Source organism: Amphiura filiformis, chromosome 8 (assembly GCF_039555335.1).
Source record: "Amphiura filiformis chromosome 8, Afil_fr2py, whole genome shotgun sequence".
NCBI lineage: Eukaryota > Metazoa > Echinodermata > Ophiuroidea > Amphilepidida > Amphiuridae > Amphiura > Amphiura filiformis.
In genome coordinates, this window is record NC_092635.1 from 61,053,270 (window position 1) to 61,163,948 (window position 110,679).

Sequence of the window (110,679 nt, forward strand, 5' to 3'; positions counted from 1 at the left end):
TAGGGTGTTATCCGCAGTAGATAATCGATGAAGTAGTGTGCTATCAGCAGTAGATAGTTGATGAAGTAGTGTGCTATCAGCAGTAGATAGTTGATGAAGTAGTGTGCTATCAGCAGTAGATAGTTGATGAAGTAGTGTGCTATCAGCAGTAGATAGTTGATGAAGTAGTGTGCTATCAGCAGTAGATAGTTGACGAAGTAGTGTGCTATCAGCAGTAGATAATCGATGAAGTAGTGTGCTATCAGCAGTAGATAGCTAATGAAGTAGTGTGCTATCAGCAGTAGATAGTTGATGAAGTAGTGTGCTATCAGCAGTAGATAGTTGATGAAGTAGTGTGCTATCAGCAGTAGATAGTTGATGAAGTAGTGTGCTATCAGCAGTAGATAGTTGATGAAGTAGTGTGCTATCAGCAGTAGATAGTTGATGAAGTAGTGTACTATCAGCAGTAGATAGTTGATGAAGTAGTGTGCTATCAGCAGTAGATAGTTGATGAAGTAGTGTGCTATCAGCAGTAGATAGTTGATGAAGTAGTGTGCTATCAGCAGTAGATAGTTGATGAAGTAGTGTGCTATCAGCAGTAGATAGTTGATGAAGTAGTGTGCTATCAGCAGTAGATAGTTGATGAAGTAGTGTGCTATCAGCAGTAGATAGTTGATGAAGTAGTGTGCTATCAGCAGTAGATAATTGATGAAGAAGTGTGCTATCAGCAGTAGATATAGTTGAAGTATGTGCTATCAGCAGTAGATAGTTGATGAAGTAGTGTGCTATCAGCAGTAGATAGTTGATGAAGTAGTGTGCTATCAGCAGTAGATAGTTGATGAAGTAGTGTGCTATCAGCAGTAGATATAGTTGAAGTAGTGTGCTATCAGCAGTAGATAATCGATGAAGTAGTGTGCTATCAGCAGTAGATAGTTGATGAAGTAGGGTGTTATCCGCAGTAGATAATCGATGATGTAGTGTGCTATCAGCAGTAGATAGTTGATGAAGTAGTGTGCTATCAGCAGTAGATAGTTGATGAAGTAGTGTGCTATCAGCAGTAGATAGTTGATGAAGTAGTGTGCTATCAGCAGTAGATAGTTGATGAAGTAGTGTGCTATCAGCAGTAGATAGTTGGTGAAGTAGTGTACTATCAGCAGTAGATAGTTGATGAAGTAGTGTGCTATCAGCAGTAGATAGTTGATGAAGTAGTGTGCTATCAGCAGTAGATAGTTGACGAAGTAGTGTGTTATCAGCAGTAGATAGTTGATGAAGTAGTGTGCTATCAGCAGTAGATAGTTGATGAAGTAGTGTGCTATCAGCAGTAGATAGTTGATGAAGTAGTGTGCTATCAGCAGTAGATAGTTGATGAAGTAGTGTGCTATCAGCAGTAGATAGTTGATGAAGTAGTGTGCTATCAGCAGTAGATAGTTGATGAAGTAGTGTGCTATCAGCAGTAGATAGTTGATGAAGTAGTGTGCTATCAGCAGTAGATAGTTGATGAAGTAGTGTGCTATCAGCAGTAGATAGTTGATGAAGTAGTGTGCTATCAGCAGTAGATAGTTGATGAAGTAGTGTGCTATCAGCAGTAGATAGTTGATGAAGTAGTGTGCTATCAGCAGTAGATAGTTGATGAAGTAGTGTGCTATCAGCAGTAGATAGTTGATGAAGTAGTGTGCTATCAGCAGTAGATAGTTGATAAAGTAGTGTGCTATCAGCAGTAGATAGTTGATGAAGTAGTGTGTTATCAGCAGTAGATAGTTGATGAAGTAGTGTGCTATCAGCAGTAGATATAGTTGAAGTAGTGTGCTATCAGCAGTAGATAGTTGATGAAGTAGTGTGCTATCAGCAGTAGATAGTTGATGAAGTAGTGTGCTATCAGCAGTAGATAGTTGATGAAGTAGTGTGCTATCAGCAGTAGATAGTTGATGAAGTAGTGTGCTATCAGCAGTAGATAGTTGATGAAGTAGTGTGCTATCAGCAGTAGATAGTTGATGAAGTAGTGTGCTTAATGGTTTCTTTATATCTTTTTTATCTCATCACATACAGGCCTCTTTTGTATTTTTATCCGTGGTATGTATATTTGTAAATACCATTGCCAGTGCTTTCTGTGGGATCCAAGGCTCCAATATTGTTGCTCTAATCATTGCGGATTCCTGCGAACCAAAGGAAGATGCCGACTGCCGCTGTACGCGCATTGAAGAAGGCCTTACGAGAATGTACACTTTTCACGGTGTCATCGAAACAGACTGCATGAGCGTACTTCTCAATCTCCGAACTTATTTATTTTTTCAATGTACTCTCAATGCCGTTGGTGGATTCTCTTCATTCTTTGTAGTTATCCTTATGTGGCGTGATCGATACCAGGATTTCCATTCTGGTCTAAGATTTTATTCGTATAGCGCCACTTTACCCAGTGGTTACAATTGGTCGCCAAGACAAGGAAACCAGACATATGCAAATCAGGTGATAGCTGTCACCGAAACGCCACCACCGGAACCAAGCAATGATAACGCTGGATGTGAGGCTACGTGACAGTGGCCTTTTAATTATTTCTGTGCAACTTTTATGCAGTTTTATCTTTTTAAGTTTATATTTGTATTATGTATATATATTTTAACGCTACCGAGATTCTTTCGTCCGTGCCAATGTGGTGTACTTCAAAAAAAAGAACAACTAACTTAATGTGGTCATATATAGAAGAATTAGTATTTACTATAGTGTCAATCAACACGTATAGTAATAGTTTATTTTGGGGCGAGCACTAGGATCCACAACATGCTCATCTATCAGGGGAACAGTAAACCCCAATATATTTGTACATTCATTGAATGACCTTTGAAGATTTGGGTACAAAAACTATGATTATGTAATTGAGGTTATTAGACTATGCCATTTGGATGAGGCTCTTGTGGTCCATAGTGAAGGCTCGACACATAAGTCAATTATGACGTAGATCTTCAATGTTAGAAAAGGTTGTTTTGATTTAACATGTGACGTTCAAACAGCAAGCATATTTTCTCTTCATAATTCTGCCTTGGACTTCTGTAATGTCAATATTTATGTCACGAATCAGTAATGGCTTTATTGCGCCATCAGCATGAAACTTTCAAATTCGGATCAATTTGGTTCACTGAATGCCAAAACATTAGGCCTACGCAGTACGTAATCAATGCTAATATGAGCAAACACTATGCGTCCTTATCATTAAGAAAATTAAACAAAACAAAACACTTCTAAAAAAGTGGCGTTTTTGGAACAGCACGCACTATAATCTGAGACTGAATTAAAAAGACTGGTTTGCGTCTGACGGCATAGTCGATCAAACTCCCCACGACACTTGATTGGTTAATAGCACTAAAAAGGAAGGTTGATTCATCTGGTGTCTCACCAGAGAAAAGGAATTGGAAAACATTTAAGGGATGGGGCAACTAAGGTGACGATCTCCGAAAAGTTCGATAAATTCATTAATTTCTCAAAAAGTAAAAATCTCAGTTTAATAAATAACGGTTAAAATTTTACGTGCATAAAAGCAATTGTTGAAGCACGCCGTTTTACCGCCGCGTTCAGAAATTTTAATCATCACGATCAATCGTAAACAAATCGTTTCTGTTTTTGATCGACAGGTGACGTATTATAATTGAAGACCGAATTAAAAAGACTAGTTTGCGTCTGACGTCAGGGCAAAGGCGCAACATGATTGGTTACTGACCATGCGCAGTAAGACATTTTTGGTCTGGTTGGCAGGACGTCATACGCAAACTAGTCTTTTTAATGCGGTCTTTAATTTAGAACTAGTATTTTTTTATCGTTGGCTCCGATTATAATTTGTACAGTATGAAAAACAATTCTGTAGACACGCTTTGCTGCCTTCCATGCATCGCCTGGGCCTAATGCGACATACAAACAGGGCCAAGTAAGTTCTCATTTTTAATTAATTGACTCAGATCCGGATCGGATTTACTCGTGTGGCTCGTGCTGGTGTCCAGATTATTCTGGAACCATATAGGTGGACACATTGTCACTATTGGATAATGTATGTGTAAGACTTATATAAAGTTTGCGTACTTATTATTTTCTTCTAGATTTTAAAGCTTATAAAATTATTGAGAAATAATGTGTTTTTTAAAACCATAAAAATTAAAAGTTGTATTGCATGTAGGTGGTCACAATGAAAATGTTATAGTATAAGCCTTGTGTATTTAATATTAAAATTAGGACTACAATTATTCTATAGCTTTAAATAGATAACTTTTAACTCAATCTCCATAAATTGGCCAGGATTCTGCATCGCCTTCAAATGAGTTTCAGGAAAACAGTGTGCCAAAGAAAATTATTATCATCTTTTGCTTCAACATTAAAACCAAATAGTTCAAGTTCATTATTATAGCATTGGCCTTTCTTATCAGTGTAAATGGATCTAGACGCTTCATTAGTCGGTTCATTAGCAGAGATTACTTGGTTTATTTGCTAGTTATTGCTTTTATTTGAATACCGTAGATAATGTACTCTTATATTATTATGTTACTTGATACACTGACGACGTAATTTGATCTGAATCTGTCGTAATTTATTTGCATAATCCGATAAATGGTTAACTCGAAATGTCATTTTGAATCAATAATATGAGTGTAAATGTTGACCATGAACTCTTAAAAAGTTCCAAGATGTCCTGTATGTAGAACCTTAAATAATTTAATAATAAGAACTAAAACAGTTTCTGAAAAGGCCAGATATAACCATTTTAGACTTACAAAAGTCCTGTAAAGGCTAAAAGAACCATGTCCGGGTTCTTGCAAATGCCTTAGGCTATACTGGATGTAGAACCTTTAGAAGGTTTTTTTTTGTAAGAGTGAACTGACAACGGATAGAGGTGACTTTAAACTTCCGAATGTTCAGAAGACTACCCTCATCACTGATTATAATACATTTGGTTATGAATTCGGCAGACAGCCGAATCTGGATTCTTCTTTTTGATAAGTTCATGTTAATATTGTTACGCATGAATTGTTTTGAATAAGAGAACAGGCGTTTCTAGCTGTAGATGGCAGCATATCAATTTTCCAACGGTGTGCAGCGTTAAAGTAAGCGAAAGAGGGCGGTATATAGGGTTAGCTAACGGTGCAACGCAGTACGGTTGACGATTGTCACCGTTAAATATTCATATGCTGCCCTCTTGAGCAATTAAAGCGTTAATCCCTTGTTCGCTAATTCACAAATAATTCATGCGTAACAAAAGCCGAATACGGATTCGGCTGTCTGCTGAATTCATATCGATTGACCCAAAATGAGCAAATGAGGCACAGGTCAGAAGTTGATAAGTTTTGATATCCCAAACCTTTTGTTATACATACGACTTCAGTGCTCTAGAATAACGTTCATCTCGGGAGAATTCTTTAAAAAGCGTAACATTAGTTTGATTCAAGATTAGAATATGTGACGTGTCATGTCAAAAGGAGACACTTTTGGGCAGGTTATCAATTTTGAGGTTTTTACACATCTTAAATAAAGAGATATTTTGCTCCACAATGCCGTTTTCCCCAATGATTGAAATCTGACATTCCTAAGCGAAGATATTGAGTTCGTAAGTTAGGGTATTGTCAAATTGGAAATTCAGATATCAGCCTTTAAAAATATTATTGACAATGTTGAGAGTAGGAATTACCTTGAAAAATGTCTCAAAAAATACAAGATGCCTGTCATGTAGTAGCCTAATGTGCGTGATTAATTGCAATGCGCTCAAAATAGTAGGCGTACGCGGTGTGGCGCGCTATGTCCGCAGATTTGCGTAGCGCCATGATTGCGAATGTATTTTATTATTGTAATTGACTTTTTTGAATGTAATGTCCGACCGTGATGTCGTAAAACTATGGAATGGAGAAAAAGAGGAGAGAGGAATAAAAGGACTCTAACTAGTCTAAGAATTATGGTAAAACTTCGCCTGATGGTGTGATTTCATAGTTTTATTAAGAAGATAAGTGCCAGTGAACGTAACATGGTGGCAGCGGAAAAAGTAAATCTACAGGTACGCCATTTTCAAGAAATAGCCTAAGAAAGACTCAAAGAAATCACAACGAAAACATCAACGAAGTTTTCGAAGAAGGAAACTGGAAAATTACCAAAGAAAACATCAACAAAGTTTTCGAAGAAAGAAACTTGAAAATCGACAAAGAAGGCTAGTCAAAGTCGCTAAAGACTAGTTCAGCTTTGAAGAAGAAACCTTCAGTGAGCTAGCCATAAGAAGAAAGAAGAGGACGCAGAACTGATTAACTGTTGTATTGGAAGCCCGGATTGGAAGAAAGAAGAGAGCGTCACAGTACCAGATAGGTTCGCTACAGAAGAAAGAAGAGAAGAAAACAGATAGCTTCGTGACTGTATCATCATCAATTCCGTTCAAATACCAGAATTGTGAGATTTGATGCATTTTCATCGTTGGAATATATTGCTGATTTGTGTTCTTCTGGAAAAAGACGGGTGAATCGTGTTTTCATGACAGTGGCAGTGTTGTCTACATGATCTACGCATCGGTGTGGCAGATTGATGTGGAAAATGGATTACGAGAGGCTGTCTTAAGTTCAGGTTCTAGCCTGCTTGGATTCCTTGCTAAATGACCAGACATTTGGTATGATATTTTGACTGTTGGCCTTTTTACTTGAAGACAATCAAGAGATGTTTATATTTTCACAGATGAAAATGATCAGTAATATATTATAAAATTTAAACGAGGATTGTGCGATAGTGAAGCAAGTATTATAAATATTGCAAATGTACGTGCACAAATGAAAGGTACGTACAACGAAATGTGTATGCACATATCAAAATTAAATGTTGTATACATCATGCGTAGTAGAAATGTAGGCCTAACCTAAGCTTACATAATGCACGTCAATCTTTGTGGCATTCAAAAATGTTTTGTTGTGTAAAGCATAATTGCGTTTAAAAACAAAGTTAAACAGCAATGAAACATTATATTGTTTTAATTTAGTATTATCATGCACATGGACAAATGTGTGCATTATTTCACATGCAAAAACTCCAGCCAGAGTACAAAATGTGTGTAATTTTTTATTGGATTGTTGTAATAAGCGACGAGCGTTTGGGATTGCAGCAGTAGTGCGCAAGTCAATCGAGTCGACATTTCTTTAAAAATTGAAATGAAGGGATAAAGTAATATAATATGGTCGTCAAAAAACTGTTGTGTTTAAAATAAGATTTTATCACAAAATGTGCGTATTGATCAGGATTTCATGATGAATTTAAATTTCTGGACAAGCGTTTGGTATTGCAGCTATAGTGCGCAATTAGTCAAGCGACATTTCCATATAAACATGGACATGTATAACTTAATTCATTATGTTCTGGAGAAATGGAAACTAGTGTGAGATTATCATTGGAGACGAAATTTATAACATAAATATTATTTGTATTTATGGCAAATGTACGTTTGGAGAATATTGTATAAAATGAATTAAAACGTGCATTAAAACAAATGTATGCATGAAATTATATTTATGCACACAAAAAGATGTAAATTTAACGCGATTTAAATGATTGACACAATCATATAGGAGTTCGGGGAGTGTCATGTAGTAGCCTACACAGCCGTTTTCGCCAAACGTTTGACAAACGTTTATGAAAATGTTTAACAAACGTTTGGCTCCTTATCCGTTTATAAACAGTTTGATCATAAATGTTTGACAAACGTTTGTGATCGGCAATTGTTTGACAAACGTTTTATTATTATGTATGTTAAATGAATTAAATAAATGTTTGGCAAACAATTAAAAAAATCCATTTTGAAACAAAAAATCACATATTTTTTTACCAAAACTCTCATTTTTGTCCAAAAGTCAAATTTTTTCCCAAAATCACATTTTTTTCCAAAAATCACATTTTTGGGAAAAAATGTGATTTTTTGAAAAAAATTTGATTTTTGGTGAAAAATGTGATTTTTGGAAAAAATTACTTTTTTTTGGGAAAAATGTGATTTTGGGAAAAAATTTGATTTTGGAGAAAAAATGTGATTTTTGTATAAAAATGTGATTTTCAATCTAAAATGTACTTTTGTTTCGAAATGTTTATTTCATGAAAATTGACAAACATCAATCTGATGATTTTATGGAAAAACATTAACAAGACGTATTTATTAATTGTTTGGCCAAACATTTATTTAATTCATTTAATATACATCGCTACTAAAACGTTTGTCAAACAATTGTCGATCACAAACATTTGTCAAACATTTATAATCAAACGGTTTATAAACGGATAAGGAGCCAAACATTTGTCAAACATTTTCGTAAACGTTTGGCAAACGTTTGTGATCACTAAATGTTTGTCAAACGTTTGGCGAAAACGGCTATGTAATGTGCGTGATTAATTGCAATGCGCTCAAAATAGTAGGCGTACGCGGTGTGGCGCGCTATGTCCGCAGATTTGCGTAGCGCCATGATTGCGAATGTATTTTATTATTGTAATTGACTTTTTTGAATGTAATGTCCGACCGTGATGTCGTAAAACTATGGAATGGAGAAAAAGAGGAGAGAGGAATAAAAGGACTCTAACTAGTCTAAGAATTATGGTAAAACTTCGCCTGATGGTGTGATTTCATAGTTTTACAAAGAGGAGAAGCCGGCAGCGAACGTAACAATGCCAGTTATATTCCGGTCTAAAACTATCAGACAATATTTTTAACATTAATAGCATCACAAATTCGCAACAAACCCAAATTGTGAAGAAATCACCCCTGGGCAGATTTTTGGCTATTTCTCCATTTACGATCCTGCCCAAAAGTGTCTCCTTTTGACATGACACGTCACATATAAAGAATATCGTCAGCCTGCTCCGCTAATTGCCTACGTCATTTTTTTGTAATTTTGAGAACAAAGTACAAAATATGTTTCAAGCATGCATTTAAACTTATTTATTCACAAATCTGTGCACAAGAACAAATGATAATGATACAAATGAAAGGGAATAATTTGAAATAATTCGGGTGAACCACATTTTGTTCTTTGTTCTCAAAATTACAAAAACTGACTTAGGCAATTAGCGTAGCAGGCTGACGATATATGATAAACATAATGGAAGTGAAGAAAACACCCAGACTTTTTTTTTTATACATGCATAACGCGAAAACATGATAGCTATAACAGGTAGATCATGCGAAATAAAACCCGGCTTTTTAAGTTCAGAGGCTAAAAATAGCTTTATGAAATCCAAAACACATCACTTCTGTCAGTCAAGTTTATGCGAGTGAGGCCTCTGATTCTCTGCCGATCTATAATACATAATAACGCGATCACGTCGCGACGCGTCGCTTCAAAGATATGAATTGACTGTTGCATCTCCATGATCTCATTTCGTTTAATCTTCACATTGACGATCATTCTGATTCGCTTAGCGAACTAAAATTGTCATTGACGTTTTAGTGAATTTTGAAGATGAAAATAAGTAAACAAAACTGAAGGGTTGTCAACAAGGATATCGATTGTAAATTATTGACAGTCAGTCTAGTATGCTATAACAATATTTGAATGCTAAACTCCCTACAAACATCATTTGTACAGTTTTTATTTTTTTATTTTTTAAAAGCAAAATTGTATCTTGTGTCAGAATTATGACAAATTGAAAATTTTACATACAGATAATAATAAAATGATTAAGGCTGTATTAAACTTTTGAATAAAATGTATAAATTTGAATTTTTATTAGAAAAGAATGCTATCAATATTATACAATGTAGATCAAAGTTGGTTTTTGTGGTCTTTGGAACTGTGTGATCTAAAGTTTGGTAGATGAATTCTTCAAACAATGATCTCTATGATTTAGTATTTAAGATTTTCTACATTTTTAAATGTAATAATAGTAGCAAGTAATGCAATGCTTTATCCTTAATTCATAAAAGATTTGTAAGTTAAGAACCTTTTATCAATAGATAAATTTGAAAAATATAGTAGATATAGCGATTTTTATTTCTCCAATCTCAAGGGATTTCAAGTGCGTTTGGTATCTAAGGATTATTTAACTTATTATCAAACTCAATATTCTTTTTAGGATAATACAAATCGTAAGCCTACTACGATAATTGCCTAAGTCATTTTTTTGTAATTTTGAGAACAAAGTACAAAATATGGTTCACGCATGCATTTAAACATAATAATCTTTGCATAAGAACAACAAACGAAAGGGAATAATCTGAAATATAGGGTGATTACGTAACTGATGCATGCTTGAACAACATTTTGTACTTTGTTCTCAAAATTACACAAAATGACCCTGCAATTATCAAGGGTGACAATATATGAACAATTATTATGGTTTACAAGAAGCTAATCTCTGTACTTTAGGTAGAGTTTCAGCTAATATAATCGTTATGAATTCGACAGAGTGACGAATCGAGAATTTTGAGCAAATCAAGTTATTGTATGCTTATGATTATGTTTCAGGTGATCTTTTATTTCCACCAAAAATTAATGGTAAATCTTACTCCCCAACATGAACATTGAAACTTTGATTTGGACGAATCGCGCCTAATTGTAATGAATGAATTAGACACAGAGACGAATCATATACTTGGCTGTCCAAATCAGTTTGATCTATAGTAGTACGTCTGGAAACCCCGAAATTTCTATATCAAATGTCCTATACTGTTAGGCCCTATTTTGATACCAATGTATAGCTAATGGTGGTGCTTTCTCTGTAGTGATCATGGTGATACCAAAATAAGTATAAACATTCCCACATGTAATAATGTAAGTGCGCCCTCGCAAAATTGGGAAATCCCCAGAAAAGTATACACAAAATATAGCCCAATATTGTTATTTATGCTTTAAATTTTCGAGTTTTTGCTCAATATTATAGGGATGATTATTATTATTTATAACTTATAAACCATAGCCTTAGGACAACTAGTAACTTCTACACAAAAGCCAAAATCAAGGGTGTACCATGTTTACACGTATATCATTATATATTGTTGAATTCCGCATGCAAGTCTTTGCGCGGCTGGCGGTAGAGACTTCTCGGAATCAGCATAAAGCCAAATAGCTGTAAATACTCTTTTTGAGGGATCGATTGTTTCAGAACATACAAGTATTGCAAATAATTGGTGCATATTCACTTCTATAATATATTTATATTTCAACTGATTAATCATACAGGTTCTCAATTTTTAGAGAAGGACAGATGGAATAGTACCTAAATATTCAAACGCCGTTTTCTCAGAACAGCGATTTTGCATATTCGTCCCTCTGTCGAATTCATAACGACTGCAGATCTGTTACCCTTGGACATTGTTGGACTGTTCCGACTGTGATCACTGTATTTGCCTCACATAATGCCAAATAAATGCGATGACAATACTCTTTACTTGATGTGTGATCTCCAGAACTATCATTTCAGTTTACCTTGAAACATACGGATTTTAAAACAACCACATCAAAATGAACAAACAAACAAACAGACAAACAAACAAACAAACATAACACAACAACAACAGTAACATTATTGTTACATTAAAAAAGTGATAATTAAGTGGTACCTTAGCGACAGGGTTGATATTAAGGGCGTAATGGATGAAAAAAAATGAGGGAGGGTGTAAAACTTTGAACTCTACTGGTGGGTCAAACGTTTTACAAATGTTATAACTCATGTGTGGTTAATTGTGCCGAAACGGTCGTCTAAATATTTCACTTGAATGTGATTCGTTTATTTGGCCCACAGTTGAGAATGTGAGAACTGAATAACTAAGCTACGTCAACCCATCTTACTTATTTTACATCTATCCAGGTCCCAGGATATCGACTGCTCAGTGCCAGAAGTGTGTAAGTGCAATTATAGCTGCCCTGTGTAGCTGCCATGTGTAGATGAGTACAATGTTCACAGGGCAGCTATTGCACTTACCTACTTCTGGCACCGAGCAGCCGATATTGGGGGCTAGATATGTTTAATGGTAAGATGGGTTGACGTGGCGACGGTTCGCTATCACTAAGGACCGCTATCTCTAAGGTTCGCTATACCTAAGGTTCGTTATCACTATTTACAAAAAAGGTCCACTATATCTAAGGTTCGATATCGCTAATTTTGAATAAGGTTCGGTATTTCTAAGGTTCGCTATCTCTAATTTTAAATAAGGTTCGCTATCTCTAATTTCAAACAAGGTTCGCTATCTCTAATTTTAAATAAGGTTCGCTATCACTAAATATAGATAGCGGGCCTTATTTAAAATGAGAGATAGCGGTCCTTATTTGAAATTAGAGATAGCGGTCCTTATTCAAAATTAGAGATAGCGAACCTTATTTAAAATTAGAGATAGTGGACCCCCGGAGTGGACCTTATTTAAAATTAGTGATAGTGGACCTTATTAAAGATCAGTGATAACGAACCTTAGGTATAGCGAACCCTAATCGAAATTAGTGATAGCGAACCTTAGAGATAGCGAACCTTAATTAATTAGGGATAGCGAACCTTAAACAAAATTAGTAATAGCGAACCTTTGGTATAGCGGACCTTTATTGTAATTAGTGATAGCGAACCTTAGAGATAGCGAACCTTCAATAAATTAGTGATAGCGGACCTTATTCAAAATTAGTGATAGCGAACCTTATTTTAAATTAGTGATAGCGAACCTTTTTTAATATTAGTGATATCGAACCTTATAACTAGCGAACCTTATTTTAAATTAGCGATATTGAACCTTAGAAGTAGCGGACCATTTGTTAGGTATAGAGAACCCTTTTCTCTATTAGAGATAGCGGGATTCTGATCTCCATAGACTTTACACGTTATTGATAGCGAACCTTAGAGGTAGCGAACCTTAGAGATAGCGGTCCTTAGAGATAGTCCTCAATACAAGTAGTGCTAAAACATGGAAACACTTCGTCTTCAAAAAGATAAAAAAATACTTAACAGGAATTCAGACTAGACCTAATGATGGTAAAATTGTGCGGTACTCCTGGCGAAAACTAGTCCCGTTAGGGCCTATTTTTTTTTTTTTTTTTATAAATCTGGTCCATAGGGGTACGTTTTTATAAAAATCTGGTCCCGCTAGGGACGTGTTTATACAAATAATATGGTCTCGCTAGGATTATATGTTTACTTACTAGTTCAGTAGGCATGGTAAGGGTTACCTTCAAGATCCCCGGATCTAACAAGGGTTCCCAGATAATCCTCGAGTTCCCCGGGCCCTAATCCCACCCACGCATCCCTTGTCAGTTAAACCAACAAGACTGATCGCAGTAAAATGCACGTTTTATACACTGTGGGTTGTACCATAATGACTTAAAGGAGTATTTCGTGATCCTAGCATCCTCTATTTATGTCATTTTTCATTAGATATCCACGAAAAAACCTATTCCCAAAATTTCAGTTGATTCCGATTTTGCGTTCGCGAGTTATGCATGATTATGACTGCTCCTTATACCCCCTGACTAAGTTTGCATTTTTCTCAAAAAATAACTACACACTAGTAACAAAAGTTATGTATATCATAGGGGCAGGGAATCCAATTACTTCACTGAAATTTCAGTGATTCAAGGCAAGTGGTTCATTTATTTCATTATATATTAAGAAATGAGGTATCTCTTTTCTTATCATATAATACCGTATATTATAACGTACCGCTTGTCTTAAGGGCTGGGGTATGAACGTTTGGACAGTATTTATTTTGGGGCATTAGAGCACATCAGACATATCGAATTGCATTCTGAATACGGAGAATGTCTTTCTGATATCAAATAATTTTGATTTTTTTGAAATTCACAATTTAATACACATTTTATGGCAAATCATTAAAAATTGATATTTTTGATATTTAACAGTACTCGAAGTAAACTTACTAAATCTGATGATTTAGACTTAAAGGGCGAGTTTCCCGACAGGAGTCTTATTAAGCCGTAGTCTTAAGGTGGCCTTGAGGCTACTAAGCCTAGCCCGCTCTCGAAGCCCGAGTCTTAACTCTAGCCGGATTTCTTCAACGCAAATTCAACCTAGTCTTAGTGCCAGTTAGTGGCCTTGTAGGCTTAACGCTTGACAACCTCGTCCCTTTCAACCAGCGACTTAATTGTATAGGCTGTTGGAGGTAGATGTACATAAGCTGTGGTCCTCACGGTTTACCGTACTAACAAGGTTGCCGTCTCATTATCGCAATGTTCCCGGCGCAAAGACTAGCCTGGACCCGCGGTCTTGTGCTTGGGCTTATACCGCACACAACTTGATGCAAGAATATTGTGTCTGTTTTTGTGTGTTTTATGTATTATTTTACTTCCACTTGACTTTTTATGAGTCCATCTTGTATGAATGATACGTCTATGCTTTATACTCGTGATTTTTCTTTGCATCCCAAAAGGGTAAAACTGTAAGCGCGAATATGTGATTCCCCTAAAAAGGAAAGCAACCAACGTGCTATCTACTGCTGATATCAGTAGTCTTCTCAGATCTCACATGAAGTTATTTGTTGGTACAATATTTATAATTATTTAAGTAGAAGATTTAGCAATATTATATGCATCTTATCCGTAAATTCAGTTTTAATACTGCATGCACTATTGTTTCGTGTCAAATATTTATATCTTTACCAATGTTGTCCTTCTTCTATTGTATTAAATTGATGTCCAACCTGGTATAATATAGGCACTCCAAAATAATATTGTAATAGGCCTACTTATGAAAAGTACGAGTATCAAACTATTAAGGCTTGGATAGGGACAGGTGGTATCATATAGGTCTTCATGGTGATGATGATGATGATGATGGTGATGATATTATAATTATATTCGTTGTTAAAAAAAATCATCATTCAAAATGAGTAGGTCTTATGATAGCAACAGCTACTTGAAAAAATTCAACTAACTCAAATGAACACTAAAATAAAATGCTGAAATGTTCCTCTAATTCGAACAATTACTTACCCACAGTGGCGTAACTAGACATTTTCATTTGGGGGTGGGTGGGGAAAGCGGAGGCAAACATAATAAATGAGGGCAGGCATCGTTAATGCTGTTTGGGTTTGTAAGGGGTGGAGTGGGTCTGAGGAGTTATGGGATCTGCTTGGAATGTGTCCCCGGAACATTGGCGTAGATTTCTTTTTGACATGGGGGGGTGCGATTGAAAAAAAATGGTACCAATGCCATATTATAGCTATATTAAAGCTGGCGACATATAGGCCAATGGTACAAAAGTGGGATAAATGCAATTTATTTAACTTTAAAAATTGAGTTTTTAAGGTTAAAATGACCAAATATGAGGTTAATTAATAACTCTCACAAGAAAGCCTAATTTACCTTTTTTCATGGGGGGGCAAGAGATCTCTCGCTTCCCCCCTCTAGTTAAGCGACTTCTTACTCATGTTAATTGAAAGACCGTCAAAAATATGAAAGATAAACTTTGCGTTACAATTTAAATAATTTGTAAATTGAAATAGACCAAGGCTTACGACCTAAGACCTGCTCTGAGGCAGGGCCAAGAAAAGCCGCTGTAAGCCTGGTCTAACAGGCTTGCGTAGACTACGGCTACAGAAGACTGATTTCGAGAAATGCAAATTTTACTGAAGCCTGGGGTTAATCCTACAAGCCTGGCCCACGGGCTAACGAAGCCTTGAGGCTATGGTAGCCGTGCTTCGGGAAATACGTTTTCAGTTAAGCCTGGTCTTACGACCTCTTAAGCCTTGAGGCTAGACAAGCCAATTGCTAAGCCACCCGTCGAGAAATTCGCCCAAAGAGTATGTAGGTGGGATGAAAAGCCGACGATCAATTGAAAATTTTGACCTTTCGTATTGAAGATATGGATTTTTTTCCAAAACACCAAAAAAATTAGGTCTTTTTGGGAAAAAAATCCATATCTTCAATATGAAATGTCAAAATGTTCAATTGACCGTCGGCTTTTCCTCCCAGCCACATACACTTTAAGAATATATCATTAGATTTATATAATTTACTTCGAGGACTGTTATATATCAAAAATTTGAAAAATTTTATAATTTGTCATAAAATTTGTATTATATTGTGATTTTCAAAAATGAAAATTATTTGATATCAGAAAGACATGCTTCGTATTCAGAATGCAATTCGATAGGTCTGAGGTGCTCTCATGTCCCACAAAAATACTGTCGAAACGCAATAAACGCTCATTCTAGATCCCTTAAGCCACTGAAATTCCAGTGTAGTAATTGGATCCCTTGCCCCTATAATATACATAACTTTTGTTACCAGTGTTTTATTATTTTTTGAGAAAAATGCAAACATAGCCACAAATTTATCAAGGGGTGCAATACCACCTTAACATCATCCTTTGATTTCTAACACTGCAAAAACGCTGTTAAAACTTTTTAAACAACCAGATTTGTTTCAGTGACCTGCTTCAACAACATAACACGTTGTTGCTTTTTAAGACTGTTATGTTGTTTAAGTCTGGCACTTGACCCGATTAAAAAAAAAAAAACTTTAAACAGTGTTTTTGCCGTGTATGGAACTACATTATGGCCAAATAGATTTGAACCCTTTTGCTGCATTCAAATCAAATCAAGCACACAGATTAGCTTGTTGAAGCCTCAAGCCACAGACGGAAATTTGAACATCATCCTTCAATGTGACAATATCGTACACACACCGTGGATACTATAAGCTTACATCCATCAATGTCATTATCACGCTTCCTAATAACGTTAATGATGTATTCCATTTCGACATTTAAAATTGCAAAATCAACATTCAATATTAAAACGATGGTGTAATAATATCATTTTATTATTAAAAGGGCATTTCGTGATCCACAGCCTCATCCCCCACTTTTCTCAAAAAAAGTTGAGATTTTTATATCACTGGAAACCTCTGGCTACATAATGTTTATGTACAAAATATTTCTTGCAGATTAATTCGTTTAGCAAAGATATCGTGAAATTTGAATTTCGTTCTGGTGCACCAGAACGATATATAGTACCACCTAAGTTATATAGTATGACAGTATCAGTGTAAGCTACACATTAGGTTCCATACAACTAATTCTCTACAACACAGTTTTCAACATTCAATGGGAAAATAGGTAATTTCAAGCCTTACATGGAACTGTCACAGTGAAAAGACATTATTTAATAAGAGTAGAAGATTGAATCCCAAATGACAACATATAATGACATGAGACTTAAAGTATAAGTAGCTGGGAGGAAAAGCCTCCATCATTTGAAAATATTTTGACCTTTCGTATTAAAGATATACATTTTTCCAACAAGACCTAAAATAGTCACGCCAATACAACAATTTGTCGGCCTTCTGTACATGGGAAAAGCTGGTTATAACCTAAAAATTAAATAACATTTCTAAAAGACATTTTAGTCGCTCTTAATTGCAAATGTGTCAAGTTGCACATCACATTGTTAAGAACACAGGTTAGTATGTGTTGCTATGGAAACGTCACCAAGGCAATTCATGATCTTCATGTTTTGTATAGATGCAGATAAAATGTCTCGCTAACAAGCCTCTGGCATTCTATCATTTTATATATCAACAAGATCAAAGACGTGTTGATAGCCTATATACGCGATAACAATATTTGTATATTATAAATGCGAGTCAGAGTATAATGAGACTAAAGTCAGTAAGATATTCGAAATGTGAGGTTTTTGTATCACGTATATCATATAGCAACAAGGAGTATGGTCGGTATATCTTCCACCTATGTTGTTTAAGATGGACATTTTATTTTTGGAAAAACCAAACATACCAGTGACATATAAAATGCAATTTTGTGCAAATTTTATTACGAAATACGGAATAACTATAGAATACCCCGCTCAGGGTGCCTAACCCTAACCCTAACCTTAACCCTAACCCTAACCCTAAGCCTAACCCTAACCTTAACCCCACACCACCACATTGGGTTCGTTACTTTTAATGCACTCGGTGTTTCTACCGTCCCGACTCAAACGATTCTAGAAGTTGTTCTCACAAGCCCCGCCTACTTTCCCTGCCTTCTCGGCAACCCGGAAGTAACTTTTTCCATTGGTTTGTGTGGTGCAAAATGAGGAAAATACCAATATTTGGCAACGAATTACAGGAATTCCAGTCATAGATCTCGACTGAAAATGGATACATTAGGTAAGTAACACTTTCATTTATGTCATATCAAAAAATTGTTGGAGATCTATGACCAGTTTGGTAGATAATCGAGTTGAAATGTGGGCATGTTTTTGGCATGGTCTAGGTGGGAATAACAGGTTCGTACATGTAAACTCAATGGGAATCTCTTACGACTAGGCTAAAATACAACAAAATTTTGTAAATTTTCCTCGTAAAGAAAAGATCGGTCAAGGAAACCTATATGAATATGTTGTCAATACTTCACTTGACCCAAATATATGATTTATTTTTGTAATGAGAATCGCACATGGAATTTTAGAGTGATTTTGATAGCAGTTCCCGCACCGTAGAAAAGCTGCTCTGTCATGAGCCGGAAATTCCATCATGAGCCTAGATCCTGATTTGTTTTGCCAATTGAAGCTTCTAATGTTGGCTGAATGTTTTTTTTTTTTTTTTGAAAGTCAATCTGTGACAAGATGTAATTTTGCTACGGAAAGTGCTATGACAAAACGATTTTCAGTTTTGGCTTTCTTTATAATCAAGGAGTTTATTTTGATATAAAATGATGCAGTGTTTGATGGCAAAATTTGACTGAATTCACCTTTCAGGGGGATGTAATTTTCTTCGGCAGGGGGTCATGAATATGTCGGTGACTGAAGTCAATTTTTTATGACCCCCCTCCATCGCGGATCGTGGGCTAAAATTTTTACGACCCCCCTATCGTGGGTCAAAAAATTTTAGGACCCCCCTTCTGTCAAAATTTTAGAGCGGAGTACACGAAACGCGTTAAATTTTTTGACCATAAGCGTAAAGAAGGCGCACGGAGAGCGCAAAAATCTTATTGTATAAAGATTGTGTGCACATTTTGTTCAAAAAAGTGTAAGAAAAGTTACACCAGTCGCCAGCCCTTAATAATTCTATAACCCCCTATTTTGATTGCTACAAAATTATAACCCCCTATTTTTGGTCTTAAAATTCTATGACCCCCAGTATATTCATGACCCCCCTTCTGAAGAAAATGATAGCCCCTTATACCTATAAGGGGCTCAGCTGTGCAATAATTATGAGCCCTGGAAGGAGGGTAAAATTGGGGGGCAAGCAAGCGATCCGAGGGGGGGGCAAGCAATTTTGGCACACATTCATGGGGTGCCTTTTAAATAAAATGCTCTGAAAAGGCTTAGGACAACAGTATGGAAACGCTGAAATATGCAAATTTTCATGCTCGCTGTGCTCGCAACATATCTAGACCTTTTAAGGTTTGCAAATTGGGATCCAAAAAATTTGGCATGTGTTGGGGGGAAAGGTTTTTGGCAGGCCAAAAGAGGGAGGAAAGCGATTATTTTGCAGGCTGAGAGGGGGGGCAAGCTATTTTTGGTGGGTCGTTCGGACATTTTATTACCCCCGATAATTATTTCACAGCCCCTAATATGGCGCATAAATGAACCCTGTGGTGTGCAACCGATGGTGGAGGGGGGATTGGGGGCACCAGTGGCAAAACTACACTTTCATTGCAATCAAGAACAAGCTGGGGGTAAATCTGCCACCACCGCCAAGGGGGGGGGGGCTGGGGAATACAGATGCATGTGCTCATTTGGGGGAAGTGGGTGGGCAAGGATTTCAAACCAAGCCGCTGTAACAGCCCCATGCGGGGATTGTGCCACTGTCCCAGCTTTACCCTGACAAATTTTCTAAAATCCTCTTTTTCTTTTTCAGGCCTACTAAAAGGTCAGAGCTACACTGTACAAGTAACAACCAACTGCCAGACACCATTAACCAATGCCACTGTGAGCCATTTCATGTCACATTTTGCAGCGGAGGCAGATGGAAGTCATGGAACAAATGAAATATTAAAAAGGACTGAAATAATGACCGGATTCAGAAACGCACTTCAATCTCACTAATTGAAGAACAATACTTGTGTTGAAAGTCGGGACTCATAAACAGGGACAGGCGATTTGCGCGGAAAAAAATAGCAAATTGCGCGGAGATTGCGCGGAACCTTTTTTCAGTGCAAATCATGTATCCCTGCCCATAGGAAAAAAAAAATAGCCAATTATGGCGGAGATTTGTGCGGAAAAAAAGTTCAGCAAGCAAATCGCCTGTCCCTGCTCATAAATTAGGTGTAACAGAATGTGTGAAAATTTATTAAGATCTATTAGAAATATTCAATCCAATAGATTAGAATTCAATCTAATTCAATTTTAATATATGGGATTAAAATTGCTTAGATTGATTTTTATCAAATTAGATTAAAATCAAATTAGATGTATTCAAATTAGAATTTTAAAAATCCATCCAAATGTTTTTTAGATTAAAAATCAAATAAGATTGAATTCTAGATTGAATATTTCTAATAGATTAGATCCAATTTTGGATTTGTCCCAGATCACAATCACTTAGAGGGAATATGCTGAATTGTATTATAAAATAAAGACTGCACAAAAAGTAACGCAGCTGTTATAAACATGCCTGTAGCGTTTGAACTAATAATTGTGTTCACAATATTTCAACATAGAAAGAAGGATGATTTATTTACGCGCATTTTGATACCCCATTAGTCCAATCTCGTTCAATAATAACAACACAGCAGTGTTTTTAAAGAAAAATACCGAATTGAAAGTTGCGGTTATTTGTATTGATATGAAGTCATTGATTGAAACCATTGATTGCTGTAAATGGCAACTTTTAAATTTGTGGTTTTTCTTTAAAAGCACTATGTACTGTGTTATCAGTATTGAACGACATTTCACAAATGGGGTATCAAAATGAGCGTAAATAAATCATCCTTCTTTCTATGTAGAAATATTGTGGAAACGATTACTAGTTCTGAACTTATAGGCATATTTCAGCTGTGTTACTTTTTGTGCAGACTTTTTATTGGATATCTTCCATCACACAATAGAGGATACATGTAGTAAAAAAATCCCCATCATTTATTATCTATTAAGTAGGTGTGTTCAACTGTTTTGGTTTGTTGGACTTCCTTCTTCATACTTTTTTAATGAAAAAATAGTGCTTTTATTTTTTCACTTCCTTACAGATCTCAAAATAAATTAAAACAATGACCAAAGCTACATATTCACCATGCATTTTTGTTTATTTCATGAACTCTTGTCTTTCTAATAATTATGTACCAGAGAAATAGGTGTAAAAATACATTTAGTAATGAAGTATGAGATAATGAGTGCAAAAGACCATTTATTTACAGTCTATTGGCAGCCACTAGTCTTTTGAGAAGGCTTTTGTTCAGACCTTCATTTGGGGGGGGGGGCCCTTTGTCAAGGCCATTTGGCACCACTTGTCAAGAGGAATGAAGAACACCTTGAAGTTAACAAAGATCAGGGGCACAAAGGCCAAAACTGAAAAACTGCAGGCAATGGCCCTGACTGAAATTCGAGTCCAGCTTGTGTGTTAATATGGTGCCTTCACAAAAGACTACATTGTAGCATTGACTGACATCGGCTAGTCTTTCCTGAAGGCTTTGGGTGTGAATGCATTGATGCACAGTCACAGCTTTCATGAAAGAAACAGTGTCTGCCAATAATAAACTATGAACACTTACACTCCTTTAAAAGCATTTATAAGTCAAGGGTTTACATGTAGGACCTTCTTTTATTTTAGTTTTATGTTAAGGGTTTACATGTAGGGTCTTCTTTTATTTATTTAATAAATAACAGACATTAACGAGGCCTTATCTGCAATAGCTGCCAAGTGTCATATTTTAGATAAATTATCAAAATGTCTATGGGGCAGCTATTGCAGTTAGGCCTTCTGGTCCTAAACCCTTGATTAGTGGACTGGATACTCATCATATTTACGGGGATGAAGGTAAACCAGTAGCAGCTACTAAACAATTTGGTCTACAATTACTCTATCCTGCATCCGCTAATCCTAAGGTGCGCTAGTCATAAATGTCACTAGTCCAAGAAAAAATGGTCGCTAGTCCTAATGGCTGCAGATTTTCCATTGCTAAGGTCTTGTAAACCTTATTTATTTTTGGACTTGTGAACCATTTCCTATTTTTTCGGACTAGCGATCCGTATTTTTGGACTAGGGAACCTTGGCTATACATTGGTTCCCCTCAAGTTCAGTAGTGACGTAGGAGCATATTTTAGTGGGCGCCATAGTGAAGCGTGTGCGTATAGTTAATTGTGTAGCAAAAAAGGGTGGTTCGTGTGGCGCAGCCATGAAAAGACATTGACGTCACTGCTGAATTTGAGGCAAACCAAAGAAAAGTGCCTAGAACATTTCCAATAATTCCATGCAACTTTTACAGCCTGTAAGGAACTATGCATTACGATTACATCACATGATGTCAGAGTCATTTGTTGAGGTCCTTATTATTTTAATAATTGGAGCAAACATTTACTAGTTAGTTTATGCACCACATAAATTACTATGCAAGTATTTAAGTTCTCATCAAATGTTCACCCTCCAGAAAAGATTTTCTTCAAAAATTTAATTGTTGACATAATGTTGGGAAAGTTTTCAATGCATGCAGTGATAGCCCTACTACGGCCTTTTGACTGTGGTGGTCCAAAACCATGCTATATCGTAAAACCTGGCTATATCCAGAGAACTGCTAAACCCAGACTGCTAATTCACCCTTTTGGGTGGAGCGGTTAGTGGGTTTTAGCAGTTCTCGGATATAGTGTGTTTAAAAAGCCCTATAGTACGGCTAGCGAGTGATGCGACAGATAACAGATGCCAGCTGTTGACTTCCAAACCATCATCCTCTTTGTCTTTCACGAAACCAGTATCCTCAGTAGTACTGCTGCACCTGGAAATTGGAATAAAATAAAATAATAGCCAATGATTAATTATTACACATTATTATCAGGATTATGGTATCTAGGCTGTTTGTGTGTTTATAGTACTACATTTCTGCCCAATTTTGTGTTTATTTGTGCATTTTTCTCAAAATTATAGGGCATTGGGGACAAGTAAGATATGTATATTATAGGGGCAAGGACTACAACTACTGCACTGGAAATTTTATATCAGCACAGACAACAGTTGTGGAGTTACAGTCAAAAATGAGGGAAAACCAATATTTGATCAAAAATCAATAACTACTTGCTTTGAGTTGCTGAATTTTCAGTACAGTAGTTGGGAGTCCTTGCCCTATACATATCTTACTTGTCACCAATGTGCTATAATTTTTTTTTTTTTTTCAAAAAATAAGCACAAAATTGGCCAGGGTGTAGTACTCCCTTAAAGCCTTAATGTACTATCTTTTTAAATTTTTAGATTTTCCTTCCAAAATGATAAATTATTGTAGCAGAGTCATGATATGCTATTTCAATAGGTGTGAGGTCAAAGGTCATAAAGTCAAAAGTAGTCACTTGCAATCATTTTGCAATTTTAATTTTTTTTATGAACTGTGAGAGCGGAGACAGATTTAAAGCACTAATCTGTAATTTACTAAGTCTACTAGTCGTGCATAGTTTCATGGGCATAGCCATCTTTTTAAGTAAGGAGGGCAAAATAAAACTTAGGTGGTACACAAAAAAACTCTGCATTGCAAAAAAAGTTGCATCATACAATTATACATAGAGAGGTTGTATGTCTTTGAGCTTCTAAAAAGGCTTTATTGGGACGTAGCACGCATAAAAAATTTCAGTATTTTACACTATTTTCGGTCATGATCAGGTTAATTTCGGTAGAAAAGGGTTCCTTGTCCCTTTTCTTTTCTTTTGCCCTTCTGATTTTCTCTTTTATTTTTTGTCAGTGGGGCACTTTCCTTTCATATATACCTGTCGTGCCTGAGAATTAAATATAGGAACACATAGGAATAAGGTATTGGCATTTTGTGTGGTGTGCTGCACCCCTTGGCTACAACTTTGTAAATGAAATTACTTACATCCTCCTCAATAAGGAAAGCTGTGCTGTTCGGTTGCAGGTGCTTTGCTTCAGCGTGTGTTTATAGTTCAGATTTTTGGAAGATATGCCTTGCTGAATGGACCTTTCGTGTGCCAGCGCCAGTTTCTGGAAAGACAATACAGTATGACATTGTAATTAAAGCCATTGTAACATTTGCTAAGGGGAAAGCCCTGAATATTTTTCAAAATTCTGTTTTTACACGATTGCTTTGTAAACATATAGTAGGCCTACATACTCTGCAAAAATCAAGACTTTATGTTTGCTCACTTGCTGTGGGTTGGGATTGAGACTGAAGATGAAGTCAAAATCATATTTTCCTATAGACGAATCAAATTTCACGCATTCCTGCACCTTAATGGCGGCCATAGCCATGACAGGGACCAAACTATCTCACCTAAAATGTGAAATGATGCGGCCTTGAAGGATATTTTAAACTGCATTCTACCACCCGTGTTACACGCAGACAAAAGAATGATGACAGTTTACAACACAAAAGAATCTCACATCAAATTTTAAGCGGGTTTAATCCACCCAATTGGGCACTCACAACACCTGTTTGGTGCATGCAGGGACCCTAATAAGGCCAAATAAAAAAATAAACATGTTTCACGCCCCTCCCGCTTCCTTTTTGAGGTTTCTTCAAATATATTTTTATTTTTTGAAATTAGGTTATAACTTTTCAAAATATATGTCTAGGAAGTTAGGATGCTTTCTACATGTATAGCCTTGTTAAGATACAAGAAACACGTTAGGAAAGTTTTGTGATCATTTGAGGGGGTGTAACTCTCCTCCTTTTTCCAGGCATTATTGTATACGCTAAAACACTGAGCTCTAAGTATGGCTATTTACACCAATTTTGTGATAAAAATAGAAAATAAAAAGACCCTCTTCCTCCTTTTTTTTCGAAAACCCGGACATGAAACATGTTTTTATTTTACTTGGCCTAATGGCCGACCAAATCCTGACCATGACTTGGCTCGTTGGATTCGTCTATACTATAGCGAATCCTCACTGCCAGTTAAAATTAATGTTGTGTCGTTTAGTTTTACTTGTGCATTAAAAAAATTAATGAGTTATAAAAAGAAACTCACCTTGCAGAGTCGAGGTACAAACAACACACCCAACATACTCAGCCAGGAGAACGGTATACACATACACGACATACACTGTATTGCAATGATCATGAATGTACAGTCATGACAGTGCATGAACAACAGATCTGTGTGATGCAGTGGTGAATGGGACAAATCTCGTCATGTTTTCGTGTAGTCCGAGGTGCTCTGACGATAACACTCCGATCGCCAGGCAATCTACGTGTAGGCCAGTGGGACAACGAAAACGCTACGTGAACGAGCTAGTTTTCGTGGTATATTCGATGTCCGTGGCCTTAAACTGTCCTTATCCATCATGTCATTTGCTTCTCTAAATATTCAGTGAATTGAATACTAATATTACTATTGCAAACTAGTCCAAGCACGTCGCTAAAATGAGGCAAATAATTCGATTTTCGCAACTGGATACTTCTGTCAGTGTTATGACTGTCGCAAAAACAGCTGATCGAGGTCAGAGGTGAAATCTGTCAATCAAACTACTTTCGCGCGTGCGCAAATGGCACGCCTGAACTTAGGGAAATATTTTGCCGAAGGCATTGAGGTGGTGTGCCTTAACCCTAACCCTGTGTGTTGGGAGGTGAGATGGGTATTCTATAGCTATGCCCGAAATTCGATGCCGTTCTTTTTATGGACCTTCTCATTTTAGGCCGTTTTAGGCACTTAGGGACCGTTCACAAACACTTGTTGGGGGGGGGGGGGCTGATGCAAAAACAATTCGTCATTAATTTCAATTCAATTCAAATTTCAATGCATTGAATTAACATCACTCAAAATGATTTCAATTCCAATCCAATTCGTCATTGCTTACAATTATTTCAATTCCAATCCAATTCAATTCATGTCCAAGCCAAATCATTTTTATTCCAATTCAATTCCAATGCATTGAAATAAAAATCACCCAAAGTTAATTTCAATTCAATTCAAATTCTAATGCATTGAATTAAAATTACTCAAAATGATTTCAATTCCAATCCTATTCGTCATTGCTTACAATTATTTCAATTTCAATCCAATTCATGTCCAAGCCAAATCATTTTTATTTCAATTCCATTCCAATGCATTGAAATGAAAATCACCCAAAATTCAAATCAATTCAAATCAATTCAATTCAATTCAAATTTCAATGCATTGAATTAACATTATTCAAAATTATTTCAATTCCAATCCAACTCGTCATTGCTTACAATTATTTCAATTCCAATCCAATCCAATTCATGTCCAAGCCAAATCATTTTTATTCCAATTCAATTCCAATGCATTGAAATGAAAATCACCCACCATTAATTTCAATTCAATTCAAATTTCAATGCATTGAATTAACATCACTCAAACGATTCCAATTCGTCATTGCTTAAAATTATTTCAATTTCAATCCAATTCATGTCCAAGCCAAATCATTTTTATTTCAATTCAATTCCAATGCATTGAAATGAAAATCACCCAAAATTCAAATCAATTCAATTCAAATGTCAATGCATTGAATTACAATTATTCAAAATGATTTCAATTCGAATCCAATTCGTCATTGCTTACGATTATTTCAATTTCAATCCAATTCATGTCCAAGCCAAATCATTTTTATTCCAATTCAATTCCAATGCATTGACATGAAAACCACCCAAAATTAATTCCAATTCAATTCAAATTTCAATGCAATGAATTAAAATTACTCAAAATGATTTCAATTCCAATCCAATTCGTCATTGCTTACAATTATTTCAATTCCAATCCAATTCAATTCATGCCCAAGCGAAAACATTCTTATTCCAATTCAATTCCAATGCATTGAAATGAAAATCACCCAACATTAATTTCAATTCAATTCCAATTTCAATGCATTGAATTAACATCACTCAAAACGATTTCAATTCGTCATTGCTTAAAATTATTTCAATTCCAATCCAATCTAATTAAATTCAGGCCCAATCCAAATCATTTTTATTCCAATTCAATTCCAATGCATTGAAATGAAAATCACCTAAAATTCATTTCAATTCAATTCAAATTTCAATGCATTGAATTAACATCACTCAAAATGATTTCAATTCCAATCCAATTCGTTATTGTTTACAATTATTTCAATTTCAATCCAATCCAATCCAATTCATGTCCAAGCCAAATCATTTTTATTCCAATTGAATTCCAATGCATTGAAATGAAAATCATTTAAAATTCATTTCAATTCAATTTGAATGCATTGAATTAACATTACTATTGTGCTAGAAACAGCTCCCGCCAGTATTGAATAGCTACAAACTGCCGTTAGCTCAAGATTTTCGATTGTCACCTGGATTGAAGGTACAACAAGACGCAGCACCATGCACATCATTTCCCTCTACTGACATCGCTTCTTTATTTCTTTGCTTTTCGTCTCTGCTGCCAATGGGTTATTCTATTTAAAATCCACACTACCCTGTGGAAGATTTTGGAAATATCTTCTACAGGGGAGTATGAATTTCAAATGGAATTAACACATTAGGCAACTCCATTTGAATTTCATCCCTCTGAGAAAGATTCAACTTGAATCTTTCACTGAGGGAGGGTGAGTTTCAAATGGAACTGCTAATGTGCATTCCATTTGAAATTCATACTCCCCCTGTAGAAGATATTTCCAAAATCTTCCACAGGGGGAGTGTGGATTTTAAATGGAATAGCCCATAGAGAATATGCAAAGAGATTTTATCGATGAGATGGATTTGTTGTATTTCATGGGTTCAGTCACGTGTTTAATGCATTCGATATTGATATTGCTTCGGGTTACTGTAATTCACTTTTTCCTAATGTATTAAGTAATTATGCTTCCTCTACTGAATACGGAACAAAGTATGCAAGAAGCTTTTAAGCTTAAAAGCAGTTGTTAAAAGCAGCAGTTGTTTGTATGTCAAGGAATGTCATGAAGGAAACCAAATGAGTAGAAATTGCAATATAATTAGATCTTGACGGATATATTATACATCTTATAGCAATAATACTACCTTGTGACATTTTGGCCCGAAACTTAAATTTGATTGATATGAGAGATATTACACACCCCCACACCCCCCAACACACCAACAAGGGGGTCCAGAAGCCTCAGCACACTTTACAGGTTGTCGCTGACCACTACCGTATAACGTCCCCATATCATTCCATAAACCATTTAACAACAAGTCAAGGACTTTGCAGCTTCAAAACCGCACACCCTAGACATTCCACAATAGACATTCGCAACCAGGATCAGCTCCCCGTCTAGCGTCTTTCGTACGGGTTACAACGAGATAATTAGCAGCAAGTTCCTTGTCCAGGGAAATTTCAAGCTAACTCAATGTTTCGCCGAGAGCGTAGTACAAAACTACTTCCATTTTCATATCACCATTCCTGGCTAAATTCTAGGCTACCTACAGCTGAACCAAACTTGGTTAGCTAAACATTTAAATTCATTGTGAAAATGTTATTGATTCAGGTAATATACAATAGCAAGATACATCTAAAATAAAACAAGTTTTAGAAATCATTCTTGACAAACTCTACAAATCATAGAGTCATGTGAAGACTCACAATACATTTTGATATGTCGCATAACTTGCGCTTGATATTGAGAAAATGAGTGAAAACTCTAGAAAATTAGTGTAAAGTGGACACTAAAAAGGTGGGTATCTTGTGAAACCTATGGATTGTGCTCAATTGTACGCATTCAGTTAGTAATGCTAACAATTTAATATTATCATTGCATTCATATAGAAATGACTGGTAAATATTACAACTAATTCAAAAGCTTTCAAATAAGTAAGGATAACTTTAAAACATCTTCCTGTTGATGTTACTTACCACTTAAACATGCAAATTAACACAACACACAAAGAAAGTCCTCACATATGTAACCCGTCCAACACCAAACCCTGATCTTGTTATGACAATATGATTGATAAGGTCGTATGCGGAATATTGTTAGCTCCGACGTTGGCATCTGCGACCGTCAGTCTTCGCGGACTATGGAGTAGCGCCGTCTGAGGTGGTTGAGGAACATCGTTTTGTGTGGCTGAATAAACCAATGCGAGACTTGCAGATTCCGTTGCAGACTTGGCATGTGAAGACTGATGCATCTGGCTGGGTTTGTTTTGATGTTTCACACTGACTGGTTTTGCGCCTTGCTCGTTTGTCATCAGCAGCTTTCTGGATGAGGTCTTCTCCCCAACAGAGTGTTGTTGCTTCGACGTTTTTCTGCCGCTAGCGGTAGATTCCCAGGTGACCCAGCCCAGTTCATGTCAAGTGGTTTCAAGTCACGCTTACAGACGTACATCCTTGAAGCGGAGTAGTCATCGACCCTTTCCTCTGTGTCCTGAAGACAGTTCTCCGTTGATGATATCCTTGAAAATGCGACCATCTTCCATTCGTCTCACATGTCTTACCCATCGAAGGCGACGTTGACGTAGTAGCGTTAGTGTAAACGTTGATGAGGTACCCACCTTGGACAAGACTTCATTGTTTGTGACCTTTCTTTCCAGGAGATTCCAAGAATGCGGCGCAGACACCGCAAGTGAAATACTTGCAGCTTCCGTTCCTGATGATTCACTACCATAGAGGAGCGTGCTGATTACACATGCCTTGTAAGCTGCCATCTGTGTTGCACTGGTGAGCTGCTTGTTCTCCCATACTTTCTTAGTTCTAAGAGAGTAGAATCCACCTTGCCGATCCGTTTGTTGAGCTCAGCATCCAGAGATAGATTGTCTGTGGCAGTAGAGTTTAGGTAGGTGAATTGGGGAACTACCTCAAGTTGCTGATCGACGATGGGGATTGATGGTGAAGCTATAGTGCCATGTCCAATGACTTGAGTCTTCTGTTACGAGTCGTACTTGACTCAAGGCCAAAATCACCTTTTCCCCGAACTCACACGAATGGACAACACAAATACACTGTTTGATTAAGCTAACAAAATCTAAGTCTTTAATTGAAAGTAATGTAGGATTGGTACAATATATGACAACAAAATGCACATATAAAATAACCACACAATCACAATAATGTTTTAAGTTATTGGTACTTAGCCAACATTCTTCTTTTTGACGATAACAGAGTTCTTGCAATGTTCTGGAAGGCTGATGTATATATCCTTAATCACTTGTCCTGCGAAAATCAGCGAAGTCCATTGTACACTTGCATTTATAAATCCTTGCGTATAAAATCCTCATACAAAAATGGTGCTACTTTCTCCCGAGTACTAAACTCCTTGCGTCGTTCTCCAAATACGTTTATAACTCCTTGCGCAGTTCTCCAAATACTAAACTCCTTGCGCCGTTCTCCAATACTAAACTCCTTGCGCAGTTCTCCAGATTTAACTCCTTGCGCTGCTTTCTCCAAACTTGGTGCTATTTCCACCTTTCACACAATATCTTCAGGAAGCAGGACTGCGATGCAGTTGTCCCCACTTATTTTGACAGCTGTGTTGTATCAAAACACCAGACTTCAGCAAGTCGACAGAAGAATATATATTCCTTTCTTGGAAGAAGTACGTTCTTTGACGTATTCTAGATCTTCTTCGACAACACTGGCAAATAGTAGTACTTTGACTACATAAATATTTTTGGTTTGCAATTTCCTTTCTTTGAAGGAATTGGACTGTAAGCATATTAGCTAGCTAGCCCAGATCAACACTATAAACTGTGACAATAATTGTGTTTACATTTTCCTATATATCAAGCAATGGGAAATCCCAAATATTAATACACATGATGTGATCTTGGGAATTCCCAAGCCTTAATTATAACATTAACCTTTCTCATTACATCACTTCCTTCGGGGAATTCCATTACATCATTTGCCATCTGGCGACGATGAGATCTATTCTGATGCCAATGTTTAGATCGTGGGTGTCTCCAGGAAACTCTCTAGTAGGGTTTGGTGCTGAAGAAGGTATTGGTGATGCAAAGGCTGTGGTAGGAGCACACTTCCAGAAGACGTTGACCATTGTCATTGATTTTTCCGACTCCAAAGTGTCCAAGGCAGGTGGGCCATGGAAAAAGCTGTCCAGTTGGCTGTAGAACTCATCTTTGATGTCTGAACAAGCCATGAGGATGGGAGCATAGACACTTAGCCGGTTCACAGGTCCATCGGAGGTGTTAAGTGAAAGGATCCGCTCAGTTCTGGAGCTACCAAGTTTAACTGAATCAGTGAGCATTTTCTTAACAGCAAATCCTACTCCATACTCAGCAGTTTCCTATTCTTTCTCTCCTTGCCAATAGAAGGTATAATCACTTTCTTTCAAGCATGAGCAGCCATAGTCAGCCAAACGTGTCTCTTGGAGGGCAGCAATATCAACCTGAAGGCGAAGGAGCTCGCCGTTGATAATGGCAGTCTTCCTTATGTCGCTGATGCTTTGAAGGTCACTTTATAAGCCGGTTGTCATTGTGCGAACATTCCAGCACCCAAGCCTGAGTGCTGTTTTTTTTCTGATTGTTTTCTTTGACGTTTGTGAAGGTAATGGGGCTATGCATCCTGCACAAGAACATATAAACACAATGGGGGAAAGATTGTTCGCTACAAGAGGAAACTGAATATAATTAATAAGAAAGAAAGGACCGTTTACCAACCCAAAGAGTTACAATTAAACAAGACAACAAATAAACACAAATTTCGACCGGCACACAAACCGATATTTTGACACACCTACTCAAAATTATAGGAAAATCGGCCCTCGTGAAATGCCTGTAATCACGTCTTAAAAAGCAAGAGTGAGAACCAAAATGCATTATACAATTTCTTATAATTATGGGCTTACAAAAATATTAATGATAAAATATTAATCTAAAATAAGCTAAACACCTCAAAAGAAATAAGTCCCCCTCTGAACATGTCGTCATAACATCGTAAGGTTTCGTTTTGTACCAACAAAACTAACTTTGAAATAATTATATGACTGCTTACTAATTGCTGTGTGAAAATGAGAGATGTCCATGACTTCAGGGCTGAATGAGCCCAAATTGAAGACAAAAAGTGCCCTTTCCAAAAGTCACAAAGTAGGCCTATGCTTGTTAACTGCAAGGCGTATTGGGACAAGGAATGGAACTGACCATCTTACAACTCACTGTGCTGAACTCTGCACCAAGGGGATTTGCATGGCTGAATGATCAAGAATCGATAAATGTTCACTTGGTGAAGATTTTAAACTGCACTCAAACACATGCCGCTGAGTGCACCAAATCCGCGTAACTTCGGAGTAAGCTACTAGTTTAGTAAGTTGGCGAGTATCTCGCATTTTGAGACTTCCAAATCGGCGTAACTTACTAGACTAGTAAGTTCTATTGTTATTATACTCGGCAACTTACTCTTCATCTTTTGCGGAGTAAGTTGGCGAGTATCTCAGAATTTTGTGACTTCCAAATGTGCGTAAGTTACTAAACTAGTAAAGTTACGCCGCAGCTATTGTTATTTACTCGGCAACGTACTCTTCATCGTTGGAGGAGTAAGTTGTCGAGTAAGCAAAACGATGCATAGATAGAGGAGAAAATCATTGATATTGATGAGATTTTGAAAGTAAATATTTCGCATTAGAGCGTATTCAGCGTGTGGAGCGTCTCGTATGCGGCACCGCAAACCTTTTCGTGTAGGCCTACGGCCAGAACATTTATTCTGAAAGGGAGAACAAGACAAGATAGATCATCGTTAATTAGTATAAACGCTCTTCAATCAATCAATCAATCAATCAATCAAGCAATTAATCAATCAATCAATCACTCATTCATTCCCTGTGACGTGTCACATAATATAGGCCTAGTGATTAGCGAATGCATGTTGGATTCCATTATTTTGTATCATCAGTAGATAGCATAATATTTATTAATTATTCAGTATCGAAGTTACGTAATGTTACTATGTCAACGGGATCACGCGCTAGAGTAATGAACCACGATCGAAATGATCACCACATAAAGTATATGGCACTCGAAGGCATACCAAAGTAGCGTGATCCGGTAACCAAGAGAATTACGTAACCACTTCGATGCTGAATAGTAGGCCTACCACAATAGAGTCAAAGTCCCATTACTTTATGCGCTTATTTTATGGCTTACAAATGACAAGGACCGTTCACAAAACACTTGATAGGGGGGCCTGATGCAAAAAAAAATCATTGCGAAATTTTTTCGGGGCCCCCTGTTTGAGATCTCAAAATTTCAGGCCCCCCCCCTTTTGACATGAAAATTATGGCTCAACCCCATAGAAAAGATATAAACTCAATTTTCCCAGGAAAATTTGTGGTCATTTTTTCAGGGCCCCCCCTTAGGAGGGTCAAAATATTTAAGAACCCCTTTTTGTATCAGGCCCCTAACAAGTGTTTGTGAACGGTCCCCAATTGTATTCTATTTACTACACTGATAATTCGAATTCGAATCTATATAAATATTTTAATATCTGGGGAAACATGTTTTCAAAACTCAGGATATCTTCTATCTCTAATACCGTATAGGCCTACATATAAATGATCTTTTAAATGATCTCCCCCCAAGCTTCACGAATTAGGAATAATTGCAAGTTTTGTGCTTCACACGGCTGGATACAATCACAGCAACAAATTATTTCCTCATGATATTGATAATCTCTTATTTTAACCTGATAACAGCAGATCCATATGATATATCCCAATCCGACTGGCCCTGGATGGGATTTATTTTAAGTATATTTCCTGACCCTTGAGGAATTATATGCCCCTCTATCCTCTTGTTTATTCCATTCCCGGTTCGCCTGGTTGCAGGGCACACCATTTGGTTAATGTTTGAATAAAGTACATGTATGCCCACGATTGTCAGATATTTTGACCAAATTGAAAACAATTTTGCCACATTGTTACCAAATATCTTTTTTTTTTAAACTTGCGCTTTTTGTGATGTTTTAGAAAAATACAAACCTTTATACTAAAATTGGGGAGCCATTATTATACAAGAAGCCCCAAAATGAGACCCACATTTTGCGGCTTATTTATGACATACGGTCATTTGAACTGAGCACCAAGATCATCTTTGTGTGTGTGTGTGTGGGGGGGTAACTCCCCCACCCAAAAAGAAAATTCCAACTCCCTAAAACCAACCTCACATAGAAAATGTCAACACCCTAAAACCAACACCCTAAATATTTCACCCATAACCCCAGTGTAAAATTGAAAATGGCCCTGTAAACACACAATTTTACCCTTATTTGGGCAAAATAAATTAATTTTGGCATAGAAAACAAAAAATATCACCTTAATTTGGGGCTAAAATGGTGTAGGCCTACAATTGATTTGAGCAATTATCACAATAACACATAGCCACCATTTTTTTGGTCTTTTCCCCCTCCTTCAACTGACTCTGATACGCGACTGAGCATGTAAACTACTTTGACCCCGAAAGGATTTTTACCAAAACTACACTGCTGAGTCCCCACCCCGGCGTGTTACCCTTCTGTCATGGTGTGACAAAATAGATATTATAATCATAAGCCTCATATAGGCCTACTACTACTTAATACGCTAAACACACTGATGGTATTTTGTTTGTACCGGGGTATTTAGTGACATAACACTGCCTATTGTTGAAATTGAATAATAATTGACCGCGTGGTTAAAAACGTGATATTAAAGGTGCTGATTGGGATTTATTGCTCCATTAACGAAGATACTAAAGAAGTAGTTACTCGCCAGATACGCTTCAGCGCAAGTCCCAAAAATACTAGTTTAGTAAGATACGCGGCAGTTACGGAGTAGTTACTAAAGAAGTAAGCTACTAAACTAGTAAGTTACGCGGATTTGGTGCACTCAGCGGATGGGGTTTTCTAGTAGTAACAACACAAGACATGAATCAACTTTTGTGACAAGCATAGGCCTACTTTGTGACTTTTGAAAAGGGCAGTTTTTGCCTTCAATTTAGGCTCATTCAGCCCTGAAGCCATGGAAATCTCTCATTTTCACACAGCACTTAGTAAACAGTCATATAATTATTTCAAAGTTAGTTTTGTTGGTACAAAATGAAACCTTACGATGTTATGACGACATGTTCAGAGGGGGACTTATTTCTTTTGAGGTGTTTATAATACATCCATAATAACTAAATTGTAGCCATTTCTTAACATTCAATTCGGTTGCAATACCTAATACCGTATTAGCCCATAAGAAGAAGACACATAATTAGAATAATAAATAAAGGAAGCGAGCATGTTTAAAATACTATTTGATAAAAAAACCCAAAACACACCTTAACTTAAGCGAACGGTGTCATATCACTAACGTTTTGTATATAATATCAAACATATTAACCTTCCTTGTATATTTTCTGATTTTAATATTTTGACATAATAATCGGTTTTCTATCACTCACCATCCATGATCACTTAGCCAACAACCAACGGTACCAACCTATCAACAAGCATTGATAAATCACAGGTAAGAATGTAATCGGGCCGGCTGAATGCCTTAGGACCAACCGAGGTATCATGGTTGCACGACAAACTGCTTATGTTTGGAGAAGATCCTCTTAGGAATATTGATAAAACAACGCTAAGTAAATCTATGTAAGGTCAGTTAGTCTTCGGATCTAATAAAAAATCGAATTAAATGCCAGGGAAGGAGGCAGCGATATAAGCATTTTAGTGTGCATGTTTGTTATTTTAAACACCCATTATTCGATAAGAGATAGGGTAAGCAACCTAGTTCGTGCCAGTAAAATTTAAAATATTAGCATTGAATATATTTTATGGTATATGGTTGACGGATGAGTTAAAGAAATCTGACGTACATGACGTACGTAGACTTAAGCTATTACATCGGAATAGAATGTTTATGTGGCACACTGGATGTATAAAACGCATTAGTAAGATCCCTGGTGTATACGCAGACGTAAGGGGTTTACCGCTCATATATCAAGTCAGATTCCAACAGCCAACTTTTATAGGGGAAGAGGAATTAGGAAGATAAATATCGTGTCAGTATTTTTTTTAGTTTTATGATGATCATCATTTTAAACCATGAACACTGCTGATGCGTAATGAGTCTTTTCACTTCTTAAAAACAAAAGTGAGAACCAAAATGCAACATTTTAAGAATTTCCTATATGAAGTTTGCAACATCATATGCCACATTATAAGCTATTTCATAAGTAATAACTATATTGTAGCCATTTCGTAACTTTCAATTCGGTTGCAATACCTAATATTAGCCCATAAGAAGAAGATACATAATTAGAATGATAAATAAACAGATAAAGTAAGCGAACATAATCTGATAAAAAAATACACCTTCACTTAAGCGAACGGCTTCATATTGTCAACGTTTTGTATAAAATATCAAACATGTATATTTTCTAATTTTAATATTTTGACATAATAATCGGTTTTCTATCACTCACCATCCACGATCACTTAGCCAACAACCAACCTATCAACAAGCATTGATAAATCGAAGGTAAGAATGTAATCGGGCCGGCAGAATGCCTTAGGACCAACCGAGGTATCATGGTTGCACGACAAACTGCTTATGTTTGGAGAAGACCCTCTTAGGAATATTGATAAAACAACGCTAAGTAAATCTATGTAAGGTCAGTTAGTCTTCGGATCTAATAAAAAATCGAATTAAATGCCAGGGAAGGAGGCAGCGATATAAGCATTTTAGTGTGCATGTTTGTTATTTTAAACACCCATTATTCGATAAGAGATAGGGTAAGCAACCTAGTTCGTGCCAGTAAAATTATAAATATTAGCATTGAATATATTTTATGGTATATGGTTGACGGATGAGTTAAAGAAATCTGACGTACATGACGTACGTAGACTTAAGCTATTACATCGGAATAGAAGTATGTTTATGTGGTACACTGGATGTATAAAACGCATTAGTAAGATCCCTGGTGTATACGCAGACGTAAGGGGTTTACCGCTCATATATCAAGTCAGATTCCAACAGCCAACTTTGATAGGGGAAGAGGAATTTAGGAAGATAAAATATCGTGTCAGTATTTTTATGATTTTTATGATGATCATCATTCTAAAACACGAACACTGCTGATGCGTAATGAGTCGTTTCCCCGTCCATATTAAATGTTAGCTAATGTTGACTTCTATAAATTAAACATTTCAAAATGCTCTATTTTGTTGACACTGCCATGTCATTAGAGTCGTATTAATAATCGTCATGTTTTCAAATTTCTTGCCAGCCTTCCATCTGCTCCTAATGTATTAACACCTCACGCACATTATGCTGTTCCGTATTTCCGCCTTTTACCCCAATTTCATTTTGTGGAAAAGAGTGGCCTTCAAGCCGCAGCCGGGCAGCACATCAAGCCCATTGTAGGAAAGCGCAGGAGAAAGTAACTTCGAGCAATGCCTCTAAGCCTGCTCTCTGTAAGACGAGTCAATCAGGAAATGGTCAGGTACATAACCACAGAGCCAACCTGAAGGATGATTACTCCTACATCAGAAGAAAGACCAGCTAAACATCAAGAAAGTCTGTGGCAAGATGGAATCTAAACCAAGTGTCAGAAGCATTGGAATCACTCCCTATTTACAAAGACCCAACAGTAGAGCTAGAAAGAAGAGAAAAAAACTTCCTAGAAGAAAATACGGTGTCAAACAACCACCCAAAGCAAAAAATCAGAAGAAAGTGCAAAAGTCTCGCCAACAGAAAAGACTTCGCAAAATGAAACAAGATCTTAAGAAGAAACTCAAGAAAGCAATGAAAGACACCAAATCAGACCATGAAATACTGAAAGTGAAGCCAGAGTTCCTGACAGCAATGAGACTTCATAACAAGATCAGGAAAATGGAGCTCAAAGAGAAAGGAAAGAGACATGCACAGGAGGCGTTTAATAAAAAAAACCCACCAGTACGCTAAGAAGCTCTTTGACCCCAAAGCAGCGCAAGGAGCACCAGGCTTCTCCAGAGATGTAGCGAATAAGTATATATTTCAGCACAACGTTTTCAGACAAAAAGCGAGATTACCGATACAATTCCGTGAGAGGCATTCCAAAACCTGCAGCTCCAAGGTACCAACTGTCGGAAGATCCGCCATCAATGGCAGAACTTGAGGAAGTAATACCGAGAAAATAAGTCTGCTCCAGGAACCAACGCCATCCCATACCTGCTGTACAATAAATGTCCAATAGTTGTTTCAGTATTGCATAGTATCCTCAGAAGAGTTTGGAAGAAGGGCAAAATCCCCCTGTCATGGAAAATTGGAGAAGCAGTTCTGATACCAAAAGAGGATGATACATCAAGGCCAGAACACCCCTGTTTAGAAACATAACTTTGACAAATGTTAGCGGGAAGATGTTATATAGACCAAGCCATCCAGAAGGGATTTCTACCAGGTATAGCCCTGATGGAGACCCTCCTTGGTGCTAAACAGAATGCTCGTGAGATTGTCGCATCATGGCTGGACCTGGCTAATGCATAATGGGTCGGTTGATCATAACCTGGTCAAATTTGCACTGGAATGGTATAACGTCCCATCTACCACTCATGAGCTAATCTTTAACTACTATGACGAGCTGTTTGTAAGAGTGAGAACCCAGAAATGGACCTCAGATTGGTTCATGTACCAAATTGGCTTATACCAAAGATGTCCACTCTCCGTGGTGCTCTTCCGGATGGTATTCAACCTCCTATTGGACTTACTGAAGACCAAGCAAGACCAAGTCTGGCCATGAAGAAGTCAAACATTGTCAGGACAAATGGAAGGACATCGACAACCTATGCACCATGTGACCCACAACTTCACATCAGTGGGAAGGACATCCCGTTTATCCACCAATCATCCATGCGATTTCTCGACAAAGAAGTCCGATTAAGGTGTTGAGTCCAAACTGAAGACTCTCCTAGAGAGAGTAAACAATGACAAAGTCAACAGTATCGCTAAGATGTGGATATATGAAAACCACATTGTGAGCAGCATATTTTGGGAATTTCTCATCTACTGCTTCCCAGTGTCATTCGCCCAAAATCTTCAAACTGCGGCTACACGCCACCTCAAGAGATGGACAGGCCTGCCGAAATGCGCTTACCCCTCTATTCTTTACAGAAAGAGAGATAACAAGGGCCTCCAACTGAAAGCTTTAATAACGCATTTCAAATGTATGCAGTTGATGAAGTACCACATAATGAAATACTCTGTGGACGAGGAGACACAGTTCATCTATGGTCACATAGAGCAGAGACAGAGAGGAAAGAAACAGTGGAATGGTGTGAAAGATGCATGAAAGAGAAAGACATCTTTTTATCAACGAGCTATGCAGAGGGCAACATGGTCGCCAAGGCCTGGGATTCATCAAGGGTCAGAAACGCCAAGAGCAGATGTCTAAGCAAGAGCACATGCTATCATCCATTACCAAAGATGTCTCAGAACAGCACCTACTTGTCTCCTTATATGGAATGACAAAACAAGGTCGCTTCCTCGGATGGGAAACAGCCATGCACATGGACACAAGATGGAATAGTCTCCTCTACTCCTAGTCACCTGAGATGCTGAAATTTTACCTCAACTCAATCCAAGACACACTACCCTCACCTGCCAACTTGAAGACCTGGAACAAACACCCACTAGGTCAGTGTACTCTCTGTGGCTACAACTGCTGTACAATGCTGCACATATTCAACTGCCGCCAGTACTCTCTTAGAACAGGCCGTTACAACAGGAGACATGACATGGTACTGGAGAGATAGTCCACCAACTAGTTCCTGCTGTTTTGAAAGCTAGATGTGGGACAGTAGGCGACGAAAATCAGCATGTAGCATGCCACAGAACCCAGAAAGACAACATCATCCAAAGCTGTGAGGACTGGCAAGTAGTGTGGGATGAAGACAATCGCCAAGCTATGTTCCCTCCAGAGATAGTGACAACATCAAATAGGCCAGACATAACTGTCTACTCACCATCAGACAAGCAAGGCATCATAATTGAACTCGCAGTACCTGCTGAGGAGAACTTGCAGATGAAGATCTAACCCAGGAAGGACAATCAGCAGGATGGGAACTAAAATACTTCCTAGTAGAGGTGGGATTAAGAGGATTCACAAACAACACACTTCGAACCTGCTTCAAGTTCTTTGGCCTCCCAAACAAAGAAACCAAAAAGGCACTGGATACTGTGGCGAGAACAGCATTAAGAGCAACATGTTATGGATTGCACACAACAACAGTTTTCTCATTTGGCTACCAGGTCTTCATATTTACACCTTTTCCTGGCGTACGCATTGGCTAGGTTCTCCTCCGATAGTACTATCAATTCTATGATGATTCATGTTTAGTGGTGGCTGAATAGATCGTAATATCAGGTTGCTTGGCAGTTTCTGCTATTTCTGGAGGGAACACTATAGACTTATGCTCCTCATCCATCAGGAAGGTCCATTCTCTAGCCTTCTTCAGGACGTTTTTTACTTCTGTCTTTGGAGTACGTAGAGCTCGGTTCATGTATGTTGTGCCATTGGCTGTACGGAAAGCAATGGTAGGGATCCGGATGAAGTCTGGAGTATACTCTGTTGTTTTGCTGTTGTTAGCCTCATCAATATATGGTGCCAGGCCTGATGCTATTATTCTTAGTGTTTGGTCATGGCGCCAGTTGTACCTTCCATTCTCAAGTGAGTAGCTGCAATAATTCAGGATGTGGAGTAGAGTACAGTTAGGGTAGTTGCAGAGTTGACACAGTCCAAGATTGGTCCCCCCCCACAGTTTCAGATTAACAGGTGAAGGAAGTTGGTCATGGATAGCATTGATATGGAAAGACAGGAGCTCTGGTGTCCAGGCATATATAGGAGCTTCTTCCATGAGGTGTCAGTCTGCATGGGTTAGTCCCATCTCAACCACTGTCCTTGTTTAGCACATCCGTAGAGGTAAACCAGCATATCTTCTTCATTCACTTCTTTCACCAGACTAGTGAGGCATTTTCTGTGCTCTTTCTGGCTCAAGTCCTTAATAAGCTTTTGGGTTTTCTTGAAACCCAGTCCTGCCCGGTCAGTTTGATCTCGGCTCAGCTGATTTAAGATGAAGTGGCGCTCTCTCTGTTCGAGCTCTTTACCTCCATTCCACCTCTTCTTGGTTTTCTTATTTTCCAAACAATCTCTATATAGTGTTTGGGTCTTTCCATCTCTGGAGTATTTGTTCAGATGGCCATATAACTGAAAGTTCGTATCCGGGTATTGCCTTGTTTTGAGGAGTTCCTCTAACAGAAATTAAAAGTTGGTAAACATCACCAGCAAATATTCCTGAATTGAATATCTAAAAGTTGATATCTTTGATTTAAAAGTGACGTTTGAGCAGTAAACTCAATGAAATTTCCAATAATTAATTAATAGTTCTGAAGCTATAGGCATATTTATACCGGCTGTGTTTCTTTCTGTGAGGTCATTAGATCAGATGCCATTCAGTTTCACTCAAAAAAGCTGAAACTAGTGAGAAAACCTGAAAAAGTACGTAAATGCAGGCCAAAAAGCCCCAAAATGGGTTGAAAATAATAAAAACACGGGAATTTGGACTCACAATAAACCTGAAAAGTGCTATCTCAGTGAAGTGTTTGATAGAACCTTTTTACTTGGTGGGCTTTCATATTCACTTTCAGCCTGTGCATTATAGAAATGAAAAATAAAATCAACCACACAGGAAAAAGTACTTCGATACTATCCCTTCTCAAGTTGTAAAATTCATTTCATTTTTTTATTATTATTTTAAAGGTGAACAAACAAACAAGCAAAAATATTATTTAAATTGTAATGGTAATTTTTGCCGCTACTGTCACCCAGTAACTGTTTATACAGGCAACCTCTATGCACATATAACAATCTGTAGCCTTTCAGTTCTTATAAAATAATTATTTGGTGAATGCGAAGAAATGTCACATACCACGGGGGGTCTCATTAGTTGAAGGTATACGGGAAAGTGCCTTGGTTTTGGGCTACCTTTTCAGCGATTTTGACATATCGATGGGTAGGTTTTCAGGGGAGACAAATGTAGGTCAAATCTGGGTGTTTTTTTTTTAAATTCTAGTACAGGCTGATGGGTTGCAAAAAGTATAGAAAATATCGGCATGTAAAAGTCTGCGTGGCACAACCCTGTACACTTTTCGAAAAACCTTGCCCATCTCCCGAATAATGATACATAAGGGCTCAAACACGTTCTCTTGGACTGCAGATGTATATGTTGGATGAAGAGTCGGTCAGGATGAGAGCATGTGTTATTTGAGCGATTTTTTGAAGAAGTTAAATTGAATAATAGTAAGCGTTTTGAAGGTGGTTGGGTTGCATATCATCAGGCAAATCACCAGCAAGTAAGCATGTAAAATGAAGCTTATGGATAATGAAGTAGTGTAGGTGTTCGCGCTGTTAGGACCTTCTCGATAATGTACTTATAGATTTTCATAATAAAATGTTGAGAATTTCATTTCTTATCATATATATAACGACAAATTGTCGACAAACACCAAAAAGTAGAAGTAGATCAGAAGGTGACAGAATAAGAATTTTTGGTATTTTCTTATAGAAATGGTGGTGTTTTTTTGGTTCTTTAGAAAATCTTTGTCCCAAATATGAACGAGTCATAAGTTATGGATACGATACTGTACATGCATTTTGCAAGTTTTAGTCCCCAGGGATGCGAGTTTTTACTTAATAGACAACAACACACAATGGATAAATATACTGTCACCTGAAAACTTAACAGTCCCGAGTGGCGTGATGCGTTGTACCACATAATACGCATCACTGAATCACCTAAGTTTGATCTCATATCTCAGGAATTTGACACTGTAGATAGTGCAAACTATTCTTTTTCTAAATCCCCACGAGTGGACAGAACAATTTGCTGCAAAATTCAAGAAAAAATCTGATAATGGACTTCTGTTGCGGATGTTCACTCCCAAAACTGCCACCTTGTTCAAAGTCTCCTTGTTTCAAAGCCAATTAAAGTTAGTGTATTTTTAAAGTTGATGACTGGCTTTCTCTGCATGAGGTGTCTTGATTTCGCGTCCCTGTTCAGTATTGAGAAATGTCATTTTATTGTTGCATTTTGCATTTTAACCAAAAAATAAAAGTTCCTTCTTTTTTTTTCTTTGATGGTTTTCTTCAGTATGGTCCCTCTTGCAAACAAAACTGTATCAGTTTCTATTCAAGATCTGTACACTTCAGAACAATTGTGACTGAAACACAGAAGTAACTCAAAAAGCAACAGAGGTGTTTTGTCATGCCAACTGAGAATGGGATTGGAATTAAATTTTCAGGTTTATACTTGAAGAGCTTTGTTGTAAAACCCCTTACATCCACTTGTTTGATTTGATTCAATTTGGGATTGGATAAAGTGTTGATGAATAGAAACTAAAAGAATAGGTTTGGGACAATTTTCAAGGCTTCCTATTTATTTTATTATTTCTTTTATATCGCACCTTTTGTGGATGTAAGGGGTTTTGCAACAAAATAAATTTACCCCTTTTCTAGAAACCACCTTTGCAATCAAATTTGAGCCCATTTGTTTACACTACATTATGTAACTTGACTAATGCTTTGAAAATCTCATTTACTTTTTTAATTATGAATTTTTAATTAAATTCGGGAAAATGGCATTTTGGGGTATTTCGAAGCTACACCTTTTGTTAATTAAAATTGTTTTTTCAAACATAGTGACCCAAAAACAGTTCCTTTTGGTTTTAATAGGTAAAGAACATTCCAGGCTACCATTATACACCAAAAAATTAAAAACAAAACAATTCTATATTCATTTTAAGTTCAGATTTCCGAAATTTCTAAGATTTCCCAAACGGGAAATATGCGATAACTCCGGAAGGGAAGGTAGTATGAAGGTCAAACAACCACCAAAATGCGTATTTTTACCCACACTATAATATTATGCCAATAACTCAATTTGGCCAAAAGTGGATGTAAGGGGTTTTGAAACAAAGCTCTTCACTTGTTTTCAATATGCACCTTCCAGTACACACCTTGTTTGGCCGTGATTTAAATATCTTCTTTCAGAAAAGTTTGCCCAACGTTGGTTAAGGAGGACACAGCCCAACATTGGGCAAAATGTTGGGTAATGATTTACCCAATATTGGGTTGGCTAAAGGAAAACACATTGGGCAAAACATTACCCAACGTTGGGCTGTGCCCTCCTTAACCAACGCTGGGCAAACTTTTCTGAGAGTGTATGATAGGATGTACAGATTTCCAGTCACCGGAAGTGAGATTGCATGTTAGAAACACGTTGTACACGAAGTGGGCACCGCGACAGGCCCTCTCTGACACTACAAAATCCCCCGTCCCCCTTGAGGAACTGGAGCCAGTTTTAAGGTGGGCAAAATCTTCTCAAACCCAAAAGTTTGGATATTACTGTATAGGAAGAATAAGCTGAAATTTTCAAGTGTATAGCTTGTATAAAACAAGTACTTTGTCTGACTCCTTAACAAAGCGATTTTACGGTCTCATTACTTGAAAGGTGTCTTGCTTTATTTAATGGCTGGGTTATTGGCACCGTTCTGCATATAATGGGGCCATGGTAACAATGACGAGGCGTGTTTTGTGGCTTAAGGTGGTACTACACCCCTTGATAAATTTGTGACCATTTTTGCATTTTTCTCAAAACTAATAACACACTGGTAACAAAAGTTATGTATATTATAGGGGCAAGGAATCCAGTTACTACACTGGAATTTCAGTGACTCAAGACAAGTAGTTCTTGATTTATTGATCAAATATTGGTTTTCCCTCATTTTTGACTGTAACTCCACAACTATTGTTTGTGCTGAAATAAAATTTACAGTGCAGTAGTTGTAGTCCTTGCCCCTATAATATACATATCTTACTTGTCACCAATGCGCTATAATTTTTGAGAAAAATGCAGGTGACAGGTTTGCCAAAAAATTGCAGCCCGAATCATGGGTCAAATAATCGAAAAGTCACCCAATTTTTCTCTTAACCATTGGTTTCTATGGGGAAGGAAACTATCTGAAGTTGCGGTAGCCAATGTTTAAAAGTCGCCAAATTTGTTCTAAACCATTAGTTTCTAAGAGTTGAAAATGGTTAGGAGATAGTCAGTGGTGAATTTGTGCATGATTAGAGCAGTTTCCAGCTTGTTAATGTTGCTGATTGGGAGAGTATTAAGTGATTTTAATAAAAGAGCTCTGTAATATCTGTTCCATACAAATTGCAACCATCAATTTTTGTTTGCAAAAGCACCTAACATAGGAAAGTTCATAACATGTAAGTCAATAACTGAATATGGTTTAGGTCAACACTCAAAGTGACACTTTTGTCATTATATGATGCTGAGACTAGTAAAACTTAGAAATGCTCATTTTTTGGATACTGATTTCACAATTTCTCTTTCTTGTGCTTGTCTTATGCAGCTGCTTGATCAAAAATGGAAATAGATGACACATAAAGTACATTATTATAATCTTACACGTACATGTAAGGGCATTTGTTATTCTATAAAAAAACCCATTCTTTTAAACTGATCAAAAACAAGTAACAATTTTGTACGAGAAATGTAATAAACATGTGAGCATCAATATCACACTTGCTTTAGGTACCAAATTAATAACATAATAATAATAAACAAAAATGATACATTTATTTATAAAGCAAAACATTCTCAAATCAATTTAATATTTTTATGAGCATATGTATCAGTTGGATTCCATCAGTTGTCATGGCAACATCATATTTCTTTGCATTCACCTTTTCTACTTCTCAATCTACTTGGAATTTTATTGCACTTTTTTAAACGAGCGGTCAATCTTTCAGAGGATGACCAGCGGTCACTCAGAAATGACCATTCCTACTTCTCACATTCTCCGCCTGCCTGCCTGCCAATCAAAAAATAGCATATAAATTTTTGTTTACAAACAAGTAAAGAAATAAATACAGTTACAACAACTTTTCAATCTTTGCCACCATGTATCGCACGCATGTCAAGATTCAAAGTTTGCATTTTACGACAGCAAATAAGTATCACTTATCTGGAATGACATTTCTTTCGGATATTTCTTTAACGAAGACTTCACTTCAATAAATAAAGACTCAATCTGATCACACCAGGCAGCTGTTGTCAAAAATGATATTGAGGTTTATACCAAAATATAAACAAATCGACTGCTGTGCAAGAAGCAGGAAAGTGCAATAGCTGCCCTGTGAACATTTGGCAATTTACACACAGTATATTGTACTCATCTAAACATGGCAGCTACACATGGCAGCTATTGCATTTACCAACTTCTGCCACTGAGCAGTCGAAATATGATCAAAGGTTTGCGAGAGGATGTAAACCAGAAATATTTTCTCCAGTTTTTATGTTCACACTTTTAGCAGTTGATTTACTAACTGCAATAATGTATTGCAGCCTACATAAATACAGTTGACTCATATGGTTTAATGTGCAGCTATTTAAAATATTATGTTGAAAAGCTTTCGAGAATAAATCAAATTTCAAAATTGTCAACATCAGACAGGATGGATCAGACTGGGTCCCCCTTGTTGACCGTTTGTTAACGATCCCAGACAATTTATCAAGTCTTGTGTGAGATTGAAAGAAACTCATGTGTCATCTTACTACAGTCTGTATCAAAGACCCCACTTACACTGGGCAAAAATTGTAATCGATTTCAGTCAAGTCCCAATCGATTTAAGTGACCTGCGGTTGTTGCACGTCGGGCTATCACCAGGCCAGCAAAAACGCACTTTCTTAAATGCAAATTCAGAATTGAATTCAGTGTAAAACAACTGCTACACAAATCAATTTAAATGCTAATCATTGGATGTAATTCAAAACACACCTTATTAGTCGATTACAGTTTTTGCCCAGTGTAAATGTGATAAATATGATTGTTACTCATAAAATGTGATGTTTATTGAAATGACTGCTTATCCCAAATCATCGTTGGGCAGGAGAAACCTGTGTGTCATTGGCACCCGAACATGTTAAAACAAAGCCTCCGATGTAACCTGTTTGCAGTTTTGTTTTAAACATGTTCAGGGGCCACAAATACATTGGAGGTTTTTCCTGCCCAACAACAAAAGGCAACAATGGATCCTCTTCAAATCAAAGTAATTTATAGTTTTAATGATCTTTTATAACAATTATCTACAAATTAGGTGGATCTTATGTTGCATTTTGTCCATAATCACAGAAAACTGCCGGGATAACAATCATTTTGATACACCCTGTATGACATAATAGCTTTGTACCAAGTCTTGGACATACCACATATACTCCTTTGACTAGCTGTGACAAAATCCAAATGATTATACAAAAATAAGTGATTACAATCATTTTAAACCAGCATGGAATATACATGCCAACAAACATGCTTGTTATTGGTGACTGGTTCTAATGAAGGCCCATACTGTTGAAATATCACTACAAATGGCATGATTTATTTTATATACTTGACTCACACAACCCATTTTGATGTTAGTATATTCATGGTTCAATGCAGCAGTGGCGTAGCCAGGTTTTTGGAAATGGGGGAGGGGGGCATGAACTTGTGCATGTACTTAAGGAAATATTTTTTGCACTCATGAATTTGGGGGGGTGGATACCAAATTTTTTTCCTTAACATTTATATACCTATTTTAGTCCTCCAATGTGACAAAATTAGCTTAATTTTGACCGTAAACAGGCAAAAGGGAAGAAGTACATCAGAGTTTGACATGTGGTATAGGTTTTCCGAGGTCATACAAAATTATTAATTGTTGACCCCAACTTTTTTCACAACACACCGTCGTCATGTATCGACAAACTAAGGTGTACTGATAGGCTATATATGACGAGTGGGGGTAGGGGTGGGGAGGAACTGTGGCGTAACTAGGGGGCGGCAATGTGCCCTGGGCACCACCCTTAGGGGGCGCCAAATTGAGCAATTCAGCATCGATTCTGCACCCCTCCAAGTGATGAAAGTTAAAATTTTCGTGCGCATTTCAGCACAAAATCATTTGAAAGAACATTTTAAGACCGATATTCAACTTCTAGTAGCCAAAATTAATTAGTGGTAGGCCTTATTTGTCCAAAATTTCGCGCGCTCCGCTCGCTATTGTTTCAAGAATGCGGAGCGCCAGTTTTGTTTCTTGCCCGGGCGCTACCAACCCTAGTTACGCCACTGGGGAGGAAGGTGATAACAACCACTGGCTATGCCACTGCAATGCAGTAAGGTTATCAGTGCTCAATCAAAGCAGTTCCAACTCCTTACATGTGACCATTGATATATGTACATTCATTGTTTTCACACCAATCAAAAGTACAGAAACATTTGTTCATTTTAATTTAACCTGAACTGCAGCAAAGTTACCCAACACTTGCATGAGAGTGGTTGTACTCACAGTCATGCAAAGGGTGACCAAAGGTAGCCCAAACTGAACTAAACGATATCAAAATGGACATAATTTCAGAAATTCAAATTTTGTTTGCGAAAACAATAACATAAATTGGTTTTGAGTTTCTGATTTGATCAACAAACCTGATGAATCTATGAATAATATTCCATTCAGTGGTGGTGCCAGGAATATCTTCGGGGGGGGGGGGGCCAAGTGAATTTCTGGGGGTAAAGTGTATTTCAGGGGCAAAATTGCCGCAAAAAGTGGAAACTTTCATAATTTTGGGTTTTTACTGGGGAGTTTTGACTGTCCCCACTGCCCGTTGCCCCTCCACTGTACATACCATGACAAGAACTATTCCGGTGTGATTTTCTGCCGAGATAGTGAGAGGCTAATAGCCTGTATTTCACTATCTTACCGACATCAAATCCAGTGTTATCATAACACAGTGACATAGTTATCTTCAACTCCCATCAATGAGAAGTAGGTCATCATGGGTTTGCTTGCAATATCTTGTCCATGTCATTAGAAATCAAACATGCCACCAACATACCAATGAAATCTGTTCCATTCATTTCACACACAGGAGAATACAAAGATACCAATATTCCAGTGTTTACTCCCCATTCCAGTAAAATACAGCACTAATTTTTTGAAATTAAAAAAATATTATCAACTTCAGCCAAACAAAAGTTGAATTTCAATATTTGGCCAAATTTATGAATTAAGGGACAAAAACATGTTTTAAGGGGTTTTTCATATCCTGTGACAATCAAGTCTAAAGACTTGTACGAAGTCTTATTTCAATTTATGCATTTTAATTTGTGCAAAAGACTTGTTTCATTCTGGTAACCAATCATTTAATTAAAGTAACACAAAAAGGAAAATTAGAGCAAAATTCGCATATACCCATGATTTTGAATGCTTCACTTGCTCCAAGTCCTTGATATATGTGACTGTGCATGTTTTGGCTCTTTTTTCAAGAAATTAGTAAAATAGTGAACTTCTTTTTATCTCCAGATAATACTAAATGAATGATTAGGATTGAGCTATGCTTCATTTGGCAGAACTTGATAATAATTTTTTAATCTCCAAAATTTAGTGCTGTATTTTTCTGTGAACGAACCAGATGATTAATGAAGCCATTTCAATGAAACTAGTTTCATTAGCAGTTCTCTAAAAACATTGGTTTCTTTGACCCCATTTTGGTTTCCATAAAGAAGAGGAAGGAGTCCGGTTTGTACCAATAAAACTAGCTATGTTTATAGAGCTTCATCGTTTTTGATTTGTACCCTTAATATAGATAGTGTGTATAACTAGTATTCCCAATAGTGTGCAGTGTATTAGCAATGTCAGGGTTATTAAATAGTTCAACACTTTGCATGCACTTTCTCCCTGCAATAAACACAGCAGCAGCAGTGGAAAATCACTAGGCTGTTCCTTTTGAAATTCACACTCCCCTGTGGAAGACTGCAGACAAATCTTCCACAGGGGAGCGACTTTCAAATAGAATAGAAAAAATGGGTCACTTCCATTTGAAATACTCACTCTAGTGTGGAAGATAATAGGTAAAGTCATATACAAGGGGAGTATGGGTTAAAAAAATAACAACCAATTCAATTTGAAAAACATACTCCCTCTGTGGATGACTTTTCTTAAATCTTTCACAGGGGTAGGCCCAATTTAAAGTAGAATATCCTATTTGAGTGGAAATCGCAGCATAACAGAAAACTGTTTCTCACAACTGAAAAATGCATGCAAAAATGTCGGACTATTACACTAGCCCTAATTTGTTTTGTACTTAATAGGATTGGCAGTCAAAGTTTACCAGTACTCTTAATTTGCGCATACTTGATATGTCCTGTGGTCCTGTTAATGTCAAAACTATAAAATATGAAGCACTTCTCTTGTACATGGTTTCAGACAAACTTACACTCACACAAGTAACAACACCAAGAGCGCATTGCAACTCGTAAGCGGTGGTGTGGTGTTGGTAAGTAAAGTTAACCTTTGACCTTATTCATGACTGGTTTTGATTGACGTAAATAGACTATGTCAAATTCTCATGCTTGTTTGCATTTAAATAATTCATTTCATAGATACCAAGTCCCTTCATCCCATTGGCTGTTGCAGTTGAAATCCACACACCCCCTATGGAAGACTTACGCTTAATCTTTCACACAGGGAGTATGTATTTCAAATCCAGTTACCTGAATGGGCAACTCCATTTGAAGTCTACATTAAGGTCATGTCCACACTGGGTGTATGGATTTCAACTGGAACAGTCCATCGTCATCTCACCTCTCAACATTTTTTGACCAAAAGACCTTTCCCACATGCACTATTCCAGGGTGACATACTCTCATCTCCACACACAAGGTTGCATATGGCATTAAAAATCCCACATTTGGGTGAAGACATGGGAATGTCAGCAGAGGAAGTAGCCGTTGGAATGGTGCATTGTGGGTTATGTATCAGGTTCCACATGAAGCAGTCGTCCCCGCAATGGGATATTCCAATTGAAGTGCATACACCCCATGGAAGACATGACCTTAATCTTCCACACAGGGGGTGTGATTTTCAGATGAGGTTGCCTGAATGGGTGACTCCATTTGAAACCTACACCCCCTGTGTTGGAGATTAAGGTCATTATTTGTCTTCCATAGGGGTGTATGTATTTCAGCTGGATTTATCCATTTTAACATTAATTCCAATAGTAAAATAATACATTTGGCATGTATAAATACATCTTTAAAATAACTTTGCCATATAATGACAGGTGTTACTTTCTCATACCTTCAAACCATTGCCACCATTTCATGTTAACTTTTAACCCCCTGAGCACTACCTGCCGATCTTACATTGCCTCTGATTGGTCAATTACATGATATCTTCACTTTAATCACCAATCAGACAAACAATTCACTCCATTTTTTTTGTATGGCGGAATTATTCTAACAATGTTGCTGATTGGTCCAACTGATTGATAATTTTGTCCAATAGGCAGGTAGTTCTCATGGGGTTAAAATTTAAATCAAATAATTTTGATTTCATTAAACTTTTTGACACTAATTGTTCACTTCCATAATCTTTCAGAAAAAATAAAAATAATGAGAAAAACATTTCAAACTACAAGTACATAACAAATATATTGATAATTTAAATACCTCTGAAGTTGTCAGTATTTATACAGTATGCTTGTTATAATAATTAATCTATATACAAGAACATAAACTCCCTAAAAATGTATACAAAATTTGTCAAAAAATAATACTCAATTTACAAATAAGCAAGTCATTTATCATAATTCAATCCATCATTAGTTTGATGACATATCAACCACATTATTTGCTGTCAACGTTTTGTCCCTAATCATAAACCAATACATTAAAAAAAATGAGAAAGAAAAATGAACAGACATGTTCAATTCAAGGTATGACCTAGCTAAGCTTAAGACGGGCAATATAAACACCAAACAAAAAAAATAATACTACTAAATAAAATAATACTTATTTTAAAAGCTTTCCACACAATTTCTCACATCTCAATGTATGTTGTTGTTGGTTTTTTGGTTATTAAGTTCGCATCGTACCACCTACCATATTCTTGCATCATAATTATTTACGTATAATGTCACAAACATCATATTTTCATGCCATTCAATTTTCCAGATTAAGAGAAAACCCAAATATTTTTGCTGGCATGAAATGTTGGCAAAATTCATTCACTTTCATAAAGGCATATATAGTAAACCAATTGATTTGTGACAGAGAAGAATCTCAAATCTTTCGAGGCGTGCAAATTTCTCACTTCACGGTAAACCTTTGCCTCTGGCCTGCACCTGTTACACACACACATGCCAATCTCAGTTGCCAAACTTGCGATTTGGTAGCCCCACTATACTTTGATCAGCTCGTAATCGGCGGTAATTATTAGGCTTTTACCACTACGCCAAAAAGTAGACCCACACCATAGTTGACCTGTCTGGTCTATATTTTGCGTGTTCAAGAAAGTAGACAAAGTACAGGACTTCCAATTAATAATTTGTAATACTTCTGGCAAGATGCCACAAGACAATTCGCCAAATAAATATATTGATATTAATCCACAATGTTATAAGGCTTTGGAGCTTTGACGGAAAACATTAATTTGAGCCCCTTTTCATTGAATTTTGTTACAAAATAACAGTTTTCAAAGAGGATTTTTGGATAAAATTCACAGTAAATATCATAAATTTATACAAATTTAGTCTCAAAATGGCCTCTCTGAAATAGATTTCTGATCAGTTCTAATTTGGGCTTCCTTTGTGTGCACATAATGACCCACTACTGCTGTGACTATTGTTAAATGATACAAATAATAAGTGCAGCAAGAATTGTTGCTTTTACTATTATATCCTCTATTCATAATCTTATCCTCTATGCATGAAATCCATTCAAAGTTTGTTATTTGCTAAAACCTTTGTGTGTTGTGCTACGGAACCATGCATAATAATGATTTCCACGTGGGCACACACATATCCAACACCAACACGGTGCTAGTTCTCTTGTTTGAGAATGCAAATCATAGGACATGCAAATTGGAGCAAACTGCAACTTGATTGTTTTATCTTTATTTCTTGAATAATTTCAACAATGAGGAATTACATCCAAGCTAAAAGATGCAGTTGGCTGCTGGTTCCATTTATGAAATATCTGTCTTTGTTTAAGATATACAGGGGTGCACATAGCTGGTCGATACGTACCTCAATTCTTTTGCACACTATATGTCGCATATGCATAATAGTAACAAATTAAGCTTTCAACAACATAGATTATAAATCAAGAAAACAATTATTCCTCCATAATACACATGCTCAGAATTGTTTTTTTGCCCATAAGTATTCCTACTGATCATGTAGCATGATTATTGGTGTAAAAAATTGTAATTTATATGACCACAATGCATCAATAACAAACAAATTTGTACTCGTCATGTGAGAGCAAGTAAGTCATACCTACAACGGCTGAATTGTGTGCGATTTTAAAAGTGCTAATTGCAGAGGAATAAATCTTGACAAATGTTGGCATTGGGCTAGCTTTGAGACTGTTCATCAGGTGATTCAAATTGCTCCACTACCCTCACACACTAGGATCCACAACATGTTCATCTATCAGGGCACAGTTCTTTAACCCCAATACATTTGTACATTCATTGAATGACCTTAGAAAATATGGGTACAAAAACTCATACTCTGCAACTTGAGGTCAAATTTTGCACTATGAGTGTTTAATTGAGGTTATTGAACTATGCAATTGGGATGAGGCCATTGTGGTCCATAGTGACAGTGCCACAATTCGTACATGACACAAGGCAGCTATTACACCTACCACTTATTTTCCACCAATTTCTATAACTGCAAGTATAACAATGTTGAAAACCTTGTTTCTCAAAAATGCTTTACATGATATTTTGATATGTCACTCACTCTCCTTATGTTCCTACAATGTTTACTCCTGACTTGTGCCCTGTATTTGATTTCAAAACTCCCAACTTTGGCCTGAGTGGATCAGATCAAGTCAGACAGACCTCCCAAGTAACAATGCAGTATCAGGCAGCTATTAACATGCCATTTACATGCAGATACTGCCGTTTACTTGACAATATTCACGTAGCAGGTGTATTGTACAACACTGAGTATAGCATGGGTACATTGTAACCAGTGTCAGTTCAGAGCTCAAGTACATGCGCTATGGTGCATTGTCTCAAATTGAGAGTAACGCCATGTTGGTTTTTGCGGTGGCAGATTTGAATCGGTGAGCTTACGAGGTTACATCACCAGCCTACTCACAAATCAGTTCTATGCATGTGTATACGACCCCGCTGGATTAGGTCAGCGCACGATTCGAATCTGCCACTGCGGAATCCAACATGGCGCTACTCTCAACTTGAGAAGAGACACACTATAGGCAGATTACATCACAAGGTATTTTCCCCACTTTTGATCAAGTTGACTTCAAATTTACATGATGAACAGGACCAAGCAAGCATTTGCATATTGGATCACACATCCTTACAAGCCGACGACGAACGTCGGCTTGTTCTGTCTTCTTATAATTCCTCTGGCAACTCGTGACATTTTGCGTGACTTGCCACGTTTCGCCCTAGCTCTCTTATGCTTTGACAGATTTCAATCATACTTGAGCCAAATGACCACTGGACTAGGCTAAACCTTACATTTGACTTTTGACCTGACTGTGACCTTTGACCTTGACCTTATGGCCAAAAATGTTGATTTCACAAAAATGCTACTCCTTCCACAAATTTCATGCGATGAAGACATGGTTATATCATGTGACTCGACTTAAGTCGGTGTCTATAGGGTGTGCTCAGATAAAGGGTCAAAGGTCATTAAGGGGTCATTTCCGGTCAAAGTCTAAAAAATATTCAAAAAATCACTGTCTTTACAAATTACATAGCAGAGAGTCGCCATTAGCACACATGCATCTTTACTAGCCAGTGTCTTTAGGATGCCTACAGTTTTGGGGTCAAAGGTCATTAAGGGGTTACTTCTGGTCAAAAACCAAAATGTTCAAAAGATTTTTATCTCAAAATGTAAACAGACCAGAGTAATATAACCATCATACATGAATCAGTGTTATTTGTTGTATGCATGGTATTTTTATTTTGGGGGTCAAAGGTCATTAAGGGGTCACTTCCTGTTTTTAGCTAAATAACTTCAAGAATTTTTATCTCAACAACCAAACATGTTAGAATTATTTAATTAAAATTGGAACAATGCATTTTGTCGGTGTACATAAGGTTTTTTTTCCATTGAGGTCAAAGGTCATTAAGGGGGTCAAAAGGTCAATCAAAAATGTAAAAAAATCAAAATCCATGTATAAGTTCGATTAAGCTGAAATTCACCAGGAATATTTCTTATGACATCCTAAGCACAATGTAAGAGCAGTTGACCCCATCCGTAACCCAGGGGTCAAGTTATAGGGGTCAAATTGCAGCTTGTATTCAGCGTCTGTTGACTCTAGTTTTTTCTGTTTTCTGAGACTCATGTACATGCGTTCGGCTGACGTTGACATGAGTCAATGCAATGTGCTCAAAGAGCAGATGCCCTAATGCAATCCAAGAGCACTTTCCATATCCATAATGCTCTATTCCAGTTGAAATCCATACACCCCCTATGGAAGACATGACCTTAATCTTCCACATAGGGAGTGTGAATTTCAAATGGGGTTACCTGAATGGGTGACTCCACTTGAACTCTACACCTCCTGTGTGGAAGATTAAGGTCATGTTTTCTATAGAGGGTTTATGGATTTTAACTGGAACAGCCCAACATTTGTCTCTTTTACATTTACACTCCCTGATTCTTGAGCAAACTTGTGTATTTTATATTCTGTCAGTGGTACAGGAGAATTCTACTGGCTTAGTGCTCCTGGAGCACGCTACTTTTGTGCGCTCATGGAGTGCTCCGAGTTGAGCATATACATGTACCTCAACTAAGCAATGTACATATAACCCACAGAGTAAAAGTTTGACCACACATAAATCATGGTATGATTGAAGACACAGTGAGTAAAATAACTTGATCATGACCCACAATAAACTGTATAGCTGTAGTACATGGTAACAAATCATATACAAAAGGCATCATGTAAAAACTGATATTTGGGTGTTATTTTGCAGTAATAAAGATAAGTTGTTGTGGGGACAATAAGTCAAATAAAATATACAGATTTGGTTAAGTCGGAAGGATTTTGCCATTTTTCTCCCTTTAGTCCAGATTTTTTGACTAATATAGGAAGATGGGAAGTATAATGTAGATTGAAATAAGCAATATATCAGAGATGCCACTAGGTGTGTGTAAAAAAGTAGGAAAATACCTGGGGGTCCAGGGCAGCGCCCCAATGTTGTTAGAAACATGCTTTCTTTAAACTTTCTTGCCAGCTGACGTACTTGAGTTGTTTGTTGCACCAAATTTCTCCAAATACGAGCTGTGAAAATCTGTGATTTCTTTCTTCTAATTTTTTCTTTGTGATTTTTTCTCCGGATTTTCTGTCTGCTATAAGCCTAAAAAGTCAGAATTCCGACAAAAGTTGGAAAAGTGGCATCTCCGATATATTCACTTGCAAGAATTAAGAATATATCATGATACTAATCTCACAAGTAACGCTCACTCTGAGGCAGTACGATGCCATGTCATTTTGATGTGATGAAAATGAGATTGGTGCTAGAAAATTGCTATGTTCTATAATAACAGAATGTCCTTTTATCCAAGATTTGACCATTTTTTGTTTTAAAGAAAAAGATCCTTAATTTGGTGCACTAAATGCCTTTCCATGTATTAACATGATCACTGATTGAACCAAAGAAAATAACCTACAAGTCTGAACTTGGAACAGCCCCAACATATGCAATGGTACATGGCAGCCCCCCATCCTATAAAACAACAACAAACAAACCAATACTGGATTGTCAAGCATGGTATCCAAATCAGTGTGTCCAGCATTTATTGGCAAAAACAATAATTGGCATTTTTAGGTGATTTGCGCATGTAATGCCCGTGGATATCATCTGCCGGCACCACACATTGCAAGCGGAACGCTAACCGGCATGCACTTTGTATCAAAAAGTGTGTCAGGTGTATGGCCATATGTATCTCCGAAGCACACTATTTTGGCTCCCATGAACGACATTCCAATATGTTGGAATGCGGACCCTTTGTAACCTATTTGTATTTACTACTAGTCTGTAGAAGTCATTATTTCACCACAATCAGTCCCAAACAACAACTAAACATGAAACAATAAAGATCAACGTTCTCGACATGGCAAAATGTGGCATCTAATTCTGTGCTTACATGTATGATGTAAAGACATCAATGTTACCGTCAATTTCTCGGGTCATCTTCATTAAAAAAAAATCAATTTGTTGACCTATTTTGAAAAACCTACTATCACTTCTAATAATTATATTATAATAAAGTAATATTGTTTCCAAGTCATAGCAAGTAAATGATCAAAGAGACAGAACGAAAAAAACCGTTCTGTATGTTCTTGATTCAGCTAAAGCATGGATTAAATACAGTGGTTATATGTTTGGTTTTTTGGTCAGCAAGCTCACACCTGTACGAGGAGCACTGTGGCACTATGTAACGGCATTGGGCAATTCCATTTAAAATCAACATTCCCCCTGTGGAAGATTTTGGAAATATCTGCCACAAGAGGAAGTATGAATTTCAAATGGAATGAGCACATTAAGCAGCTCCATTTGAAACTCACCATCCCTCTGTGGAAGATTCAAGTTGAATCTTTCTAAGAGGGGGTATGAAATTCAAATGGAGCTGCATAATGTGCTCATTCCATTTGAAATTCATACTCCCCCTGTAGCAGATATTTCTAAAATCTTCCACAGGGGGACAATGGATTTGAAATTGAATTGCCCATTTACTTTGTCTGATGTCAGGTAAGACTGCCCGATTTAATTGTGTGGAACACATTACAAAGACAAAATTTGGCAAGTGTTATTTGGTACTATGAGTAGACTTGCACTGATTGCCTCGTTTCAAACCAGACCATATTGCGCAATTTCTTCTTCTTCTTCTTTGTGACTGCACAGGTCACGATTGTCATGGTGGCCGAAGTAGGCGACTGTTCAACGTCCCGTCATGCAGCGTGACGGCTGTTTTTGGTTGACGGCTGATACTATAGGAGGCCACCTGGTGTGAAGAATGGGAAAGCACCAAACTGACTCTGGATTGGGGTCTTTGGAGATGGGCAGTACATGAATTCATCTGAGTGTAGGCGTGTTCTGTTCAGTGATGGCTCCGAGGCACTGCGATGAATCTTGGGGAGCAGCCTGGCCAATGCTTCCATTGAAGCTAAGATCTGTGCAGAGTAAAGAAGGAAATAATTAGACAGTAGGCTAAAAATCAGGGTTCGCAGGTTTTTGCCGCAGGTGCAAAAAACAACATGTTTTTAACCGTTTGGCCAAAATAGTTTTTGCAAAATGAATTATTAAATTAAAAAATCAATTTCCCGAGTGTAAAATTTTTTAATAATAAGATTTATTAAGAAATTAAAGGCATGCGTTTTCATTGCTCACTAGCGCATTTAACTGAAACGTGGCATATCAAATTCAAAACTTCTTCATTTTAAGGACTTGATGAGATCAAAAATATGTTCAGTGAATGATTCAATTAAAAGTTGTATGTGCTTTCGGTGTTAATTGTTGATATTTGAGTGACTATATATGAGTTGACAGTTTTTGTCATTTATGCCAGGCAAAAACTGGTAAAAACAGGCTTTTGCCGGTTATTGCCACTTTGCTGGCCAACCGAACCCTGTTAAAAATGTAGGTAGGATATGAAGAGTACAACTTTTAGAAGAATATAGATTGTCAATAAGTGTTATTGATTCCTATGGAAGCGTCTCAGTGCCACGACTTGAAAAGATAGTTATCTTGCCAAGTCGACTTATTATCAGTATTATGTCAACATGATGATTTGAATTATCTCGCCAAGACAACTTACCAAAAAATGTGCGTCAACATGGCAAGTTTAATTATCATGCCAAGTCGACATACCACAAAATGGATGTCGTCGTGGCGAAATAAATTATCATTCATGCCAAGTCAACTTAGCAAAAAATGGATGTCGACATGGCAGGATAATTTGTCACGTCGACCTTAAGACTGTTGATCAGTATGCAGTGATCACATTGAGGAAAGTTTTGGTGATTTAATTAGGCTTACCTGTGGAAAGAGTGGTCTCTCTTCTCTGTTCATCTTACAGCAATCTGAGAGCAGTCTTCTTAGACCCTTAGGGGTATCGTTTCGAGATTTGGTGGGGTCAGGGGTCATGTAGCCTCTACCCACCATCCAGATGATCTGAGAAAAACCAAGAAATTTATATTATTAATATTGCACACAAGAGATATTTCTCTTGTTGAGAATTTCAATTGTTTCTGTTACAAATTCCATTATCTTGGTATTTGCAGGATGATAGAGTACATGTACTAAAAGAGTTTGTTAGTCTTAAACCAAGACTTGGCTACTCACTGGGTCTATGTTGTTGATATTTGTTAGCCTTGTTGTTGAGTTTGTTAGTCTTAAACCAAGACTTGGCTACTCACCTGGTCCTTGTTGTTGATATTTGCATACGGCAGCTGCCCTGATACCAATTCATACAGCACTACTCCAAAGGCATACACATCCGACTGAAATGAGTAGGGGTTGGGGTCTCTCATCCAGATTACTTCAGGTGCCTGCAACAGAAGTAAAAAAATATATCAATTCTGGTCTTTCTGAAACATAGATTTGCTACACTGTTCACTATATTTTGCTTTACTGTTCAATACACTTTACTACACTGTTCAGTGTTAAATATATTTTGCTACCATGTTCATTATACTTTGCTACACTGTTCAATATACTTTCTACTGTTCAAGATTGCGGCAAGATTTCATGAATACACGATAGGTGCATTGCACCTCATAAAACAGGAATTTTATAACAGGTTATACTAGTACCAATGGCCCTATACATGAGGTAAAATTGAAGGTTGAAAATGACATGTGTGTACACGTCTTCTGCAATTGCAAAACATTTAACGGATCATGCATGCATTTAATGGTACATGCGTTTAACATTCCTATCCCTACTGTTCAATATACTTTGCTTCACTGTTCACTTTGCTACACTGTTCAATAAACTTTCCACACGTTACCCTGATATGGGACTGACTGCAAGGTCTTTGTCATTCACAGCATCTTCCCCACAATTCAAATGCAGTAATGGACTGAACACCAAGAGACCGAATATCAAATGAAATTTGCCTCTAATGGGGATTGAACCAGGGACCTCTCGCACAAGAGTCAAATCACCGGACCACACCGCTCTTTTAAACCTTGACTTAAACCTTGTACTTACCATCCATAATATGGACCCACTAGGCTGTTCACACTGATTGGAGCCGCTCCACCTTGATTTGACGGTTGCTAGACCAAAATCACCTATTTTTACTGTGAAATCTTCATGCAAAAAGATATCTGAGAGGGTCGGCATTAAAGAAAATAGGCAAAATACTGGCATTATAATACCACATATCGTTGTGATCACATTAGAATCCAACTATAAACCTTCCAATGGTAAAAAACAGTAATACTGCCCTCACACTTGGCGAATTGCCTGAAACGCTGCACATTTATTAGTTTATTCCATCTTATGGTCAAGCCTGGCTTACATATAAATTTAGACTAGAGTAGTATAAAACACCCAACAGATTATATAGGGGTGGTTTATATTAAACTGCTATCCGTTATAATACAAATATCAGAGCAATATCAATTCAAAACAATGTTTAAAGTTACTTGATTGAAACTTGCAATTCTTTATCTGATACAATAAAATCTTTTCCAGAAAGCTTCTCAATTTCTTTTTAAGTTTGAACATACTATCTCAAACATTACTGAATAATATACACGGCTAGCTGTAATTTTTTATTCTCAAAATTGAATTCCATATACCCCGTATGGATGACATGACCTTAATCTTATTGTTCCAAGTGGTTTTTAGCTATCAGAAAGGAAAGAAGGAATGAAAAAGGAAGATGAACAAAGAAGTTGCTTGGTACTCCCGGGTTTTGACCCCAGGACCACTTGCATTTGCAAGCAGTGCATCACTGACAGGCAACCAGTAGCCACAGGTGCATCACTGGCCCAGCCAACAAAACCATGCACATGACTTAGTGTGATTGTGTCATGGCATTACTTGGGATGCATACATACACATACGCAGTGGTTTTGCTTTGATAAGATTTGGCATAATTATGGTTAATGGCACATTCTCCGATAAAGTGTTCAAAATGCCAAATATGTGTCGCCCATAGTTTCGTCAGAAAAAATAACTTTTATTAATATAACTTATACTTGAGTTGCTTTTTTAAAATGTGTGAGGCTAGAGGTTGTAACATGCCTAGAAAGTATAAAACAATAAAGCTGATTATGCATGTCCATTGTTTTCCTCCATGTTGCCAGCCAAGGTGTGTTCCGTATAATGTGTCCCTGCTCTCTAAACATGCGCGCATATAATGGATTATAGGTACTTTTCATTAGCTGGTATCATACCCTAATTATAAAGTATAAATCATCACAACACAGATTATTAAATTTTTCCAACAGGTCTTTCAGACTATGTCGCCAATATTGTTCACAGATACGTTACCATATTTCTAATGGATAGCAATCTGTGAAAATAATTGGCTAGATGTATGTTCGCATATGTGATGGATCAAGCAGGCTCCATTAGTTATATTATATATATGGAACATAACACAATGGTTTCAAAGTATAAAAAAATCAGGTCTATTAATGGCAAAAAATCCTGACGTTACGTTCATGCAGTCACAGATACGTTACCTAAATTCTACTCCCCTCGGAAAAAACGCTGTGATAAATGAAGCCAAATACCATACCAGACTTTAATACATTGGGTGATGACTGTGATGGGTATTAAGTCGGTCAGTTTTTACACTTGCACGATTAAGACAAAGATGGGAAAGGGTTTCACAGATACGTCGTTACCACTGATACGTTACCCCCAATACGTACAAGTAATATTACTGAAAAATGAAATATTGTTGAAAAATTACCCATGCATTGTTTTGTGTTCTTAAACTATTAAAGTTTATGATTCTGAATGAATTTGATGAATTCTTTGTGGTTGGCATTTTGTCATTCCTGAGACCAAACTTGAACGCTTTATCGGAGAATGGGCCTAATATTCCATGCAGGGGAATGTGAATTTCAAATGGGGTTACCTTAAGGAATCGGATAGCAACATGGGCCAGAGCACATCAATTGTATTCTGAACACAAGGAATATCATTCTGATATCAAATAATTTTGATTTTTTGAAATTCGGGATAATAATACAAATTTTATGGCAAATTATTAAAAATTTATATTTTTTATATTTTTAACATTTAGCAGTCCTCGGAAGTAAACTTTATAAATCTAATGATAAGTACTTAAAGTGTATGCAGCTGGAAGGAAAAGGCATCCATCATTTGAGAATTTTAACCTTTCGTATTGAAGATAAACATTTTTTCCCTAAAAGGCCTCAAATTTGTAGGTCTTTTGGGAATAAATTGTATATCTTCAATACGAAAGGTCAAAATTTCTAAATGGACAGCTTTTCCTCCCAGCAACAAACACTTGAAGTATATATTAGATTTATGAAGTCAACTGCTCAGTGCGAGAAGTGGGTAAGTGCAATAGTTGCTCTGTGATGATTCGTTCATAATTCCCTGCCCAGAAATACGAAGTACTTTTTAGTATTTATAAAGTGGTAGCCTCTAAAGGCCACTGTTTTTCATGATTTCTCCGGAAATACATTGACTTGGAGCGTCAAATTTCAGGATAGTAATGAGAAAAATAGTATCTATTATGTGATACCAAAACATCATCAAAATATCGGGGGGATGATGCTGTCGATCGGGTTACGGACCGTAAATAATTCAGAATGCAATTTGATGTATATGATGTGCTCTCATGATCCATAAAAAATAATGTGCAAACATTGCTATCCGATACCTTAATGGGAGATTCCATCTGAGGGGGATGTATGGTTTTCAACTGGAATAGTGCATTTAGTACACTTAAACCTTAGTAATATACTACTATTTATTAGTTGGCTCAAATATTTTTCTAATTATTACTGAAGAAGTAAAGGATACTATTTGATTTCAAGTCTCGATGTATGATATTCTTGGCATGGAGGTAACTGCAAAAGAAAAAAATAGAAATGTATGTTATTAAACCATAATGGCACCTTTCAGCCTGTCAGTTTTTGGGAAAAAGAAGAGACATAATTGCATGTAGATTGTGCTTTATCAAACAAAAATGCATATTAAATGTGTCTTTATTGGCTAGGTTTGGGTACATTTCATCATAATGTCAGCACTGCATGCTTAGTGAAATCTCTTGTTTTGGAGATGAAAAGATTTGTTTACATGTACACAATGATTTCAAATTGATTGTCAGATATTTAGAGGGTTATGGTGGAAATTTGAGTTTTGAGTAGGGGTGTGGGGGGGGGGGGGGGTGTGGGGGGGTGTGTGTGTGTGGGGTGTGTGTGCAGGTACATAAGCGACTTACTCCATTCCTTGAGCTGTCTGGCGTCCTATGTCGATTAGTTGATGCATTTCAAACTTTGTTTCTACTACGTGGAGATGTTTATAAAGACTGGAACCTTCACACCATTGGGTTACTATAGCTAACTGTGGCTTGGAAGTACAACCCATAAACAACAAGATATTGGCATGCCTGGTTTTCCTGCACAAGAAAATGACACATAGAAAAGTTAGTGTAAGTTTGTTTATAGTTGAGCACTACTTACAATAGAGTTATGTTGAAACTTCTACACAACATCACTGAAGACACTGGTTGAGCCAATGAAAGTGTTCCAGTAGGTGTTAACAATTGAATACTTAAGTGGAAGAAGGGCCCAACTCCACCATTTTACAAAAACGAGATAGATCCACCATTTTATTGCTAGCAGACAGTTCTTCCTTTTGTGTGAAAGAAGGGGCTCAAATCCACTCTCTAAATAGACTTCCAAGTACACTTAATCATGGTTTCCATGGATGAAAGGTCCAACTCCATGCAGTTATTGGGAATATGTAGTTGGGCCCTTCTTCCACTTACGTATTCAATTGTTCACACCTACTGGAACACTTTCATTGGCTCAACCAGTGTCTTCAGTAATGTTATTGCTCTTTGGCACCACACATTAATATGCATCACTATTCCTAATGGTCACACATTGTGAGACAAGAATCATATCTGAAAATTATTATACTTAGTTCGCTGTGTTAATAGGATGAACAAATTTTAATCTTTCCCCAGAGTAGGCCAGTGCACATAAACATTGAAAAACCAGTGCATCTGGCGGATTCAACCGGCGACCTTCAGATTATTAGCACGACGCTCTAACCAACTGAGCTAAAGAGGCACGTTGGAGAAGAGCGGAAGATATAAATCTATAGGAATTAGGTTTGAATGGTGTTCGTCACATTCCTAGCGGAAGGCATCAGAATTGCATATTTATAACAAATACACGAAGTCACATAAGTATGACAATTATTATACTTAGTTCTCTGGGTTAATAGGATGAACTGGGTTTTTCAATGTTTATGTGCACTGGTCTACTCTGGGGAAAGATTAAAATTTCAACTTTGCTACGGCCTTGTATGAAAATGACCACCCTTACAGTAATTGTATGGTTAAACTCACCTAAGTACTGCTACTTCATTCTTGAAGGCTTGTAGTTGAGATGGAGTAGGATCTGTCACATTCAATCTCTTCACTGCTACAGCACCTGTTGTGGGTGGTAAGAATGACAAGAAAATATCTGAATAACCTACTTGCCGCTAAAAATGATACATCAAACTTGACTGAATGAATGGCATGCTTACCAATGACCCCAATGCACTGAACAAAATCTTAAACTACACATAATATAAGCAAAGAAACAAAAATACACAATCAAATGTTGAAAATATGAGATGTTAGTGAACTCTTGAACTGATTTAGAGACTTGGAGTTCCTGACATGAATTGGCAGTTCATTCCACAGTTCGAGTGTTGAATACGAAAATTATCTCTGGCCGTAAGTTGGTGGTAATGTTTGATCTGCGAGAAAGGGGGGGTTTCTTGATGATGATGAGGTTACATAAGTAGTCAGGTTGTTGAGGCATTTGAAAGTAAGAAGCATAAGCTTGTATATGATGCAATTCTCTCCGGCAACCAATGAAGGGAGTTAAGAATTGGGAGTTTGCGCTTCTTAGTCAATGTAACAAGCCGGGTGGCAGCATTTTGAATGCGTTGTAGTTTGCTGATCTGACATTTGGAAGCCCATAGAGAATGCTATCGTTTGAGTCGAGTCTTGAGGAGATTGCATGAACCAGTTTTTCAGTACTATTTTGATCGAGCAAACCATCTTAAATAAAATAGGGACGGCGGTGCCACATAGGTTGTCATAAGATATGAGAATTTTTTTTTCATTTTCAGCCTATTTTACATGTTGATAGCAAATGACCTCGGACTTCAGTCTGACCTTGGATATCACCAATACATATAGGTACCCATAATGCAGATATGAACCGAATTTGGTTGAAATAGGATTTAAACTGTTCATATGAGACCAAATTTAATACGATTGATGCACACACACAACTCATCAGTGATGCCATAAGGTCTTTTTCCTTCAGACGACCTAACAAATAAAAAGCTTCTGCACATACTTCTCCATGATCACAGCTTAACACACATATTTTTAGAGACTGATAACATTTCACTTACCATGCCATTGCCCTCTATACACCGTTCCAAATGATCCTGATCCAATCCTTGGCCCGATGACGATATCATCTGCAGGAATTTCCCAGTCATCATTGGAGTCTCTTCTTTGTCGCTGTTACAATTATTACAACATCAATTTCATTGTCAATTTCATAGCAAAATTATTACAAGATCAACATAATCAATTTCAAAATGATGATTAAAAAACAGGGATGATGGACTTCAGGCTAGATTGCTACCCGCATTCGTCAACTGTCTGGGTTGATGACTGAGACAGAAAATATAGGAATAAAGCTGAATTTATACTACATAGCTGAGCGACAGCGATTCGTTTTTAGCCAATGAAATAGAGCGCTCTTTTTTGTGTTGGGAAAACGCTCTACCTTTTTGGTCAAATACCAATCGCTCCTCACTCAGCGATGTAGTATAAATTCAGCTTAATATAGTAACATTATGAAATCAATTTAGGATAAATACAGAACAGCCAAAGTAAAATACAAAGGGTGTCAGTAACTATTGTTAAGAGGGAAAGTCCTCAAGATGCTTGCATGATGTGTGCATCATTTTAGACTTGTATGTCTATAAATTATATACAAAAAGAAGAGGCCAGGAAATCTACTCGTTGACCTGCAGAGTGTCCCTTGACAGAAATGAAAGAGCAAAGTGACCCCCTGACAAAAAGATGAAAGAGAAAATCAGGAAATTTTTGCATGCTGCATGCCCACATTGTTCCAATAAATCTGTTTTTGTGAAGCTCACAGACTTATCATGTAGTCTCACAAAAAATGCCAATAAAATGACGCAACCAGAATTATTTTTTGTCTTTGCCCCATGATTTTTTTATATTCCCCCACCTCCGACCAAGAAAGCTGGCTACACCCCTTCCCCTGACTGGAAACCTGGACCACTGTGATCTAAAGGCCTTAAAGCCAGTTCCAATCAGGGTATTATTATTATAAACCCCGGGTCATAGGAGAATATGGTCTAAATGATGATCCCAAACTAAACAAGAAGAAATTTAAAAATAACAAAATAATATCACCTCTGAGAAACTTACCAATTTCTTGATGGCTTTTGAATCATCTGAACTACTTGATAACGCTCTGCTCTTGAAGCGTGTATGTGTTGGCGATGCTTGCTGACTTAGGTTGGCTATTCTATTAGGACTTTGTATAACTGAGTTGGGTAGGCTCGATGCCAGGCTAGCTGAAGCTGTCAAGTATAATGTGTAACAATAGTTTTAACTTAAAGTCTTAAAAGACTTTACATTTTACCATAGCGTGTTACTGTTCGCAATTCAGCTATTGCACTGTTAAAATATATACATGTTAGATGAACAACTTATACACACAAAATCCACTGAAATGATAAACTTGCCCATCAGCACAGATAGGGCCAGTTGTTATTGCTCACAACTTGCCCATCAGCAAAGACAGGACCACTTGCTATTGCTCACAACTTGCCCATCAGCAGACAGGACCAGTTGATATTGCTCACAACTTGCCCATCAGCACAGATAGGACCAGTTGCTGCCCATCAGCAAAGATAGGACCACTTGCTATTGCTCACAACTTGCCCATCAACATTACTTTCAACTTACCCCAATATTTTCATCACATTTTTTCCTCAGTGAATCACCATTTCAGTTCGGTTTTACAAATGCCTGTAGGTGATATTTACCGTATTTCGTCAAATAAACGCCCCCGTAGGCGTTACATTTTCCCAAGGGGGGGGGGGGGGGCGTTTATTCAAGGTCGATTTTAGAACGATAATTCCCGTTAAAATCATTAGGTAAACTTAAAACTCACGCAAAAATGACGAACTATGAACTAGAAACACTGAATTCTGGTTCACGTTAAAATCATTAGGTAAACTTAAAACTCACGCAAAAATGACGAACTATGAACTAGAAACACTGAATTCTGGTTCACGTTAAAATCATTAGGTAAACTTAAAACTCACGCAAAAATGATGAACTATGAACTAGAAACACTAAATTCTCGTTCACTTCCAGATTTTCGCCAAAAAGTGACGCTATTATCGACCATGTGGGCAACTTGGTAAGCTTACTACACAAGATAGCATGGAAATATCGGCATTTTTGAAACATCTTGGTTGAAAAAAGTGGTGCGGGCGTTTATTTGAGGGGGGGGGGCAACTATTTGACGAAATACTGTATTTACATAGCTGACTGACACCTGGGCAAGTCATAATATCCAAATACTTCATTAAAACAATTTTTCCACAGGTTCTAGAGGTACTGGCTACAAGCCTACCACCTAAAACCCAAAGGTTGAGAGGTGGTAGGCCTGTAGCCAGGGAAAATAGTGATGTGACTTTATTTCAAAGAAAATACCATGTGGTATTAGTTTTATTACACAATTTATGAGAGAATGACACCATAAGAAAATAGGTGTTAGGCCCCCGGCTAGGCCAATTTTTACGGTAGGTCGAGTTAGCGCAGCGGTAATTCCCTCGCTTTGCACCACTGAGGTCCCGGTTCAAGCCCGGTAGCGCGCCCAAGGACTCATGTGCACTTGGTTTATCCCGATTCCATGCTCGCTCTCGCAGGTTTTCTCCGGGATCTCCGGTTTCCTCCTGTATCGCAAAAATCGGTGATTAGTTGTTTGGTTATCAAAACTTCCTTCACCCAATGGAATTTGGGGAGCTGCACAGATAATTGGTGGATGTTACAATCTAAATGCGGATAGCTGTGCGCCGTTCGGCAGCTACCTAGTTGATGCGATCTGATTGTGATGATTCACCATTGCAGCGAAATTACAGTGCTTTGAGTCCTCTAAGATCTGGAGAAAGGCGCTTTATAAATCCAAAATTTTATTTATTTATTTATTATCGGTTTTAACTTAACGTTAAGCTTCGGATTCGAAAGCTCCTAGGCTCTGCACAAGCGATTCCCTTCTGCTTGCAATAGGCCTACGTCTTGAACAGCTCATTCACAACTTTACAAATCATAAATTTGGTGTTTCGAAATCGAATATCCTAATTCAAGTGCAGCATTAGATCTGCAATATCTACTTCCGACAGCGAAGCATGTTTTTTCCATGTTTCGTAGACGCTGCCATTTTTGTTGTTGCTATAACTTTTAAATTCTTGTTTTACCATAGGGAGAACCATGGTACTATATAAAATACCAAGTCCTACCTTTGTGAATCAAAAAACAAACTTATGAAAAGGAGTACAAACTTTTGTCTCTAAGGATGGTGATATCATGAATGGGGGGAAAGAAAACTATCGTCCGGTAAAATAGGTCATACTGGGAATAGGTCCATTAGGGATTCAATCATGTTTCCCCGTTGTTCATCACCGATTAACAACGATGCGTTCGCGTCGTCTCAGTGGTTTACTTCGTGAGGGCAGCTAACCGAGCTTTAGCTGCCCGAGCGAAGTAAACCGCTCAGACGCGAGTTGTTAATCGGTGATGAACAACGGTGAAACATGATTGAATCTCTTTCAACAACGAAAAGAAGCTAAAAATCGTATAATTCACGATTTTTTTACGAGGAATGTCAGTTAATCATTGCCACTCAGCCTTACAAAAACTTAGATGATTTCTCTTTTGATATCAGCAATAAAACTACAGAATAAAACGGCAATGTTTAGCCGCTACCTGATAAATACTGAATTAAACTTGTAAGCTGGCATACGCACAAAGGTTCCATGCATGACGAATTTTACGCGCTCTCGGAGCTCGCGTTCGCGTATACTCTACAGTAAAAGTGTTGGTTCATCACGGATTAACAACGGTTGGCTCCTGTACAAAGGTATAGGAAGAGTTGTTGAATCTACAATGCATTGGTGTCATTCTCTCATGAATATGTACGAGGCGTAGTAATCAAAAGTCTCACATTGTCACAGGGAAGTGGTGAGCTCTGATGTAAGCAAGTAAAATACTTGTCCCTTCTCTTTACTTTTACCACTTTTACCACTTGTATTAATAGATATTAATAAATCTAAGGTGCACACAAGAGAGCTGGTTTGGAAATCACTGTATACGCTTTTGAGCCATTAGTCTTAATTCAAATCTAAAGACCTATTTAAATAAAAAAAAAATGCAAGAAGTCCTCATTCTATATAGACCACTTGACATGTGACGTCATTGCCCGGCAGTATGCGCGCAAATTATGGCACTTTCCATTGTTCTTTGCCCTGCAGTGTGCGTACGCATCGTAGTTAGCTCAGGGCACATGCATTTTAAATATCCCACCACATTTCATATAGTACAAGAAAGCCATTGAACAGTGAAGCGGTTCGCTCAAGCATATCGATAGACCAATCCCTCGCCTTTGTTGATAAACAATGATGTCAAGTGGTCTATACTGTAGCCTGTTGAGAATACGGATCACAGTGCTAGCAGGCAATGGTTAGTTACCTTCTTCAATATTAGAAAATAGAAAATATCAGCATGAAAAGAGAAAAGAGAAATATAAAAAATAATATTTTTGTATTTAGTATTGCTCATACAGTACTAGTAAGAGGACACATACAGAATGCAAGTATATGCTATGCCACACTAGTAGTAACTAACACAAGTGAGTTTGCAAACAAAAAGTGCAGCTACAGGCATTTGACATCATAACACTTCAACTAAGAAGCACTCATGTTATTTTTTAAAGCAGCCATTTAACTTAAAAAATAAAATCATAAATAAAAAAACAAATCACACATCACGGTTCAGAAGATCACTCACATACAGTCTGTCCACTTAGAAGTACAAACCAAATCTGTGCAATCGGGGTCGATGCTTTGCGTCACACGCGAGCGCTGACGCGACACGCAGAAAGAGCGTGGTGCACAAATCACAAGCAGCAGTGGCGCGCCAAAGAAGCATTGCACTGAAATAATTATTCTCATACCTCCAGTTTCCGAGGTCTATTTACTTTGTACTTCTATGTGGACAGACTATAGTGAACGTATGAGACATTCACACAATTAATGGTTAACTTAAATATGTGACACGATCTGGTCCATGGGGGCCAAAGGAGGCATTTTTGATAATTGAGTTACTGTGATTATTACATTATACATACAATAGGCTATCATTTACTGAACACCAAAGGACTAGCATACTTAGTTCTAAAGTTATGACGTTTTTTGGTGTCTATTTTCTTATGTATTTTACTGTTTTTTACTCCATATTTTTACCTTTATCTCAGTTTCAAATTTGCTGCCTTTGGCCCCCATGGACCATATCGTATCACATATGTAAGTCCCATTGCTTTCTAAATTCAGTTGAAATGTCATGTTTGATTACTTATTAAATAAATGGAATAAAATAATAAAATACTTGCAACCTTTTGCATAATTTATAACTATCTAGTTGGATTTAAGATTTACAGCACTAATTTTTTTTTCAAAACACATTTTCCTGTTTTGCCAAATGAAACATAGCTAAATTCTAATCCTTTGGTTAGTTCTAACTGGCAATAAAAGTCAAATTTCAATATTTAATTTTTGGAAATTAAGAGCTAAAAACATGCAACTTTCCAAATGCTGTGAGACAATCAAGCCTAAAGACTTGTACAAGACTAATTTCAAGTTATTCATTCATTTGGAAAAAACATATTTTTTTAAATACTAAAATTATGAATTAACTCTTAGACTATGCTTAGATTTGTGTCAAGTCTTAGAATTTGTTTTGGCCCATTTCCCCTAATATTTCAAAAATATTAAAATTTGACTTTGAACTAAAGGATTGGGATTTACGTTTCATTTGGCAAAACAGGATAATATTTTTTGAATTCCAAAAAACTAGATCTGTATTATTCTGGAATAGGGAGTAGTGCTTAGACTTTCTTAGTTATTAGGTGAAGCGGAGGTATGGTACAGGAAATTATTGTGCACCAAGTGTCATACTGGGTGAAGCCAAAGGCTGAACCCAGTATGACAGTGAGCACCAGTGTTTACTCTCTCTGGCAATTACAGTGGCGTACCGTGGCCGCCCCAACCCCGGGGGGCTGAAGAAAATTCAATTTTGCTGCCCCCTTCTTTAACAGCCCGAAAAGGTTGACCCAATTTTTTTCTCGGTCGTTTGAAAAAGTGAAGAGCAAAAAAAAAAAAAAAAAAAAAAAAAAAAGGTTTCAGGCGCTAGCGCCCTAAAAGCAGCACATTTTGATGTAGAGTACCATTTTTTCAACATTTTTTCTGCTTTATAAAATTTTTCGGCCCTTTTTTATTTACTAGTTCTTTTTGCCGCCCCATTGCTTTTAGGCGCCCTGTTTTTGCCGCCTTCTTAGCCTTCCGCCGCCCCTTCATTTCGGCCGCCCTTGCTTTTACCCGTGGGCTGGCGCCCAAAGCCCCCCCAAAATATGCGCATGAATTAGGTGCACCAAATGAAGTATTTCCCCGAAAATTATCTCAATATTGGCTCAGTAATTCCTCAAATTGCTTTATTGTAATACAGTATTGCAAATTTGTATAAGCCAACTTGAATTTTCACTGGGCCAAAATTGCGACATACAACCTCTGATTAAACACTGCTGAGCGCACGATAATTTCCCGTACCATACCAACGCAGAACCTAATAACGAATTTATCATACCACTAAGTCATTCTAATTATTTAAATAATTACGTTTTTAAACATTTTAGTTGTTGCAAAATAGGAAAAACATTACAAAAATTAGATGAATGTTCCACGTATTACGTATCACGTGCATTTTACACGCAGTTTAAGCGAATTGCCTTTATATGCATACCTCGCCGTATACGCGTATTGTGCTTGCGCATTATGCTCTCACTGACTAGATATAAAGCATATTATACACACTCACTGACTAGATAAGAAAATATATCCGGTTAGCGGTGTTCTTTGTGATGTTTCCCTTAGTGGTATGAGCTTGGTTTCCTTAAAATGTCACTGGTTTAATTATTGGATTTGTATCAAGCTCAAAATCAAAGGAAATATGATTCAAAATTATATGCTTGCACAAAATGACATTGACTTAAAAAACACCCCCTATATATGGAAAACATCACCTTAATCTTCCACACAGGGAGTGTGAATTTCAAATGGGGTTACCTGAATGAGTGACTGCATTTGTGTGGGAGATTTAGGTCATGTCTTCCATAGGGGGGAATATGGATTTTAAACGGAATAGTCCCAACTTGAATAAGCAGATCAAAAGTATCTAGTTGTTCACTTCCACAGTGTTATTTTTCACTGCAAATGTTCTAAATAAAACTACAATATAAAGCACAAGAACATATGGTAATTGTTGAATACCCTGCTCACCCAAAAATTGGGATACATTTTGTAGCAATGGCACGCTCCGAGTTTGTAAACTTACTAATTTATTTTAGATACAAGAATGGACATGAGCCTTTAAAAGACCCAAATAGGTGCCACTCCTTTATATATTACAAAGCTACAAGGCAGCCTCTGCAGTTGTTCTTTATATAAAGTGATGGACAATCAGTACAGTTTGTGGCAGAGAAGAATGGCAGCTGTTTACATTTTAAGAGTGTGCATAGCCTAAACACGGAGTGGGGTTCTGATTGGCCTGACAGTCATTCATAACAGATCGATAATCTGATTGGCTGATAATGTTTGTTGGCGCAGATCAGCGTGCTTGAAGGAACACAAAGCTCTGTGTATGTCGCTGATTAACGCTCGCCTCAATCTGGGCAACGGACTGCCGTTCTTCTCTAAAACAAAGTGTAGTCTTCAGCAACTTGTCTTTTGTCAAGTTTATACCTTTTTTTTTAACGTGCATGGGTATTCAACAATTATGTACAAAAATAAGTAGAAATAAACATTTAAGCTAAATATCACTTGAGAGTTTGGTAAACATATATACATCAATGTTGGCCTTCTGTTCAACCAAGTTATTCTTCACTTCTGCCTACATTACTAACACTTCAATCTGTCCACATGTTACATTTTCATGAAGAGAGAACCATGAATTAGTAAGGTAGCGGTAGGCCTCTAAAAGGGTGACTCACCGTGTGTGGGACTCGTAGGATTATAATCAAAGACAGCATCACGATTGGTAGGGGTAGAACTTGAAACATAGCGCCCCCGCGAGGGAGTCGGTATGTTCATGGCGGCGTGGGTTTGGTAATGTTGCAGTCTAAGAAAATCTGCAGGCAGATAACGAACGGAAGCAGCACGGACCACATAATACAAGCACAACAGTTACACAGTAAAGCCACCCAGTCACCATGGTAACACAAAATGGCCGCCAAAGATGTAACATACATGCAAGAAAAATAGAGGGGGAAAATACACAAGGAACATTACAAAGTTGCAAGACACGTACGAAGAAGAAAAATACACAATTTTTAGTGTCAGTGATTGTACAAGTCAACAACAGGATTGTGTTATGTGATGATACGAAAGAATGGATGAACATGTGTTTAATTGTGGGACGTAACGAACAGAAAAGAAAAGAAAACAAAAATAAAATAAAATATTGAATATGGTTAATCAATTACACAAAACCCTGATAGTTGCACTGATAAAGATAGCATAATTCTTATCATTAGAGCTGAGATGTATCAAATCGGTCTATACCGAGTGGTTTTGCCAATTTATACCAATTATAATCAACCACTTTACTTTTATAGTGCTTATATGCTCAATAGTAAGTTCAATGTGAACAACAGTGATAAATATAGTAATAAAAAATAATTTTGATTTTTGACTAAATATGAGGCCTCTACTTCAGAATTACTGGAAACTTTACTACTGCAATAATCATCAACACATTGAAAATAAGAAATCATAGTCTCTTTCAATGAACATTTCAATGAGCATCTGAAGAACGCTCATCATCTGAAGAACGCTCATTATTTTTCTCATAATCCCAGGGAAACGCAAGACCTGAAATATGTTCCGTTTTTAGATGTTACGAATGAAAACGTGATATAGCCTCATCCCCCATTACCACCCATACTGTTTGATAAGCCGCTGTGAAATACCTTTTTGCTCCTAATATTAAAACCTTAACCACTGCTAGTGCAAAACTTGGAGGTTATTTTTTTTTATTTGATTTGATATTTGGGGAATTGTTTTGGTAAGGCCCAATTGTTTTGGTACAATGTGAGGTACAAACACAATATGAAAATAGCTGACCACCCCTTTTAAAATTAAAAAAAGGAGGAAATTCTATTATGTAAATAGGGGATAAAAGGGGATTCTATATGAGTTAGCCTGAGGAGAGCACGTGAGGTATGCCTAAGGAGAGCACGTAGGTATGAAGGTAGGGAAGATGAAAAGAATGCACACATGTGGCAAAAACTCATTTTTGTTTCTATAAGTTTCCTAGTAATTAACCATAATCTACATTTATCAATCAATAAAAAAAAAATATATGCAAAACCATCAAGCACAAACAATGCTTGGCTCTATAAAAGTTACTAACACCTTTGTCTTAGTGTGACAATGCAAATTATAAAAGAGCTTATAATATAAATGCATCTCTCTAAGCATGAAAACATAAGTACATGCAGAAATAACAGTCAAAATCAGCAAATGAAACTTGCAAGTTTTGCATGCTCACTGTAACTGTACAATTTTAAAGTGACAATAAAAAACTAAAGCAATATCTTACAGACACTAAATCTAAATTGCAAAATAAAGTAGTTGAAAGATGGAGAACTTTGTTCTGCGTACTTTGATACCTTATTCAGCACGACGCGATTTTACGCAGTTGATTGACAAATGGTCAAGTTTCAGAAGTGACAAATTTAGATATTTCCTTCTTCAAGGTGATTTCTGCTACCTTTCAATGAAACCTTGTGTGTGCTTTGAGGGAAAAGTCAATGCAAATTTTTGTCACTTTTGAAAAGCTCTCTTTTAGGAAAATAAAGATCTATCGTATCTAATGAGATATCAAAATACGCAGACTACTTTATTTTGTAATTTAGTTTGAGTGTCTTTAAGGGATGGGGTATGAACGTTTGGGCAGTATTTATTGTGGGACATTAGAGCACATCAGACATATCGAATTGCATTCTGAATAATTTTGATTTTTTGAAATTTGCAATGTAATACACATTTTATGGCAAATGATTAAAAATTGATATTTTTGATATTTAACAGTATTGAAGTAAACTTTATAAATCTGATGATTTATACTTAAAGTGTACGTAGGTGGGATGAAAAGCAGACGATCAATTGAAAATGTTGACCTTTTGTATTGAATTTTTTTCCCAAAACACCAGAAAAAATTAGGCCTTTTTGGGGAAAAAATCCATATCTTCAATATGAAAGGTCAAAATTTTCAATTGATCGTCGGGCTTTTCCTCCCAGCTACATACACTTTAAGAATATATCATTAGATTTATAAAATTTACTTTGAGGACTGTTATATATCAAAAATGTGAAAAATATCAAATTTTAATAATTTGTCATAAAATTTGTATTATATTGTGAATTTCAAAAAAAGAAAATTATTTGATATCAGAAAGACATTCTTCGTATTCAGAATGTAATTTGATATGTCTGATGTACTCTCATGTCCCACAAAAAATACTGACAAAATGCTCATTCCAGATCCCTTAAGAAATCGCTTTTGTTTTAAGTGTTCAGATACTTTTTGGGCCCATTATAGATCAAATTGATCTGTTTTCTCATAAAACATTGCAAACATATTGTTCTGTAAGTGTCTTATGTTTGTACAGGGTGTCCCAAAAGAAAGAGGCCCCTCATTGCACCCTCTTTTTCTCCTATTTTGGAAAAGTTGATCAAATATATTTTGGTATGTAAAGAAACCTTGAATTGTTAGCTGTAAAAACCAAAACAATTATATCAATCGGCTCACAACTTTTGAAGATATGCTCTTTTAAAGAAATGTACCCGTTTTTCACTGTCCACGGAGAAAGTTTGGCTACTTCAAAGATTAAAAAGAGTACACATACCATGCATGAATATCAAACATTCCTCAATGATAACTTTATAAAATAACTTTATTTATGGAATGGGCTTTACCGGTGGGTTTATGGGCAATGGATTTTGTTAATAGTGTCATTAATTTGTGGATAAAATATATGCCGAATGGGACTTCTTTTGCTTTACTTGCAATTTCTTATTTTCTTGGTTATTTATGCCTTTTTGTTTATTTATGTTTCTTACTTTCTTACTTTGTTGTTTCTTGCTTTTTTTTTTTTATTTACAACATAAGTCATTTCTCTTTTTATGATAAAAGGTAGCCCTAAAAGGCTGTTTGGTTTGTCTTTGGTTCTTCTGAAGTGAGTTTACTGTGCTGCTCTGCCCTCTACCTGGTTGCCTCCTTGGCGAATACAGGTTTCAGCCCTGGTCCTCATTGCATCAATTATGCTATGCACCATCCTTGTGCGCCAGATACTTATGAATGCATTCAGTAATACGTTTACGAAGATCTTGGATTTTGTCACAAAGGAAAAAAAATCAAGTGGTGTGAGGTCTGGTGGTCGTGCAGGCCACTCCACAGCATGAGCCATCATAACCACTCTTTTTGCTATCCGTGGACAGAGTGAAAAACAGGTACTTTTATTCAAAAGGGCATATCTTCAAAAGTTGTGAGCCGATTGAAATAATTGTTTTGGTTTATTAAAGCTAACAATTTCTTTACATACCAAAATATATTTAATCAACCTTTCAAAAATAGGAGAAAAAGAGGGCACAATGAGGGGCCTCTTTTTTTGGGACACCCTGTATGTATGTGAACCACACTTGATGTATTTAGGAGTTGTCTGCTTTACCAAATTACTGATTGGCCCTTTTAAGGATCTTTTCAGGTTTGGCAAGTTTATAAAAGTTACTCTCTTGGCAGAATGAGTCAGTCATAAAAACAGTTTATACACCAATGGTTGTTTGAACGAGTCTCTGCTCTAAACAGCATAAATGCTGGCAACTCGACATCACTCCAGCCCTTAGACCAGTGTGGCTTTGTTTCAGATTAGGCCATGAAAAAAGAATGTATGTCTCAGACACCGCGCACATTGCTATGTGAAATCCAATTTAGCGCTTAGCGCTACGCCTTGGCCGTAATTTTTTTCCAATATGTTCATTTTTTTAAATATTTTTTCAGTATCGTATAGCGATTCAATTTTGTCTTTTTTTTGCAGTTTGGTTGTTATTTGTACACATTTTGCCATGATTGTAAAGACAAACAAAACTATTCATTGTGGATGTATATTACTATGTTTCTGTATTTAAATATCAAAAAGTGCATAAATATTGTGCCTTAAAAATAAATAAATAAACAAATATCGCATATCGCATAGCTCATTTTCTTTAAAAAATAAAAAAATCGCATAGCACTTAGCTTTTTTGCCAAATGTGTCCGAGCCATACTTTTTTTTTTTGGCCTTACATGATGAGCAATTCAAATCAATATGTGTTTACAAATGAAAACCTTTCCTCTTCACCTGATCATGAACCTTGCAGTTGACCACTAATTCCTGATCAAAATTGATATCACCTCATGGTACTGAAAAGTCTCCATGCAATGCCCACTCCCTCAGAAAATTACCTCAGCCCAAAACACACCCCTCCGATTTCACACAATGACCTCAAACAGATAGTGCACACTCATTATTGTCCAATTCATAACAACTGTATATTCTTCATTAATATGCGATGTGTGAGGTCCAATCATGTTTCTTATTTTGCAAACATGTAATACAAATGGAGGTCATTATAATGTCTCACAATTGACCGCAAAGTGTCGCAATTGTCCAAATCTTGCACATAACTAACTCGCGTCTGTGTATCGTTTCTTAACGAGCAAACAAGCACGCGTAATACCAACGATTAATCCCGCACACTTGTTGATCAGGTATTAAATGCGCATTAAAACAGTGCACAGAAGATACATTTTCAATAGTCTTTTAAAGTGAAAGTCCCACTTTTGGTTCAAGTTCTTTGGGGAATTAGTCAAGGTCAAATTTTATGTATGTAAATTCTGTTCTGTCTGTCATCAAAGTAACAGGTGTATTGTCAGTTCTTCTGTGGAGAACTGGCCAGACGGGGCTTCCTGTTTAAGCAAAAAATGATGTTATTTTCATGAAATAAATTTGTAAAATGGCGTTAATGAATGACAATAATAACTTTTTGCTCCATCTCATCTGTTTTACGGTCATTGCGTGAAATTGTTGGGGTTTGTGTTAGGCCTGTATAATAAATGTAATAATAAATGTAGAGATTTGTTAAATAGTGTAGCATGATGGTAAAATGTATAACCTGTAACATAAACAATTCTACCTACCAATAGGTTGACTCTTCTGATTATATGTTGTAATTGATGTAGTCACCTCCTGCAAAGTTCAAATGAATAACAACACAGGCTTCAGTTTCACATTTTTCTAGGATTTTTGAAATTTATATGATACAAAGGACCTACTAAATTTGCATACTTATCACCAAAAATTTATTTGGGTCTGGGACAGGTAGATATACATGTATAGGGTCCACAACTTATAAATTCCCCCTAAATGCTGTTTAAATAAATTAAAAAATATTTGACGAAATGCAAACATGTAAAGGGATATAAGTAGCCTTATTTGTTTTACACATATGGACCAAATTATAGCGTCACACGATATTGCGTTCAGTCACAATGGTTCATTATGTAAACAAGGCGGTTCTCGAACCACGAGTCTCGCCTGCTTTTGTGACCGCCTGCTTTTGCGATAACTGTTGGTAGAGAGGTAAATGAATTTGGCGGTTATCGGCTGGGCACGATTATCTGGCCGATGGTAACTGTACCCACCAAGTTTCATGCCCATGCAACAGTTTTTACTAATATGACCTCAGATGACCCCTGGTGGCCCTGAAATGACCTTCTAAAATTTTGGCTCTAAATGTTGACTGTACCCCTCGTGCTAAGTTTCATGCCCATACGACAGTTTTTACTAATTTGACCTCAGATGACCCCTGGTGGCCTCGAAATGACCTTCCAAAAATTTGGCTTTAAATGTTGACTGTACCCATCAAGTTTCATGCCCATATGACAGTTTTTACTAATTTGTCCTCAGATGACCCCTGGTGACCCCGAAATGACCTTCCAAATATTTGGCTTTAAATGTTGACTGTACCCACCAAGTTTCATGTCCATACGACAGTTTTACTAATTTGACCTCAGATGACCCCTGGTGACCCCAAAATGACCTTCCAAAAATTTGGCTTTAAATGTTGACTGTACCCACCAAGTTTCATGTCCATACGACAGTTTTTACTAATTTGACCTCATATGACCCCTGGTGACCCCAAAATGACCTTCCAAAAATTTGGCTTTAAATGATGACTGTACCCACCAAGTTTCATGCCCATACGAGTTTTTAATAACTTGACCTCAGATGACCCTGAGTGACCTCGGATGACCCGTAATGACCTTCCAAAAATTTGGCAAAACCAAAGAACTATTTCATCAAAGTAATAAATCAAAACAGAAAGATGCTTCCTTTACGAGTTATCACTCATTGAAAGTGCTACTTTGCTATACTTTACAGGAAAGCGACTATCTTAAAGTCGTCATATTTCCTTAATTACATGACCGATCAAGCTGTTATTGGGATATGTGATGCACAGTTGAAAATTAATTGTTAAAAGATTTGGTGACCTCAGTTGACCTTTGACCTTGTATGTGACCGTTGACCTCACGAAATTGGAAAAAGTACGTTGCGCTGAAAAATCAAATTTGGCAATACCAAAGAACTATTTCATCAAATAAATCAAAACAGAAAGATGCTTCCTTCTACGAGTTATCACTCATTGAAAGTGCTACTTTGCTATACTTTACAAAGAAAGCGACTATCTTAAAGTCGTCATATTTCCTTAATTACATGACCGATCAAGCTGTTATTGGGATATGTGATGCACAGTTGAAAATTAATTATTAAAAGATTTGGTGACCTCAGTTGACCTTTGACCTTGTATGTGACCTTTGACCTCATGAAAATCTAATCAGGTTGAGTACCTCTGGCCACGCAACTCCCCACCAAGTTACGTCACTGTACCCCATACGGATCTCCAGATAATCTGTTCACAAGGTATTTTGCTTATTACGCATATATTATGCAAATTAGGTACTTAATTACCATATTTTACGCTCAAAATCTAATCAGGTCGAGAACCTCTGGCCCCGCTTACTCCTCACCAAGTTACGTCACTGTACCCCATACGGATCTCCAGATAAGCTGTTCACAAGGGTTTTTGCTTGATACGCATCAAACGCATAAATTATGCAAATTAGGTACTTAATTAGCATATTTTGCGCTGAAAATCTAATCAGGTCGAGAACATCTGGCCACGCTACTCCCCACCAAGTTACGTCACTGTACCCCATACGGATCTCCAGATAAGCTGTTCACAAGGGTTTTTTTGCTTGATACGCATCAAATACGCATAAATTATGCAAATTAGGTACTTAATTAGCATATTTTGCGCTGAAAATCTAATCAGGTCGAGAACATCTGGCCACGCTTACTCCCCACCAAGTTACGTCACTGTACCCCATACGGATCTCCAGATAATCTGTTCACAAGGTATTTTGCTTATTACGCATAAATTATGCAAATTAGGTACTTAATTACCATATTTTGCGCTCAAAATCTAATCAGGTCGACACCCTCTGGTCATGCTACCCCTATAAAGTTTCATCATCATAGCACTTACGGTTCTCAAGATAACGCGTTCACAAGCTTTTTCCGAACACACACACGCACACACGCACGCACGCACCCCCGCACACACACACACACGGACACACACACACCATAGTGATTACTAAGTCTCTCCCTGAACATTCAGGCGAGACAAAAAGAGACCGTTTTAAACAGCGTTAAAAGTGGCATCTGAATCCATAGGAGTCGGATCTCAAACAATACAGTAGGCCAGGTCTATTCATTGGTTTGTTAAAGAAAACCTGACTGCTACGGATGGACTCAGGTGCAACTTTTAAAACGGCCTCCTTTCTTTTATAATTAACCATTGTGACTGAACGCAATGTGTGACACTATAAATTGGTCCACAGGAGTAAAACAAATAGGGCTATACATATCTTTTTTACATTTTTATATTTCGTAAAATATTTTTCGACTTATTTTAAAAAGTATTACGGGGAACTTATAAGTTGTGGACTGTATATCTCTTCCTTCCACCATATTTCATTACCACAGGCCAAATGGAATTTGTGTTTGGTGTGGTTGTAGTCACAATGACCGTGGCACAGCTGACAATGCGATTACAAAGTCTCACATTAGCTGAGGTAACAAACCAAACAAAATACAGCGATCCGTTACCACAAACGTCGGGTAGGTTAACATTTGCGCTAGGTTTCAAGAAAATATGAAAATATTTACTTATTTGAACTCAGATGACTTCCATATGACCTTGAAATTACTGGCTTTTAATTTCATGAAAATCCATCAATCTTAATCTTAAACTTATCTGAACTCAGATGACTTCTGATGATCATGATAAGTTTGACTTTCAGGGTAAGAAAATACTGCTGTCCACATTGTCAACATAACAGTGTGTTTTACCTGCCAAAACAACAGTGGGAGGTCAAATGCAAACGCATACACTGTATGACATCATCTTTATGCTGTATACATACATACGTTAATGATAAATTTCTTTTGTACATACCTCTAAGAAGTTTGATGGCACATTGACTGAATTAAGACTAACATTAGGCGCAGATGTTGATCGTTCTCGTGGTAACACTGGTTTCAAATTTGATGTGGAGGACGAGGAGGGCGTAGAAGGTGGCGACTCGGGTTCTAATTCCTCCGGTGGTATTGGCTCATTTTCAAAACTTGTATTCCTACCCATACCTAGTAGCCTGTGGATACAGAGAAATGACAGCTAGTTATCAGCAAGTATCTATATTAGTAAATTATGCGGTGCATAACTATGTCCCTGGCAAACAGGCTATTCTCAAACCACAATACCTGGGGCTCGAACCAGCCTCCAAGTCCCAACTTACCCTTGCGTAATTCACATTAAGTGCACGCATTAAGCAATATGCAACTAACGTAGGTGCGCTCACATCAAATACAGAATTATAAGCTGAACAAAGCATAATGCATGGTTGACATTTTTCATAAGGTAACCTCTAAATGACCATATAAAATTATTGATAAATCTAGGTCAGTAGGACATTGCTAATACTTCACCATTGAGGTCTATAGGGCGTATATAGGCCATAGCTATATAAAGAAAGCGAGAAAATGATTATGAAATTTGTCCTCACATATTTTTTCCGGTCCTCATTTTGTTATGTTTCACTACACACAGATGGAGCTCATTTCATAGTCCCCTTCCAAGTTCCAACTACCGGAATACAGGGTTCATATAGCTTATTAGCTAAATCTCTTTCAAAATCAAGAACTTATAACCTAACCCTTCTAAACAAGCATATTTGCCATCATTATTCTCTGTAAAAAGTGCTGTAAATACAAATTTTCATCAGAGACCAATTTCAAGGTCTTGATATGAACATTGCATTTTCAAGGACCCACAAGAATACATGGTTATACAGTTATTTGCTTAGATAACCACATCACAGTATCCAGCCTCCCTCAGTATGTTGATTTCTATCAGGTGGAAGGTAGTGAGCGAGTTGGTACAGCGACCTGGCCTTGCATCACTGGAGTCCCAGGTTCAAACCCCTGCCGTGCCCAAGGACTGTATGTGCACTTGGTTTATCCCGGTCTATGCTCGCTCTTGGAGGTTTTCTCCGGGACCTCTGGTTTCGTCCTGCTTCGATATCGGTGATTAGCTGTTGGTGGATGTTACAATCTAAGCGCAAATAGGTTTGCGCCAGGATCGACTGCAACTGGTCTAGTCGATGCTATCTGATTCACCAGTGGCAGCGCAAATGCAGAGCTTTGAAACCTCTGGAAAAATGCGCTATATATATCCAAAATTTAATACTTATTATTATTTCATTATAAGCAAACTCACATTTTATAAATATTTTCTCCCATAGTTGTGACACAGATTGTTGGCACTTTAGTGGCACATCGTTGGTGGAATTTGTAACCGCACGTCTGACATCGGAAACCGTGGAACAAAAGTTTCTGACAACTATCGCAGAAAGCTAACGTGAAGAATGTTTTTCTTACCTGTAATAAAAGACATGAAAAAAGCTATTGCACTTGAAATCCATACACCCCATATGGAAGGCATGACCTCAATCTCCCACACAGGGAGTGTGAATTTCAAATGGGGTTACCCATTTAAGTACCCCATTTGAAGTTCACACTCCTTGCGTGGAAGATTAAGGTCATGTCTTCCATAGGGGGGGGTGTGAATTTCAATTGGAATAGTTCAATATATGATTAGGAGTAGACATTTTAAATAGTTGAGTTTGTTATCTAATAGCTAGCATGAAGGGATATATGGCCATCAATTTCATTCAGGGGCATGTTTTTCCGGCACAGCACCATAGTAAAAAGGATAAAAAATACTTCACACCAGGTTTCAAACCAATGCCAAGGCACTATGAATGCTAAAGAGTTACAGCCGATGATACCTATGGTGCTCCGGTGACTGTGATTAAATTCTTGCGATTTTCAAAGATATGTAGTAAAATCAGATTTTGGTAGAAATACAGTCATAGGACTCATACCATTACCTGTTTGTTGATGTTTTAAAACAAATTAATTTTGATGAAATATACTCATATGTGATGCGATCAAGCAAAATCAGTCGGAACTCGGAAATATTAAATTTTCAGTTTCTTATAGGCTACTAAATAGCATTTACAAAGCTGCTTTTGCAGAAAAACCCATTGAAATTGGACAACCAGTTCCAAAGATATTAGCAATTAAAGTGTTTCCAAAACAAGAGGAAACAAAGGGAAATATTAAGCTTTGTTTGGCTATATCTCAAAATCAATATTGCGAGTTCGACTGATTTTGCTTGATCGCGTCACATATGACTCGTAAAAACTGACAATTCATTTCCAAATAACAAATTAATAACACCAAGTCATTTACGACGTCATTGTAATTTATGTCAAAACCAGGGGAGCGACCTTCGTACATACTTGTATACTAGCACGATCGATACTCAATGATTTAGGCCTGTTATCGACTGTCGAAAGTATCGATAGTCGGAAAATTCAAAGACTTCCGACATGTTGGAACACTCAATGGTAGTATCGATACACAAACGATGCACCGTCTCACATCACTAGCCACTGAATGCACTATCCGTTTAGAAAAATCACTAACCGTTAAAGCGTAAACAATTTTAATACTCTCTCTAATTTTGTTACGCTACATAGACATTGAATAGAAATATCATTGTCAGTGGTACATGATTGCCATTCTTTTGTGGTACCGACTGCCGATGTCAATGACTGTCAGTGACTTCTTGTAGAAGAAGTCACTGATTGGGTAGAAGACTTTTATCCAACCAGGGATGCTTGGTCACCGTCAGTGACAAACACCAACCCAAATAATCAACACAATTGACAGAGGAAGGCGTGGCCTAAAGTAACTTGCTTGATATTCTCCACTCTTGTACATGTATTCCCTAGTGGTATCAATTTTTGTTGTTGCTGAGATCATCGCTAGTGATCCACCCCAACCAATCAAATTTGTGCCCTCTGTGTGTCTTGAAGTCACTCACGTGGTATCCAGTGACCTGACGATATGTGAATAGAAATTTAATTTATTCCAATAGTATGCTTTTTAAAAAAGAACTCAGACAGATGAAAGGTAAAAGTATACATCACAGTTTCAGCTCTGAATCTGATCTTGTTTAGTATTAAAAAACAAAACAAGTTGTTTTATAGAAAAGTACGATTTGTTTCATATCATTATCAAATAACATATGAGGTTAAATGCTAAATATTTACCATATATACTTTCCCCCCTCCCCTCACACTCCATTTTCTCACCTCTCGTCTCACATTCTTTGAATCCTCTCTCTCTCCCCCGTCTTCTTAGCACCCCACCCCTCTCTTTTTCCATTTGGTCGTAATTCTTTTCAACCCCTCTCTTAACCAGTTCCCCTGTCTCACCCTGGGTCTCACCCTTCTCTCCACCTCTTCCTCCCATGCCAGCTTCCGAATCTCAATCTCCTCGCTCTCTCTTTACTGTCCCCCTAGCCCCCGCTATCACTTTACTCTCCCCTACCCCTCGCTCCCTATCCCCTCGCTCTCACTTTACTATCCCGTTCCCACCCCCCTCTCGCTCTCCCTCTCTCTCGGTTGATATTCTTACTTTATTTTAATACCCAAAATAAATTCTAAATTAGCTATACTCATCCTCTTGGGTTCTAGACACATGGCGCCATGTACGTGATGGTGCCAATGTGTCTAGCTCCCATGGTGTGTGGTTATATTTTGGATGTCTTTTGAATTATTCATGAAGACAATTTGACAGTGACTGATGTAGGTGACATGATTCTTATTCATCCAATGATACTCGTACAAAAGTCTCACATAGCAGTGATGAGAAAAAAATGACCAATAAAGAATAATGCACTAGGACAAGCACATGTATATGTAAATATCATGTCAGTGACATGGGCACCTCAACCAATTACAGCTTTGGAATATCATGACATACATGTAGTGTTCACTATTGTGCAGATCACATGGGGTAGAGCAGTAATGCCACACACACGTTCTAGAGCATTTGTTTTGATGAATATTAGGTAAGCTTAATTGGAGATATTTCCCACGCTGTCAGGTTGTTGAATGTCGATACATGTCGATTGTCGAAAGTATTTTCTTCCGACATGGCGATACACAAAATCTCTATCGATAACACCACTACAATGATTAAGACAATACATTTGAATGTACCCCGCTAATACCTTATTTTGTATGCACCTGTTTGACATATCCAGTCATTTGCTACCAAGTGTGGCATGCCGTGATGGTTCTTGATCTACAAAGTTCATATAAATGAGACTATATCTACAAAGCTTGGCTCAAAGCTGAAAACTGATTGGCTTATACCGGTACTATGGTGTACTTACAAAATTATGTGATATGCTGCTAGTAGCTGGGAAATTGTCTGCTACTTCTACTTGTAACTGTAAGAAAAACCAAACAAAATCTACTGTCTTAGAAATTTGCTTATAAAAAGTGCAAATAATTTGCAAAATTGCTATAAATAATGTCACTTATAAATACTTCATTACAGGAAATTCAAAGTGGAGTGGACCCTGTAGTTACAGGGTGTCATCAGAGTCCATGCCACCTCCCAAAAGCTTTCTAATTAGTCCGTCCGAGATTGTATCTGTGCGTATTTCAAAATACAACGCAAACGCACGACCTTGGATACTTACTAAAAATAAAAAATACTAAGCAATCACAAGCAAGTTGGCTTGGTTGGATTCACTTCTGCGTCATGCACACACGGGCGTTCATCACTCAGTGTACGAGGATGATGTCATCACGCTGTTGGCAGCTGTGTTCATTCAAATGAAATTTGCACTATAGAAATGGAATGCATGTATTTTTGAATTTTCTGCTGCAATTCAGTGTGGTTTGCAGGCAGAGTGTTAGCTAACCACCTGTCATTTTGGACAGGCAGTTTGCTCATGGGACATGCAAAATTAATGGCTGTGACATATGCTTTGAACTGACTGAACCCTCAGAAGGGAAAGAGGTCTGGTTTATTTTTTCATGAATTTTGGACAGGCAGTTTTGGTGAAAATGACAAGCACTTGTCAAATCCTGCCCAACGATGATTTGCTCTGCTAAATTTGAGTTATTCCATGAAATTCAAGTAACTTTATTCGTCTGGATTGAAATGTCAGCTTTGTTTGAACGTCACAGTAATGTCAACCATGTGCTAATCTGTCTGTATTGATTGTTAATGAATATTTGGATTACCGGCGGTATCACATTAGGGTGATGTCAGCACAGAACGACATGTGAATGTAAATCGTGTGAGCTGAATTTTACATGTCTGTTTGGGGAGATTCTCTCGCAAGATGCCACCATTAAAAAAAGCAGAAACCGCAAGTAAGTGGCATTCTGATTCAATTTTCTCTTAATTTTAGCCCGCACTAAAATTTGGCTAGCTACAACCCTGCTGATGATATGAAGTAACAGCATATAAGTGCTGTTTTAAATGTCGTCGGCTGTATTCCATAGTGGCGTATAGTGATTTTTGGTCATTTTTTGAAAATTGGCACATATGTTTTTAATGATGTTCTCTTTCATTTTTTCTAAGTCTCATCAGTCATACTTAGCTAATTAATTTGTAATTAATTAATTAAATGTGGCGTATAGTTACAAAGTGACATTTTTATTCCATAGTGCCGTATCGAACATACGCCACTTTTTATACACATTATATAATTATGAAATATCGGCAAAAATGAAAAACATCGTATGTCAGAGTGGCGTACGCGTATCGGACCTATACGCCACTATGGAATACTTAACGACTAAAAAGTAATGCCATAGGGATTACACGGCGACCGAGGTGGCGTCACGGTTAACGTAAGGTTAGGGTATTGCGTTTTGTTCGCTTTTCCATAGTGACGTATAGTTTTATTGTCAGTTTGCCAGCAATAGTATGTATTTATTTCTTTTGAAAAATATATAACAATAAAATCTATTTAGTTTACTACAGAAATTTCACATCATTTACAAAATATAATGAATGTCTGATTTACACAACTCGATTTTAAATTGGCATTTCTTCAAACCCGATTTTCTCGAAAAGTTGTTTATTCAGGGCGCCCACTATACGCCACTATGGAATACGGACTGACGATGTGTGCTTTATGTATTAAAAGCACTTCCAGGCAATTTGCTATTTTGGTCCCTGCATGACACATACTATCTCCCAGGACTGCTACTTGACACTCCCTCACACACATACATGCACCCCAGTCCCCCAACCCCACACTGTGAGACCTACCTCTTCTCCTGCTAAGTACATCATGTCTGTGTCCCATCCTACTTTAACATTGGTGTTTCGTTTGAACACTACACACATATCTGGAGTCAGCTCTCGCATTTTCATTGCTTTGGATAATGCCTCCCTCAGTGTTGTGCCTGGTTTAGCTAAAACCTAAAAAAACAAAAACAAAAAATAAACAAACAGCAGGACTGTTAGGGCTAATTATGCCTAACTTTGCCTTCATTGAGGCCTTAATTAACCCTACCTGCCCTCAATACTACAAAATACTACTCTATAAAGCAACTGCAAGCCCAAGCATTTCATGTGATTGTATTACACCATCATCCAAAAACAAAAAAATGTTGCCACGGCAGCATACACACTCATGGCTTCCTATCACTGGTCTTGTGTTATGCACCAGAAACCGGACCAGATAAAACAGCTTTTCTCTTCATCTTCCTTCTTTCTACATTTAACTTCTTTCCCTTCCCTTCCCTTAAAGAGGAAGCCCCACCAGAGCAGTTCTTCTGGGGTGAACCAAACCTGCCTGGTTATCAAATTAATCAGTGACAAGGTTATCTCTGAATTTGACAGGTGCTAATTGATGCAATAACATTAAAACATCAATTAGCAAGGCAAATTCACAGATAATCTTGTCACTGATTAATTTGATAACCGGGCAGGTTTGGTTCACCAAAGAAGAGCTGCTCTGGCAGGACTCCATCACAATATAATAACTCTAACCAACTTACAGAAGTTCTTTGTTGATTGGGCAGGTACGCCCTCACTGGCAGCACAGGGATCTCCCCCTTGGATGCGGACGATGGTAGACTAAGTGGTGGTGGTCTGGGTGGGGTGGTCACTTGTTGCACGTCTAGATTACCTCCCATCTCGGGAGTTGTTATATGTGGTGGCGGCAGGTACAGTTCTGGTACGGGAGTTGAGACTGGAGACGGTGACGCTCTCCCATTACTCCGACGATCTCTGAGGTCTTGCTCTTGAATTTGTAGTTGATTTAGTTTTTCTGTAAGTTCTTCATATTCCTATGGTGAGAAGTAATGAGAGTAAAAAGTCTGTTAATGCGCTGCATGGCAATGCTAGCCATAGGCATCAACATAAAAGTCCCAAGTTTTGAGATATTTTCTCGAAATATCTAGAGGTATCTCAAGAACTACAGAACCAATACTAGGGTTATTTGTACTCATTTTAATGCAATTTTATTGCTGATTCCAATATGATCAGATCACAAGCGTGAAGTCCTTATGGCCTGGGTCCAGGGCCCGCCTAAGGGCCCTTGCAGTTCTGGGGTTCTATATTCGCTGTCGTAGTGCACGTTAGTAACCATTAAATATTGGTTACTGCTCCAAGCCTGGGCTCATACACCTGTTCCGAATTTTGATATGCCATAGGCTTTGTGTTGTGATCATTTCGATCAGTGGTTTGTAACAAAGAAAGCGTGATCCCCTTGACCTAACAACGGTCATATTATAACGTGCACTACGACAGCGAATAGATGCTCTCTGGTGCAATCTGAGCCTTATTTCAGGCTTATTTTTCATAAAATTTAATTTATGACCAACATTTCATAAATAACAGGCCTTGTCTTAAATTGAAATTTTCAAGACATTTAGGAGTGCTGTAGGGGTGCGATTGAACCGCACACCTGTAGATGCTTTATAGTAAGCGTGTCCAATATTTATCAAATTTCTAAATCACAAGAAAAAAGCTGACACAGAAGGAAAAAACTTCGCCCAGTGCAAATCACAGCATAAAACGTGCCCTGGAGGGGGGATCTGAAAATTTGGCTAACATTTGGAACTTTCAATTTTTTTTTATGGGTCTGTAAAACTACATGTATTTACCCCTGAAATCAAACAGGAGTCACTCCAGGATTCACTCACCTCAAGAAAAATTGATGGCGGATGTTGTGTATCCCCAAATCTATTGATAAGATCATCTAAACTCTTCTTGGTCAGCTCTATAAATTGTTGAACATGGTGTATCTAAAATGTAGAAAGACAAAATAAAGGAAGAAAAGATGAAATAATTGGATACTTTTTATTATAGAGCTGTCTTGTAAGCAGAGGTCGCACTAATGCGCGTCTACGCGTCCACTGTTGCTGGGACGCAATAAAATTAACCTTAAGCTTCTGTACCTTATACGTTCGACAAGAATATCTCAGACGCGGAGAAAATCGGGCATGTAAAAACTTATTGACAGGGCACAAAACAAATTCCGATCATTTCAGACAAAATGTCAAAAATAAATACTCCAAGAACTATATCATCAGGCCTTTCACTCTGAATACCAATCTGTTGAAGCATTGTGCGAGTCAAGGCTTTGCGAATAAAATAGTGTAACAATTGACTCCACCTGCAAAAAATCTCTCCCTTGTATAAACTGTCACTGGGGGGTTTCCCCGGATCATGCATGCACAAATTTTTACTACTCAAGCGACGACTATCGGTATAGTTTTATACCTATTCCATAGCAAATCATCATTTAATTTCCTTGTCATGCTGAGTAACAATTAGTTTCCTCAACACAAAAAAGTCAATTTTGTATTCTTTACTGATGGCAATATACAAATGTAGGATAAAATAGCAGTAAATTAGTGTTGAATTCTGCACCATTTATATTAAAAATACACATAAACATTGTTGTGTGATCGTAATTTTTCAGAACGTTGCCAGTTTTGAAGGGTTTGATTCAGGTTTAGGAGGTGAAAGGTTAGAATTAGGACTACGTTTTCGATAATTAAGGTGGTACTACACCCCCTGATAAATTTTGTGACTAATTTTACATTTCTCTCAAAAATAACTACACACTGGTAACAAAAGTTATAAATGTATATTATAGGGGCAAGGAATCCAATTACTGAAATGTCAGTGATTCAAAACAAGTGGTTTGTTATATGTTAAAAGAAATGAGGTACATTCTAGTGGTACCTCTTATTATAAATAACGTACCAGTACCACTTGTCTTGAGTCACTGAAATTCCAGTATACATAGTAACTGGATTCCTTGCCCCTATAATATGATACATAACTTTTGTTACCAGTGTGTTATTATTTTTTGAGAACAATGCAAAAATAGACAAAATTTATCAAGGGGTGTAGTACCACCTTAAGGGTTGGCGTTCTGGCTAAATAAAAAGCCCCAATTTAACATTACATGAACAATAGGACTGGATTGGGTTTGCACCCCCATATTTTGGGGACCAATAGATTCCACCAGATCCCTCATGAGCAGTATATATTTGCAAATTTTGTATACTAACTTAAAGGCCAAGTAAAATAAATAACACATACATGTTGTCTGACACTGTTGTGCAGAACTATCTCATTTTGGAAAATGGATCTCATTTTGAAAATCATCTCAAATTGGATAGAATTGAGACCCAATTTGAGAATGAATTTGAGTACCAATATGAGATCCATAATCACCAAATTGGTGCTAAATACATTGGTGCTACCAAATGTTTGTCATTTCATGGTCAAAGAAGTTGGGGATCATCAAAATTGTATTTTTGACAGAGCAAGGCCTAATTACTCCAATTTAATAGCTAAAGTAGTATTGGGAATTTTGTGCTTGCAGATCAGGTTTCTCTGCTAAGAAGGCAAGGTCAATTATACTATTGACACAGACTTCAAATGTATGTATCCCACTTTAAATATCAGGGTGTTGCTTCAGTTTTCACTGCATGAATTATTTCCACATTACTTATAGCTGTTGTTCTTTTAATTTTTGTAGCAAACAACCTGAAACCAACTACATTGTATCCTCCTGGAATTTATAAGTCCTTTGTTACTGATTGAGTTTGCAATTTTCCAAGCAATTTTAGGAGTATTCAGATTTTAAGTTTGTGAGATATTCTGATAAATAATTTGAAAAACATTCTCTTGAAAAAGAAAAACATTTTTAGATCAACTTTACCATATGGTCACCTTGTGTATACTCAAAAGACCATGAACAGCAATTAAACCCATACTTGACCATGAGAAGTCTAGACACTGGTTCCATACAGTACCATACTTCATCAAGTATAATAGTTAGCAACTTAGCACCCAATAAAACCTAATTGGGTGGATTATATCTCAATTTGTCACTCAAATTGGATCTCATATTGGATCTCAAATTGCTTCTCAAATCTATTCAATTTGAGACGATTACAAATATGAGATCCATTTTCCAAAATGAGATACTTTTGAATATCAGTGGAACTTTCTCAAAATTTGGTGAGGGAGGCCCTTATTATTGGTTATTTTGTTACAAATTGACCATTGATTTCTGTGTAAAATTGCAATTGCAAAGACTTTGTCAACATTATCATAAAAATGGGGAGGCTCCTTAGAATATTATTGTTATTTCACCATGAAGTCCTGCCCTTAGCTTGGAGAAAGTGTTTGCAATATGTAAACTTATAACCAAGAACTTCTTTACATGTTTTGACTTCACAACAATATCAGAAACAAAGAAAGGGAGCAAATAAGACAAATAACATTAACAAAAATATTTGAAAATCTCAAAAAATCGGTGAGGGTGGGGACGATACATGTTATTTATCTTACTTGGCCTAATGGCCTAATCTCAAACCTGACTAAGCTCAAATAGCTAACTCTGGGGCTGATCAAAAATGAACATTTATTATTTCAGTCATAACTTGACCCCCCCCCCCATAAATGTCACCCATTGAGCACCAACTTTTACTTCAGGTACCGTACATTTTAGATTGGTCCCAGATGAACTCCTATGATAACTTTATAACCGCTTGGTCAAATTTGATGTTTCAAACATCATTTTAATCCTATGTCATGTACAAATACAACTGGATGCTAAAATAAATGACATGTACATGTAATAACTAACATGCTTAAAATTTGTTATGTGCAGTCGCTAGGCCTCAAATACAACAACTATGAACTGCCATTGAAGTCTAATGATGGAGGATGTAGTGATAGACACATGGAATAACTTCTAGTGATGTGGTCGGCACCGTTTTTTATTGTCGACATGTCGATATAATTCGTATACCGACGTCGACAGTGTGTCGACATAAAAAAAATTCTAAAAAAAAATTTTAAATTTTCAAAAAATATTTTTGGCCAGAAAATCAAGTTATAGGCCCAAACTGACTTGTTATTCAAGGTTGGAAACCAGAGAAATACTGCTACTCAAAAAAAATGCCAATTTTTTTTTTACAAAGTTGAAAAAGTTGTACATTTTAATTACTTTTGTTTCTATTGAACAGCTAGCATTGCATACTAATTCAATGTGTCCCTGACTGTTCAATAGAAGCAAAGGTAATCAAAATGTACAAGTTAATCCAACTTTGTAAAAAAAAAATTGGCAATTTTTTTTTTTTTTTAGTAGCAGTATTTTCTGGTTTCAACCTTGAATAACAAGTCAGTTTGGGCCTATAACTTGCTTTTCTGGCCAAAAATAAAAAAAAAAAAAAAAAAAAAAAATAAAAAATGATTTTTTGATGTCGACATGTCGGCATACGTGCCGACGTCGACATTATGTCGACATAAGGCATGTCGACCACATCACTAATAACTTCCCAAAGACGTTGTAAATGTCAGAACAAGAAACAAATTCAAGGGCAAAAGTGACAAGTTTTGGAAAAAGAATGGATACCGGTATATAATGGGGTAGGCCTGCACGACTAAGTCCAAGTCGCCAATAGTCAATAAGATTGCCAATTGGCGACTATTCCTGAAAGTTCAACTTGTAAGCAACAAAATTGAGTCTATGGGTTCTAGTGCGCGCTAAAAATTGTCCAAGAACTTGAGCTACCAATTTGAAAATAAAGTCTAGCCAAGAATTTGCTCACCGATAGCTTCACGTTCTAGGCTAGAGACCATATAGCAAAGCATTTAAAATCTAGTCGGATTTGCTGAAGTATGACACAGGGTAAAGCAATGGAAGTTTAGAAGTAAACACAATGGATCACGACCATGATGACAAGCAATAACATCAAAAATGTTGAACAGCAAAATTTTTGACTGTTCAAAAAATAGGCAAATCTTGCTCAAAAAAGATACAGTTGACTCATCTAAATAACTTTCATCCAAATTTCAATATTAACAGAATAACCTCTGTTGAAAAAACTTGTACCGCTGTCCGAAAAATGATAGCAACATACTCTAGTGTCGAATGCATAACCATGTGCAAATTCAAAGCTAGAGTTCTCAAGTAAAAATCATCGTGAAAGTTAATTAGACATCTTCCTACATGTAGGCCTATGTACAGGAGCTAAGCATTGTTAATCGGTGATGAATCCACACTTTTCCAGTAGCGTATGATACGCGAGCGCAAAGCTGCCCTCGCGAAGTAAACCACGCAGACGACGCGGACGCATCGTTGTTAATCAGTGATGAACAACGGCGAAACATGATTGAATCCCTAATTTGGCCTAAATGAATGAAGTGTGTTTTAAATACGGTATTGATTATGTCGTCATGCTCATGGTCATCACTTGTCTGTACAATAATAAATGTCCTATATTCGGCCGACTGTTTACTGGACAGTGTACCCGTATGTTTAAAAGTTAAATGTACTATTGTGATAATTGTCATTGTCATTTTTTGTAAACAAAAAAAAAAGTAAACTTGAACTTCAAGCAAATTTTAACCTTTGCATGTTTGATAGTCATTAGTCACCAATCTAGTCGTAGTCGCAACTATTTGGGTGGCGATTGAGTAACTACTAAAAAGGCCTTTGTTGTTTGAACATTTTAACATGTTCAATGTTGTAAAACCAAGTCATTCATTGACATTGAAAATCATTACAAATTACAAGTGTAAATTTTCACCACTGCAATTTTCACAATATGATTCACTTGTGATAAATCTAGCCCAATGTTGCATCTAGATAGTCAATAAACAAGATTCATTTATGCATGGAAATGTTTCAAGAGAAAGCAATAAGAAAGGAAATGACAACAAGTGGCCTGTTTCAAGCTGTCAGCCCATCCAGACAGAACTCAGACAGACAGACAGTACTATGACGGGATGGGAGTAGGCCGACCTTTTTCGACATGCCTCTATTTCCAGCAACCAAGGCTAAAATCGTGTGCAAATCATTACCTCTTGTTCCATTGTTCCTTCGGATTCTAGAATGTCCATTTCGTCCTGTGGATGCCCGTTATCCATGTTTAATCCGTCATTTAGTGGAAGAATATGCGTCTGTGATCGCGAGCTGTCCTCCATCGCCATTTTGTATTACCACTAGTCTTTCATACATACTTCTTTCATGACAACACACAAAACAATGAAGGAAAAATATGCGTCAGGCTGCGTTATAGACTAGACTAGCTCAGTTTGATCACGTGACAATCCCAATGCTGGTTCCCTTGAAACACCTGGTTCTTGTTCACCGTCGGGTCATTGACGTAACAAAATCGAGTCTCTAAATAACCTATGTGCGGACGAGAATGTCATGTTGAAAAAGTAAACAAAAGTCGCTATTTATTTCCTGGTTTGATCAAGGTTGAATATTGTATTGTTCTTTGATTTTTTTTCTTGAAAAATGTTATCAAGGTGAGGTGCCTGGATATATGAGAGCTTATGCTGCTCATGTTAAACATATCAAGTTTATATTTGTATTTCCTGTAGGCCTGCTTTCTTTTTTTTTTTCATTCCCTTTTGTGTTTATTGTTCAACTGCATGTGCATATTATTCAAGTTCAGGTGCGTTAAAAATAATTTTATAACAACGTTTTGACAACATTTTTACAATGTTGGTGTTTTTCATATAAAACGTTTGAAAATGTTTTCATCTGAGACAAAAAATAGCTTATTCATGCCCTCGAAGTAAATTGTACATAAATCTAAGGGAGCGATCGTTATTTATGGCGGGGGGGAATGGGTAAATTTAGGGGGAACACGAAATTTTTTGTGGTCTTGAGGGGGAACCTGAAATTTTAGTTGAACCAAGAGGGGGATTGTTACATTTTAAATGGAGAACATTGGGAAAACAAGGGGGAATGCGAAAATTTTGAGCGGACGCGAGGGGGGAATGCGAAATTTTGTGTCGATATTTTTGCCAAAACACCCATTCCCCCCCTGCCGTAAATAACGATCGGTCCCTAATGATATGTGGGGAATTCCATGAAAAGGTGGAAAAAATAAAATCAAAGAAAGACCTGTAACTCAGTTTAATGAAATACCATGATAGGCCACAGCCATAGTAAATTGGGTATTGTAAGAAAGTGCGGACATTTTTTTACTCAAAAAAACACCTTAAAAGTTTAACTTTTTGGGGATAAAATGTCTATCTTCAATTTTAATTGATGGTCGGCTTTTTATCCCAGCTACATGCACTTTAAGTATAGGCCTATATCATTAGATTTTTAATGCTAACTTCGAGGACTGTTAAATGTCAAAAATTTCAAAATTTTCAATTTTTAATAATGTGCCATAAATTTGTTTTGTATCGCGAATTTCTAAAAATCAAAATTATTTGATATGCAGAAGGACATTTCCTCGTATTCAGAACGTAATTTGGTGTGTCTGATGGTCCCACAAAATACTGTACTTTATTTTAATAATACATTTCTGGCATAGGCCTATTATCTGATAATCGAGTCACAAAAATCAAAGACTTGGAACAAGTCTAAGCACTCAAAATCTTGAGTAGGCCTATTTGACAAACTTTTGCTCAAAATTCACATTTTTTTGTTATAATTAAATGATTGGTTGTAAAAATGAAACATGTCTTTTCCTAGAAATAGAATGCATGAACTGAAATTAGTCTTAGGACAAGTCTTTGGGCTTGATTGTCACAGCATGCCAAAAAGACCCTAAAAACGCATGTTTTTGACCCTTATTTTCATAAATTGGCCAAATATTAAAATTGTACTTTTATTGCTAGTTAGAACTAACTAAAGGATTAGGATTTAGCTAGGTTTCATTTGGCAAAACAGGATACAAACAGGATAGGCCCTAATATTTTTTTAATTGGCCCAAAACCCAAAAAATTTAAAAAAATAAAATTAGTGCCGTATTTTTCTGGAATAGGGATTAACCCTAAACGTATAACCTGTCACCCTGACACTAACCATAAACTCCATTGCTAACCATAACCTGAATCATAACCCTAATCAACAGAATATTAATCTTTAATTCGAGAACATCTTTCTTTTCAGGGTATCTTTGACATTGGCTGTCGACTGTAAAAGTCTTGTAAAAGGTAAAACTAAGAACTATAAGAGCGCCATCCACTGAATTAAATTAAAATCATTTTATAAATAGGGAAATGTTGCGGGGGTGTTTATAGGCCTATGTATGTAGGCCTACATAGTCTGCACAATGCCCAAATAAAAGCTAATAAAGAAGGAGAAAGAAACTTATCAGGAAATGTAAGAAAAAACGAAAATAGAGTAATGGGAATATAATCAAATAAATAACATGCAAACGGGAAAGCAGCAATATAAAAAATTCAAAAATAATATGTAGAAAAAAGAAAAGCTAAAAAGGAAATGCAAGAAAGGACAGATAAAAAATAATATGAACAGAATTAGATAAATAAATAACATGGAAATGAGGAATCATAAGCTAAGCAGCAAATATAAGAAATGAGAACACAAGAAAGGAAGAAAGAAAGAACCTACAAACATGACAAAGGAAAAATGTAAGAAGGGACAAATTTTGATAAATAAAATTTACCTTTTCAATTATTCTACCTGTTCAGTGACTCCTGTTTCAGTCAACGCTCCCATCTAATTAGCTAGCGGGGCCCAAGAAGGAAATTTGATACAACCAAACACCAACAGACTACCACCATCAGATCAAAATTCAAAATTGAACTTCGAAATAGATTTGATATACTCCAAGATTATGAGGATGTACATGTAAAAGAGAGTGTAGAGAAGAAATTGCAATATTTTAAGGCTATTTTGAGGATGCTTACAAAGGAACGGCACAGAATGTTCTCGTGTACAAAAAGAAGGGACAGAAACCATGGATCAGCAAGGAATCATAGGATCATTTAGAAGAGAGGATAAAACTGAAGAATAATGTTGAACAGGCAGAATCAAGCAGAATCAAACAGAATTTGATAGACGAATACCCAGGGCCGGATTTACCTTTTTGGGGCCCTGGACCAGGCCCAAATTTGGAGGCCGGCGGCCCAAACGCACCGTGAGAAGGCATTTTTAGATTTTACAAGGACATTTGCGCCCGAAGCGCCCGAAAATTTGTCAATTTTAGACTAGTTTAGCCCGAATTGAAGCTGAATTTTATTATAATAGGCCAGTGTGCGCGAAGCGCGCAAAATTGCGGAAGATGCACATAATTTGTACAGGGCAATTTTGGGCGCCCCAAAAATTTGGGGGCCCTGGGCCCGGGCCCATCTGGCCCTATGGTAAATCCGGCCCTGCGAATACCGGAGCAAAGACAAGGAAGTCAAGAGAAGTATGAGAATGGTCAAGCGGGAATGGGCCGATGATCTCGCATCACCATCTCGGGTAGAGACCGGCAGCGAGAAATGGGCGAATGGAGAAGTTATTTCACATTACAAAGATTGCATTGATAAAGGCAGAACTAGCAATGCAACGCTGTAAAGGACAAATCAGGGAACATATCAACAGTAGAATCCGCAAGGAGAACATGGAGAACAAGATGGAGAGAATTTTGAAGAAGTTCGAAAAAGACCATTACCAATCAACCCAGTAGGCCTATCAGAGGAATTAAATGACACTAATGACCAAGCACCGGTAATTGAGAATATCAATGATAATCTCATCTTAAAAGCAGAAATTAGAACAGCAATAAGAAAGATGAAAAATGGAAAATCTGGTGGTAAAGATGAAATCTTTTGAATTTTTGAAAGTAGCCAGTAAGCTAGAAGCCATGCAGCAAGCCAGTCTACGGTGTGTTTGTTTATGCTTTGGTCATATGTTTTTGTCCGGGGGAGAAGCCCCCCCTTTTCAAACTTTTCCCGGGGTCTTTATGTCCTCTCTTTTTTCAGAGGACTTTTCCACCTTGGGATTTGGTTGCAGGGAAGGGGTTTCGCGTGTTTGGTCATATGTGTGTTTTTTATGTTCTTTAATATCCTTTTTATTTCACGTTGTATAGTATTTTTATATGTGAGCTTCACAGCAATTCAGCTTTTACGAGGTTCGGTCAAGCCAAATTCTTTCTATCTCAATCTTGAACATGGTCATTGCATACCTCAATGCACCCGTCGCAATTTTTCTTGAAACCTTCTGGATCAACTAAATGGAAGTCGTCCGATTGTTCCATGAGCCACTCTTCAAGGCTCCTCAGTATTGATCTCCAGCAAACCATGAAGGTAGAGCTTAAAATTCTAAAATAGGTTTCACTAACTGGAGTGCCTAGGCCCCAATATGGTTGCTTTAGTTAAGGCATGGAAATAGTATCTACTATTTCTATGGTTAAGGGTAGACGAGGTATTGTTGGTCGAAGCAACCTAAAAATCGATTGGCATTATCTAGATCAATATATTATTGAAAATTAACACCTTGATGTTTTGCAAAAGTTCATTCTACAAATCGTATACTTTGCAAACTTGCTTAATTTATTGTTGTAAATGAGTTATGTACGTTTTACAAAAGTGTTGTTGTTTCAGCCCTCTTTACAACTTAACTCAAGAACCGCAGCACATATAAAAGTATATCTGTGATATTTTAATTCTTCTACACGCTCGCTATGAATTGAGCAACGCAGTTTTTGCCAAAGCTCACTACCATTCGTAAGATGCTGTGAACTACCAAATCACAACAGTTTAAAATAATTAATAACCATAACTAATCCCACTGTCGTGAATGGCAGCTTGACAAACTGAAAATAGGGTGCATATTAATCTACGACTACGAGGGTGCAGGACACAATCCAAGAACAGTCCCGTTCCTAGCACCAACCTTCTTCACTTGATGGCTTGCCTCAATTTTACTATGAAAATTGTATGATATTATGCCTATGATTGTACTTACTTACTTGGCAAATGAACTGTTAAGGGGTACTACACCCATTGATTTTTTTGTGCATTTTTTTGCATTTTGTGAAGAAATTAAAAAAAAAAAAATGGACAAAGTGGTATGCAAAATGAAGGGGCAAATATTCTCGTTTTATTGGTGGCATCGGTATCAACGTAGCTTACATTTTGGTAACTATTCTATATTTATTTGTGAAATGCATCTGAACTAGGCATTCTAAATTGTACTCACCATTTACATCCCAAGGTATATTAGTATATCCACCTTGCACTTCTCGATATATATCCAGTTAAAGACAGAATATCAAAATTATGCCTCATTATGATATCACAGACTCTCACATGTGTATTCAAAATTGATGCTTAAATTTGACCTGAACCAATTGACCTATAACCTGACATACGGTGACCTAATAGCCTTTTCTTCTCCTAACAACACATTATGGTATTAAATTGACTAATGACTATGCATCCATTGTGTAAGTGTTTATTTAATTCATTCAGTGTTATATATTTTGCATGCACCACTAGATTTTCTATAGAGAGTATAACAAAGGATTTAATATATTCTATTCATGTACCCTACTTGAACATGTTGAATAGAATAAATTATGGTTTGTTATGAAACACGCATCTGAGTTACTAGGATACAGTAAACAAAAAAATATATAGGGCTAAAATGACTTACTAAAATGGTTTAAAAACACTTTGTATGTAGATATATTTTATAAGTTCAGGACATGAGGTGATGAACATATTTATGTACTTCATAAATTTGCAGAAAAAAAAAAGAAGAAGAGGGTACTGATGAAAATCAGGGTATTATTCCCCCTTAAGACTCTCCCTGAATTTCAGAAAACATCGATGAAGACCTTCCACTATGGTGACCGAGTGATGATCTTCTTCGGGTGGGAGATCCAGGTGTGTTCACTGAATGGACTCATAATTCCAGTGATTAATGTATGTCTTATCACCTTTAACCTCATATGGATGAAACTTGTCTCGGTTCTCATTCTAAGAGTATAGAAGATGTGGACCTGATTATGTCAACTGGTATCAATGCATAAAGATTCTGAGACCCCATCTAGAAGACACCCTAGAATGCTAATGGATTTATGTTGAAAACACTTTGTGGCTAACTCATCGTTCTTGTTTGGTTATTTATTCATTATTAATGCCACTTTACAACTTGCCGACTGTTGGACACATCCTTGCATTACGTAGGCTGATTGAAGAGGTAAAGGCGCATAACCTGCCAGCGATAATAACATTCATCGACTTCAAGAAAGCTTTCCATACCATCCATAGAGGCAAGATGTTGAAGATACTCCGTGCCTACGGTATTCCGGAACTCATTGTTGAAGCTATTGGACAAATGTACCAAAACACAAAAGCCAAAGTAATATCACCAGATGGCGAGACAGAATTGTTTGAAATCTTAGCAGGAGTACTTCAGGGGGATACCCTCGCACCATACCTGTTTGTGATTGTCCTAGACTTTGCACTGAGAATAGCTATTGATGGAAACGAAGAGGAGCTAGGGTTCCATCTGGAAAAGAGGCGATAGGAGAGTTGGCCCAGTCGTGGTGACAGACTTTGATTTTGCTGACGATATCGCACTGTTGTCTGAGGAAATACACCAAGCACAAGAACTGCTTCATAGAGTGGAGACTTCAGCTGCTAAAGTGGGTCTGGAGATGAATGGAAGCAAAACAAAGTACATGTCCTACAATAACAGAAGAGAAAGCATCACAACAAATGAGGGTGTTTAACTAGAGGAGGTAGATGACTTCAAATACCTAGGCGCTTGGATGAAAAGCACAGAAAGGGATGTAAAGTTACGTAAAGCAGCAGCATGGAGGGCGTGCAGTAAACTTGAGAAAATCTGGAGGTCAACTCTTACCAGGAGTTTCAAACTCCGAATCTTTGCTGCAACAGTGGAGTCGGTGCTGCTTTATGGATGCGAAGCATGGACCATCACCCCTAAACTTGCAAAGGGATTGGATGGCTGTTACACCCGCATGCTAAGAACTGTTCTGAATGTGCATTGGAAGAAACATATGTCAAATGCAGACCTATATAGAGATCTTCCCAAAATAAGTCACAAGATCAGGGAAAGAAGAACCCGGTTTGCAGGCCACTGTTCCAGAAGTGAGAAGCCCGAATCTAAAATGGTTCATTGGATACCCAAGCATGGGAGGCGGAAACCTGGAAGACCTGCTCTGACCTACATTGACATTCTGGAAGGTGACACTGGACTGGAGGCAGGAGACTTCAAGACAGCAATGGAGGACAGGAAGTTGTGGAAAGCCATCACAGTTCGAGGACACCACTCGAATTAAACAGTAAGTAAGAATATCAAGGACCTTGTCACCATTTGCAGCAACTGTGCATTGTTAACATGGTTAATTTCATTTGAGTTTTCACCACCGTCGGAAGTAATTTCCACAATGACCCAGTGTTCACTTCTGGTAGTAACTGTGAATTCAAGGAGATAGGCTTCCTCTACAGGGTATCGTGCCTATACACAGTGATGCAGAAGTCGAATATATTTGCAGTAATGTTTTGAAGGAACAAGCTTTCAAATGAGACCAATTTTATTACCTTGCGACAAAGTAGCATACTTCTACGAACTTCTTGACCGAGCTGCGAGTGTGTTTGAATAAACCATGAATAATAATAATTGACACAACCTGGGATAATGAAGAAGTACCCAAAACTTGGAAGCAGGGGCTCATTGTCAAGTTACCAAAGAAAAGTGATCTCACAGAATGTGGAAATTGGCGAGAGATTACCAGGGCTGGATTTACCTTTTTGGGGGCCCTGGGCCAGGCCAAAATTTGGAGGCCCCAAAACTCACCGTGAGGATGGCGTGTGCGCTGATGTGGCGAAGTTTTGGTTTAGGTGTAAGATCGCGGACAGTGTCGGCGTGAGCACTACAATTTAGAGGAGAAGAGCAAAGATTTGACTAGGACATTTGTGCGCGCGAAAAATTTCAATTTCCGACTATTGTAGCCCCAAATGAAGGTGAATTTTGCTATTATAATGGGGCCTTTACGCGTTTCTGTGCTCCCTATTTTGGCCCTAAACATGGTGTTTTGAAGATGCACAGGGCAATTTTGGGGGCCCAAAAATTTGGGGCCTTGGGCCCTGGCCCATCTGGCCCAATGGTAAATCCGGCCCTGACGATGTCCCAAGCAAAGTATTTGGAAGAGTGCTTATTGATAGAATTAGAGATGGAGTAAACAAAAATTAGAGAGACACATGCACAGGCTGAATTTAGGAGTGAAATAAGTACAGTAGAGCAGATTTTTGTTTTGCGGAATATTATTAAGTCGTAGAGTGGCAGTCAACCTTATACATTACGTTTGTGGATACACCGAGAAAGCCTGTGGAGAATTATGGCCATCTATGGAATTTCATCAACAATAATTAGAATGGTCCAGATCTTGTTTGAAGATAGCGATAGATATGGCTTTAATTTCTTGATTGTGGTGGACTTGATTATGAAACAAACAACAGAGGGAAATATCACAGGAATCCGATGGAAATTTGTGATAGAATTAGAGGATTTGGACTTTGCGGATGATATAGCAATTGTATCACCTACCATTTAACACATGCAGGATAAGCATTGATAAGGCAACAAAGCTAAGTGAACTTGCAGCAACACCGGGTCTAAAAATAATACCAAGAAAACTGAAGTGCTTAGAATAAACAGCAAATTCAACACCAGGATAGCGTTAGCAGGCCAGCAATGTGCATAATTTATTTATTTGTGAAATCCATCTCAACTAGGCATTCTAAATTGTACTCACCATTTACATCCCAAGGTATATATATTAGTATATCCACCTTGCACTTCTCGATATATATCCAGTTAAAGACAGAATATCAAAATTATGCCTCATTATGATATCACAGACTCTCACATGTGTATTCAAAATTGATGCTTAAATTTGACCTGAACCAATTGACCTATAACCTGACATACGGTGACCTAATAGCCTTTTCTTCTCCTAACAACACATAATAGTATTAAATTGACTAATGACTATGCATCCATTGTGTAAGTGTTTATTTAATTCATTTAGTATATGGGATATTTTCAGTGACCACTTCCTAAATAAACCAATTTTTTTCAGCAACAATTTTATTATGATTCCAAAACATATGGTCTTCTCCTACATCGTGTAAAATAAGAAGCTCATACAACTCAAACAGCTCATGAGAAGCTCCTGCTAGAGTCCTGAAGGAGTGCAGCGCAGAACTTGCAAGACCACTCAGCCTGCTGTTTGAGCTTTGCATCTCCAAGGGAGTTTTCCCAAGCCAATGGAAGACTGCATCTGTCATCCCTATTCACAAGAGAGATTCGAAGTATAATCCATCTATGTACCGCCCAATCTCTCAACTCTGCATCATCAGCAAGGTAATGGAGGCTGTTGTACAGAACCAACTTCAGAAGTACCTCCTTGGAAACCAACTGATTTCAGACAGACAGTTTGGATTTAGGCCACATCACAGCACAGCTGACATCCTCACTATTCTGACACAAGGGTGGTCCAAGTCCCTGGACAGAGGCAACGAAGTGCGCCTTATTGCCCTGTACATCAAAGGAGCATTTGACAAGGTCTGGCATATTGGCCTTTGCTCGAAAATCATGGCAAAAGGATTATTCGGCAAGCTGCTCACCTGGATTAGGAGCTACAGGCTGACAGATCATTCCATCAAAGTTGTCCTATCTGGCCAGTCATCAAGTACTTCCTCCATATATGCATCAGTACCCCAGGGGTCAATATTGGGCCCACTTTTATTCTCTGTCTTCATTGATGACCTGGGTGATAAGTGTGGAAACCAGCTATACCTCTACGCAGATGATATTCCACCTTGTTTTGCGAGATTGCATCTAGAGACAACCCTGAAGCTGTTACTGCTGGCATAAACAGAGACCAGGAGAAAATGAGGATCTGGACAGACAGATGGAAGGTGACCCTCGAGCCATCAAAATGTAAGGCAAGGACAATATCCAGAAAGAAGAATCCAACCAAACTAGATTTTCTGTTTGGTACCACCAAACTGGCTGAGTAGGAGGAGCTGGCGACCCTGAAAGTCACAGTTGACCGCAAGCTGACCCGGACAAAGCACATCTCCATCTTCTCATCCAGAGCAGGACAGAGGCTGGGCGCTCTGAGGAGAGTTGCAAACAAACTTGATGTGAGAGGCAGAGCAATCGTTTACAAGGCGCAAGTTCGAAGCATTGTGATGGAATACGCCTCATTGTCTTGGATGAGTGCCATCGTCACCACTAAAGGATTATTAGACTCTATCCAGAGGAAGGCCCTTCGAATTATAGGTGTGAGCGAAGAGGAAGCGATTACAGAGCTGAACATCACAGCTCATCACATCTCTCCATCAAAGACGTCAAGTCGCTGCAGCAACAGCCCTCTACAAAATGCACACCAGCTTGTGCCCACCAGATCTGAAGGCACTGCTACCAAAGCCATTTGTAGTCAGAAGAGCTACCTGCTCCAGCTTGTCCATGTCTTGCCATGCTCTCACAGTACCAGTTTCTAGAACCATATCTACTGGCTGGTCCTTCATCCACACTGCAGTTCGCGTTTGGAATAGCCTACCAGATGGAGTAGTAGGAGACGTAACCGACAACGGCGCACCATCCTTCAAGAGACGAGCAGAGTGCATAAGCATCTCATTTCATTGTGTCTGATGCTTGAGTTTCAGTACCCCTTCACTCTTGTTGTTCCTAAGCTGCTGTGAACCACCGATTGGCCCATGTGGTTGTCTTTTATAGTGCCTAGGTCCCGGGCCTAGGTGCCTATATAAGTTCTTGACTTGTGTCACTCCTCATATGGGCTATTGTTCACTCTAGCATTTAAAAAAAAATACGACAATCCGTTGTTGAGTTATGAGACAAAAACGAAATTTAGATAGCATATTTTGCATTTGGCTCAGACAATCAAGGAAAAAAATAGTTGGCACACCTTGACATTATGTTGATGAGAAGTACAAACCTTCACCTTTCCCCTTTCCTCCCCATTCCCCCCTCAATTAATGTTGGAATGTGTTTTTTAACTTTAAAACCACCCATAAAAAGAGTGAAAACCACTCTAAAAGAGTGAAGTTTAACTCTTTCAAGGAGTTAAATAAAGGACAACTCTAAAAAGTGTTGTCCTGCATTTAACTAATTGAACGAGTTGAAATTCGGTGACACCTCCCTTTGAATTTTAGCATTGATTTGAAATTGCAAATAGCTAAGCGCGCACTTTATCATTAATATTCGTTCGCTTTTCCCGGTAAAGGAAATCTGGGGACAGCTTGGAAAAAGCTTAGGTTACAGTTGTGAGGGTGGGGTGTCTTCTATCCGAAGAGCCAGAGATGGCAATCATGTTGCCGTGCCCAAGGTCCAGCAAAAAGGTAAATCCGGGCATATACCAGCAAAAATGTATTTTTCGACACCCCCTTGAGAAAATGGTCTAGCGATGGCCCTGCTTGCTCTATAATACACGGGACCAACGGCTTTACGTGACTTCCGAACCACGAGACGTCTGACACATACCTACCTATATCTGCACGTGCTAAGCACTGTAGGGGAGGGGTGGTGGTGGTGGTGATGGGGTGAGAAGAAACTCTACAATTATATTCTGTAAACTGAACACAATTACAGGATTTCCGACCTTATAGGATCATTTTGAGATATGAAGAGAATTTTCACCTAAGACAAGCGGCAGCCCAAGGCTCGAACCCTCGCAGATTTTATTCGCCCACAGCGCAACGCAAACCGCTCGACCATCTCACCCTAGAAAGGTGAAGGAAAACAGACACGTTGACAGACATTATTTTTTTTTTATGTTCCTTGTATAATGCAATTCGGCCGTTTGGCCGCGATGTTGTGCAGGTAAATAAAATCATTTCATACGTGGTTCGTGGGTGTACGTCTAAAAGCTTGATGTTTTCAGTTTACTTTTGAATTTTGTATGGAAAACATTATTGTCATTTTCAATAATTATCATTACTTTAATAACGATAGCACGCGAAAAGACCACACCGAACGAGCCAGTTGGGGTTGCTGAAGGAAAATAACCATGCCAACATAAGAATGCCATCTTCTCGGTCTCTCAGAAATTTCAAACTAAATATTACTCTATTAAAAAAGACAACTAACCATTCAATAACTTATAATCAAAGGTCACAAACTGCATATCCTCTTTAACCCCGATGATGTGTACTTTGATCATGTTGATGATTATATCGCTAATAGCAAACTAACCAATCACGGGAAACCTATATGACACACCAAGTATGGTACCTCTTTTGGACGAATCATGCCGCCAAATTGTAGCGAGTGGAAAAGTAAATTGTATAATATTTTCTCTTGGCGGGAGTTTTCAGTAGGGAGGCCAAGATCGCTTCGTCAGATAAATTGGATGAGACATTAGAGTTAGCGTTGCAGTGATGTTGGTATTGGCGGCAGGGTTACTAACATAGATCAGGTGCGGGGCATCTTATTGCATCAGTAACGAATTCGGATTAAGGAGCCACATTAGGGTCAGCCTTTATTTACTTATTGTTAGAGCCTTAACTGTGTAAAGAGTTTTTGTGTGGTTTTAATAGCATGATCATGATGATGACATGTTAAAAGTACATGGATCCAGATTATACATCATGTATCGGCCGGCTATCAGCATGACAGCTCAGGCATGATCGAGATGGAGAAATGCGGAAGCCTCGGTAAAAGAAAAAAATATCATAAAAAGTTACGACCTTATTATCTTGTAATAATAGAAGCGACATTTACTCAGGTTAAGATGCGGCCAAAATAGAAAAGTAAACTCTTTGAACAACATGAATAATATATTCATTTGTAACATAGTAGATCGTCAAGTACTCCTCATATCATGGAGAGAGTTCGTTATTCTTTCCACATATATGATAATCTTGTCATTTAATAATGACAAAATGTCAGTCCAAACACGGGTCATTTCCAATTTTCAGTTTTGCAAAACAATGGTTTTTGTTTTTGGTTTCCCTATTGTCAAGTGCCAGATTTGATTAACAGGTCCTTTTGATGGACCGGAGAAGGTGGAAAACCTTTTTGTGGTGTACATAAATACCCACACCTTTTACGAAAATGTAACACGATTTTGGCCCCAAATAGTTGACATTGTCCCAAAATATTGCATTTTTCGCAATTTACTGCGTATGAGGAATTTTTTGAAACAAATTACATTAATTCAATTATTGCAAATGCCATAAACTTTGATCATTTGGCTTTCTTGCCCTAATTTACTTCAACGCGAACGTTTAATTGGTCAATAGGTGATCAAAAGAGCGTCATTATGTAAGCGACTGCAGCAAAATTACTCTCTTTTGTTCTGTCGAGTGGGTTATTGGTCACACTAAAACGCAAAAGACTCTAAATTAGGCGCTGAATTTAAGCATGAATAAACTTGCTAGACGATGACCATCTCAACAGGAATTATGTCAGGAGCCAGTGCTCCTTATCATATTGTTTTTAAACTAGCTATATATGTTTCAATTAAATATCCTATATGATAGAAAGCCGTAAATTATTTAATAAGAACTCAATTATTATTAAAGTTAACGCTAGCTTTGTAAATTTCATATTTCCATTTTATAACACAAAGCGTAAATGAAACAGTCACTTTCTTTCCCCTCCTTCTCAATCTCTTTCTTATTCTCCTCCCTTCCCTTATCCATACACTCCCGCCCTCTCACCTCCCCTCCCTCTATCCTCGCTCTCTCAAACTGTACCTCCTATAATACCCCACTTTCACTCAAAGGCATCCTACCAGTGGCGTTGCCAGCGTTTTTCGTTCAGGAGGGCATGGTCCCGGGGCATGGTGTAGGCGGGGGTGTAGGCGACTTTCAACGTTTAGACCAACAGTTTTACTTAGTAGTTATGGCGAAACATTTTCCATAATTCCAGGGTTAAGACCAACCTTCTCTGTTGACCTAGTTTGACAGAATTACGAATAATTATTGACATCTGAATAATGTCTATCCTCTGTGCGTTCCTATTGGTTCTTAATCAGGAATGAACTAATTGCCTGTCGAAATCATTTTCGACAACAGTTTCCCGGGGCACTATACAAACTGCATAAATATGGTAATTTTAAACTCATGGATTTTAAGGGCATGATGTCTACCTTGAAGACAACAACATGTTTACCTCAAGCAAACATGTCAGACAAACGACAATACACGTCAATATCTAATTAGAATAAATAATTATACGGTAATATTAGGTCTGGCAATAATAATCTTAATTACATTATTATTGAAATTAAGGGACGGTTCTTACGTGTCCAGTTTTAGCCATTTACATAAAAATTGCAGTGTACATAGTTTCTTATAGGAAATGCGTCAACGAAGCCAATAATCTCATTTAATATTTAGGTCTTGCGGTTCTTTGAGTTAAGGTCAAAAATATGTCAAAACGAAAGTTTTTAAAATCCCGAGTAATGCACATGATATATGAAGCTTTGGGGTCTCCTTTATCATATAGATCCATACCATTCTTCTTGTGTGTCAGCTTTATTGATCTCGATATTCCCCTCCGACCTGCTGTAAGGATAATACAATCGTCTTTGGTGTCAAGGTTCTACCGTCTCTTGTCGAATGCAATAAAGCTTTGTTTACTATCCCTCAAAATGTTTCCGCTTTGTAAACCGTTTTGTGAATTTGCCACATGGCAGAAGATGTCATTTTAATTAAAGATCCACAGCCTAATAACCCCATCCCAATTTATTCTAAACATGTTGGGAATTTCTTTGACAAAGACAAGCAATAATTTTCTGAGCTGTCGGCATGCAGCCCGAAATTCAGTGGCCGATGGGGCATCGTATGTAATTATGCGTAACTTCGCAAATTCAATGCCCCATTCAACTGATATCTAAAAAATAAGCTTTTTTCGTAAATAACTACCGGTGTTGAACCATTACATACACCGGTACCATAGCAGAGAAAGCTAGAATCACGAAATACCATTTTAAGCATTTTTGATTTTATTTGCAGTATTCATGGTGTTAATAAAATGTGTATTGACCGCAGCTCAGCCGGTAACCATTTCAATTAATTCAATTGGACTTAATCACTCTAAACCATAGCACCGCCATCCGTTTGGAATGACAGGACTCCTAAAATATAAAATGGCATTTATGATAGGATCAAA

General features: G+C 37.4%; 4 protein-coding genes across 5 annotated transcripts in view; 2 read left to right on the forward strand and 2 right to left on the reverse strand.

Moving 5' to 3' along the window:
* LOC140159329 (sarcospan-like) overlaps positions 1-5,670 on the forward strand; it is a 63,601-nt gene extending 57,931 nt beyond the window's left edge. For both annotated transcript variants that reach the window (XM_072182770.1, XM_072182771.1), the window contains exon 4: positions 2,026-5,670. In XM_072182770.1, coding sequence (XP_072038871.1) covers positions 2,026-2,511 — 486 coding nt within the window. In that variant the 3' untranslated portion in view covers positions 2,512-5,670. The remainder of the gene's footprint in view (positions 1-2,025) is intronic.
* Positions 5,671-40,261: 34,591 nt separating this feature from the next.
* Positions 40,262-40,798, reverse strand: LOC140159645 (uncharacterized). The gene has a single exon (XM_072183139.1). It carries the CDS (start codon positions 40,796-40,798, stop codon positions 40,262-40,264), a length of 537 nt encoding a protein of 178 aa, XP_072039240.1.
* A 16,413-nt stretch (positions 40,799-57,211) lies between these two features.
* Positions 57,212-95,759, reverse strand: LOC140159326 (serine/threonine-protein kinase A-Raf-like). The gene is made up of 18 exons (XM_072182767.1): positions 95,601-95,759; positions 90,410-90,511; positions 89,261-89,551; positions 88,527-88,679; positions 86,626-86,682; positions 83,593-83,753; positions 82,273-82,468; positions 78,890-78,938; positions 73,641-73,778; positions 66,737-66,891; positions 65,680-65,791; positions 64,613-64,697; positions 63,476-63,652; positions 63,055-63,101; positions 60,250-60,368; positions 59,454-59,585; positions 59,074-59,208; positions 57,212-58,208 (listed from the first exon to the last, which is right to left on the reverse strand). Exons 1-18 carry the CDS (start codon positions 95,727-95,729, stop codon positions 58,026-58,028), a joined length of 2,421 nt encoding a protein of 806 aa, XP_072038868.1. The 5' UTR covers positions 95,730-95,759; the 3' UTR covers positions 57,212-58,025.
* Positions 95,760-101,643: 5,884 nt separating this feature from the next.
* LOC140159646 (uncharacterized) lies at positions 101,644-102,036 on the forward strand. The gene has a single exon (XM_072183140.1). It carries the CDS (start codon positions 101,644-101,646, stop codon positions 102,034-102,036), a length of 393 nt encoding a protein of 130 aa, XP_072039241.1.
* The last annotated feature ends 8,643 nt before the right edge of the window (positions 102,037-110,679 follow it).

Bases quoted from the DNA above. Each gene is read 5' to 3' on its own strand.
- LOC140159326 (XM_072182767.1), bottom strand. From the start codon at position 95,729: ATGGCGATGGAGGACAGCTCGCGATCACAGACGCATATTCTTCCACTA. The intron at 73,779-78,889 runs GTAGGTAGAATT...ATCTGCCTGCAG, and splicing joins TCAGAAGAGTCAACCTATTG to ATTTTCTTAGACTGCAACAT. The intron at 58,209-59,073 runs GTAAGCCTAATT...TACTCTGCACAG, and splicing joins AGAGACCACTCTTTCCACAG to ATCTTAGCTTCAATGGAAGC.
- LOC140159645 (XM_072183139.1), bottom strand. From the start codon at position 40,798: ATGGAAGAAGCTCCTATATATGCCTGGACACCAGAGCTCCTGTCTTTC.
- LOC140159646 (XM_072183140.1), top strand. From the start codon at position 101,644: ATGCCACTTTACAACTTGCCGACTGTTGGACACATCCTTGCATTACGT.